Genomic DNA, 144179 nt, shown 5'->3' with positions numbered 1-144179 from the left:
CCCTCCACTGCTATTTTCCTCCTCTAGTTCTTCCTTTTCTCTAGAAAGCTAACTGAAGTGAAAATTATTCTTGAAATAAACCTGTAGAATTCAACATTCCCATGATTAATTTTTCAAAAATGAGTAGATTGCAGTACATTTCTCTCTTTAAAAAAATCCCAAATTACTATAAGAAACTTTAAACTTGTGCAGATATTGACTTATGTTTTTCTTTCTCCTGAGGTAAAAAGACTGAATATATAAAAAGATTCCTTTTCCAGGCTTCATTTGGGGAGAGACTTCAAGTTTGTTTTTTTTTTTTCCCTTTGGAGCTGAACATCTGACAGATGACATTCCTATATTCCTGTGAAGGACAGTTCTGTGGGTGGACTTGGAGCCCTGTGCAATTTCTGACAGAAATTTTCCAAGGTTATAATTCTCTCTTCTAAAAAGACAGTATACTGTCTTAGGCCAGGTTTCTCAGAGCATAGAAACCCCCAGGCTTGTGATGTGTAAAGGAAGTGCTCACTTCCTTTACAAGGCACAGACAAAACACTGAGAGTGTCCCCAGCCTTACACATATCAAAATACAAGGAATGAAAAGAATGAGAGTGAAATATTTTAGAAATAAAATTTGAATTGGTTCAAATTTACTTTTTTAAATTTATTTTTTATTTAAGTATAGATGGTATACAATCTTATATTGGTTACATGAGTTTCAGGTATGCAACATAATTGTTAGACATTTTTATATGTTACACTCGGAGAAGCCCACTAATTCTAGTAATCATTTGTTGCCATATAAACTTATCACAATATTATTGCCTATATTCTTCTTCCCCTTTTCACCCTTTCTCCCCACCCCCTTCCTTCTGGTAACCATTCCTTTGGTCTTTGTTTCTATGAGTCTGTTTTTGTTTTATTTGTTTCTTTTGTTTTTAAATTCCACATGTAATTGAAACCATACAGAATCTGCCTTTCTCTGTCTGACTTATTTCACTTAGCAAAATACCCTCTAGATCCATTTATGTTGCCACAAATGGTAAGCTTTCATTTTTCACTGCTGTGTAATAATCTGTTTATGTATATATCATAACTTCTTTGCCCTTTCATCTATTGATGGATACCTAGATGGCTCCCATATGTTGACTATTATAAATGATGCTATAATGAACATAGGTGTGCATATATCTTTTCAAATTAGTGTTCTCATTTTCTTCGGATAGATACCCAGAAGTGGAATTGCTGAGTCGTATGGTGTATCTACTTTTAGTTTTTTGAGAACTCTCCATACTGTTTTCCATAGAGGCTGCACCAGTTTGCACTTCTATCAAGGTTGCACAAGCGTTCCCTGTTCTCCACATCCTCCCAATACATGCTATTGGTTCACTTTCTCGATGACAGCCATTTTGACTGGTGTGAGGTGGTATCTCATGGTGGTTTTGATTAGCGTTTCCTTGATGATTAGTGATGTCGAGCATCTTTTTGTATGTCTGCTGGCCATCTGTATATCTTTTTTGGAGAAATTTATTTTCATGTTCTCTGCCTGGTTTTTGATCAGATTGTTTATTTTTTTTTGTTATTGAGTTGAGCAAACATATTTTGGATAGCAACCCCTTATCAGATAGATCGCCTACAAATATTTTCTCTCAGTCAGTACGTGGCCTTTTGTTTTGTTAAGGATTCTTTCACTGAGCAGAAACCTTTTAGTTTAATGTAGTCCCACTGGTTTATTTATTTTTTTTTTGTTTCCCTGCTCAAGGGAATGTGTCTATAAAGATATCATTCAGACTGATGTCAGATAGTTTACTTCCTATGTTTTCTTCTAGGAGTTATATGTTTTCAAGCCTTATATTTGAGTCTTCAACTCATTTTAAGTTTATTTTTGTACATGGTGTAAGAGAGTGGTCCAGTTTCATTTTTTGCATGTATCCATCTGGTTTTTCCAACAGCACTCATTGAGGAGACTGTCGTTATTCCAGTGTACAGGGTCCAGCACAAATAATGCCCCTTTTTATTACAAAATCTTTTAGGGCAAAATCATAAGCATGCAATTCTGTAATATAACAGTATCATACTTAAGCAAACCATATGACATTTTAGGTGAAATATTCAAATTAAAACTACAAATTATTACACCTATATTATTACTTACCAACCACACTCAAGCAGGAGTTACTTCTGCCAGACCCTGTATTTTTTTTTTACCAACTATATCATAGATTAGTTGACCATATAAGCGATGGTTTATTTCTGGGCTCTCTATTCTGTTCCATTCATCTATGTGTCCGTTTTTTGTGCCAGTACCATACTGTTTTGGTTGTTATAGCTTTGTGGTATAGTTTGAGATTGGAGAGTGTGATACCTCCAACTATATTCTTCTTTCTCAAGATTCAAATTTACTTTTAAACACAAGTCAATCATAAGTGTTGGTGCTTTAACACGTAGCAGGTGGCATCCTCCCCATCTGGTTGTTACAACCATGTCACAACAACACAAGTTATATCTGACTAGCTTAGACACTAGTTTATTTTTTTAGAATAGTAACTATAGAATATCTATGTTTTATTTTAAACTTATTTTCCTTATATTATGACTGTACTTACAAGTTAGCACAGGTAAGAATGACGTAAGAGAGAAAAAGAGTCATTCCTAGGTGAATCCATATCACAAATTGATTAACTCTTTCAGGTCAACAAAACTTCTAAATGAAGCAGTAATATCTAATTTCTATGTTGGGTGATTTGACATGACCCAGGCCAACGTGAAACAATGGGAGTTAAAACAGGGGCGATCTCTTAGGGATTTCCTATTTCAGAGGTGCCAAATGGACTCTTACACTGTTAGGCCTAGCAGACCTTCTCCCTGACTTGTTTTAAAGCATAGAAAATGCTAAGCAATGAGGTAGTAAAATGTTTATTTGGCAGCCACTGTCTCTCTTTTCTGAGACTCCTTTTATGCCCTCAGGGACTCCTGTGAATCCATTGCCTTTGTGGATATCCTCTACCAAAAAAGGAAACCAATACTGAGTTAGCTGTGTTTATTGTAACCTCCATGGTGCTCCGTGTGGAACTGTTAAATAGATACATCTTCAACTGCTGTAGTCAGTGTTGACATAGGACATGTCATAACATGATATTCATGTGTTAGTCAATGTGAAAGTTGTTATTACCCTAATCGGGGATAAATCTTTTTGCCGTTTGTGAAGTATAATACCAATGCTCTCTGAGAACTTCCTCCCTCCCTCCCTCCCTTCCTTCCTTCTTCCTAATTTCTTTCCTAGCTTGTTTCTTTTTCCCATCCATCCATCCATCCATCCATTCAAGAAAGAGAGAGAGAATTTCAAGGTTAAGCAGCAAAGCAGGCTGAAAGTATTTTATGGAACAAATTAGAGAAGTCAAATCTGCATAGAAATCAACTGATAGTGAAATGTGCACATGTAGATATGAGAAAAAGAAGAGTACTCTGAAAATAGTAATGAGGGCTTTTAAAAAGAGAGACACAAATCCCAACGTAGGTGGCCTGATAAAAACTATCACAGTCATAGAAGAAATATAAGAGGATTCTAGACTGAAGCTGTACTGATACTATATATCCTCATCTATATGGGTAAAGGAGTCTCATAAGCTCCTTAGCAAAAAACAATTAACACTATATTAGTATATCAGAACCCTACATAAGTATGTATATATTTAGTTGTGATATGTATATATGTGTGTATGCATATATATGTATGTGTGAACTGCAAGAAATTTTTATGGAAAGAGATACGACTAGCCAAAACAAACACCACAAAGACCTTAATTCTATTTTTAACAGGTTTGCATACCCAGAAATCAAAAAGAAAACATGCACAAAAACCCAAAATGAAACAATGGAACACTTTATTGTTATCTGGGGTTGGCTCCAAATTCCCATGGAGAGCTCCAGTGGGCTGGGCTAGTCTCAACCACATACTGGTTCTTCCGTCTGAGCTTCATGGGCCTAAGAGGCATAGGACCAAAGTTCAGTGGATGGCCTACTTGCTTTATTTACTTCTATTCCAAAATTTAAATCTAAATTCTGAATGTCAGCTCTCTTCAAGTCAAGGAAAGCACACCATCTAGCAACAAACAGTGGACAAAAGCACAGAAAATGAAGAAAGTGTTTGGTCCAAGGCATAGGGCAGAGCTGGTTGGATTCCCTTTCCCTGTGTTTTTTGGGTTGGCTGGGAAAGGAGCTCAAGGGAGCTCCCTTGGCTCTTCTTTCACAGCTGGGTGGAAGAACTAGCCAGGGTTATGCAACATATACCAGATAAAAGCCTAGCTCAATTAGATGAGGCCAGAAATATAAAGGGTCTGAAAATTGTTTTCTCTCTATAAAACTAAACAAAATGAATCCCTTCTCTTAATCAAGAACATCCTTTGTTCCCACAAGAAATGATAAATCCCTTAAATGGATCTTACTGTTACGTTATTTCTGAGAAGTTTTTAAAATTCTAAAATATGTTTAGAAACATTTATTTTCTTTTTGCCTTTTATTCTGCTGTTGGATCTGGTGTTCAGGACTCCCAAAGCTTTAGTATGTCAGCTCCAAGTCTCATAGAACTCTGTGGAGTTTATTTGCTCCGTAGCTTCCCTCCTTCTTCATGCACAGCTCCTATGCATCCATGTTTTCATCCACTTCGTTCAGTTGGGGGCTGACAATGAGTAGTCCATGGATGGAAATATCCTGCAAACTGGGCAAACCAGAGTCCCTTTCCAGGAATTTAATCTCTTTGTATCACCTCCCTGGTCAGAAACTGTCAACTGAGTAGTTGGGAAGCATTCCATGTATTCACCATATTAGGAAATCCAAGAAAATGAAGCTGAGTCCCCTCAACCCTTAAAATAGAGGTGAGAAGTAGAGAGAATGTGGTGAGACTATTACCATATATAGAAGATCCTTTCAGTGCCTGGCTTATTCCTGAGGCTAGTTCAACACCTGTTCTTCCAAAGTCTTGTTATTTAGTAATTTTCTAAGTTCTGAGCATTAGACAAGTATCTTAGCAATAAAATATCCTTTTCTGCTTCAGCTCATTCAAAGTGAGCTTCTGTTACATATGTCTGATAGAGTCCTGACTGATATCAACACTTTCATTCCTTCTGTTTTTTTTGTTTTGTTTTGTTTTACATTTATAGTCCTGATTGGGGCTTTAGCTTCACATTCTGTATTGGGAACTCTAGTTGTTGAGGCTGGCCCGTGTAGAGGACCCCTTGTCTACATTAGGTTAGCTTGAGAGGCCCAGAAAAAAACTGGCCACATACTATGGATGTGGCCTTACTCCATTCAAATTCACTTCCTGGCTTTTATCACATGGCCAAGACGGCTAGTTGCTTATTTTAGTTTCCATTCTCCTTTTCTTCCTTGTAATGGAAACCTTGGGTATTAGTTGGAAATAGGGCTGCCTGGAAAGAAGACTCCATTTTCTAATCTTCTTTGGAGCAAGATATGACCATGTGTGTAAGTTCTGGTAAACAAGATGAATGGCATGTAAGCAGAAGGTTTTGTTTTGTTTTTATAGCTTCCTTACTTTGATCAGCTGGCATATGCTCTTTGCCCCATTTCTTCAAGCCTCCTTTTCAGCTGGCTGTAATGCAATCCAGTTGGGAATGACCAGTTTTCTTGGACCATAAGGTGGAAGTCATGAGCTAAGGTTGATGGAACCTGGATCTGTGACATCATCAAGCCCCCCATAATCCCTGGGGCACATATCTTCAAGCTTTTTTTTTCTCCACATGAGAGAAGACTTAACTTATGGTAGATTTATGAAAGAGGCTTGAGTTCTTCCTCAGGCCAATATAGTTATGTTCTTGTGTGGTAAAAAATACTGAACTGTCATTTCATGAATGGGTTTAGTCATTCTCAACAAACATCAATTTCTTAATATTATTGTTCAGTGACATTTCCTAAAAATGCCATCTGAATAATGTCACTACCTTGCTAAAAGACTTTTAATGTCTGAAAGCTCTTACCATAATCAGCAAGGATTGTAGTTATTTGTTTTCTTACTTGTTCAGAGACTTTATTCATTTGTTTTATTCTCTCGGGAAGATCGATAAGTTTTGTGAAGGCTGAGACCATGCCTATCTTATCCTGTCACCAGTGCCTAGCAACGTGGATAGCATATAGTAGCTAGCCAACAAATGTCTGTTAAATAAATGGCAGAGATAGGTGAATAAAGAAAAAATTAATGAATTTAAGAAAGCCTCAAGGTAGCGCTGTTCTATAATGTACCTAGAATGAGTTGATTATTACAGCCAAGATTCTGGTATATGAAAAACATTAAACCAAGTAGCACTTCCTATAAAATCTTGTTTTAAGTGTTTTAGTTATGGGGAGTGGGTATCATGGATACCCACAGTTAGCAACCTGCAACTCTTACCTGCAACAGGCAGAATTCCTAAGATGACCCCCCAAAACCCATTGCCTTGTATAACCTCTACCCCATGAGTGTGGGTGAAACTATAAATATGGTAGATAGCACTTTTTAAATATATTTTATTGATTACGCTATTACAGTTGTCCCATTTTTTTCTTCCCTTTAACCCCCTCTACCCTGCACCAACTCACTCACCAGCATTCAACCCCACTCTTAGTTCATGTCCATTGGTCATATATGTAAGTTATTTGGCTTCTACATTTCCTATACTATTCTTAACCTCCCCCTGTCTGTTTTGTACCTACTATTTATGCTTCTTATTACCTGTACCTTTTCCCTATTCTCTCCCCTCCCCCTCTCTGCCGATAACCCTCCATGTGATCTCCATTTCTGTGATTCTGTTCCTTTTCTAGTTGTTTGCTTAGTTCTAGTTGTTTTTGTATTTGTTATTTAGGTTCAGTTGTTGATAGTTGTGAGTTTGTTGTCATTTTACTGTTCGCAATTTGATCTTCTTCTATTTTTTAGATAAACCCTTTAACATTTCATATAATAAGGGCTTGAGTAATGATGAACTCCTTTAACTGGATCTTTTCTGGGAAGCACTTTGTCTGCCCTTCCATTCTAAATGATAGCTTTGCAGAATAATCTTGGATGTAGGTACTTGGATCCTTTCATGACTTTGAATACCTCCTTCCAGCCCCTTCTTGCCTGCAAGGTTTCTTTTGAGAAATCAGCTGATAGCCTTTTGGGAACTCCTTTGTAGGTAACTCTCCTTTTCTCTTGCTGCTTTTAAGATTCTCTCCTTATCTTTCATCTTGGGTAATATAATTACGATGTGCCTTGGTGTGTGCTTCCTTGGGTCCAACATTTGGGACTCTGAGACTCTGGAATGGGTTCATTATCCCCCACTGATTGCTCTGTGTGTGTGTGATATTTCTCTTAGGTTATTAAGAGTGTGGGGAGGATATTAATATATGTTGATGTTCTACTTTGAATGAACCTGTGTTTAATAAAAGCTGAGTGAACAGCATAGTCACTGTGTGTGACTATTATCTGTTCCTTGGTGCTGGGCTGCTCAGCAGACAGTTAGCCAGGCAGTTGTCCGGCTGACTTTTAAGAAAGACTATATCACAAACATACGCTCATGACAGCAACTGAGGAAATTATGACTCAGAGAGGTTAAATGTCTTGCCCAAAGTCACTCAGTTTACGAGGTATAATGCGTAATTTCCAAGTCTCCTGGCTTTAAAATTTATGTCCTTATTTTCAGTCTCACATAAATATTTAATTTTCTTCATCCTAGGACTTTCTATTTTTACAGCAGTGTATATATACTGCTCAGGCAAATCATGAGGCAAGTATGTATTCCACCTACTCACGATGAAAGACTCATCAGTTCCCCTCTGTTACCAATTAAACTTCGTAGTAGATTTGGAGCTTTTTGCATTGCTAATAGGAAGAGGTTGATTAAGATAAAACAGGATGGATTCAAATAAGCTTTAATCCACACACACGCTCCAGAAATCACACTTTAACTACAGAATAAAACCAAGGCCTTGAAAATTTAAAGGGCCAACGAGGAACCAAGTTAAAAATGCAGTTTACAGAGAAGAAAAAAATAACAACTTTGAAGGTAATAGAAGAAGAGTGAAGAAGAAGAGGAAGAAGGAAAAAAGAAGGGCTATACAACAAAAGATAATAGATTTTCAAAATAAATCTTAAAATTCACTTTGGTATTTATATTCCTAAACAGTTCCTGTTTGTGACTCATTTATTACAGATGCAGTCTGGCTTGTACTATTCTTAGCCCATATGGAATATCAGAATATCTAGAACACACTGAACCGTACAACTTGTCATTACTCTATTTTGACATTTGAAATGTGATTGCTTGGTTCAGATATTTTTTCTCCAGGGATCATTATTTTCTTCAACACTTTGATATACAGGGATGGGCAAAAGTAGGGTTACAGTTGTGTGTATACAAAACAGAATTTATTATTGTATTATTATTTATTAATTATTGTTATTTATTTGTATTCCAACTGTAAACCTACTTTTGCCCACCATGTGTAATAACAATTACTGTTTATTGAGGAGAAAGGTTAAGTTTGAAGTAAAAGAATGAACACTAAGGCCGTACTGTAATCTTACCCATAAAGTTAATGGCCACTCCATCCTTCCAGGTGCTCAGAACAAAACAATATTAGAGTCATTCCTTACTCCATTGTTTCTTTCACACCCTGCTTACCACCTATGATCAAATCTGGTGACTTTATTTTCAAAATAATCCCTGGATATGACCTTCTAGCACCAGTTCCTCTGCTATCAACCTATTCTAAGACCACCTTTTCTCATTGCTTCCTTTGCTCCTTGTCTCCTGAAGTCTGTTCTCAACCTAGAAGATAAAGCAATTTTGTTGAAATATTAGTCAGATCATGGCACTTATTTGCTCAAACTCTCCAGTGGCTCTCCATTTATCCCAGAGTAAAATCCCAACCTCACTCAAGTGTCACCCCCCTGAAATCTTCTCTGTCCACTCTTCTAAAATTTCCAGCTGCCATCTCATGCCCTCCAGAATGAAGCTTTATATACACAAGCACAGGGATTTTGTGTATGTGTGTTTGTCTATTTTATTCACGGATTTTCCCTGAGTACCTAGAATAATTCCACATACAAAATAAGTATGTGCTAACTATTTGTTAAAGGAATAAAAGGATGATTATTGATTTAAACTGCCTCCGAGGAATATAGCACAAACAGCTATCTAAATTCTTATTAACTTTGGCTGATTTAAATTTTTCTAGTTATGTGTAGATATTGTTTAATTATCCCAGTAAAGAAGTTATCATAGTCCAAAGATGAGCTAGAATATGGTCTTTTGAGGATTTACAATTAATAGGTTACTGTTGAAATGTAGCAGGTAAAAAGAAAAATGTTCTTAAGAAATGAAGCTGGAGGAACAGACAGAGACCAGACGATGAAATCTTTGATATGCTCTGATAAGAAGTTTGGATTTTTGCCCTGACTGATGTAGCTCAGTGGCTTGGGCATCATCCTGCAAATTGCAAGGTCGCCAATTCCATTCCAGGTCAGGGCACATGTGTGGGTTGTGGGCTGGTCTCTGGTTGGGGGAGTGCAAGAAGCAGTTAATCGATGTTTCTCTCAAGCATCAATGTTTCTCTCCCTTTCTCTCTCCCTTCCTTTCTCTCTAAATATAAATAAAAATTTTTAAAAAGAAGTTTGGATTTTATCCTGGAGGGAGTATAGAATGGCCACCATCGAGGTTCACGAGATTTTGAGCCCATCAAAGGAATAGGTGCGCCCATGAGAGGTAGGAACAGACAGCAAGCCTTAGTGGGCAGTGCTTGGGCAGGGTTTCATGAGAGAGGAAGCCCCTTATAGTATGAGACTGTGCAGAGGCTTCTGGGCAAAGAGGCCCATATGTACTTACTTACATAGTAAGTTTTTTAAAAAAGAAAAGGTAGTTTTTAATAATTTTTAAAGCAATGGTGAATGTCGGGGGAGGGGTAGGTAGTTTTACTTTGGGAGGGTACCTGGCAGTGGTGTGTAGCCCCAGTGAACTCTGGCAGACACAGTGCGAATGTCTTGTAGAAAACTACAAGGAAAGCCAAGTGTATAGCAGTGATCAGGGAAGAACAATAACAACAAAGCAACAGATTTGAGGACTATTAAGGAAAAAAAATGATAGGACTTAATCACTGGACAAATGTGAAGGTGGAATGTAATTTCTGACTTGAGAAGCTGGATGGGAAGTGGTCGTGTTTCAAGATAGGAAAAACAGGAGACAAGCAAATTTGCAGGTAGGAGGGAGATGGTGAGTTTGATTTATAACCTAAGTTAGAAATGCTATAGAACATCCAAATCAAGAAGTTTTGTTTGTTTGTTTTTCTTAAATTATCCATCATCTGCATGGATCTGGAATGGACCAGGGTTGAAAATTTAAATGTTAGAATATTAAAGTTAAATGGCAGTTAAAATCAAGAAATCAATGTGATTTTCTGTATGGGAGATAAAGGAGGAAAATCACCAGTTATTGATATCATAACCATCAGAAGAAAAGAATTCCAAGAAGAAAGGTGGTAAATAATACCACTAGTAGTAGAGGTCCTGTAAGGTAAGGACTGAAGCGTGTCTGTTACATTAAGCAACTAGAAAGACATTTGTAAGATTGGATTTAATGATGCATTTTTAAAAAGCACATTGGTTGAATCAGTCTTAAGAAATGGGATGGCGAGGATGGTGAAAGTATGTACATATTGCTTTTGGAGAAACATGACTATAAGAGGGAAAGGAAAAGTAAAATCATCACTGGAAGGAGAAAAGAGACAAGATGGGAGCTGTTGAAAGAAAAAAGAAGTTAAAGATAGAGAAGAGAGGGGATACACTTGATTTAAGTAAGGTTTCCAAAGAAATAGACATATGTGATTCAAAGAGCAGATGGAAGGATTAACATCTGAAATACAGAACAACCACTTAACTAAAATAGGAAGAGAAGGAGCAAGGCTGGCTCTAAGTATATTTATATATTATTTTGGTGTTGTGGGGAGAGACAGGAAGTGAAGATCATTCTTCCATAATAGTCTCTATATTCTGTCTAAAGTAGACTTCGTTTTCTGAGAGTGATGGAGAAAATCAGCGGTGAAGATCTGAAAATATTATTCTGTGGAATGAAAAAGGAAGTAGACTAGGGCTAGTTAGAAGTTTTATTGTGTAATGTTAATAGTTCAACTGATGTGGGAGACCATGAATTTGTAGTGGCATTATTCCATATAGTTGTGGCATTTGTTTTCAGCAGTGCTTGGCAGCCAGATACGAGACTGAAAAACACACTTCTGGTTAGAGTTTTGCTAATTAGGTACAGAAGAAGGATAAAGGGTGAGGACATGGATGGTTATGGCAAGAGAGTTTTTTATTGTTATTCTATTATAGCTGTTCCAAATTTTCCCCTTTGCCCTCCTTTGCTCAGCTCACCCCCCACTCCCCACGCCATTGTCCACATCCACGAGTCATCCACACATGTTTTTTGGACTAGTCCCTTCCTCTTCTTTTCACCATTCCCTCCCCTCTCCCCTCTGGCCGCTGTCAGTCAGCTGTCAGTCTGCTTAATGTTTCTGTACCTCTGGTTCTGTTTTACTTGTTAGTTTATTTTGTTCACTAAATTCATCTTATAGGTGAGATCATATGGTATTTGTCTTTCAACAATTGGCTTATTTCACTTAGCATGATAGTCTCCAGTTCCATCTATGTTGTCACAAAAGGTAGGAGCTCCTTCTTTCTTTCTGCTGAGTAGTATTCCATTGTGTAAATGTACCACTGTTTTTTTGATCCACTCATCTACTGATGTTTTTTAAATAATAAATTATGAAGTACAGGAGGGCCAAGTTGACAATGATTATTTAGTGCCTACTCTTAGTAAAGAGTAATGTTATGTTATATGTTTTATAATTAAAGAGTTATGTTAAATTATATGTTATATAATTTATCTTTATCCCTCACATCAAATATGATTTACATTTCATTTACAAATGTGTAAAATGAAGCTCAGTTGAGTAATTTAATGAAATCAGGAAGAGGATGAGAGATTAAGAAAAATTGAATGACCACAGATTAGAGCTGTTAATGGGATTGAAGAGTATTATTTGTGGACCTACAGGTTTACAGAGTAGAAAATTTAAGAAACTTAACAGAAGATTTAGGAAATCACTATGGAATTTGATGATCCATAAACTGTAAATCCAGAGCTGGAAGAATTCTGGATGTGATATGGTTTGGGGTGTGCATATAGAAATGTATAGATAATGAGGTGGGAGTGTTGGAAATACTGTGCGCACAGATGGGACTGTTATCTAAGATATAGTAGAAATAAGGGTACATATCTGACTTTACAATTGATCTGCTCACGTCTTTGATAAGCATGCAGGGAGTGAGTGGGGAGTCACACAATGACAGTTGAATGCAAGTATAAAGTTTGATGATGCTAGATGTCTGAGTTTTAAAAAGAAGTTAAAGTATAAAAACATTGACAGAAAATCTCATTCTTTTTGGTCTTCTTCCTCTATGTACCTTCCTCTCATCTTTGATCGTTCCCCCAAAATTGTATTATTTCCTTGTTTAACCTGTGTTGTTTTAAACCTGAATTATTCACTCCTTACTTTCATCTCTCCCAACCCATACCTAGATTCCAACATACACGGTCCCACAGAGGTAATGCCTGTTGAGTGTGGTTTGTAGGGTAATAATAATATGGGTGTAATGATTTATAATTTTAATTTGAACATTTCACCTAAAATGCCATATGGTGTTCTTGAGGGTGATATTGTTATGTTACAGAATTACATGCTTATGATTTTGTAGTAAAGATTTTGAAATAAAACTGGGGCCTTATTTGTGCTGGACCCTGTATTATCAAACTCTTTGTAAACTGAGCTCTCCATTTCCTTGCTTTAATTGAAATTTAAATAATTCTCTCAAAGGCAGGGGTAGACTGGAGAGCAGTGTTGGTGTTTAATTAGGCAAATGAATCCTGTCCCCTCCTGTGAAAATGTTCTGGAACTCACTGGTGTCACATTTCCCCACAAAGGTCAGGGGTGAACTTGAGAGAGCACGAGTAAACAGTCACTTTTCAAAATCCCACATTGACAGGGGATTTTATTATGAAGCCTCTGAAGAAATTCTAGCAGACACCCAGATTAGCTGGTTCTCAGGGCCTGACCTCAAGGTGGAAGTGGCAGCAGCCCCGGGGAAGATGACAAGCTGTCTGCAGCAGGACTGCTTCATCAGCTCCTTTAGGCACCTGTTCAGACTCTTAGCTCCTATCAAGCTTGTCTCTGAGAGTTGATTTTTTCCCCCATGCCAGTGGCGATTAATTCCCTTCTTCCTTGACATTTGTTGTACGTTAATGCTTTCTCATTTTATTGATATTATTTTGGTCCTAGCCTATCCTTCCATTCTGTTTGTCTATTTTACAATTTTTATTTTCTCATCCAAAGTATCACTTATTTCTCTTAGCATTGTCTAATTTTTTTCAAATTTGGACAAGCATGCTTGCTTTAGCTTCTTTGAAGCTGTGAGATGAAGTAACGGTACAGAACAAAGGACAAAGACTTCGGTGCACTATTTCAGAACCTGCAGCTTGGCATAGGTAATTTTATTAATATTTCTTACATGGGTTTGCTCAGTTAGATATACATCCATCTACTTGTAGCCACTTCTGTAAGTTTTACTCATGAAGATATGCAAAGAAGTTCTGTCAAACCCTTTGTTAAATTCAAGATACATACAGTTCATAAAATTTCCCCAAATTATTACTTTAAAAACTTTTAAAAAACCAACCTCCCAACCCAAAGAAACATGACAGGAAAGTGTGATTCACAAGGCAGAGCCTGGGGTCTGAGGGCTGTGGTGATACCTGGGCCTGCGCAGTGTCCTCTGATGGTCAGGCCTGTTCTTCTTGCTTCCACTTCAAGAGCTTTGTAATAGTTTTTGAATTTTGTCAGGTATAAGTGCACAGCTTTATTGTAGTCCTCAGAACCTTCATTTGTCCCTCAGGGCAGGCCCTGTTATTTAGGCAAAAAATAAATGTCTTGAAATAGTGAGCAGTTTTGAGAAGGTAGAAAAACGTAATGGATGCCTTTTTAAGAAAGATATACAATAAATATTAGAAAACTGCTTGCTTGTCTGATCCTTCTATACCAGCTTTTATGATTTAGAAATGACTGGATATCAAGTATCTCTCTCTTTTTCGATTTAGAAGGAACTGTAAAGAAACGTGATTTTTACTCATTATCTGAGTTTCCACCAGGCACACAGCTAGCATTCTATATTTATCATTGGATCTATACTGTAGGCATTACATTAGGTTTCTGGTTTTAGACATCAAATAAGCTAATGGAGACAGTTTAGCCCTATTTTTGCTGAATATGCTAAGCACAGGATGCTTCCTATCAGCAACTGAACACATTAATAAAACATCTAATTTTTAATTGAATGGCTGAGCCCATGCCAATATGGGAAAGACAGTTATAAATTATAACAAAATATAATAGGTGTCATCAAACAAGATTGCATATGGTAGATTGTTGCATGTATTTGAAAAAGGAAAGCAAATATGGAGCAAAAAAATTATGCTTCATATAAAATATACTTAGGTCTAAATTTCTCCTAGTAAATTTTTCTGCTAGGTAGCAAGAAGTTCACTTGAACCGTTTTCCTTCTTTTCAAAGATGTGTATTCATGATTCAAAAAACTGACTTACAACTTAATTGAGAAGAGATAAGACATCCTTAAATTGATATTATTATACTCTAAATTAAATGTATGCTTTTTAAATTTTCACTTATAATTCACCTATCAAGCAACAAACAAAAAAGTAGAAAATATATACAGCATATATATGAGTAAGCTTTGGGCAAAAAATTATATAGGCAATATTGCCTAAAAGTTGAGAAACTTGTAGTAGGTATTAAGGAGAGAAGGAATATAGATTAATTTTGGATGGAGAAACCGAGTGAGGTGAAATAGCATTCCTATATACATTTTTATAGGAAAGGAGACAATCAGATGAAGGAGAAGGCAAAATCATTGTCTTGCTGAGAATGATGAAGTGGCGTGGGGATCTGAGAGAGGGTTGGAAGATGTGTTGGGGGAAACAGGCTGTGACAGAAACTAGGGTTAAATTGCTATTTGTCCACCACACTTAATACGTATTATCTATTCAGTTGTACTTTTAGTTTCATTACAGATTAGCATGATTCTTCTTCTTGTCTGTTAAGCTGGCACATTTCTTTTTCTCCTTTGCTTCAGAAGTTACGGTGCTCTAGTCTAATTTCTTCCTTGATAAAGCTGACCCAGGGAAAGCAAACTTTGTTCCCGTGCGGTGCCCTTTCTCGTCCACTGAAAGAAGCAGCTTCTGTGTTGCGTTGCTTACATTCCGTATCTGCAATTCTCTACCTCCTACTCTCTATTCTCAGCATACTGAGATCATCCTCGCAACTTTTTTGAAACATGCTCTAGAAGATGACCCAATTGGCAAATCCTAGGAACATGAGGTCTTTGGATTGAATGATTTTGTTATCATCACACCTTTTAATCCCCACCCTTAATATTTCTATGTTATCGCTTTCTTTGTTTTTTAGTTGTTTACCTCTGAGTCTGTCTTTCTCAGTTTCCTTGATAACTTGCTTTCCTGCAGTCACTCTTTAAATATTGCTAAATGTGTTCAATCTTTTTTCTTCTGTTTTACTGTAGTAGTCTCCTCAGGCCCACTGACCCATGTCCTCTGATTAATTTATTAGATGATTATTCCTAAATCGGTGATCTCTGCATTTCATGTTTCCATCAGGGACAGACCTCTATTTCAGACTTCTGTGAGTGTACCTCCATTGAATGTCTCCCACATCTCAAAATCAACAAAGCCAACAATCTCAGTCTTGCCTTGGTTGATTTTCTGGTGGTGCCATGTTATCCTCAGACTTGCCAAGACAAATGTGGGATTCATTTCACTCTCCACTTCCTCCTCGTGGTCGCCACGACTTGTGGCTACTACCTTCCAATGGTCTCTGATATCTATACCCTCCTCTCCTTCACCTTTCTCCCTGCATTAATTCAGGCTCTATTTCATTTTATATTTTATTTTATTTTGAAAATTTTACTTATTTATTATTAGACAGAGGGGAATGGAGGGAGAAAGAGAGGGAGAGAAACATCGATGAGTGAGAGAAACATCAATGGGTTGCCTCTTGCACGGGCCCCAATGGGAACCTGCCCTAACCGGGATCAACCCATGAGTGATCTTTTGCTTCACAGGGCGACCTGCAACCGAGCCACACAGGTCAGGGCCAGGCTCTAGTTATTTTGCCATTGAGTGATATAATTTAAACCCATGTACTTGAAACTGATGCTCATCTGAGTCTCCTTTCCTTTACTCTTTAAAAAATCTTTCCTCTCCTTTTCACCAAAGGTATCTTTGAAAGGCAAATAGAATAATTTCATTGCCATTCTTAAAACCCTTAATAGACTCATCACTGTTTTCAAGATAAAGTCCAAAGTTTTTTGCAGCTCATGTAAGGCCATTTGTCATCTGTTCCCTGTCCATACGTCTCCCAAATCTCTTGCCACAGTGCACAAAAGCTACTCAGAGCTCTCCAAACAGCATGTGCTCTACTTTGCCAGACCGTCCTCATGGCCCTCCTCTCCTAACAGGTTTCACTGGCAAAGAATTACTCACACTGTGGGAATTAGTCACTCACCCTCTCCTGACAGCGCTCCCAAGGCTGAGCTCAGGGATCAGGGCTTGTTCCTTGTGGTCCCTACACCACCAAGCATGTATTTAGGTAAAACGTATTAATAGCATGTCAGTAGTGTATGTGTTTCTTCCACTAGAAAACTTCAGCAATAAGGATTTTGTCTTCTGTATTTGTATCAACAGTATCAAGCATGCTGCCTGGAAAAGGGTAGGTATACAGTAAATCCTCTTTTATTAAATTGAACATATAAGAAGATTAGTTATAGAGGGAGGTATATGTGTTGCATTGGATACCTCTGTGTAGATATATTTGTGTTTGTATATATGTGTCAAATCATATGCAAATATTTAAAACAAAGCATATGTGAAATCTAATAATGATAGCACCAGTTTACAGGCCATCCACCTGTGCCTGGCATGCCGCATACTATGTTTCCTTTAACTTTCAAAATTCTATCCAGTCGATAATAATATATTCTTTCTGAATAAGAGGACACTGAGAATCGTAAACTTATTTTTCCAAGATTGCACAATTAGCCAGTGGTGGAGGGATTTAAATGTAAACTCCGTTTCCAAAGCCTGTGCTCTCTCCACTAACTTTCACTCAATAAGGCAGCAACCCCAGACTTAAATCCTAGTGTTCTCCAATGATATCTCTGATTATTCATCTTGGCCATTTCTTCTGAAGCCATTTGGATTGTTCCGTGAAACAGTCACCTGGGGGTGTGTTGACTGGGACGGAGGCAGGAGCCAGGAGTCCCGGAAGAGGGAAATCGGGGGACTGGTGAATGGATATGCATAAAGGGCTGCCAATGTGCCCCTCCCCCCTTATTTCATCTCCCTTCCTTTCTGTTGAGTTTTGAAATATTTACTTTTGGCTAAATATGTTTTATTTTGTCTTTTAGAATCTTGTGATATGAAAATAAAATGTTCTTTTTGAAACTTGTAATATGAATAAAGTTTTGTTTTTGTTTGATGAATCTTTGTTGAAAGAGAGGAAATGATTAGTCATCGATGCTGAGGATGGTTCTTTTAAATTTATTGTGACTTGCAGCCTAGGTAAATATCACCTACCCCAACCTTTGTAATAATTCCAACCTTTGCAATATTTGATGCACATGTTAGAATTTAGAATCTAGAAGATCCTTTATTTATGCAGCTTGGCTACAACTGGCATTTTGGCTAATCAGAAAAAGAAAAAAAGAGTGGAATGAAATGGTAGTTATTTTGAAAAGAGAACCTCTTTTTTTTCTTTTAAGGAAAATCGAGTTCCCCATCTTGCTTGTATAGTTGGGCCACATGTGAGAGATGCAGTAAACATGTGAAATGAGGAGCAGACTGTTAGCAGATGAGACAGTGTCTCAGATCATATCTCAGCACTTTTCCTCTGCCCAGACTACTCCCTATGGAAAGAAATCTAAGTACACTTTTAAAAAACACTTGTATAAGATTAGATATCCTTACATACTAATCTGACTAAATGAGAAATACTGAGTATCCTACTACTAACTGTGTGTTTCATTTAAAAAACAAACAAACTTTATAAACTGGAGACAAAAATAACTGAGAGTTTATAAATTTGGAATAATTTAACTGATTATAGTTATTTACTATAAATTAGATATACAGATTTTTTACTCATAAATGATAGAAGTTTCTACTGCTTTTTTTTGGCATTGAACATACATTTACAATGTTACCTACAAAAATTTTATTAGACTATTACATAAAGTAAGCAAAGTGCCTCCTAGGCAAGTATCTGCATAACAGTTTACGAGAGGACTCAAGCATTCCACGTAATTATTTTGCACAAGAAGAGAGCCTGACCAGTTGCTATAGGCTCTCTATAAACATTAATTGAATAGGATTGCTATACAGAAGTTGGTTGCATATTAGAACCACAGGAAATGTGATCTTTTTGCATGTAACTGCAGTGAGTAATAACAATTAAATGTAATAATTACTATAATATTGGCTTACAATGGAAATGTTGCATTTTCCTTGTACATTACATTGAGAAGTTTAGTTTCCCGAGGCAAAAGGAAGGTAGTTTTCTTGTCTACCAGTACTAATAATAATTAAAGCTAAATATGGACCATTTGTGTATATAGATGAAGCGGCTTAGTGACAGTGCATATTATCCTAGTTTCAAAGAGCAGAAAACGAGCATTAAAATAATAAGAAGAGTAGCCCAGTTTGTGAAAAGACATTATATACAGACAGCATTACATTCTTTGGTATTTTAGAGTAAAATCAGAACATCTTTGGTTTGTGTTTGGTTAATACTGAAAAGTATTTCCTAAATTTAAAAAACGAAATTCATACTCTATTAACGGAACTAAGAAAAGTTAGCACTCTCGACCCACCCATCCAAAACTTCGCCTCCAGATGTTATTTCATATTTATTTTGCAATGTTTATTATGACAGTCCGAGCTGCTTATGTTTTAAAGATACATTGGTCAGTTTATTTACAGAGAGACCGCTTCTTGAAATGAAGACAATTTACTCTGGGTGTGCGGGTTAAAGCCACACAGCACTAGCAAGAAAGGGCACGGCTGCTTTTTTCCAGCGTGTTCTCTGTTATTCCTTTCATTATGAGGACGCTGCTTTTTTCTTTCTCTTTTTTTTAATCCTGTAAGATTTTACGTGATTTACCCTGGAAGAAAGAGTTGAGCTCTTGGAACTGTTAATCTGACCAGAAATGAAAGAAGCACAAGGCAGGATGGGTGACTGCGCCCTGGTGCATTTGCTGACAAATCTGGCTCCATCAAAGCTGCAATAAGATTTTCCCAAGGCACCCAGGATGGAGAGCACTTTGTTCTGTTCTGACAGAGTCACTGGTGCTCCTCAAACCAGGCTGAGTCCTGGCTGTGTTTGGCACTAGGGCTTGATGAAGGTTGCGGAGGCCGCGTGCACTGAAAGATTCTGATATCCTTTTCCTTTACGTGTTACAAGATAAAACAATATTACACTGAAAAACTAGAAAGAGTAAGTCCCACACAGTTCTCATTTTCCTCATTGTAACTAGTTCAACGCCACTTTGGCAATATGGAATAGCTTTTCTTTTCTTTTTTTAAAAATTATTTTGGAATACAATATTTTTTTCAAAAACTGTTTGTCCTTACCTCTGCCTTCTCGAGTCCGCTTAGCGTGTGCTTCATGTTTCTGTTGGGACATCCAGCACCGACTCCGTGGGAGAGCAGGCCAAGGCACTGCAAAATAGAAGCTGGGAGTGCAGAGCCAGTGAGCCCGAGGAAGCACTGAGGGCAGCTCAGACTTGGGCAGTGAGGTGTCGCCAGAACCATAATGCTGTAATTTGCAGAAGGATTGAAGCCTCCTTTTGCAAATTAGAATATCTAGGGAATTCCACTTTTAATTATTTTCTTCTACTTAAGTGTTGTTTTCCTTTCCACAGTTGAAGAAGTGATTTGGAAATCAATTTGTTTTCTGTAGTATTCTTCTCAATTCACTCTTAATGATTGAGTATTATATAGTGTTTCAAGTAACTAACACAGCAGAAAACAGGCAGTATGATCCTTTTTTTTTTTTTTTTTTTTTTAGGATCTGAAATCATCTTACACTGGTTACTTCTCCAGTTGAAATGCTACTCAAAGGTATACTTTATTTTTTTCAGTCCTTTGAAGCATTGCTTGGGGAGCAGGTCAAGACCTAGTTTTCCTGCCTAGCTCAGTAAGTAGTTCAGTCATGACTGTTTTTACAAACCAAGACATTTTTCTTCAAACTGATCATTAAATCACTGTGTCCTTACAAAGTTAGAGTTCTGTATTTTCCCATTTTCTGTTTTTTAAAAATCAAAACTTATGAAATTATGTAACTATAAAAGCAGTACGTTTTCTTATTACCTTTACAAACTCGAAAACTTTAACATTTTCTGTGAATGCCAGGGTTGGCTCAGCAATTTTAACATAACACAAGGCCTTTAACCTCCACCTAGAGACCTTACAGAAAATTTTAGGAAAATATTTATGTAGGTGTTACATATGAAAATACTAAGTTTAATTGGGTAGCTTTTTGAAGCACTGTTGCTAATTAGCTATGTGATAAGGATGTCAGAATCTATAGTTTGATTATTTATTTAAATGATAGCTCATTAACGGATGATGCTATCATCTCAATGTGTTTCCCACCCCCGATTCATATGTTGAAATCCTAATGTCCAATGTGATGGTAGGAGGTAAGACCTTTGGGGGGCACTTAGGTCATGAAGGTGGAGCCCTCATACTTGTGATTACTGCACTCACAACAGAGGCTCCAGAGAGCTTTCTAGCCCCTTCTACCATGTAAGGACACAGGGAGCAGGTGACATGTATGTAGTATAAAGTGGGCCCTCACCAAGTCTACCAGAGCCTTGACCTCAGACTTCCACCTTTCAGAAGTGTTGTTTATAAGCTACCCAGTCTCTGGTATTTTATCCTAACAGGCCCAATGGACTCAGATTGCAAGTTCTTCTACTAACTGGGATTATGGTCATTTCCCAAAGTGACTATCGTAAACCTGAAACAATTGATGCTTTTTCTATAGTAATTTCTCTTTAAGTTTATTATTATTTTAAAGATTTTATTTATTTATTTTTAGAGAGAGGGGAAGGGAGAGAGAAAGAGAGGGAGAGAACATCAATGTGAGAGAGAAACATCTATTGGCTGCCCCTCACAAACTTCAACCCAGGCATATGCCCTGAATGGGAATCGAACTGGTGACCCTTTGCTTTGCAGGATGATGCTCAACCAAATGAGCCACACCAGTCAGGGCTAAGTTTATTAATTTTTGATCCTCCTTTAACAATTTAGTATATATTTATTTATTTTGTAAATGACTGGTTGTTTTGGGGGGGTGGAAAGGGTGAGGAAGCTGATATTGATCCTGAATTCCAAATTGCTTAGGCATGTCGGAATGTATATGCCCAAACAATCTATTTTGATGATTGTGGAAAGGGTAATTTTCATAATAAATTTGGAAAATCTGGAGACCTGGAATGACATATTCTAATGATCTCTTCTTTTCTATAAATAAATAGCATTTTGGATTTGATTGAATCATATGGAAATACAAATTAAGCTCTATTCTCTTGACCCTTTCACATGTTGCATATTAAGCTGTGCTTTAAATATTCCACAGTCAACAAGCGGAACTATTGGTTTACCACAATAATTCATTCTCCCCACCACCACCCTAGAAACTCCAACAATTAAAAGGAGATGGCAATCAGGAAAGCTAGAATTCATTTGCATAAAAATGACTCACTTTCCTAAACTGACTCTACTTGTCTATCATAAATTATTCTCACTGCTGGTTTGGATAAAACTAGAATGAATTTTCCTGTAGCATTTGGTGTGCTCCTAAAGTGAGTCATAACCATTTTTTTTTTTTACTATGGGAAAAAAATCAGTAATGGTAAACTTAGTGATAAATGGGCCCTGCTTCTAAATAGTTACTGCATGAGGAAAATTCCTGGGTGTTAAATGCCAAGTGTTTTTATTTTTGTTTTTCTAGTTTCCTTTTGATTTGTTTCATTAAAATACTACTGTAAGTATAAACAGTATTTTTCTTTAGTTTTACATTAAAAGTAGAGTAATTTACTGAAGGATTTCTTCAACTTCTAGATTAACTTTTATATCCTTAGCTACATTCCGTCCACCCCCCCCCCCCAATTTAGCCAACCAAAGAACATAAACAAGCAAAGTACAGGACCAAAGTAGGGAAAGTGGTCAAAGGCCAAGTCCATTGACAGTGCCATCAGGAGAGGCCAAGGCCCCAGGCTAAGAGCATGGTTGGGGTTTTTTTTTTTTTTTTTTTTGGTTTCTTGTTTGTTTGTTTGTTTTGTATAGAATTGTAGAGGAGATGCAGTACATGGTTGTCACTGACTAGCTGTAAAGATGAAAGTTAAGAACCCTGCCCCCTAGTTTTGGGGGAGGATCATAGGTTTCCTTTTCTTCCTTTCTTTCTCTCTTTCCTTTTTTTTTTTTTTTTTTTTTGAACTTTGAGTTGGCTGAGCTATTGCAAAACTCCCTACCTCTTGGGAGGTTGGGACCCATCAAGAGTGAGCATGACCTGGGGAGAGAGAGCATGCTTGTTAGCATCAATTGACTCAAAAATGTCTCAGATATAATATCAAGATTTAGCGGTAGCTTATGTTATTTGTTTGGGCACCACAAAATTTATAAAGTGAAGTGTTGCTTCCTGCTCCTCCACGGATGTGTCTCCAATGCCAGCAGCTACAGAAAAATACGCCCCAAGGAAAGGCTGCATGCTGCATTCTCAGATTTGTGGTCACCTCAGGAATTAGTGCTTTTATTAACTCCTTCTAGGGAAAGATACGGATAATTTCCTTTAAGAAAAAGTCACCAGTGAGATCAACTGTGTGAGGAATGGGGAAATGAAAGGAAATCTCTGTAGTGAGTGAATGGCTAGCAATAATAGTAGCTTATATTTATTGTGCTTTACAATTTCAAAGCACTTATAAACATATTATATCATTTCAGATTTTATTATAAATGTGGATGACTTTGTAAAATTTTTAATGAGTTGTTAAATTGGTTGCAAAATATGGCTCTTGCTTAAAATCTGTTTGTGATGAAAATGTGATAGGGACCATTCAAGAGTACATCAGTTAACCCTTAATTAGCCAGAAAACATTGATAATTAAATTATTTAACTTAGTTTAAGAATATTTCTAAATGCATTTTCCAATTCTCTGTTTTTAAAAGTAAAACTTAATCTTGAGTAGATGAGTCAGTATCTTGGACTGTCTGAATGTCATTTTAAACAATGTTTTCCGTTTTACACAACTATAGATACAGAAGTGTAAGATGTTCTTCCAACTGCTTATTCATCAGATTGTTTTATGGTTATACAATTCTGTCTTCTGAAATTATGTCACCAATTTTCCAGCTAATGGAATGTTCCTACTAGTAGAGGCTCTCTTAGAACTATATTTTAATCAACATGAAAACAAGTGGTTATTATCTTTAACCTGTCTTCCTTTCCATTCTTTCATTTTTCTTATCTGTTTGGATGATGGATATGTTACTCTTTGAATTACTTGAGATGTAGAATGATTAAGAAGAAGAGGTGTGTGACAATTAAAATACTGACGTTGAATGTGTGAAGTAGCTGGAAGAAAGTGAGGTATGATTTGAACAAAGTTGTTTTGGCAGTTCCGATAAAAAAGATTTGCTGATGTTTCTTACCGTATCAATGCAATTCTGAACAAGGACTCAGGGAAAAGATGATAGTGTTGGAAGATACCCTGCTTACTTGGAAGAGAACTGAACTGAGAGTCAGTCCACTGTCACGAAGGGCTAGAGACATCCAGAACTTGTTCCAGGGGTCATACGTGTTTTCCCTCTGTGTCTGAACTGTGGTCTTCTTCTGTTGGCATGTCATTCTCGTTTCTCCTTTTCCCTCCAAGCACACTTGCCTCCTCCCATCCACTGCCCTGCCAGCCATCCCACAGGCCCTCTGGAGCTCACACACAGCCACAAACATAAAACACTCCCCCCACACACTCATACACACTCAGTCATGTGTGAGTTCAGATTCAGAGTTGAGCATTATCCTGGGGTGAGGCCTCTGTGAGTTGACTTCCAGGCTTCTCCTTCACGAGGTCTGGTTCAGGTCATGGGGACATGCTTCCATAGTGTGTGTCATGGACATCCTTGGAACTAGTAATAAATATGGCTTTAAGGAGAATGATGTAGGGGAGGAATGTGGGTTTTGCAGTCATCAAGAGCTAGGAGTGACTTCCAGCTTCACTGCTTGCTGGCTGTGTGACTCGGGGCACTTTTCTGTGCCTCAGTTTTCTCCTTCTAAAAGCAATATCGATAATGCTCTCAGAGGGCTTTTGGGATAATTCCATAATATAATTTAGTCAATGGTAAGCGGCTAGCAGAAAGGAGGTATAGACGATGTTTTTGTTCTGTTTCTCTTTTTCTAATAAATCTAGAAGTATAATAAAAATGAAAGCATATGAAGATAGTGAGATAAAGTATTGCTTGCAATAGGAAATTCTTCCTTTGATACAACCACCGGTATCATTTAATCTTATTCTTTCTAAGGAAGATGGATTTATCCTGGCTTCCAGACAACTCTATTTTTTTTTTCAGATGTTCTAATGTCCTCCCACTTGCCCACCTCGATCCAACCTCCACCCCATTTCTTCTGGCCATCCCCACACCTGTTGTCTGTGTTTATGGGTTACCATTAGTGTTCTTTGGCTAATCCCTTCACAATTCTATTTGTATTGTAAGAAGTAATTCCCTGTTTGTAAGTAATCAGCTTTAGAAAGAAGCTCCACCTCCTCAATTTGCACATAAATAGCAGTTAAATTGAGCAATAGTCCGTTGAGTTCCTCTGCTATTAAAATATGCCCATAGGGAAGATGGAGTGTCTATTTATGCCCATTCATAAAAATGCATAATTTAAAAAAGTAATTTTTTACTTTTAAGAGGATCCTAAACAAAATTGACATTTACATTTTAGTTACTATTATTCCTTTCATTTACATTATTTTCATATATATACTTACTCCTTGAAATTATTGCATGTACATACTTATAGGATATTATCGCATATTCTAGTCAATAAATAAAATTGATTTCTATGTGTTACTTGTGGAATGAGTCATTACTTTCCATCCATATTTATTTATATACATAATAGTTATTATTATAGTGAGTGATTAAACTTTTAATTCTCATAATAATCTTGCGAGATAGGTGTTTCCCCGTCATTTTTGCAGATGAGGAACGGAGTCTCTGAGAGAACACAAGACTCGCCCAAGGTCACACAGAGGTCACACAGTGATAACGGTCAAATGACAGAACCGGGATGTTAACGCAGGCTAATTTTGGCTGTGGTAAATTTCCCGTTTCTTTTCTATCTCCCTTTGTGGGAATCTGCCTCTATTCCTGTTATTTGCCATATTTACGTATTTCTTTTTTCTGTCTCAATGTTATTGATGTCAATATTGTAAAACCAGTCGTGTAGACGACTTTTGATTCAATAACATCAGAGCAGTGGACTTTAATCTGTATACTCGTAAAAGCCTATACATTTCCACATTTGGGAAAAGCAAGGTTGGGGAATCCCAAAGGACACTGTCACTAATGAGGACTCATTAGGGGCATGACCCTGAACTATCGGGAGTGTCAGCTCCGCCCCTAACTGGGATGCTAGTGATCACTCCAGCCCACCTCTTTTATGCTGTGCTTAAGAAATGGGGACCCAGAGAAGTTAAGTGATCTGCCAGTGGATAACACTTGGGATTGGAGCCTAAATATGCTGATAGAACAGACTTCCCTCAGTTATAAAGCAGAGCATGGAGACCAGATCCGAGGTATGGATCAGACATAGACAGATTTATGTTGCTGTATTCTCTTGATTTCTTTTTGTACCAAGAATTTACCAGCCATCTCTTACCACCATCAGTTTACCATATCTTAGAGACATAATCAGAGCAGGAAGTTAATGCCTGCTGTGACCAGAAGTTGATTGTGAGCTTTTGCTCAAAGTTGAGTAGGCTGCTAGTATGAAGATTGTAATGATTCCATGCGCCTAAAGATCTACTACAGGTGGATTGAGAATTGGAGTTAAAATTTCTGCTACCTTTGTCTGCATTTATGCCTCACCCAATCTGTAAATATCAATGTTAGTTTTCATTTGCAATAGTTCTATTTTTGTTTAAGTACTACCTCAGGGACTTAGAAGGTCTGCCATTGTCTGGAGGGTAAAAGTCTTGAGTCAAAACACATGAGAAGACATGATAGTCATGTGCCACAGTTGTTGTGTCCTGGTTTATTTATCCCTTTCCCAGCACTGCGTATTTAAGCACAGACCTTCCCAGTAATTGCTTATTGAAATAATGAAGACAATGATAAACATGAAAAGATACACATAAAATAATTTGGCCACTTATGCTTGACTAGATAAGACCGAGGACACAGATGATGTTTGAAACCAAGAAAAAAAAATTCTAAAACATGGGGATATTCTCTTTTCTACCTAACGTAGTTCTGTAGAAAAAGTGTTGGTTATCTTTGGTAACATAAGTTGTAGTTGAAGATAGAATTATTTTTATACATTGGAAGTAGATCTACTTAGTTGAAACACTTTTCTCATGTGCCTAAGAAAATGCCAGAGTAAGCAACAGGAATACATCATTCAAAAATTTTGTATTTTGGAAGAGCAAAAGAGAAGTGGGAAATGAAGTAAGCCAATCAGTCCACATGAATAGTGCAGTTGGTGGAGAAAGAGTGACCAGAAGAATTGAGCCAGAAGCCCAATTCATTGCAAATTCTTCAGAGAGCAGTGACCTTTAGAGGGCGAGCAGGCGTGGAGCAGCCACGCAGCATCCCTACCATTACAACAGGAAGTTTGAGTTGGGTCATGAGATTATGTGCACAGCCCTGGGCTGGCTGTATCCTCTGGGAAACACTGGTGAGGCCTGCAGGTAGCATGACTTCAATCTCCAAAAGAGGTCCACAGATTGAGAAAATGTGGAGAAGAAAAGGCCAAATATTCAAGATGCATCAACATACAAGTAAAAGTGCTCATTTCTAAGCAATGAAGGGGGGCAGTGAAATAATTTAGGGAAGCCTATACATCTATAATAAGAATTTTGTTGATTAAAATAAGAAAATAAGTTGAATAAATATCTCCTAATACCCTTTAAGTGAATCTCCATTGGCTCACATCCCAAGGAAGATTTAAAAAGAAAACGCTGAGAAATGTAATATGTTCTGAATGACATAGGATACAGAGTTCTCTCCTAATTCATGAGTCTCTAAGAGTAACAATTTTCCAATAAAACAAAATGAGCCAAACTTTTAAAACTATCAACAAATATATTTATTGTGGTGGCTTTCCCCCTACTAGATACACCTCGTTAGAAAGTAGTGTCCCTCTTAGTTCCAGGTGGACCATTAAGCAGGTATAAAATGGTTTCTCCCTCGTGGAGAAAGAACACATGCCTTTGCAAACCTGTTATATTCTCCTTGCTCTAGTTTCTGTTTTCTATGAAATCACAATTTCCTTCTAATAAGTATGGTTTTGCTTTTGGAAGCAAGTTACAGGTACGTGTTACAGACTTATATAACCCAAGGGGTAGCAGAGGCTGAACCACACGGTGCTGACGTAGACTGGAGACCTGTTCTGGGTAATCGCAACCCTTCACAGTTTGGTAAAGCACGAAAGCCATCTCCAACTCTACGGCTTCTTCCACACTTTGCCTTTCTCCAACCCCATGCAGTATGTTGAGCTCTATGTGCACTCTCGTGCTTCTCGCGACATGGGATGAGGGCAATAGGACCAATCTTACAACAGTTGTTTCTGTGGTGAGAATTCTTGATTCCAAATGCCAGGCCCTGACATCTGAGCACTCTCCAGATCTCCTGGGCAAAACAACACTGTCTTTCGAAAGATGTTTCTCTCCCCTGATCTCTTGTTTGTTTTGAAGGGATACGGTATCTTTGAATTTGCAGAGCTATCTTTTGCTTCTTAAAACAATAGCTTGAAAAAATATTGTTTTAATAGGGAAAAGATGTTGATTCTCCAGATGACATCATTAGGTTGTTACAACTTATAGCCTATTGATAATTATGTACAAAATTTCTTGTCTCTTAAAAATGCACAGAAGCATGTAAGATAACCATTGGAAAGCATCCCTTCTTTGAACTTTGGGCTCTGTGTTGTTAACTATGCTTGTATGAAGATATAGCAACTATGTGGAATGTTGTTTAGACTGAGCAGTAACTGACACGTTGTCCATTTGTGGTCCTAATGGCTAGAGCACCTGTCCTGGGCATCTGGTTGAGATAGCAGCATCACGAGTCTACAACAACCTCACGGGACCCTCTAATGTGCAGTGCTGACGGATACCGATATCTGTTGTTTATCCTGGGCCTTTCGCTTCTTCTGCTGCTGTTTATTTTCTCGCGGTTCTGGGGTTTCTCTGCTCGGTTCCAGACCTTTGTTATCAGGTACCGCGTCCTTATTTTCTTCTTTATTAAGTTTTTTTCTTTTCCTCTCCCTTCCTTTTTTTCCTGAAATAAAAGGTATACTTTTAAAAATGCATTCAATTATGTTTTATTTGGTTATCTTAAATTTTTAAAATTGAGTTAAGTTTTTCTTAGCTTACATACTCTCCCCATAGATACCAAATAGTTACTATTTCAGTCATTCACTCAGTTACTCTTTATTAAGTCCATATGATATTTCACGCAATAGAAACATGAAACATACAAAATATGAGGAAGCAATTAATAGATAATAGTTCCAAACTCTAGAGGCTTTTATTGATATTTTGGTAATATTTTACATGATGGATATTTATGGATATTTAATAGAAAGTTTCAAATAGATTTCTTGCCACATAAGAAATGTATTAATGAGTATATATTATCTGGCTCTTATTAAGGCACTAGTTTTTGTTCAGAATTTTCTCAGTAGCAATGACATATTTGCGATCTGCCAACATATCTGCATGCCATCTACTACTTAGAAGAGAACTGATTTGCATAAGAATATGCAAATAATGGCTCGTGAGAAGTACCAGGACAACTGTCTGCACTGTGACAGAGACATTAACATGTCGATATTGATTTCCACGGCCATTTCTTTGTGTGCAGGAGCTGTGGTGACTGTACCATCAGTGACCACACAGTATAAGCTGCGAGAGCAGGGGCTGTGTGTCTCCGTTAGTGAAGTGAGCAGACAGTTATAGCGTATGCACTGGATTCCATGGGAACCTTGACCTGGGCGTGAGGCATGGATGTGCACTCAGTCAGATTTGCGCTGTGGGCACTTTACAAGATGGCATCAACAGGACTTTCAGGGGTTTGGTGTGGAAAGGCATGTTGCAAGGTAGACTGGAGCAGGGTGAAGAGCTGAATTTCACTCTGTTGGCAGTGGAGAATGGCTGAGAATTTTAGACAAGAGTAATTTGATTTAAGTGTATGAGACTGGGATGGATTGTTTTTTATTTATTTCTAAATAGTGAATTAACTGGATGTTTTACTCTCATGTAAACATTTTACATATACAGTCAACAGTGTAAAATAATTTCAGAGATCATGGGTTTAGTAACATTCATGAATACACATATCCCAGTGAGAAATTACTAATTATTTCAATATCCTAGTAACTATTCCTTGATATGGAACAAATTCTGATAATTCCTATCCCCACCTACTAAGCCATGCAAAATTTGATATTAGTCTCTGTCTACAAAATGGTATTTTGGACAAAGGTATTTTGGGGAAATGATTTGAATGAGAGAATCAAAATATTTTCATGTCCTGAAATAGTCTGCAAATATTGAATTCAGTGGTTTGGCTTTCCTTTTCTTGAGCTCTGGTTTCACAATCCCAGGGAGCAATATTATTAATAGTGAATACATGTACTCGGCCAATACAGCCTCCTTGGATTGATGATTTTATGCCACAACGAGCTTTGTCTGAGACTGTATTTACAAAAGCTTCCAGTTACTTTATGAAAACCTGCCTTGTTGGGCTCAACATAACACACCTCCAAATTCTGGACTGTGAAAGGATAGTTAACCAATAATGAGAACTCAGACCACTGTAAAACGAATATAAAATTGTTCTGTGTACGTAAACATGAACAAAATATATTGAAGTTGACTACTAGGCCTTGTACACTGAATCACCAATTCCATTTTTCTTTTCGCTTAAAAGATTACTGCTGGATTGATAAGATTCCTATGGAAGAAATCCATCTTTGGTTTCTGTTTTGTTTTATCTTGTTTTTCCCCCACATTGGCTTTCATTACTATACAAGTGTTGACTTGCACTTGGTAACTGAACAGAGACTGAATGAAGAGTAAAACTGGAGTAAATTCACCTTACTGAATATATAGTACATTTTAATTTTCATAAAGCTTCACAAACTAAAAGGGAGAAATGCTGGTTTTCATGGTATGTGTCTGTTTTTCAGAAGGACGGGGCTACAGAGGTTAGATTACATAATTTTTCTATTTTAAAGAGCATTTTGGAGTTGTTCAAGTTCAACTCCAAAAAAACTGTCAGCGAAAATCATTCCAAAGTTTCATAGAAACCACTGACCCCGAACAAAACGTAACTTTTATGGAAATCATCCAAAAGTTCAGTGTTTCACATTGTTCTCTTGATGATGGTCCAGCACCCTTCAGCTGTGATGCCGACCGTAATGTTTTGAGCACATAAGAAATACATTGTTTCTTTCCTGATCACAGATTGATGTGTATGTTTTTTAGCCACATGTGACAACATACTCAACTCACAGTGCATTTCTGCTTATTAGCAAACTGATAGGATTATTTCTTAAGACAGGCATAAACATTTCTGAAAGTAGCTTGAAAGTCAGTATTGTACTTTTATTACCCAAGGAATAGCTATTTAGCCCGGGCGGTGAGTGAAAGGGGAGGCTCTAGCAAAGGAACAGAAAACTAGCACGTTGTATATCGTTGTTGCCCAACGGAGGGCTGTTGCACAACAGAAAAAGGGGATTATTATTTTTTACAGGCCATGTGTTAGTGGTTGGAAACACTAACTACCCCTTTGCATAAATAATATATTTTCCTCTTGTCCAAGAAATAAAATAGAAATGCCGAAGAGTGGCTGTACTCCATTAAAAATCATGTGCCATTTGGGAAATTCTGCAAGGTTTTCATTACAGGGGACTTCTTTTTTCTATGCTGATGACTTTTCATTGATGTGGTCAATAGTTATTTTAATACTTTTTTTTTTGTAATTTTGCAAACCAAGCAGTCCAGTTATCACAGTCTCACCTAGATGTTTATGTATGGTCATTCACTGACCATACACCTATGCACGGGCACAAGCGCCCCAGAATTGGGCCTTGGACCATTCTTATGATTAAAAGAAAGTTCATCTTCTCTTCATGTTCCAGCTATGAGGATGGTGTCTGGGTAAAGAGACATTGCCGTAAGCAATCCAGTACAACCTGAGCCCTTTCAGGGAAGCACTAGAGTGGAGTGTTGTCTTTAGAGTCTGAGTCACATGGTGTTCCAATTCTAGGTCTGCCATTACCTGTTGTGTGATTTTGGCACATTGTTGCTATCTTTAAGAATTAATTGTCTGATGCTTAAGGTGTGGATAATCGTTGCTACTTGTTAAACCTTGTAAGGATTAAACACGGTGCTTGTAAAGCACTTAGCATAGCGTCTGGCACACATTAATCATGGGGAAATGAAAGCTAATGTTATTAACTCATTACGCAAACATGGATTAAGTCTTGACTCCATGCCCAAAATTGTGCCGAAACCTGTGGATCCAAGTGAGATGTGGAGATAGGCACAGTTACTACAGTCACAAGCTAATACTCAAATAGATCCTATTGGGAGCACAGAAAGGCGGACCTTGAACTCTGCCAGTGGAGATGGAGAAGCACTGCCCATGACAGGGTGATGTTTGAGCCGAGCCTTACAGAATGAGTGAGAGGTTCCAGGCTGAGAGGGAAGAAGTATGTGGGGCAGCGGACAATATGTCAATGGCATGAAGGCAGGCAAGGACATGGTGAATCTGGGGGACTGAAAGTAGTCCTCCTTGGTTTGATCAGGGTCTATATATAGGCTATTACTTGAGAATCTGGAGGGACATACAGGACTTGATCACCATATTGGGAGTTTGTCCTTGTGACCAGTGGTGCTGAAAACTGGACAAGAGCACATTATCAGAATCCGAGGGTGTTTCTGTGACTAGTTGAGAAAGGCCAGTAAGATGTTTTGACGTATCACCTTACTTCCTATTTCAGAAACCACCTCTGTAAGTAACAAGAATCCACAGAGGAAGTGTAGGCAATGACTGGTATTTACTTTTGAACATCAACTTTTAAGAGTAGCTAACATCTCTGTTTAGACCATTTAGCCACATATTATTTACAATTTTGTTGCAACACAGTATTACATAATTGAATAGGTGACTGACATTTTTGGGATTCTGAAATTATTTTCCATTAATACAAAAATAGAATCAGCCCTGGCCAGGTGGCTCACTTGGTTTGAGCATCATCCCATACACCAAAAGGTTGTGGGTTCTACTCCTCATGAAGGTGCGTACCTGACGGGGAGTAGGTTGTGGGTTCAATTCCTGGTCAGGGCACCTACGGGAAGTGCTTCTAATCCATCAATGCTTTCTCTCATATTAATATTTTTCTTTTCTCTCTCCCTTCCTCTGTCTCTAAAGTCAATAATAAACTAAATCTCCTTGGATGAGGATTTAAAAATAAAATAAAATAATAATTAAACAGGAGTCATTATATAAGCAGGGCCTTCTGCATGCCAGTTCTCCAAGCATAGATGACCTTTAAAACTTCAGAGCATGGGGCCCCACCTCTGGTGACTGACCAGCAGTTCCTGTTAAGGGGCCCGGAATCTGCGGTGACCAACAGGCTCAACCCCAGTTTATTCTGGTGTGCCGCACATTTTAAAACCAGAGCTGTAGATTAATAGAAGGCCCAATTTCCTTAAACATATGCTCTCAAAATTTCTTCCACACCATATAGTTGCTCATTTAATTTTCTTGTTTTTCCCCAATGGAGAGCAAATATTTTTGACTTACTGTCACTATTAATTTTTAAGGCAAGTTTTCTGATTAGGTACATTTGAAATAGGCACCTAGATACAAAATAAAAATTAGTTGCCAATTGTCTTTTAAAACCCTGTTCAAGTGGAAATTTGAACTAAAAAGCATAAACATGTAAAAGGGAACAAAGAGAGACGGAAATGATCCTAAATTATTTTTCCTAAGTTATATAATACTTAGGAAATGAAAACTATAGAAAATGCTCCATTACCCTTTTAAATGGAATGAGGGTATGAATAAAAAGTTGCCCCCCTATAATCACAGATAGAATTCGTTTGTTTTGAATTACTCAAAACAGACAATCAGCATATGATATTCGGGATTTAGAAACATTTGTGAGTAGGTCTTTAGAAAAGCTGCTGCTGAGTGAAATTCTTAAAAGACACCACTAAGGGGAGCCATTGAGCTTTAAGTAGCTACACTTCCCAGAAAACTTTCTCAAAAAGCTAAACATATATCCCACACTCTAGACTGAGGATTAAATATCACCGACTCCACAACTCAAACCAATTACATAATTATTCCATTAAAAACTACAAATTTTGCTAGATCTTTTCTCTTTACTTGGTGTGGATTGAAATGCAGTTGGAAACCCATTGCTTTATACCTTCAAATAGGCACAAATCATGTGAAAATGCAGTTATCTGATGAATTTTGGATTTAAAGCTGGACCTAATTTTTATGTACAGAGATTAAAAACTAGGGAACATTTACAAAGGCAGGCCAGTTGCTGCGGTATAGCTTTTCAGCATTATGGTCTACCGTGAAGGTGTATATTTAAAGGCGTTTGAATTGTAGGCTGTCGAAAGACAGAACCGCCTGGCTCCATGGTGAAGAACAGGGCTGAGGGCCAGCAAGGCTCAACTCCTTCTCAGCTGTATTATTACCAAGGGGACTTGATTTGAGAAATGCATTCAAGCTTTTGTCTTTCATTTGCGTGTTTGTTTTAATAAATAGAGATACTTATTTCTTTGCTATTATTTTAACCTAGAGATTTATAATAATATGGTGAAAAATGAAACAATAGATAGCTTTAAAAATGTGCACTTGATTTCCCTAAATCGAAATATAAATCTACTCCATAGTTTTAATACATGAATTCATTCAATTGCGTTTCTATTTAACTTCCAAGATGTTTCTGCTTAATTATTCATAGAAAGATAATTGAACATGTCATCACATTCTACTAGATGCTGTTAGTTTTGGAAATTACCTTGAACCATTTTTTGCAAAGAGAGCTCTGATATTAAACATATTAAGATGGAAATAGCATTTTGCCACCCATTGAAAAGAGACAATTTAAGAGATGCATTCTATTTGTGTCCTATTCTTTTGGGAACTCTGAAATAAGACTGTCCGGACTGTAAGACACTGAGGCTAAATTTTAGGAGGTGAGAGGATATAAACCCAAGCTGCTTAACATGCACCCTGGGTCCTTGCCCTCTGTGACCCGGCCTCTTGCTTCCTTTGTCACCCATTTCTATAGCTTCACACTTCTCTTCCTGGTCCCCCTGCATGTCACTCACCACAGCCCACCGTATTCTTCAATCCCAAATATTTGATATAATTACCTAAATTGTGTTCTCTATCCCTTGCTCTAACCCTCCTCTTTTCCTCCACTAGGTTATGTATGGTTCTATTCTCTTTGCCCCGTGAACTTCTGATTAGTAGCTTGTTGCAATAATACCAAGACTTAGTGATCTGCTTTTAAAAATAGGAGAAGGACACATGGACAAAGCCAAAGGGGGGTAAGATCGAGGGTGGGAGGTGGGGATGTGTGTATGGGGGGAGAATGGTGGTGGGGAAATGGAGACAACTGTCGTTGAGCAATAATAAATAAACAAACAAACAAATAAAACAAATCACTAAAAAATAGGAAGACTAATGTCAACAAAAATTTAGTAAACACTTATATGTGCCAGGCATAATTCCAAGCAAGAGCACCGTGTCTGCAATCTGCATGGGAACCCCCATTTGAAAGATGAGGAGCCCGGGGGCTCAGCCCCTGGGCTCTCCCACCAGGTGGAGCAGGACCTGGTGTGTGGCATCCTGCTTTTATTTCGCACTGAAGCTACTGAGTAAAAAAAAAAAAAAGAAACAGAAAACTAAAAGAAACGAAAAAAAGGGAAGTGTCTAGGAGTGAACATTAAATACATGGATTTTATAAAAATTAAGGTTGAGAACATACTTAACCTCTCGGAATTGGAATTTTCTGAGCAGCAAGTTGCTCCTCAGAGCCCAGCGGCCCTTTGTGTCGGCAGGCAGTGTTCAGGTACCACCCTGGCCGTGTCTTCTCTTACGGCCACAAGTGCCTTCGTTTTTCACCATTTCTCCCCCACCCATCAGAGGTGAGGTACGAGGTAAACGTAATTCGAAATTATCTATGTGGAACATCTAATTTGGAAGCTTTATTTTACCTTTAAATGACCACTATTACATTTTGAAATCCTAATGAGATTATCAGAGATTTTATTTTATTATATTTATTACTAAAAAGGAGGAAGAAAAACTGTATGAATTTAAAAATTAAAACCCACTGAAGATTAAATGCAGTTCTGTCAATTCATTTCATAACAAACATCCTAAATATCAATCATCACATTTTTAGAATCTGTATTTCTACAATCTGCTTTAGCATAATGAACTGCTTTTGCCACGCCAAATGCTTTCCTTATGAATCGACTATGTCAATAAGTCTTTACAGAATTTTTCCCCTCTTTTGTGACAGTAATTTCATTACTCAATGAAGCCTTAGGATCTAAAATTTTGAATTTCCTATCCCAAGTCAGACAGAAGTTTCCACGGCCCACTCACCCAAGGTAACTGCTTCCCACCTCACTGCTTCTGTGGTCCAGAACTCCAGTCTGGACTCCTTGCCTTCCACAGGGACATGAACTAGAGTTCAAAGGAAACTGTTAAAGATACTGAACATTGCATACCAGAATGTTCCTGTTGCAAATCAGTATGAAAAAATAGTTAAAAGTGGAAAGAGGAAAAGTACCCAAAGTTTTCTTACTATTTGCAACATTTATAATTTACTCATTATAAGTAAAGCTTATCCTGTATTTCATTTTATAATATTTTAAAGACATACAGCATTATAATTTATATTGCATAACTACTTAAAGTTTAGAATTCTTAGTAAGCTCTGTTTAAAAAATATTAGCTATTAACCCAGCTACAATGTGCTATGAAAAAAAAAAGTTTAGTATTCTTTATGTGGGCTTATTTCTCTTGAATCAACCACCTTTTGCTTAAAAAGTTCATTTGAAGTTTGTCATTTCAGTGTTTCTTTTTTCAATGCAAAATCTCTTAAACTGACTTTGAAATTCTATCCACCATATTAGGCTACATTACAAAACTCTCGGAAGCTAAGTCATGCACATTAATTTATGTGTTGAAAATTTCTGGATCTAAGCATGTTTGCATAATGTGTTTTGTACTAAATCTTGAGTCTTAGACCATTGTATCTAATGGATAAGCATGTACATATTCTTATTTTTAATTGTTGTCAAAGGTGTGTTGATAAATTTCACCTATTAAATCCAGTCAAATTTTGTTCATCACTTTTGCCATAAAATTCATGACTAGATGTAAAAATGAATATTATTGCTCCTTTAAGAAAAAATGACTGTAGTTTGATCATATGATATGCTGCTGTGAACTTCTAATAAAGAGGCTTGTGTGAGATACTACTTATCCTCATTTTAGAAAGTTGTGTGGCTGCCTCCACTATTTCACAACCCATTGAAACTTGTCAAGTGTTCTCCCTGAAATTCTGAGTTTAGAATAGTCTTCTCAAAGCATCAATGATTGTATAAGATGAATTGATGTAGTTATCTTTATGGAACTCATACTCTACCTGGTCTTCCTCCTCACTGACCACCCCCGACTCACTCTGGCTGCTACCTTATATCTCAAGGGAGAGAATATGTGTGAGTCTATGAAATGTTTATGTTGAGTATTTCTTTCATATTATCCTTTAAAATTTGATTTCAGTAATGTACATAGTGAGAAAAATTAGTGAAATAGACTTTTTGAAAATTACTATCATACACATATTGGCAAACTTAAAGTATGTAAGTAGTATCATGGATAGGTTTTCCTATAAAATTATTTAAAAGCAGAATACACAAATGTCATTCAGACCCTATATCAAGCAATTTCTTTGAGAAGTCTGGATAAATTATATGTTCAATACTTCATTATAAGTATTTTTAAAAGATTTGAGCATATTTGTGATGTTAGTTTTGCCTAATTTTGTGTCAATTTAAATTTTAAATATAACAACTTTATTTAATATATCACTAATCAACAAATAAGTTGAAAGTACTAACAAGTAGATTGCTTTGAAAATCTGAGTCTTAAAAATATTTGTTTCTAGGGGAATTTTTATTTTCTTACTCTAAATCTGAGCTGATAATCATTACCTCAGACCCAATAACACATATTAAAGTAACATAGTAAAGAATGCTTAAATTTGTTGACTTACCCAGTTCATTTACCGTAGAGAAACCAGAACCAATATTTGATTCTGAAAGTTAATAATATTGTTTGATTTTTTTCTATCCTTACATATTCCACGTTTTCCTTTCACCAGAGAGCACAGTGATAGTTTTGTTTTAAGAATAATACTCGTATTTGAATTTTCCCTATTTTTCTTTAGTTAGATGTGTAAGCACACAGTCCAGTCTTTCATCCACCAAATGCCTCCCCCCCACTTTTTTTTTAAGAAAAAGAGAATCACTAAGCCAAGAGCACTCACTGTCTTCATCTTTGATGAAATATAGCTTTCCAATTAACAGGAAAGTCCTTCATTTCGAAAGGCTGAACAGAATGCTACTTGAAAATTCATTCCAGCTGGTTAAATTAAAGAACTGAAAGAATTCCAAAGAGAGAATATTTTCTTGGCATTTATCATTTGATTTTCATTTGGATAAATTTCCATTTGCTCCAAAACTAGTCTCAGAATTTTGTTCTTCTGAGACAGGAAAAGAAGTGTTGATAACCACGTTTGACTGGGCTGTACTTCCTCCCTTACCCGAGGTGTCTGCTTGGTTGCAGTGACAGGAGGGGGTGGCCTTGTACTTGCTGACACATTTGCAGTGATTGATTGTACAAGCGATGTTGATATTATTCTAGTCTCTCTCCTCATTTTATGCTCTAGTTGCCTCTGCTGTCTAATTCTTATCCTACCATAGCACACTCTTTCTTTTCTTTGAAGCTTTTTATTGTTCTGTGGGGGACAAATATAACTACCGTATTTTTCTGACTGTAAGATGCACCGGAACATAAGACGCACCTAGGTTTTAGAGGAGGAAAATAAGAAAAAAAAATCCAACTGCTCCACCACCGCCCTTCTGCCCCAGTGAGCCAGGTAAGCTGTATTCGGACTATAAGATGCACTCCCATTTTCCTCCCAAATTTTGTGGGAGGAAGTGCGTCTTACAATCCAAAAAATACGGTAATCAGGAATTACATTGCAGGAAAAAAAATCAAATCACTTACTTACCATGCACTACCCTATGATATTTTTAGTAAAGATGTCTCACAGTCATAGCTATAATTTCATACTTTCAGCTATTAATTGCTTATGTAAAGCTAATACTTTTATGCACCTTTATTACTTTCTCAAATGTTTTCATGGTGTTTCAGGATTTTCTTTCTTATTTTTTGTTACAGACTCTATTTCAAACTATTGATTTCTTAACTAGATTGGAAAACATAGAAAACCTCACTTAGCCTCTACTATATTAACATTTGTAAAAAATAAATTTTACTCATAAGGTAAATAAGACGATAAGAGGAATATTCCACCTATGGAAGACAGTGCAAACTTCAAAATACTTTTTCTCCCACTCTATTTGTTGGTGTAAGTATATCTGTTCTTAGAAATACTTTGCACATGCGTTTCCATAACCAGCAAGATAGCTCCTTGTAATTACATCACCAATAGTGGTTACATATACTTGAATGGAGTTCAACTGATTTAATGACTTTAGTGGTTTTCACAATTGAAAGTTTAATCATCTAGAAATATCAACCCTACAATTAAATAAGATTACTAAAATTTTACTGCTTCTCATTTTGCAGCTTTTCATTGTGCTCGCTTTCTCATTGTATTGGTGCGTGTCAGAATGGAGGGGAAGAGTTGGAAGAAAAGACAAGTGAGCAAAAATTGTGTATGTATGTTTGGATATGTATACATAAGTATATATGCACATATTTATTTATAGGTCCCTTCTCTCCACAGATGGCTAAGTTCTATTTTTCTGGTGGATTTAAAAATGTCAATTAAAAGACCAAGAGCCTGTTTTCCAATTTAATGTTCAATGAAGTCTGAAAGGACATTCATCCTATTTACAAGAGTCCTCCAGAAACTTGAATCCTTAAAGAGACTTTGCTAGGTTATATGACTTCTAACTTTTTCTTAAACATGTTTTCCATATGTTAATACAGGCATCTTCTCTATGTTGTTCCTTGAATATTTTCAAAATGTTGTGGAGTAAATAGAATATGGTCCTACAATAAATATCTGACTAATGCAGAAGACATCAAAGAATTACATTTTTTCTTTGGATACTCAGCCTTGTCTATGTGGATTTTCCCAGCAGGGACATTATCATTAGGAGCCCAATTTTCCCTCTCTTTCTCTGTTAACTAGATCATTTCCTTCCATTGTTTTTTTGGGGTCCCTAAATGTATTAGAATACATTATTTACTGAATTTTCATCTATATTATAGGCCCTTTTGCAGTTTGTCAGGTGATATTAAACTCTGTTTCTAGTTTTTGTAATACCAGGAAGAACAATGTAGTAATAACTGTACATATGATAAACTTGTCTTTATAGAAACTCAACTGTAACTCTGACTTCTTATAAAAATATTAAAAGATAAAATACAATTCACAGGACAGGTTATTTTTGGGTGGAGTGGGGTGGATAAGACTGGGGCTTGTGCCCTGGCTGGTGTGGTTCAGTGGACTGAGTGCTGGCCTGTGAACCAAATGGTCACCGGTTGGATTCCCAGTCAGGGCACCTGCCTGGGTTGCAGGCAAGGAGCCCAGTAGGGGGCGCATGAGAGGCAACTACTCATACATGTTTCTCTCTCTCCCTCCCTTCCCCTACCTCTAAAAATAAGCAAATAAATATTATTTTTAAAAAAGATTGGAGCTTGTACTAGTAAGTTAGGGATTCATTTTGCACACAGAGTACCTCAGAAGCATATAAGGTCCACATATCTGGTCAGCATTTGCTATCATTGTTTTAAACAGTGTGGTACTTTGCCTTTCTCTTTGGCAAGAGCCTGTACACAGTAGCTACTGAATACATATTTGCTGAAAACATTAAAAAGGTGATTATGATTAAGGCTCTCTTTTTCTTAATTTCATACCTGTCATTCTATTTGAGGAACAGCTGGGGGAGGACAAGCATAGAGAGAGATGCTTTGGGTGTTATTCTCACATATGCAAGGATGCTGTGATTACCTAGGATTTCACACAACTTGTCTTAATGACTTATTATTGTGGAGTCTTCAGTCAATTAGCCACTTCTGTTCCAATTACCAGCTTCAAGTGGCTACTGCCTACTCCAGAGAGCTACATCATAGTCTCAGGGAAATAATTTTGACTTGTCAGGCTCTAGAAGATCACCTTTGGAACCAAACCAAGGATGAATAGATGCACTGTTCTAAGACTGCTGTAAGAAGAGAGCTTAGAAAGTCCAGGTTGCTACAGAGAGGTTACAGTGGATTCTATTTTTTTCTCTTATTTTTGAGAAGAAATTGTAATTCTAGAACAGTCTGGGGGATTTGAAGTCTCTAAAAATTTCACCGAGATTGGGAATGTGAACTAGAGTACATCTCCCAGCCCAATGCTGCAAAACAGCGGCATAACAAAACATTCCTGAAACTGGAAAATCAGGGGTGGCTAGGGAGAAGGACAGAGAGGGGAAGGAGGCGGAGAGGAGGGAACTTGGGATGACTGTGACTTTTTCTGCCTTACATTATCTTTTACAGCAAGGGCTGGGAATGCAATCTCCTTTTAAAATAATGAAATACGACCCTGGCTCAGCTTGGCCCAATCTGGGGACTTCTGAAGTAACACTGCAGTCTCAGAAGCCCGGTTTCCCTTTGAGTTCTGAATGACTGTGGCTTCTGTTGTAATCTGTTGAATCTTGCTTTCAGTGGAATTCTACCAAAATGAAGGGCCACTGGGTACTCTGATAAAACTAATTTAAGGGGGTGAAGCCAGGGCAGAGACACATGTGTAATAGAACTAATGGGGAAAGAGTCCTACAAAAGACTTAAACAAATGAGTTGAAATGTAAAGAAAAAAGGCAGAAAACTGTACTTGAACAACAATACAATTAAACAATAAATAAAACCCATAAAGAGCAAATAAAAAACAAGAAATTGTGATAATTCCTGAAGGAATGGACCCTGCCATGGTCAATCTTCATGGAAATGAGTATTTAAGTTCAGTTGAGTATTTAAGACTCAAATAAGATGATCTTGGAAATAAAAAGGCCAAATAAAAATTTAAAAAATGTTTTAAAGGAATAAATTATTTTCAATAACCAATGGTTTTGATTTTTATTTTCTCAGCAAAGTGAATAATCTTCCTGTGTGCCAGAACACCATATTAAGGGAGAAAGATGAATATGTGAACAATGATTGTATATAGCTCTTCCCTTATCTCCAGAGAATTTTTAGGAAAGGGGGTAGTGGTTAGGAGGTGATTAAAAATACTGGGGAGTAAAAATACTTAAGGAAATCAGAAGAATTTAAAAATTGGCAGATTTGCTCTTTGCTGTGCTGGGGGTTGTGTCCAATGAGAAGGAGAATCTTTTCTTCTCCATTACACCTTGGCCTCCCTTAGTCAAGCACTTTTCGGGGTCCTGCAGACTCTGTTGGTACTTTTGAGCTGCAGAGGCCTCGAGGAGTTAAGCACGAAATGTCTCCTGGGCAGCCTTCCCTGCGTATGAATAGGTCTGGGTGTGGGTGTAGGGGTCTCCCTGCACAAAAATTGATACCAGTGATTTCTGTAAACCAGCAACTGTTTCAGAGATCACCGAATGACCTAACCAATGATTTTCTACTTGTCAGCAGTTGCATTCTTTATGTGTGCTAATAATTTAACATTTTTTATTTATAACTGGACTCGTGTATTTCATTACACTGGTTGTTAAGTATTTTGAAAAATCACACTTTCCCTATATATTCGGTATGTTCTATAAGATGTTTCTCGAAGAGCTTTCTCCATGAAGTTTTCCCTGTCATTCTCTCACAGGTGAGGAGGGATGCAGTCAAGTATAGCCTCTGTGGCCATAGAGTCCGAAGTTAGAAAGATGAGCCTGATTCTCTGCTAAAACATTTATCATTGTCTCTCCTTGGGGTGGTTACTTAAACTCTTAGGAACTCATTTTTTAAAAAAGTATGCTAAAAATATGTGCAACATCACATTAAATATCAAAAGTCTGCAACGGGTATCAGAAAATGTGCATTTTACACTTGGTTATATTATAATCCTTACCAGCAACAGGACCTTAAGTGAAGACCTCTCTGTGCTTCAGTTGCCACAACTATAAACCAGAATGGGGGATTCCTGTTATTCTCACTATCTGGGGTAGGTGTGAGGAGCAAATAACATAGAAGTACTTAGAAAATGCAAAGAGTTGTGAAATTATAAGTCCTAAAATGATAGTGTTGTTGATGGTCCCTATGAAAATATAAAAGAGTTGAGTGAAAAAATACCACTTTTGAACATAGAACAGGCTTACTCTGACTAGGGTAATAACTTGAGGGTACTTACTTAATTCCTTTAAGACTTTTGGTGGAACTCCTTAACTCACTCAAGTCCACCTACTTTAGTAAAATTTTGAAAATCTTACCTCTTACATATCTTTCAAGTGTGTTATTCCCTCCTCTATCTCATTTAGTTGAGTCTCCACCATCTCCAGAATATCCTGTTGCAAAAGCCGGGTCGTGTTTTTTGTCTGCTTCCTGTCATCTTTCACCTTCCTGTCAGGTTACCTTCTTACAGAGGGCTGGTCTGCTGTTCCTTCTGATCTCCTGTTGTTAAATCTCCCCAGTGCCCGCTCTCCCACAGTTTGGATTACATGGTTTAGAAGGCCCTTCAGAATCTGACTCCAGCCTATTTTATGAAGCATTTTCTCTCCCTAATTTGTCCTTGTTCCTATATACTACATGTCTCACAATTATTAGGTCACATCATGCCCTTTCTTGTTTTTGCACCTTAGAAGCTGCTCCTCAGTGGGAAAATTTTACTTGGCCTCTAAGAGGCAACAACGGTTTACCCCTCCGTTTGCAGAGCACCATACCCTTCCATCTACTTTGCTGTTATTTGTTATTTGTCTCCAGACAACTCTTCCATGAAGTTATGAATCTCATACATACTTATATAGTTTCCTTGTCCTCTTCACTACTAGCATCTAGCACGGCTCCTGGCATATAGTTGTTATTCAAAACACAAAGTTAAATGAAAGGATGAAAAGGCAGAATGTCAAATGCCAGAATCATGCAAAGCAAGAGTGGTGATACCATAAGGCTTAAACAACAAAACAATTTAGTGACAATTTTACATATGAAAGTAAATTTTCTAGTTGGATATCAATTTATTTTATTAGATTACTTTTCCTATGTCACAATTATATTGCTTTGTTTCTTTATGCTGTGCTGAGTAAAAGAATCTCTGCTTTCGGTGATGATGTGATCTCGAGGAGGCATAGTGTCATTACCTCATCCCGGCTGGGAGTAGTGAGGATACAGGGCTTACTCACAGTATCATTGCATCCAGCTTCCCATTTCCAGGCTGCAGTTTGTCCTCTGATTACTATGCACAGCAAACGCATGCATACATTAGGGATGATAGAGGTATTAATATTTTCTGCAGTTTATTTATGAGAAAAATTAACTTTCCTTTTTAAATCAGTAAAAGATTATTAATAGGGAAAAACAGAGAGTAATGAAAGGACTGGGAAGACTTAGCTGAATCTGTCAACAATTTCTCATAGAGGAAATCATCACCGTGAGTGTCCAGTTCATAAAAATGAGCAAGGCCAGTTAATGTTTGTCCTTGGCTTGGTGACCATTCACCTAGGGTCCAGTAAGAGAGTATTATGCAAATTGGGAGGCTCTTCAAATTTCTAAGAAGCATGACCTATTTTTCTGGAACAGCTCCATGGTAGGCAGACTAATAACCTCTCTAAAATGACGACGTACTAACCCTGGAACTTGTGAATATGTTACTTTACATGGCAGAGGAATTAAGGTTGCAGATAGAATGAAAGTTGTTCATCAGCTGACTTTGAGATGGATTATGTGGGATTACCCCTGCAGACCCAGTCTAACTGTATAGTCCGTAATAGTGGAAGAAGAGGCAGAAGGGTCAGAAAGATGTTGTGTGAAAAGGACTCAACCTGCCATTTGGGGCTTTGAAGACAGAAGGGGCCATGAGCCAAGGAATGTTGGCAGACTCTACAAGCTGGAAAACGCGAGGAACTGGATTCTCCCCTAGAGCCTCTGGAAAGAACCAGCCCCGTGGACACCTTGACTTTAGCTTGTTTAGGCCTGTCTTGGACTTCTGACCTATGGAACTAAGAAATGATACATTTTTTTAAGACACTACATTTTTGGTAATTTATGGCAGCAATAAAGCACTAATACGAGCATGGACTCTGATTGTTTTCTTGTATTTCTGTTCATAAACATATGACAAAAACAGTTTTGAAGACCAGTGTACCACTGCTCAAAGGACCTAGGTAACCTAATAGATCACCCTGGTCGTGAACAGCACCTAACTTGCCTACACAGACTGTTAAAATATAAGCACCTTAATTTCATTTCTGAAAACTTTATTTCAGGAAATTTGGAGGAATTAAGTTTATTGATGACCAGATGCAAAATAATAAATCAAAAGCAGCCAAAGTGTCAGAAAGAGCTGCACCTTAATTTTTTTAAAGAACTTCTTTAAAAAATGATCTGGTAAATGATTAGCCAAATTTTGAGACAAGGTAGATTCACCCCGTCTTATTTTTAGATAATATGGTGGATACACGCTCAGTGTCAATTTGTGAACAAGAATTCCTATTAAGCAGAAGTTCGTCTGGACTTTATCATCTACGAGATCAGCTTTGAGAGAAATGAAAGAATGTGAAAACAGGGAGATTCTCTGAGAATGAAATTAGGCCTTCCTCCACGCACCCACACCAGTGTTGTTACAGAACTTCGGGGAATTTGTTCCAATGTTTTCTCTACTCTCAGTGTTCATCGCTTCAGTTCTTCCTATCAGAACCTTCTGAGGTCAGAAAGTTTTGCCTCTTTCAGAGACTTTTTTCAGTTGGTGAAGGCTTCTGAGCTAACCAGAAATCAAAACGGGATGCTGCATTATGTCAGAGCTGCATGTTTAGTCTGCTCTCCTAGAAATAATCAAGAAAAGTTATATGTGAAAAGACACAGATGCTCCTTCCTCAGAAATAGTTACATTCTTTTGAAGTATAATATGAAAAAATATAGTTGAAATCTAGAACAATACATATTTTGCATATCTATATGTATTTTATTATTAATTTTATTTATATAGGCTTATAAAATAAAAACATCCTTTGGAAAATGCCTAGGAATGAATATATATATTATGTTTGTAATATTATTGCTATATTGTATACTATATGTAGTGCAAGGCAGCAAATATTTATCATGTTAATGCTGACTCTTACCCCAGAATGTGTTTCTTTGAATATTAACAGGAAACTGACATTTTACTATTTATTCTGAATTATTACTGAGCATATCTTTAGCTAAGAGAACATATTTACCAGATTCTTAGTTGTAGAAAAATCTTTGAAGAGGTACCTAAAATCAAGTTGCTCCAAATTTAATAATTTTACTTATTAATTTCTATGCTTATGTGAAAAGGGGCCCAAATTAAGACTGCTTTAAGATGTATATTCCATTATGAATTTTATAATTAAAAAGCTTATGTGTATATCTCAGCGAAGGTCAAGGAGTTGTCGGTGATGATTATAGTTGTTGTGTAGCCCAAAGTATACAAAATGTCTTTGCTTGTCAGCTACAAGTTAACCTGTTTAAAAATATACGCAGTGAAATTTAATTAGTTAACATGCATAGCCTTAAAGAGCAGCTACGTAAATGCCTATAAACGTTCAGTGAATACCAGTTTCATTTCACACTTCATTTTTATTTCATAAATGAGTCAGAGAAGGACTATATCGCACAGATTATGAGACTTATACTAGCGTGATAAAATTTATTTTACCATTCTCTTTTTTTGGGGGGAAAGGAAACAAAAACCCCCAGTAACAAAAACAAAACTTGAAGATCACCATTTGGCTCTCTCTGACTCCCTTCCCTGGACAGCACTTACAATTGACTTTTGAGGAAAAACAAATACATTTGTAAAAAAGTTTGGCTTCTTGTGAGTTTTTCCAGTTTACATTATTTTTCAGTTTACATTTTTAAAACCTTTTCAATTCTTGTTTTCTCACTTTAGTTTTTCGCCCAGCTCTATTTGCTCCTCCAGCTTATGACATATTAAGTTCACACTGTATCACTAATTCTAATAGAATACAAAGTTCTTATGACTGTAATTAGTTCCACTTACTACTAGCATGGACCATTTGGTGCCAACCTGAAATTGATTTCAGATTACATGTGCATTCACATCCTCTTTCTGACACGACCTTCTGCTCTCTCAGGGGCAAACATCAGCTCCTGGCTGCTGCATGACCAGCTAGGTTGAAGGGGGCAGAACCTCACAGTTGGCAGCTACCAGATGACCGTGTCACTTCTCTGAAGCTGAGATGCAGAGTTCTCATTGGTAAGCATCTGATACAGTGTGGTAGCTTGAAAGGCTGGGGATTCGCATTTGTGATATTTAAGCAGATTTTAGGCTCATTGGCTTATTCCCAAGAATTGGGTAACATGTTATAGTTTTTAATGATTTGTTAGTTATTTGTTATTGTTTTAAATTCCCAAAGAATGAGAAAAATATCCAGAGGGAACATTGATGTGAGCAATAGACTTAATAAGCCATCAGCTGTGGCACATCATATTAAAAACCCCAAAGGCAGGCCAATCTCATGTCAGAATCCTCCCCAGTTAGAGAAAGGCTCTGCTATTAAGGAAGGACCAAGTTCAAAAGGAGTCTTGCTTAAAATGTAAGGTTTGACAATCTTGGTAAGTGGAGGAGAGAGGGGGGAAAGGTAGTGTTTATTAGAAATAAACATTTGCTGCCACAAGGAATCATAGGAATTATCAAGAGTGTATTAATTCAACAATAAGAAATTCATTCTTTCAACAGGTGTCACCTGTGCTAAATGAAAATGAGTTTTAACTTTTATTTGAAATTAAATACCTATATACACCCTGAAATAGAACATTGAGTTTTTTCATTGCCCAAACTCTGTATTATCGTAAATTACTTTCTGGCGACTTCTAAGATAAAGTGCCTTTTTCCACCTGGAAATTAAAACACATTGTGCTCTTTTGAAAACGTATTCTTTTCATATGTTTGACCCTATCAATAATAGTCATGAAAAATAGCTGACCAAACAAGTGGGATTTTAGGGCCCAACGAAGCTAAGAGTAAGAAGCGATATTTTAGGTCTGTTCACAAAAAGGACGTAAGTGCCCTGACATTGGAGCTCCAAATGCTTTGGTAACAGGCTTGTACTTCAGCTTCCTTTTCTGCTTAGTCATTGCTCTGACTCCCACTCTGAGATTAATTGCATGACCCTTGGAGATGAGCGATCTTCCACTTAATCTTAGCCAATGCAATCTGGACAACCTCAGGTTTGGTGAGGCTCCTCTTGGGTGGTTTTCATTTGTTTTAAAAACATTAAAGTATCTCATAAATCTATATTTATTATATTGGTGAGTAATCTACTATAATTAAATATGAAATGCTGAAGACAATATTAAGGTAACGCTGGGGTCGCAAACCTCTATTTATGGTTCATGGCTACAAAAATACTCTGGAATTTGCTTTTGCATTTATGTCTGCATCTGCTTAACATTACAAGATATCCAGCAGAATGTCATTTTTTGATGGGCACTTTATAAGTTTTTTAAATGATAGTGATGCTTTTTGATGATAAATACATAATGCTTATAATAAAACAATTTAAGATGAATCTTAGAGTATGGTTACTAATGCCCTTATTCAACATAATGTGTCCTCACCAATATTAGAAAATTGGGTGAACAAGTCTTAAAGAATACAGTCTTTAAGGGTATCCACATTTGGTACTAGGCCTATTCTGACTAGTTTTTAGACTGAGACCAGGATAGAGGTACAGAAATCAGGCTGAGTAATAAAAACAAATCAGCTATAAAGCTACAAATGTGGAGTCTATGATTATGAAGGCACTATGATAACGGTACTAAAATTGACCTTTGCAATATCATCAGGAGAAGGAGGATCTTTAAGTAGATTTAAAATGGAAACAAACAGCTGTTTTTAGAGGTATTTAAATTATCAAAAAGTATAAAGTTTTCTAGCACTTTATATCATTTACAAAAAAAGTAATCAATGTCACCAAGCCATATTGTTTGGTAACTGAAGCAGTTAGCTAGCTAATATCTGGTACTTGGCAGCAACAGATTAACCATATGCAATTGAAGAAAGTAAGAGAATTGTACATCTTTCAAATATATCCTGTAATTCACACTAGCAGAGTTCTTCTTCGAATTATCTGGGTTTCCAATATTAAGAAAGATACATTCCCTCACCCCCCGACTCAACAAAATCCAAATATTGTGCTTTGGAATTTTATCTTCAGAGAGAAACTATTTTTTTTAAGTTAGACAAATGAACAAAACAAAATAAACGGCTACAGCAGAAGGTAAGAGACACTAAGGGTCAAATGTAGGAATACAACTACAAATTAATGAATGTGTACTGGGAAAATGTATATGTTAGAAGACAAATGAATCATAGAGCATAAATAGGATGAAGAAGTGAGAATTGAGTCTCTTCAGTAAGCTGGGAAAATCACCTTTTTTCATATAAATGTGTTATACAACCTATTCACTAAGAAAGTTTTAAAATCGAATAAATGTCCATGTATTTGTGTCTAAAGTCAGAGATACAAATGAAGTCTAAGAGTTCCTCACTCACATGATTTCATGGCTGGTTTAAAAAGCTGAAAAATCTAAACCTGCCCAAAGATAGAAAGCTTCTTGGTAAATCTAAACACTATTTCTGCCAGACATCCTCCCATCAAACTGCCTTCGGAAATTTTTATTGAGCACTTCAAATGGAAATGTATTGAGTAACTGATAATGAATACAAATAGGTCATGAAATAGGCTCTGTTTAAAAAAGGTGTTGGTGACTATATTTCTGGTTCTCTGACTCCAAATGTATTATTTTTAAATACTGTGTGGCATGCACATATTTAATCTTTGAGGAAAATGTTCTGTTCTATTGGTCCCAGAGAATATGATGGCAGTGAGGTCCACCTGAAAAGCTAAGGTCCTCTTCTTCCCACACGACAACGGCAGCAAAATAAAATTGAGCACAGAGGCAGGTCTTTCCCTGATGGGAGAATATCCAGTACTCTAGGACGAGGTCCAATTAAGTGTTTGTAAAAATACATAAGCAATGCCAAAATGACAACCACCGATTTGCTATTTCCATTAGAACATCTTTGAATTTGAAAAAAATTAATTATGTTTTAAGTGCTTTAGAACGCTTAATAGACTGCTAGTAGGTTTTACCACATCTTAATTCTAAAAATCTGTGTACAGTTTAAAGGAAACATATCCATATGTTTCTGACTAACTTACCATTAAGCTTATTTTGTGAGCTCAATTCCACATCTAAAAAATATTTAAAAGCCTCAAGCCTCTTTAAATTTTTAAGTCTGCTAAGAGCAAGGTACTGCAAACACACATGCCGTTAGAAATGGGCTGGTCTTTGACATCCCACACTGAAGGATGTATAAGTAAGTATCTAATAATATTACTACAGGAAAGAAACGCTCCCATCTTTTTGCAAACGAATAGCTTATTGCCCTCTGTTTGCCACCCTGGAGGAGCACGCTGTACACTTCTAATGTTAGAAGGAAACTGTGACTCGGCGAGCAGTTTCCCTTGTTTCTGAAGTTAAGCTGCTATATTCTAGGAGGAATTTTGCGCCGGTGCCTTCGCTTCAAACTCACGTGCCTTCAACAGATGTCGACAGCAACTGAGAGCAGTGTGTGACTTTCCCATGTAGTTGTGAGTTCCCAAAGAACAAACCAAGAGTCATGCTGCATCTGCTTGCTTCGCACACGCACATTGTGTTCTCGCTTGGAACCCTCTCCCCTTACAGCTTGCTTCAGGCTTTGGAAGCCTCCCGGGGTTGGAACTTTGCTCCATGTCTGGCATATCCACTGATTCACATGACACTTAGGAGACCATATATACAGTACTTCATAAATTGAGTCGAAAATCTAACCTTTGAAATACATTTTTTGAGTGAACTTCATTTTTATGTCTTCAATGTTATTTTATAGTAGTTGGAAGGGGTCTTCATTTTCATGACCTTTTAAAAAGCCAAGCAAGGATCTTTATTAGGATTCACATTTGAACGTAACCCTGTGAAAATTGCGTAAAGCTCTTAGAGCCCGAAGGTCACTGGCTCTATTGATTGACACCGTCTTTGTTTAGACAAAGTGATGCCGGCTAACACAACTATTTACTGCATTTAAATAGGATGTTGGCAATTTGTGAAAACCATTTGGCTTTCAAACAGCCTTGTGATTTGAGGCAAAATGGGAATCGTTGGCCAATTTGCTCATTAAGCTCAAGTTTGTTCTTTGAACACCAGAATCGTTGTAAAATACAAAGAAGGACAGCAGATTTGGTGGTAGAAATAGAACATTCTCAAATTTATCAGCGACGACAATAACAATAATAAGAAATAATGGCTAATGCTAACCACATGTGCAGTGAGTATAATTAGAAAATGTCAGACAAATAGAAATTAATGGTCATGTGGCCAAGTGTCAAAAGAGACAGCATGAGAAGAGGGTTAGATTTTAATAGACAAGAAGTCCAGGTTCCAGTCCTGATGACTCACACTCGATGCCTCGATTTCTCATGTTTGACATGGAGTCGGTAACTCAATGCAGAGAAGCCCAGAATATTTGAAGGGCTACCTGAGATAAATAGGCAACTTGCCAAGCTTTAGACAAATCATATTATTAAATCACAGCCCAGTTGGAAAGAATTTATGTCAATGGATATGGTTATTGAACTTGAGTAAGGACATACAACCCAAGCAAATTATTTTCTTGCCCTTTTGGCCTTTTGTAAGATGATTTGGGATCCAGTGTAATTCCCTTAGAAAGCCGTTTTTACTTCTTCAAAACTAGAAGTTATCATAGTCTCCAATTTAATCATCTTATTAGGTTCCCCAAATAATATAACTATGTAACTAAACTACTGTGTTTTAACTTCTTAGTGTCTGGAGGTGAATAAATCCCCTTCTAGTTGTTAAACTATTTAGTGGGAATCCATGGAACATTAGGATTTAAAGCAACTCAGGATTTGGATATTATGTTTCAAAATTTCTGATTATCAAAGCTGTACATGTTAAACAATTTAGTTTTAGACTGTGAGATCAATAGCTAAGGGCATATTAATGATTCATGAGCCTCCTTTCTAGAGTAATCAAGGCTTATAAAAGAGGCATTTTAGTTTAAAGGGATAGAGTTTCATGGCAATCCAAGGTTTAATATGATGAATTGAAAATACTTTTATGTCTCCTATGAAACTGTGGTGTTTGCAGTTAGAAGATTCTGGATCACATGTTGGTAGTTTTATTCTTTTCATTATTCCAAATACATATATTCAAGCCCTTAGGGTCTTAAACTAAGTTATTTTTTTAAATTTAGTATTGCACACACATTTTTAGTTAAGCAATAAACATCTGTCATCTGCCATTTATTAATATTAATTATAAATGGTCAGCAGCTCATGGGATCCAAGTGTAGCAGCTGAGATTTTTCTAAATTTGACCTCCTGAGAGTTTATATAAAAAGTGTTCAGAGTAATTCTTCTAAGCTCCTGGCCAACTTAAGGATGGTTTGCAACCTAGTCTTTTAGATTGTATTTAGCAATCAAAAAAGAAGATGTAAATGACAGAAACACTGAAAAAAGCATTAGGAGGGACAGATAACAGGACAGGATGTTCTTTAAAATTATATGTGCCATGCATTAAACATTACTTCAAGTTAAAGTTTGTGTGTACAGTGTAATTGTTATGAAATGCTACAACATTTCATGTCTTTTTTCCATAGAGTTGCTGCTATCGATGACAAATGGGGAAGTGACATTTCCATAAATTAATATAAGTGAATATGAATTTGAGGAGAAAAGCAAGAAACAAACAAAGGCCAGCATGCCATGTATCTATAGAGAGCTAGTGTTCACAGCCCCTTATTTCTCGTCACCCTGAACATCCGACAGCTACAGCATAAAATATGCTGTGACATCTGGCATAACCTCTGAATGATGCCTTGGGGGGCACATTGAACTTTTCTTCCTTCCGAGATTCAAGCACTTTCCCTAAGAAAAAATACTGTACTTTACTCTAGTAAAGGGTCTATAGGAATACCAACTTCAGGTTTTATCTGAATCTAATTAAAAACCTAGACAGATTTTATGAACTTTCTTCTTTAATGGTTTTATATAGAGCATTCTAGCACAGGGGTATTGGTTAGTTAGGCCTTACTTCAATATGAGCACTTCTACATTGTTAATTATTTTAAGTTGTGATAAAATGCACATAAAACTTACCACCTTAATCACATTTAAGTGCCAGAGCATTGGAATTAAGTACACTCCCATGGTTGTGCAACTATCGCCACCATCCATCTTCACAAATCATTTTTGTCTTCGAAACTGAAACTCCGTACCTGTTAAATAATAACTCCCCAGTCCTCCCTCCCCCAGCCCTGGCAACCACCATTCTATTGTTGGAGTCTAATGAATTTGACTACTCTGGGCATCTCGTGTAAGTGGAATCATACAGTGTTTGTCTTTTTGTGACTGGCTTATCTCAGCCGTGACTGGCATCGTATTTTTAAGGTTTATGTTGTAACATGTGACACAGTTTTTTCCCATTTTAAAGTTGAATAATATTCCATTTTGGAGATTTTATATACATATATACATATATATACACATACACACGCGCACATATATATACACATACACACAAACATGCACATACATATCACATTTCACCTGGATAAACAAATGTTGTCAATGGATACTTGGATTGCTTCCTCCTTTTGGCTACTGTACTGTTAATAATGCTGCTATGCACATGGGTATACAAATATCTCTTTGACACCCTGCTTTCAATTATTTTGGGTATATAACTAGATGTGGAATTGGTGGCTCATGTCATAATTCTATTTTTAATGTTTTGCAGAACCGCCATGCTGTTTTCCACAGTGGCTCTATCATTGTACATTCCTGCCAACAGTGCACAAAGGTTCCAACTTCTCCACATCCTCCCCACCAAAGTGCACTTCTATTTTTATCTATTTTATATATTGAGCTCTGCATACGATTTCAATAAGCAGAGGGGTCTGTTACTAAAACCCATTTTAAAATGACTTCTCATCCAATCTTCTCATCTTGTAAGCATCTGTAGATAGCCCAGTACTGTATTACCAGGAGCAAAGCAAGACTGCTCAGTGAAATGCCTAGTAAAAAGGCTGCTCTTCTCCCTGTAAGAAACCTCTTGCCTGTCTCTTCATTACCTCTTCTTTTTTGGTCCCCTCTTTTGGTATCCCTTCCCAGACCACATTTCCAGGAAGAACTCTTTTAGCCTAACGCTCAAATCTGCCTTCTGGAATGCCTGGTCCTACGTTACACCAGAGTGAGAACAAACTCACCGAGAAAGACCTATTTCATTGAAGGGAGACTGTCTCTTTTCCACTGTAGCATCGAAATAGATGGCTCCCTTAGCTGTTTAAAAATAGGGCTGACACAAGGTGATTCAAAAAGAGGAGAAAGCAAGTCAAGTTAGTATGGCGATATGCTGTTAAATACCTGTATAGCTCCACACATTGAATTGGTACCATCAACGTAGTTGTTAATGGAAAGCAAGTAAACAATATTACGGGAAATATGGTGTCCATAAAGCAGTATGATAACTGCAATGCACTAGGACTGAGATAAGGTCACTTGGGCAAAGTCATCTAATCTCTTTAGGCGTTAGTGTTATTTATTGCCAAAACAAGGACAGGTAAACTTTGCTTCTCCAAGATCCCTTTTGACTCTCTCATTTTGATTTTTCTCATGTTGTTATTACTATATAAGAGAAATAAAATTAGTCCTAACATGCATCTCCTCTCAATTACATTGGTAGAGGCGGGAGTGAGTTTGTGGTAGACACAGGGGCAAGATAGCTTCATTATGTGCCCACACAAATAAATACACTCACACCAGTGTGCCTGGCGTTACATCTAGTGCACAACTACTGCTCCATAAATGTTTGTTGAATGAACACCCACATACATAAGATTACTGTATTTAACAAGTTTTTAAAAAATCAGCAACGCTGAAGGCAAAATTGTAGTTATTTAAACTATAGGAAAAACACGGTAAATATAATAGTCAAATAAATAACAGAGTGTGAAAAACATTTTCTATGCTTAGGACAAATGATTAATATACCTGTAAGAGTTTCTACAACTGATTCAGAAGTTACTTAATAGAAAAATAGGCAATGTATATACATAGCTATCCTATAGAAATCCAAATAACTAACAAACACAGGATTAGCCTTACTAGTAAGCAGAAAAATGCCAATAATAAAACAATAAGATACTATTGTTAATGCATCAAATTAGCAAGAGTTTAAAAAACTGGTAACATCCAGTTCTGGCAAGACTATAGGAAAACAGGCACGTCTGATATGCCACAAATGCGAACTGTTAAAATCTTTTTGGAAAGTAATTTGGCAGAATACATTAATATTTAAAATGTGTACATCCTTTTATTTATCCATCCAATGTTTGGGACTCCATTTTATTTTAAGTATCCCCATTATTGGATGCTTTCCAAGTGCCAGACACAAGCCTAAGAGTTTTATACACACTCGTCAATGCCTCACTGCATAACTCCTCGCGATAACTGTGAGGTAGTTACTATTACTGTCCCCATTTTACAGATGAGGAAAACAAGGTATAAGAAGATTAAGTAATTGGCTTAAAGTTACAGAACTAGTTAAAAGCACAACTGAGATTTGAAAACAGGTATGTGGGTCCAGAGCCTGCTTTCTAAATACTATGATGTATCAACTCTTTTACCTCTGGTAGAAAATGAGTGCATTGACTTATTAACATTATAGAGATTTTTATTATAAGAGCAAAATCAGGAAAAAATTTACTACCCATGTATGCCATTATGGTGTATTGTCTATTTATGACTATGGTATCTATACATACCACAGCATGTATACCATTGTTGACATTAAAAACAATGCTTTTGTAAAAAACTAAACAAAGAAACAAATATACAGCTAATCTAGAGTTGAACTGAGATAGTTCTGCCTGTCAAACTATTTCAGTACTGTTTTACTTTACTAAGCTGAAATTGTAAGGAGTAAACATTATATTTTGAAGATTTTAAACACAAAAAGAAACAATGAGTCTATGAACAGATACTTCTCTTAAAACTGAGAAAACCCGCAGGCATGGCAGGAAAAGACGACAAGGCAAGATATGACACAGGAGGAGGGGCACTGAGGGCGTAAACCGGAAGGAAACCAACGATGCTGAGGGAAATGACACAGAGACACTCCTTTCTCCTGCGTATTTCAGAGCCAAATTGGACAAACTGAGGAAGTGTGAATCCTTCCTAGTTCTGCCAATAAACTACTTTAGTAGACTGTCTCAGTTATTGAAACCAACCAACTTTGAAATAAAACCAAATTCCTTCATGATTTTGGTGTTGCATGGAAAACAGATACATATCATATCAGATGTTTACAGTGAGTGTTTATTATTCTGAGAGATATTTCACTATCACATGTCTATGCTCCATAAAAAATAATTGGCCGGTTAGCATTCTACTAATTACACTATGGAAAACTAGGCTATTATTTCTGTCAATTGGGATAATAAGGTTGCAATTAATTAGATATGAACCACTGATCCTAAGTATGCATACATTGCTGTGTCTGCCTGACTTTTGGAATTAGCAATTATTCATTTTTCCCAAGTGTGAATTTAATATGTTGACATTTCCTTGCCAAAAATGTGATATTTTATAAAACAACAATAAAAAATAAGTGGCACTGTGCTTCTAAACTTCTAGATTTTATACAATGCAAAAGTAAAAGGAATATTTCATCTAAAATGCACATGTTTTGCATTGAGATATGAAATGTAATTGGACTCTGTTCAGAAACTCTTTCCTAAATTTGATTCTTTGCAAAAATAGGAAAAGCAGGCTTTTCCAAGCAGAAACAACAAATAAACAAAACAACCCTTTACAAGGCAAATTTCTCAATTATGGCAGCCTGAGCTCACAGGGGCTAGAGTTATGACCGCATAGTGTATAAACAGTATAAACATAAGAGTTCAGTAATTAGGTTTGAGTTAATTTTAATGTTCCAGTGGCCTGGTGCATAATCAAGCAAAAGGTCATTACCCACACTGGTACATTTCACACAGAACACTCAGCAGCTAGCAATGGAAATGGACATGTCTTTACTTAAGCTTGCACAAATCAATCCCAGAAACCACTCGTATGAGCAGTGGGTTCGCTTTCTATTCGTTTCAGAGCCAGTTTACTCATGTAAAAATGTTTCTAGCAAACCAGAGAAGTCAGAAAGAAAACAGGTTATAATGTTATAAGCATTGTGCCGGACATGCCTTTCTAGTGTGAAATAGATGGAGAAACACTTTGGTTACTCCTCCTCACTTAAATTTTTTCTTAAATAATATTGGGCAGGATTATCCTATAGAGGAGTATACGTTTCTAAATTTCGTAAATTTTGAACTTTTTTTGTGGAAGGGGGTCATTTGTAACTGTTGTTTTTTCAGCCTAGCCCCTTGTTTCCAGATAGAATTGTCACTCAGCATGACCCACTTGTTCCTTGGCTTCAGCAATGGGCACGGGACTCAGGCAGACCAGTCACAGTACTCTAGTCCCCCTGCCCCAGGGATTCATTCAGGGGTGGCCATGTGACCCACGCAGGGTCAACTTAAGTCCATTCATGAGAGCTGACGAATGCAAACTTAGAGAGAGAACTCCGTTTTTGGACTGAGCAATGTGGATGTAGACTTAGGGCTGCCCAGCGCCAGCTTTCCCCCTGAGTAGAGAAAGGCCTTGTGCAGCAGGGGAGAACAGAGGCAGGATGAGTGGAAATGGTGAGAAAGAGCCAAGTGATATTGTTTAAGGACTTGGAGTAAGCTGTGCCTGAAGATGATAGTTTTCTTTTTGCTTAAGGTAATTTGGAATCTGCCGTTTTCAACTAAAATGACTGATGAATACAGAGGCAGGTTAGCAGTGAGTCTGGTGAAAAAGGATTAACAAAGGGGCATAAATACTGTTATATCCTTTTTCTGTTCAAGCAATAACAGCATATATTTGAAAATAATGTGTTTGGAGAAATGAAAAGACAGAAAGAAAAACGATAAAAAAGCATTTCTAATTTAGGACATGAAAAATGGGGTACTTTAAACAAAAGTTAAAAGGAGTGGGATTACTCATCATTCAACATTCTCTTCCTATCTTAAGTAGTTTCTTCCTTTGTAAAAACACACACAATGACTATTTCTATTATACTTTACAATTTGCAAAGGGCAGAACTGGAAAAACAAAAAAGGCCAGGCCAAGATACCTTCATACACGTAACAAATATTTATTACAGCACCAGTTATGTGCTAGACACTTAGGTTTCTAAGACATAAAATGAACAAAAGAAACGAAAAAGTCCCTGCCATTATGAATCTTATATTTTAGACGTTGGCATCATGGTTTATGTCAGTCCACAAGGTGATGAGCATTGATGATCGGCTCACTTATAACATGTACCTGGGTGGACAGTTTTCACCTTTGCCATTTGCTCCACCAGTAACTGACGTCTTCATTAGAGTTTGCTAACACATTTATGAAGACATGTGTTTATGCTGGCAAAAATAAAGTACCTCTGCGTACTTTTAGTTTTGGTCTCAAGGTGAACATATGTATTTCTCTCTGTGACCACCATGTTGATGTGCTAATATGTGTTTTCAAGATGGTTAAGTAGGGTTAAACATACAGCTTGTGGCTGTGGAACAGAGCTGAGTTATGGGGCCCTTTGGAGAAATGACCCCAAGACCTTGGCTTCTTTTGCAGCCTTTCCTAGCCAACTGAGATCCCTGCCAATTAGGAGAGTTCCCTAGAGAGAGACTGGGAGAGCATCAGCATAAATTTAAATTTTGGACCCCCAAGTATAGTTTCCAAAAGGGCCTTCTTGTCCTTTGCTAATTACAAAGTAAACATCTCTCCTGCGAAAAGACACTTCCTCCTTTCATGCTCCTGTTCTATTTGCCACCTCCCTAACACAGTCACTCCTTGAAACTGCTGGGGTTGCTGAAACCTCTTTGGCAGAGAAGACACCCCACATTTGAAGGCACAAAAGAATTATTCTTTCCATAGATCATTATCTTGTTCTCCTTTTATCTGCTCCAGCAACTTCTTCATAGCAGCGTTACAGACTAACTTTGTAGATTGTTAGAGCCTGGCTAAAGGGCTGGATGCCTTGTCCTTAGGCCTCCCAAGAGGTGTGACCAAACAAATACAACCAGGTTCCAATTACACTCTGTGATATCATTGAAATAGAAACATTCCCAAGCTTGTTTACATTAAAACTATCACTTTTAGCATCATAAATGGGAATGCACCACTCAAACGGTTTAATTCTTACACATTGTTGTCAAAGCAGACCCCAAATAGAAAGAGGTGTATTTTTCACTGATGGACAAATCCGAACATAAAGTTTCTAGCATAGTGTCTGACACCACTAGGCTATCATTATTAACGTGGGCAGAATGGGTGTACATGGCAAATTCTTCAAAACCTCTTTAATCCACTATGTTTCTGTTCTTTTCCATATGCATTTCTCTTTCCATTAAATCTTCAATTCAGTCCCTTTTACCTTTGGTTTATTGTTCACACATCATACACACACACCCTTAACTTTTGCAAATGACCTTACCTTCTCTCATTATAGGCATGTTGTTTTATTTTTCAATATTTGTTTACTTATTACTTTTTATTGACTTTATTGAGGTGACATTGGTTAATAAAATTATGTAGGTTTCTTTCTTCTTTTTAAAAAGATTTTATTTATTTTTAGAGAGAGGGAAAGGGAGGGAGAAAGAGAGGGAAAGAAACATTAGTGTGTGGTTGCCTCTCGCATGCCCCCTACTGGGGACTCTGCAACCCAGGCATGTGCCCTGGCTGGGAATTGAACTGGCCACCCTTTGGTTTGCAGGCTGGCACTCAATCCACTGAGACACACCAGCCAAGGCAAAAAATTGGTATAGGTTTCATGTGTACAGTTCTATAATATATCACCTGTATATTGTGTTGTGTCACTACCCCAGGTTTCTTCCACCACCATTTTATTCCTCTCCCCCACGTGCTCTTCAAGAGACACTGCTTTTCCTCTCCCCCTTCAAACCTTGTGGAGCCCCTACCCCCCTTGACAATGATAGAAACATCACAGTTTTCTTAGTCCTCAGCCAGCCAACCACATGAAGGAGCCCAGATGGAATTGCTAGGGGATCTCAGTTAAACATGTTCATTCACATTTATTGTTATTGTTGTTTTAAGCCTGTGTGTTTTGGGGTCATTTGTTATGCAGTGAAAGCTAACTGAACAACTTCACTTTCATGCACAGGATCTACACAATTGCAAAATCATTGTTTGCTTAAGGGCTAAGTAATGCTTTGTGTATTACAACTATCACTTTATTTAATAACCTGACCCATGCGTGTTATGGGTCAGATTAAAAATATCAGATATTTATAAGCATCATAACAAACATTAGATATTTATAAACATCACAAAATCTGAGAAAATAAAGGCATTTATGATGATAATTTATTTTATGATGGTTTTAGAATAGGGATGCTGAGGTACACAACTGCAGAGAACCCTAAAGACGACTATTCCACCACCTTTCCTTAAAGGGCTACAATGACAACACAGGTATTTCCCACCAGGGATTTTGACCGCCATGAATAATTTCCTCAAGATCTTAGAAAGCCTACAAAAATGGGATTATATACATTTGGCATTAATTATGGAGAACTGATGGTTGAGTTATAAAAATGGTATAGCATCTAGAATGAAATAAAAGGCTTCTTATTTTATTTTGAGCATTTTCTTTAAGATTGAGACATTTACAACAATACGACAGGATTGTAAAATAGGGGATACATATATTTTATTAGGGAATATCTCTATCTCTCTGAGAGCGGAAGGTTTTGTTTACTGCAATGGACTACCTTTCTCGGAGGTTTTAACATCCTGACTATTTCTGTGTGACACTGAAATGTTTTAAATTAAAATATTAACTTTTAATAAACAGTTATTATTTTTATATTGATTGGAGAAAAAATTTTCCCCTCTGTTCCACCATCTTGTCCTTGTTACCAAAGCTTCACACCATGTGCGGGCTTTCTTTTGTTGGTGACAAGAGGCCCTTCTCAGTATCTGAACAAACAACACATTTGGGTAGGAACTGACTAGATCCCCCAGAAGGGATAACGAAGACAGATGGTTGAGTTTATATGAGGATTTCTCCTCCTTGGCATTAGCAGATAATTGTTACTGTGTGGGGCTGTCCTGTGCAATGTAGGATATTTAGCAGCATCCCTGTTCTTCACCCATTAGACGTCTATAGCATTCCCTTCTCCTAAGTTGTGATAATCAGAAATATCCCCTGGGGAGAAAAATCATGCTCGTTAAGAACCACAGTCTCTTTTTGGTGGAGTCTATAGGGTTTTCTATGTACACTATCATGTCAACTGCAAACAATGACAGTTTTACTTACTCCCTTTCCATTTGGATGCCTTTTATTTCTTTTTCTTGTCTGATCGCTGTGGCTAGAACTTCCTGCAGTATATTGCATAAAAGTGGTGAAAGTGGACACCCTTGTTTTGTTCTTGATCTTAGGGGGAAAGCTTTTAAATTTTGCCCATTGAGTATGATATTAGCTGTAGGTTTTTCATATATGGCCTTTAGAATGTTGAGGAATGCTCTCTCTACTCTCACTTTGCTGAGTGTTTTTATCATAAATGGGTGCTGTACTTTATCAAATGCTTTTTCAGTGTCTATTGATATGATCATGTGATTTTTGTTTTTCCTTTTGTTTATGTGATGCATTATGTTTATTGATTTGCAAATATTGTACCATCCTTGCATCCCTGGAATGAATCCCACTTGATCATGGTGTATGATCTTTTTAATGTATTGCTGGATGTGGTTTGCCAATATTTTGTTGATGATTTTAGCATCTATGTTCATCAGCAATATTGGCCTGTAGTTTTCTTTCTTTGTTGTGTAAAAAGCTTCTGCACAGCTAAAGAAGACATCAGCAAATGAAAAGGGAACCAACCATATGGGAAAATACACTTGCCAGTGATACCTTGGACAAGGGTTTGATCTCCAAAATATATGAAGAACTCACATGACTCCACACCAGGAAGACAAACAATCCAATTAAAAAATGGGCAAAAGACCTGAACAGACACTTTTACAAGGAGGACATACAAAGGGCCCACAGACATATGAAAGGATGCTCAGCATCACTAGCCATTAGAGAGATGCAAATTAAAACCACAATGAGATACCACTTCACACCAGTCAGAATGGCCATCATAAACACATCAACAAACAACAAGTGCTGGCGATGTTTGGAAAAAAGGGAACCCTAGTGCACTATTGGTGGGAATGCAGACTGATGCAGCCACTGTGGAAAACAGTATGAAATTTCCTCAAAAAACTAAAAATGGAATTGCCTTTTGACTGGCAGTTCTACTGCTAGGATTATACTCTAAGAATCCTGAAACACCAATTCAAAAGAATCTAAGCACTCCAATATAGCAGCATTATTTACAATTGCCAAGTTTTGGAAACAGCCTAAGTGCTTATCAGTAAATGAATGGATCAAAAAAATGGTGGTGCATTTATACAATGGAATACTACACAGCAGAAAGAAAGAAGGAGCTCCTACCCTTTGCGACAGTATGGGTGAAACTGGAGAGTATTATGCTAAGTGAAATAAGCCAGGTGGTGAAAGACAAATACCACGTGATCTTACCTTTAAGTGGAACCTAATCAACAAAACAAATAAATGAGCTAAAGCGAACCAGAGACATGGAAATAAAGAACAATCTGACAGTGACCAGAGGGGAGGTGGGAGGGAGATGACAGGGGGAAGAAGGGGAAGGGTCAAATCAAGGAACGCGTATAAAGGACCCATGGACAAGGACAACGGGGTGGGAGGGTAAGGACTGAATGTGGGAGAGGGGTTGGACAGGGCAGGGGAGAACAATGGGGGAAAATTGGTACAACTGTTATTGAACAACAATAAAAAAATTAAAAATAAAAAAACCACAGTCTCTATGCCATTACTATCTTAGCTCTGTACTTTTTGAAATTTTCTCTGACCTATGTCAAAGGGCTAGTCCACTGCTTGGGTGCAGGGGAGGAGCAGAAAGCTCCCGCCCTCCAGAGCTTAAACAGGATGAGTGCCTGCAGGCCAGCTGGTCTTCCTCCATGAAGTGAAGGTGGGGACAGGACATCATCCACATTTTCTAAGCCAGTTGGCATCTACAATTTTGAGTTAATGAATCCATCTATTTGGATTTTGAGAGCTGTTCTGAGAATATTGGCTAAATATCTTGTTTTGAATTTGAATGAACATTTAATATAAATTCTTCTTGTAGAAAACTCAACTATTCATCACTGGAATAGTTGTCATAAAGATTTTAAGAAGTAAACTAACAAACAGGGGAGGATACTTAGTAATGAAACAGACTCATTTTTTATTTGCTTGATTTTTTATAACAGTTTTGCTGTAATTTAAAATATAGCACTCATGATATGCCCTGGCTGGTGTGGCTCAATGGATCGAGTGCCAGCCTGCAAACCAAATGGTCGCCAGTTCGATTCCCAGCCAGAGCACATGCCTGGGTTGCGGGCCAGGTCCCCAGTAGGGGGCGGGTGAGAGGCATCCACACACAGATGTTTCTCTTCCTCTCTTTCTCCATCCCTGCCCTTCTCTAAGACAAATAAAATCTTTAAAAAATAAAATAAAATATAGTACTCATGATAAACATAATGCATATTTATAGTAGTGGTATTTGAAGATGTGATTAATAGCCATTTATAAGTTAACATATAACATGTTTCCTTTGTGTAAAACTTACTAGACTTTTACTACTTTACTTTAATTTGGGGAAGGCACATAAAGCAACCTGCAATATGTCCAAATAATGCAATAATTCCCACACTGTTTCTTCCCTGGAAATGTCCCTGGACATTTTATTTATTTATGTTTTAATGGATTCCTGTTCTCTTTTTCTTGCGGAAGGGATGCTGTCTCTTCCTGACATCAAGAAAGCAGACCTGTCACCATTTCTTCTGTGCCTCCTCTTCCCCTACCTTTCTACCCTAAGGTCATGCACAGCAGGTAATAAATGAGCAGGTTATTCATGCAAGAAAATTTCTTCCATCCTTTCTTTCTTTGTGAATTGCCTGAAAACCCAATGTCTATAGGAAATTTTCTTCAGTCAGTTAAAGTATACAAATGAATAAGGAACATGTCTGGTGATCCTCCTTCCTTTGTGCCCCCCAATCCCTGCATATACACAAAAATCACCCTTTTGCATCAAATGCCAGCACATGTATATTTCATTGTCTTGCTTCACTTCTCCGTATCTAAGATGGTTACACCTAGTAAATCAAAAGAGTCAATAAATTTAAGTTTACAACCATTGAAAGTGCATTTTCTCTTGTTTACTTCTGTTTCAACATAATGTTTAAGGCACGTGTGACAGCAGTCTGTATGTTAACCTTTATAATCTCTTAAAATGTTATGTATCTTTGACCTGTAAGACATACAATTCAATTGAAACAGGCTCAAGCTAGAAACTATTGTAATGGGAATAACTTATTAAAGCTAGTACTGAATGGAGACATTCAAATTGATTAAAAGGTAGCATGTCAGGTAAAGGTAGATAGTCTTAAAGGGTATGAAGACTTTATCAGATAAAATTTTAGATTTGGGACTGAAGAAATTGCATTTTTCTTTGCAGATTTACTTATTGTAACTATTCTAAGAATGTTAGTAAAGAAAATGTGTGTATGTGTAAGATTAGCAATTTTCAAATATATATATGTGTATGTATGTATATATATATATGTATCTCACAACGAGAATAATCCATCCTGTTATGAAAACCTAGTTCCTTCTATTCAGCCTCTTTGTGTACATTTCGAAAAGTCATTTCTGGATCTTATCATTCTTCCCTGGAGACCTTGCCTTTGGCAATTACGACACAGCAGGAAAAATCCTGAACATATGCTCTACACCTTTTCCAAATATGACTTATCTGCCTCTGTCTATTGTTAACCTTTTAGGCAGAAGTGATAGGTATAAGCTTAAATGCAAGATTTTCAGGCTACATTTTATTTTAAAACACCTTATCCTTTAGCTTACTCCCCACAAATACTCCAGCCGTGAACCTAAAACATCTTATTTTATGAATCAATAAGCATTTAAGAACAACTCAGTAATAGCTGTGTTAGTGGTAGGAGAAATCACGTCTTTATCACTTTATTGTATTTGTTTTTAACACTTTATTACATATTTACATTTACATTTATATTTATATTTATATTTATAGGGTCTGGCAGAAGGTAGGCTTGCTCGAGTGTGGTTGGTAGGGTGTGTGAATGGTCACACGAGGTGGACAGCCATTTGCACATTTCACCTAAAATGTCATATAGTGTGCTTGAGTGTGATATTGTTATGTTACAGAATTACATGCTTATGGTTTTGTAATAAATGATTTTGTAATAAAAAGGGGTGTTATTTGTGCCAGACCCTGTATATATATCAGAGTATCTCGGAGTCTAAATAGAGTATTCTGGGTAATATTATTTTGATGTAATATAGTGGTCTGTTCAGAGGTCATAAATATTTTTCCACTTGGTTTCTCCGTGTTCAAAGTTACCATTAAAGGAAGCTAAGAAAACTGTTAGGTTAGAGAGGCAAAGATTGAAAGAAGTGGTTTCCTTAGTAACTTAAATTTTTAGGCTACTTGAGAAAAATTTTTGACAGAAATAAAAAGATGAATGAAGATTAATAAAAGTGGAACTGAATCTGGTATTTAATTATAATTGCAATTTATATTTCCTACTTGATCGTCTATGTATTATCAAATTTGAAAAAGAATAAAACATAAATTTTTATGGTTGTGTAATGTTCCTTTGTAAACATAAAATGTCACCATATCCTAAGGAGAGGAGGAAAAAGTTACTTTTAAGCCAAGCTTATGTCACAGGTTACTGTTTTTAAACTTCTTGTTACATTATTTGTCTTATCTATTCTTAGTTTTGAAAACTGACATTTTCAATGTTAATGTTTAAGTCAGGTGCTAGCAAAATATAAGATCACATTCTCAACTAAAAAAAAGTAATTAGTATCATAATTTAATTTCTTATTGGACAATGTTTTCTTTACTTATATTTGAAAAGACAAGTGTACTGAATACTGATTAGTAAGGTAGAATCTTTACCAAAATAATAATATGAGTAAAAACCAACTGTAAGTCACTAAATTTAAAGAAAATATAGTAAACATAAGTAAATGTACAACTATTGGAGCTTACCAACAAGAAGAGTGAAGAAATATTTGATTTCTAAATCCAACTTTTAAAATCTAAGATGTTTTAAATTAATTGGTAACAAATGCCAGAAAGACCTTTTTCACTAGCCAACTTTCATTCCTTAAACCTAGTTTTAATCAAAACCTCTTACAAATTTACAAAAGCTTGAAGTTCTCTTTAAGATAATCCATGTCTTCAAGAATTTTATCACATTAACTGCTTGATTGCTAGGAGCAACAATAAGCTTTGTGCATTCTAATGACGGCCAGTTCATTCAGTCCAGTGAGACACTGTGCATAGTACAGGTGACTCAAGTTCCTCCTCACACGAGCAGCATTCAAGTTTACACAGCCACTTCCGCTGTGTTCCTGTTGAACTTGTTCACACACACATATGATCTCCCTTACTACATGATACTGTGACTACTGTTTAAACATCTCAGACCTCCATAGGACTCTGACAGAAATTGCACCCTATTCAGTCGTGAATCTCCAGGGCTAAGCACTATGTGTGGCCATAAAGTGAGCGAATGAATGAATGAATGAAAGAAGCGAAGGAAGTTCAACTACAGTGGCAGCGAAACTCCTTTAAGGTACAGTTAATTGAGATAATTTGTCTGCTGTGTAGAGTTATATAAAACTATGTAACCTATTTGTAGGCAGTGGTGCTGAAGACAGTGAGAAAGATGAAAAAGTTAAACTTTAAAGGCCAACAACTTCTAGATGGAAATGTAATCCCCTTAAAACATCATATTAAATGGTATATTTCTCCTTGACAATCATAAGACTTCAGAACAAGACCTGACAGAATTATTCAATACTAATCTAATAGGTTCTGTAATCTGGTATATAAAGTTCATGTAATATGAAAAAATGGAAGATAACGTCATTAATGCTTATATTATATTCATAAAATATGGCTTGGTTCTTTATCTCAAAAGTCAGTATTGAAAACATATCTATTTAAATATCTAAAAAATCCTGTGTAACCTTTAAAATACATTTAGCTACCAAAAGCTTATATCCTAACTGCACTATCTTGGTTTGTAGGCAATGAAGAAAGGAATAGTTTATTTTCTAGTGTCTCTTCGCCATGGTCTTATACCGCATGGTGTTAGACCTTGCGTTTATGAGGCTACCCCAACATTTTCTAGGTACTAGGAAGGTGGAGTAGAGAAAAAATAACGCACCCTGCCCCGCAAATAAGCCTAAATTCCCATGATGCAGCCTTTCTCGTCCGGATTCAATGAGCACACTTCCATAGCAGCTTGAGGTTCTGATAGCAGGCTCCCTTTTAAAAAATTGCACAACTATGTCTGTAACTTACAGCCAACATATTATTTGGTTGCTTACACATTTTATGGTTTTAGAACATGAGTGACAATACTAAATGTGTCCTAAGAAATAAGGTAAGATTTGCATCAAGTTATGAAGATTCAAGTAAGGACATTTTTTAAGTACGATTGTACCTCGTTCTCCCTTCTGACACTTCTTCCTTTGCACTGTGCACTTTCTTGTCTCACTGGTCGGGGGGCACAGGTTACCCTTCGCTGACGGATGCTGCATTATCTCTCGGACCCTTGCTTCAGTCCCTCTTTTGAAACCACATGTTTTTCCTTTCTTTGTGCATGGACTCCAAGGACCCCATTCACTGGCTTCACAGTGCACTGAAACAGAACAGCAGAAACAGACTCAGCTGGCTCGCAGCTATTTTCACGATCATCACATAAACACAAAGGTTTGCTTCCATCAGTACACGCCCAAATTCTGAGCAGAAGTCCTGCAGAACAAAGTCGGGCAAGATGACTTAAAGATAAAATGAATGTAAAGGGAAAGGCAGGAATAGAGTGTTTTCAGGTTTTAGTATTCATATTATCAGGTAAATTTATTCTTACATTAGGTTTACTTTTCACTTTAGATTTGATTTATCTAGCAACTAATATAATTACTCACAATTGACCAATGTTTTACAATTTCTAAACACCGAACATGACTTGATAGAACAGTCACTGATCTGACCATAACTTGATAGAGTAGTCATTATTATGTGCTAGAGAACTGACTCGCAAACTATAGCATACAACAGAACCCCCAGAAGGGCCTGGGAATCTGTATTTTTAACAATGCATGCAATACTGATTGGCAGATACTGAGAGCACACTTTGATAACTTCATTACAGAACAGTAGAGTAAAAAAAACGAATACAGTTCCTTAGCCTACAATTCACTCTCTCTTCTATTTCATTGGTCTTGGGTACTTAAATATTATCATTTTTAATTGGTATGGTTCAAACGTGGCAACATCTATCTAGAGTGAGTTCTGGGTCAATTTCAGCTGTTAGGCCAATTCTGGAATTAACTTCACCAAGTCATTCCTAAGATCGACTGATGTAGTTTTTCTAAAACTTTTTTTGGAGAGTTGGTCCTTTTCTTTATGTTTTAATCTCTTCAATCAGGGCTTTTCAAGATCAGATTTTTGCACTTCTAATAAAAATAAATATCTGGAAGGCACTATTCTTATATTTATGTCCACAGACTTCCTAATTTACAGCAACTGTAACAGCTTGTAATAGTAAGTCTTGCAGACGATAAAACAAAACAAGTTTCTCTCGACAAAAACAAGTTTCTAGTAAACTTTCTTACTGCATTCTGATTTAAAGAATTCTTACTTTTGGGAAGAATTCTATATTTCATACAACCTCAAGAGATAGAACGGAAATGCTTTAGAAATTTAGATCCATTTGGCATACAATTTTTCATGTACTTTGTCAGTCACTCTCAGGTATCTGAACATGATGCAGAGTTAAATGGAAATGAGTAGATAAGGGAATTTAAGCTTCTCTGAACTCAAATGAACTTTATTGAACCACTTTCAAAATAGTCTTCATGCTCAGTTATACTAATGTTAGAGCAACAAAGTCACGTAATGATATTATAATCTCTTGCCAGTTAAGGAAATATCTTCCATCACAATATTAATCATTAAAAAGCAGTGGATGTCCAGCACAGCAAATCAAAAGACCTCCAAGAAACCACACGGAAAAATAAAAATCAAAGTTTATCAGCTATCACTTCGTCTAGTATTCATTTAATGCCAGAACTAAGAGGACTAAATGAGAAAAAAAATATGAAGTGGAAGTGAACAGCAAATTTATTGCTTTTTATAATAACAAAGGTGCTCTAGGCAAATGTATACTTAGACTTCAGAAAAATATTGTAAAAATTACAGCTAGCTACCTGTGAGTCGTTAGTCAGAGGATAAATGTCTCTAACAATGGAATGCTAATAATAATATTAGATAATTCTATGATAAAGGAGGGAAAAATATTCAAAACTAAAGAGTTCAGATAGCAAAAAGCTTGAATAAGATGGTATATTAAAAAACCTTGAGAGAAGGAAAATTTCTCCTGGAGAAATACTGTGGAATGAATCTATAGTATTACTGTACAAAAATATTTCTGAGAAAAATGGAAACCCTGGAAAACACGTAAGGACAATAACGAGGGTAATAAATTGTTCAGGTCATTAAATGAGCAGCGTAGAACCAGGACACTATTCGGTTACGAGGAAATTAAGAAAAACAGGACTACTCCACTTCCGTATTTATTCTATCTTCTGTATTAAGAAATATCGTAACTCAGGAAATTAACTATTCACTAACAAAGCAAGTGTCTCACAAGCATAATTAGCTTGCTGTCCAGGAAGTGGCCACGCGGTGGGTGATCACCAGTCAGGAACGCGGCAAGAGGGATTCTTGAACTGGGAGGAAAGTTGAACTGGATGTTCCACCCGTACTTACAACACCATTATAACATTATTACTTGTTTGCTTTCACTCTTGTTGGCTAACTACATGGTTCCACAGAGAACACAGCAAGGGCAGGTTCCTTACTACTCACTCTTGGAGCTGAGTATCTTCCCTCTTTGACTACTTAACAAGGCCAACTTTCCAAGAGGAGCAGTAAGGATGAGAGAATGGCATGACAATTCAGAAAGGAAGCAAATATCTGGAGTACAAAGTGGATGAAATATGTTCCCCTATAAAATCGTGTTCAGTGGATATTTGTGCTCGATTTGACTTGCAAACCATGGCAATGGATCTGTTTGTGAAGCTTTTATCCCAGCTCTCTATCAGGGGGGTGATTTCTATGTTTATGACCTTTCCTATCAATTGAAAATCTGAGTAAGAAACAAGTCATACACTGTAGATTTAGCGAAGAGTGGGAGAAACACACTCTTTAACCTGTTGGGTGAGCACTAGAGAGCTAGAGTTAGGGTACTAACTGTAGCGCTGACAATATCATCATTTCAGCTCTCTGAGTCCTAGTTTTCATATTGTTAAAGGAATAGGCTTTAATGGTCCTTTGTGATAATCAAGCAGGTCATCACTTTTCACGGAATTCTGGGGCAAGCCCGTGGGCACGGCCTGCACAGTTCTTACAGGTTAGATGCCACAGCACGGGAGACACTTCACGTGAAGTAAGCAACAAGAGCCAGTCCCAAACTAAAGCTGCTGATTGGCATTACCAGAGTGTCCCAGGTCAACGAGCCAGGTTTACTAAGGGGGCTTTATATTGTTAACCCCTACTCTAAAATATAAGAATTCTTTAATTTTATTGTGTTGAGAAATAGTCTTTGGCTTGATGGTAGTATAAATTTCCAGTAAGCTTTAAAGGCTCATCCAATAGTTCTAACTGTTAAATGCTCTCTCTGATAAGAAAGCATTAACGTATTTAAAATAAATATCCTTTCAAGGACTGAATGCTACACTTTCAACAACGAAGAGAAACCTGAACAGGCGCCCCTTTTTCTGGGGGGAGAAATACCACAAACCCTCTGCAAGTCGCCCTGAATTTCCCTAGTTCGATAATCCACAACTGGCTTCCTGTCATTTCCGCAGCTTAAAACTCAATCCCTCCAATCAACACTCGATGCTTCCAAAAGGTAAAGTTGTAACTTTCACCGTATTTTAAGGTGTTTTTCTTGACTAAATTAAAACAAAAAAGACAGAGCCAAAATAAGTCACGAACTGTTCAGGACTATTGTCTAGATGCTATGAAATTATCTTTAGCGTATCATTTATTTCATTCTGCCAAAACCTTTGTTTAGAAATGAATGTTCTGTGTGGACCTGAAATGGTTAACCCCCCGTTCAGAGTCATTACTCCAGCACTTCAGGTTCTGATGGATCTGTCTGTGGGGACCCCGGGAGAGTCCTGGAGACTCTCCTGCACCGAATCAGGAGGACATTTGTGTGCATTGGCCAACACCAGTGCAGCATCAAAGGTTCTTGTCGCTCTAGCCCAGGGGATTGTGAGATTTAGTACACTGTTTTCCCATTTGGTTTAGCATCTGCTCCCCAAGTGTTCATCAAACTTGTAGCTGTAGTAGCTGCACAGCATTTAAAAGAAGGAAAATAGAGCCTGACAGTGATCTGTTATTTAGACAAACAACTTGTCGGAGGGACCTCCCCTCCAGGAAACTCGGCCTGCAATTAATCAGACCCTGGGACTGTCTCCTCCGTCAGTGTGAGTAAGTCCAAAAATCTCTCCTTGTTTCCCAATATCTGCGTAGCAGGTCATTTCAGCAAAGCAGTGTGAAAGGAAAGAGTAAGGATTTTAACTGTATCAGCTCTGGTTCTCTAGGCATTTGATCTAACCACTGGGCATGGTTTTCTCTCCTTGGAAAATAACTTTCATCACTGAATGAGATTAGACCTAGGCGTTTTGTGAAATTTTTGCCCTAAGGTGGAAATTTAGTTCAAGACCAAATATGTATATGGTCAAATATTTATATAGTGTAATATAGTATCTGTATATAGTTATGTAGTTATAGATATTACTGTATATATAAATATATATAGTATATATAGTGTTTATATATAGTTATATAGTTATATATATGACTATAAGTAAAATTCCATTAAAGAAAGATGCAAAACAAATCTATACTTATAAGAATAGTTCAAATAACTATTAACAGTCCCTAAGAAATAATGAAGCTCCCAGAGGATGTTAACTGTACTCTGATACATTCTGGGTAAAGCTACGGGAACATCATTGAGATGTGAAGATGGAGAGAGCCTCGTAGGAGCAGCCCCTCAGGTGCCATGTGAAATACTGCTTTGTGAAGCACTTCCACGGAGACTGGGTTATGTCGGAGGCGTTTTCACCCTTTGTAAACCTTAAAGCTCCTCCTCACCAATACTGACGCACTCCATGGTGTGGTTGTTGGCTTCCAACCCTTCTGGGCAATTGTCAAGGCACTTTCCAAGGTGTAAGTAAAATCCACTTTTACACTTTGTGCAGAAATTTTTGTTGAAACAGGTATCACAGTCGGCTTTGCATTCTGAAAGAGAAAAAGAAGTGAGAAATAATTTTTCATTATCTTCACTCAGCTATTGTCGGTCCAGTTCTGTATACTTACAACGCTGGCATGTGTGACTTCTGTGTCAAACAAACATTTAGGCTTCAAAACTATCTTGCCCAACTAAATTAAGGGTCCCCCCTCAGTCATTTAGATGATGTACGTCAGTCATTGATTTTAGACTTGTTGTACTGTTTGCCTTATGAAGAAAAATGTTGGCAGTAAGCCCACTACCAAGAACATTTATAACCCAATATCCGCTTATGTTCAATAATAGTGAAAATGTTTCAGCATTTGCCTATTACAGAGGGTAAAGTCCAAGCAGGGTTTAGCCTAATTATCAGGTAAATATTATTTACTTAACATTAAATATCACAAATACTCTAGAGGCATTTCATTTCTGGAAAGTCCCCAAGGATGAGATAAAAACATAATTTTGTGTAGGCACTTACTTGTACACTTATTTATATCTGGATATCGAGTTCCATAATATCCACTTGGGCATGAAGAGAGACACACTCCAATCTGCTTCATGCCAATTCTTTCCAGAACAAAAAATAGTCTGGGCTTACATGACAAACATCCATTGTAATCGGAACACGTTGCACAGCCTCCTTGGCAGCCTTGGCTGACGTTAGGATGCACTGGGGGACACATGTAGAAGGACAAAAACAAAGGTTAAATTGTTAATACAGAAGTCCAATGACGTTCTCTGGGTAGGATATACATTTTCTTTCATTAATTTCCAATTTGGTGGTAATGGGTGAATGAGTTGGGATTTTTCCCCTCTTTTTTGTGACCTGATATTTCCTTTTAATATATACATACATTGTTTCTGATTTGAAAGGTCTTAAAATTTGAGCATTTGAAGTATAATATATTGTATCAAATGAATTTTTTATATGTATATATCCACATTGAACTAGCACTCTGGCAGATTGGAGATACTAATTTTGTGCTCATTCATTGAAATCAATGCACATTAGTTTTGCTTGTCATTTGTGGGGTGCATGATAAGCACACCTGTCATTTCTTCAAGCAAGGATGACAACATGGGCTGGGGCTTAACTTGAGTTAAGGACACTGTGTTCTAGGATATCTTTTTTCAACTATGGCCTGTTAGAGCATACAATTTTACTCTTTGATCCAATGCTAAATGGTTCTGAAACTATGTAGCTATTCGGCCCCCACCTGCCAATGCTTTCCTGAAATATTTCTCCTCACATGCGTTTACAATTTATCGGTTCAAACCGATACATGGTGAGAATGTGATGTTCAATGTACTGTTATTTCCACGTGGATCATCCGTGAGCATATAAAAGAGCTTATGTTCAACATTTACCCACTGGGAGAGAAGCCCTGCAGGGTTTGTGCCTTCATCGTCCACTTACTCCAGTGAAACGGTATTGGCGAGGCCCTGACCAGTCCACACTGAGGACGACTTCTACACACATTCCTCGGGATTCCAAGGTTTTCAAGAGTCATTTAGTTATGTGATAAGGCTATTCATTAGCAAGTCGGAACCATTACAAACCAACGCTTGGAAGATTTATGTCTACTTGACATCTTCACAACTTTAGACCTTTTTACAACTACCTGGTCATCGACACCTATGTGTGAGCAGTTGGAAAACTGCTACTAACTAGGGTAAATCTCATGGAGCTGCTATTCAGGATGATTTATTCTACTAATGTCTTCCCTCTTTCAGTACAGTATTAATAACTTTATTGTCCTTTCAGGAGTCCAGAAGGGAAAAATCCTGACCCTTATGAGAAGCAGAGGTTGATACATAAGTGTGTAAATGCATCCCAGTATATTTCTGACTTTTTGTGTCGGTGGTGGGAGGGACAGGCTCTGAAGGACCTTGCGATCCTTAGCCTGTTTCACAGTGATTTTTGATATTAAGTTCTCTTTACCACAGACACAAATCCCACCAGGTTCACTTGGAAGGGGCACCCACAAGCCCAATCAGTCTCACCCCAGGGTGCACGGGCTAGCTACAGAGAGGTCACTTAGTTGACCAGCACCCTCTGCCTGGAGGAAACCATCCCTGAATCAGCCACAGGAACCACAAGCAGCTCATTCTCATTCCAAGACGTTTTGTAAATAAACTGAGGAAATGTGTGGGGGAGGGAAGTCTGCTTTTCCTGCACATGCTCCTCTGTGGCGGGGGGCAGATATACAAAGTGGCACAGGAGGTTTAGACATTATAGGACCAGGGGGACTCGTAAGTGAAGACCGCTTTCCAAGTAACAGGGTAATTTTTCATGCCAGTAACTCAGCATTGGAGACTTACAGAAAATGTGTACATATTTTAAGCGGGAAAAGACCCTAAAATGGAAAGGAGTGAAGAGAGCTCCATGTGTTCTGAATCTAACTGACCCATTTTAAGAAACCAGAGGTGTAGATTTAAAAACAAAAACAACTCGTGAAACTGTTTTATAAAACTCTGTGGAAAAGTGGACTTCAATTTGAAAGAAAAATCATTCCAAACCCAGGGCACTAAGTGACTCTGGGTTTAAACGAAGATGGATTGGCTCGGTTCACACCAGTCTGTCCCTATCTCCGAAATGCAGCTGCTCAGAGGAAGCATAACATACTTCTGAGCACCTTGAAACGTTCGTCAATGATGACATAACTTTAAATAAATCCGCTACGAAAATAAACATGACTCACATGTTCAGAGCCTCAAAACCCAATGATGTACATTAAAATAAATTTCACTTTAACAATTGAGTTTTGATGTTTGGAAACTTCTCCAGGAGAGAATGGTGTGGGTCCCATGGTTGGTAACAATTTGCACCAAAATTATGAGGGTGCCCAGTTCCCTCTTTAAAACTTTTACAGATGAAATGCAGCACAGTCAGCTCGCCCCGTGTGCTACAATCATTCTTTTTGCTTGTTTTTTGAAAATATGTTTCCTTTCTAGACACAAATGTTTAACAGAATGCCTTTTTGCAAGAGGAAAGACATGGTTGTCCTAACCGGCAAAGAAACTCTTGTCTGGTTTTTCTTAATTAGGGAATATCAAATATGGCCAGGTGCAAAGCTGATGGCAAACTTTATTCCTTCAGGAAGGTTCAAGTATTATGTTGTGGGAAGTAAGAAGAATGGAGACTTTGAAGTTCATATTCTCAGGTTCTAGATTTTTTTTTTACAGTTGAGTGTCACAGTGATTACTTTCTTGAAAGCTGTGCAATGATCACTCAGATTATACAGTCAGCATTACACAACTAGACACACATTTCCCAAACTTCATCTCAGGGCAAGAGTTTTTACTTTTTATATGGAAACCACAGAAAACTTTGGTTTGAATTGACTGGAACAACCCTTTTAACCTTCACATCTTATGATTCTAAGACAGAAAATAGAATTTCACTTTGTCATGCTTCTTCTTTGTTCCATTCTGATAATATTCCATTTCGTATTTCTGAATCACTTTTTCAAGCGATGTTGTTGCAGTATTATTCATATAATCAATGGAGGTGTTGGTGGTGGGGAGGTTTCATAAACTATCTAACATTTGTGCTTAATTTTAGAAAATGAGCTGAAGTTATCAGGATGGCAGTGGCCATGGCGGGGTTAGGGGAGGAACACCACAATTACCACATCAAGAAGGGGACTGGCATGTGTCCAACACAATGGGTGCTTAAGTAGTGGTTAACGGGAGCATGGGAATATCCAGGAGATTGGAAGCACAGGGTAGATCTAGATTATGAAACCCTTTGTGGGCCAAAGGAGTTCTCCTGCAGATACGGGGGATTTAAATCTGGTGAATAATGTGATCACGTTTGTATTGGAAGGTGATTTTCCTTGACAGCATGGCAGGCATGGAAACCAGGAGCCTAATGTGATCAAGTAAAAGACTGATGAAACCTTAAAATATAGCAGGAGCAATACGATGAGGTGAGGAAGGGATGCATACTCCAGGGATATTTAGGAGGTGAAATCAATTAAATATGGTGATCAACAGAATGTGGACTGAGTGAGAAAGAGGATTTGGGAAGGTGTGTTTTGAGTTCCAACTAGTGAATAAGAGGGAGAGAGATGGCTAGGGGAGTGAAAACCTTCTGTTGGAGGTTCAAAACAAGGTATATAGAACAAAAAGGTCTAAAAATATAAACATGGCTTGTGATAATTGATTTCTCAGATTTTATATGTTTTCCAGAAAGCAATGCTCGATAGATAGAGCTTTATAGTGTGAGGGCTGCTAGAGATGTCCGTGCTAGTCTGCGGTGGCAGGTGCTTAATGAGAGGAGACGACCTGAGAGGGAGGGGCTGAAGAATGTCCGACAAGGAAACGGAGCCTCAAACAGGGCAGGTTTAGTAAGAGGAAAAGGTATATAATCCGCTGATTTAAATGTTACTTTGTGTTTCAGTACCACCTTTGCTTTCAAAGAAAGCTAAATGAACAGTAGTAACTGTTGTTAGTAATGGTAGGAGCTACAACAATTATTTATTTTGAGACCCCAAGCTAGAACTCAAAGAAATGCTGTAAACTACTGGACAAGAAGTAACTTAAGATCAAAAGTTAAAACCTAGATCTTTGATATCTCATACTGATCTCTGTGTGTGTAAGTAAATTTTAGAAGTGTAATATGGGTTATTATAAGGGGAAAACTGGGCAGAATTCCCGGAAGCTTTCAACTGGAACCTTCTGATTACAAATGTATCAAATACATGGTAAAACTAACAAGCCCTTCCTGAAAATTGGGAAAGAAGAAAGTGTTTTTTTAAACTTGTATATAAAGGTTAAGTATAAAAAGAGTATGTATTAATGACAAATAAATTTCCAGTGTGTGAACTTTTGATACTCTAAATGATTTCATTATTTTTTAGCTGTTAAACAAGACTTCCCACTCTTTCTCCATTTAAAAATCTTGTGACGAATGACTGAAGCAAGAGTCCCTGCAGGCCCTGGTCATGAGTGGTAATTCAAGTGTTTTGATAAAACATCAAGAACATACGAGCATTTGGTCAATACACAATATTTAGGTCACTATTTTCATTTTTATGAGATGCCAAACTACTTGCAGCATTGGAGTCTAAGTTCTGCTTCTGTGACAACTGAAGTGAAGGCTTCATGAATTTGCCTTATTGTAACCCCCTTCTAGAGCCCAACTGCAAATGCACTACTAACATCCATTGTGGATTGTGATGGGAGAGATCCATTGTTGTGGGCTGCCGGTTTCCTCTGACGATCATTTCTTTGTGGCCAGAGCATTTCCAAAAATTCAGTAGACTGTAGTGTTATAAAACTGGTTTGACTACGTTTAAAAGACATGCTAAATACATAAAATTAAATTGTTGATCTTACAATTCAGATAATGAAAAGTCGATAAATTAACAGATTTACTAATGGTTATTTTTTCTCGTCTCCATGGCATTCACCGCCTGCTGTTCTCTATGGAGTAGTCTTAAGAGACAAGGTAGGCAGAAGAGACCAATGAAATTCTGTAGTCAAAGTTATTATTACACCTGCTCTTTTCTCCGTGTCTTCAACTTTTAGGGCATTCATGTTGACTGACAGCTTCCTGAAGGCAGAAGTCTGGTTTGTCTCAATAATTTCTTCATAGATTTCTTGATAATTCCCAACTTTTCTACACAGGGCAGCTGCTTATTGAATAGGTCCTCTTAAAGAGTTTTTGATTATTGAATGGGTGATTAGAATACAATTTTAAAAATAAGCTATTTATTTGTATTTTTTAAATAATAAAGATGTCACAGCAGTAAATACTTAACAGGGAGTATATAAAGAATCATTTTTAAGTAGGCTGTGCCTACGAACATTTGGTAAAAACAGTCAAGCTCCTAATCACATAACACTTTGAAGACACTTAATTATGAAATAAACCTTTCAAAATAAGACAACAAAAGTTTTTCTAGGTGCTGTTTATTTCAGTTAACCATTCACCTACAAAAAATGTAGCCTTTTCCTCTTGCATAAGTTAGGACAGAATGCTTCTATCATACTTTGGGGCTTGATTGTTATAGAATCATTTTTAAGTTTAAGGTAATGTTATGGTTACAGGAAGAGATGTTTCATGATTCCTCTGGAATATTTGGCAATATTTACTTTAAGAAAAATTTAATGTTAAAAATTTGAATTACTTGCAGTCTCTTTCAAATTCTATTGAATCAACCCCAGAACACATTGAGAGCCAATGTTTCTTATTTGTTCATAAGTTAAAACATCCAGGCAAAACTGACCAGGGCTAATCTCCATAGCCATTTGGGCAGTTTGGAGTGTTAGGTATAGATAGCAAAATATCAAAAGCTATTTAAATGAATAGAATTGTTTACTGGCATACTACACTTCTTTACATTCTCAAACAATAATATCTGGGTGAACAGATATATATCATATTCCTCCATTATTATTTGTGGCTAAGAATTTGTTGAAAGAGCCACATGTTTATATATACAAATATATATGTATATATATAAACTTTTTTATTTTTGACATACTGTGTATTTTCTGATGGTTTAAAAACATTTAAACATTTAAGCATGAAAACATTTTATGCCAATGTTTTAATCGTTATATGAATTAAAATTCACCTATGCCATATTTATATGTATATATACACATATGAATATGAATATGTGTGTATATAAACATAATAAGACACAGGACACACTCACATTGTATTTGATCTCTTATCAAAGTCAAGAGCCTGACATTAATTGACCTGAAGCAGTTAGGACAATAGAGTCCGCCACATCTTTTGTCCCAGTGAATCAACCTTGAATACTCTGGAAGCTTGTGCCCACACCAATGGTTTCACAAAATTCCTAACAGTCTCAGAGCAGAATGTATTCACTAGTTGCTACAGCCCAGAATATAGCCCAGTTAGGGCTCCACCATTATTATGTGGGAAACATACTGTTTTTAATGGAAACTATTTCTTTCAGAACTTGGAAAATCTTTCTCTTTCTCTTACTGAATAATAATTTCCTGAAGGGAGTCTAATATTTATATCCTATAAATACTTTAAATAAAACCACAGCAGTGAAACAGATCTAGCAGTAGGTAGCAATTAGCTAGACTTTCCACTAAAATCAAGCCAGCTCAAAATATTAAGAAAATGGCTCGCAAATGATGGCAGATACAGAATTCCTGAAATCTAAGGATGAATATCTGGTAGCTAGATGCCAACTTGGTGGCTGATGGCTGTGCTGTGTCCACAAGCCATAGAGTCAGGACTAGAAATAAAAGATAGACAAAAGTGGGCATCATAGATACATTATGAAGACTATAATTAATGTTTTCAACAAAAATTTCTGATAACTCACTATGTACCCAACCTAGTGAGATCATGGTTGATCATTTCATGATGCAGAAATGTAGGACTGAAAAAGACATTCAGTTCCATTCTTCATGAAATTAATCAGTTAATAAGCAAATAAACATAATTGATTAAACATTATGGAGCATTGTGAAGGAAATAAACAGGTGGATAAGCTAGAGCGTAGCTCTAGGGAGATACTTTAAATACAGTGGTTGGGGAAGGCTCCGTTCAGAAGGTTGCCCTTCAGCTGAGCGCAGACTGATAAGAAGGAGTCAGCCGTGAACACCTGAGGAGGAGTGCTTCAGGTGGGACACCAGGAAGTGCAACACTTGAAGGCTTAGGGGAAGACCTGGGTGCGAGGAGCAGCACCAGGATAAGCAATGAGGATGCGGCGCTGTGAGCGGAAAGAGATGGAGTTACAGGAGGTTAGAGCCAGATTCTATTGACCCTCGTAGACCGAGAGAAAGGCTGCAGTTCTATACCAAATGCATTTGGATTCTGCATTGCTAAGTAAATATCAGAAGGAAAGGCAAGAACACGTTTTGCCTGGTTTATTTATTCATTTTAATTTTTGTTGAATTTATGGGTCATGGAACAGAACCAGCATCTTGGATTCCATGAAAACATGTTCTCTTATTAATTTTTATATTAGAGGAGAATGTTCTAACCAGCCACAACTTGGGGTTTTACATTCAGATTACAATCTTTGAAGAGACTGTGCCTTGCACATGTTCTTTGCTCTTGGGAACATTTCGTTTCCACTTTGTTCCTCCCATCTTTTTCTAGCAGTAGTTTTAGTTTGCTTTGGGGTTTCAAATTCTCATTCTCTTTTACTGTAGCATGTATAGGGGTAGTGGAGGTGGTGGTAATGGTGAGGAGAAACAAGAAAATTATGAAATATGTAAGATGTTATAAGAATGCATACAGAGAATAAAAAGGAAAACAATTTGCAATATTGTATACAGTCTTATATATATTTTTCTGAATTCTTGCCATTAGAGATGCATTTTGACACAGTCTAAATAATTTAGGACAACACTATGGTTTCACTTCGAATATAACCTTCCGCTTAAAATCTCAAAATTATGTTCTGTTTTCCAGTAAATCAGTCAATAACCTAAGGGCTAATTCCAAAGTTGATTCAAAAGTATTGAAAACCATATTAGTTTTCTGGTGACCTACCAGATAGCTACAGTTGATTCTGCAGCTGAAACTGTAACAAAAAGCATTTGTGGAACCAAACATAGTTTTTTGTTTTTTTTTTCTTAACCACAAGTAGAAATTCTATCATAAATTAATGCACTCTGCTACGGGTGTAAAATGTAAGGTACTGAATCAGCACCTCCAGCTGTTGCTAAGGGAGGGAAAGCTTCCCCTTCTCCAAGTGGCCATGTTCCCAAATGGAGGTGAATAGAGGACAAGAGGGTGTGGATAGGGGTGACGGAGACCCAGATTCTGTAGAAAGCCAGGACCTGTTGATGAGTTAGTGGGTGGTAATAACAGCATTTTTCATGAGACAGATCCAACAGTGTTCATCCAACAGTGGGAATCATTATGTGCTCTGGTCTGGCTGAGAGACCCATTCCTTTTTTTTTTTTTAAGGAGAGAATTAATTAGAAATCAACATAAGCAGAAAATGTGATAGTTTAATGGTAATGAATCTGCATGGGTGTGATTCCATAACTACTAAGTTCGCATTCTTGAATGAAACAAACTTCAGTTTGTGCTAAAAACAAACTCCACTTTGTTATATTATGACTAAACTTGGATCTTCTTGCCACACGGCCTGCTAAAGTAGAATATCTAATGGCTGAAGTCTTAGCATAAGCAAACAGCCGGCGAGGGACTCGTGGTATTTTAACAGGCACAAGAAGATGTGCAAATAGTGGGTATACCATTGAATAAGTGCAGCCTTATGTGGCACGTCTAAAATCATGAGCTGAGAAATAAGTGGGTTTTTCTACTAGATTCACAAAACTGCTGAGAGAACAGGAGGTGCTGACATGCACCTTTGTGAGAGTGATGCATTTTTGTACTACGTGCACACTCCCTGAATCGCCACCTTATTCAGAAATGAGCCCTGCACACTTCCCAGAGGAACATGGGGGCTGGGTGGTGGAGGCGCTTTGGACTCATGCACAGTTCTGACATTTACTAGCAGAAAAACCAAAATTTACCTCTTCATCTCACTATTCATTTAAATAAATAAATTATGCAACATCCAGACACTGTGCTTATTAGTGGGCATCCAAAGATGAATAAAACCAATAATCTGTGTCCAGCAGTTCACAGTCTGATTATTTATTTACACAAAAGTCGCTGACCTCTTTGAGCCTACGCTTCCTCATTTGTACCATGGGAACATCTACTTGACAGATACTGGGTTGGGGAGCGAAATTCAGTGAGCTCGTATGTAAGCACCTTAGCACTCTTGCAGGCACTTACTACAAGTCAGTAGGCATAAGACATTTTGTTTTACTCAAGAAGTACCTTAAGCCATGTCCACTCATTAGAGGTAGCTGGGAGCTGCAGTCAGTAATAAGTCACTCAGAAACCTCCAAGCGAAGAGGCTGGAGAGAGGGCAGATGCTGATGCTTCTTTCTAACACAGGCGATCTGGGGAACTACAGGGAACCAGGGTCTCATTAATAGTCATAGGGAGGGGTTACTTCTTAAGGACTGTAGACACAGATTTTAATGGGTATTGATGATGGTCTCACACAGCATCCTGAGCAAAAAGTCCTCTGGGACTCTACACTGAAGACGGCAACCTGCTTGAACAGACTGAAAGAGGTAAGGTATGCTATAGAAATGATACCAAATGGCATTCAGAACCTGAAGGTCTGTACCAGTGGTTCTAAAACTTTCCTGTGTGTAAAAATAACCTGGAGTACTTTTTAATAAGGCTAACTGCATTTATAAAAAGTAACCCCAGGTGAATGTGAGGCAGGTGATACAAGTACCACACTGTATCACATCTTTGCCATCTTTACAATGAAGTATTCTGTGATTCCTGGAAATACTTTTCTGGGGACTAAAAGGTACAACATGGCCTCTGATACAGAAGCCTACAATACTGTTAGTAAAATAGTCTTTTTATATTCTAAGGGCCACAAATACGACTATATAGACTACAAATTTAGTGCAACAGAAACTAAGAAGCAGGAGCAATTACTGGTGGTTGAGGTATGTGAAGACTATAGAGGACAGTTAGGAACAGTTATGAAACTTGAAATGCAAGAATAACTTAGACAAATGGAAAGGAGGAAGGAGAGAGAATGTTACAAACGAGAGAGCAGCTGTGTAAAACATAAAGAAGATTTGGGAGAATGGTGAGTATAACTGTGGAGTTTAAAAGGATCTTAGAGCTCTTCCTTCTCTTTTACATTTCAGATGAGAACACTGAGGTCTGTTCAGTCAATTAGCTTCCAGTTGACAGAGTCATAAACCTTTGGAAGTCAGAGGATTTAGTTCAAACATCTTCCCCAGAACAGTCTATTTAATCACCTCTAGTAAAACAAATATTATGGTGTTTGGACGTAGCCAATATAATTATTTTACAGTGTCTCCTTATATTGAACCTCTTAAAACATCTCCCCATATTGAATGTAAACCTGTCTTTCAGGAAGTTCTACTACCATAGAGCATACCCAATACGTTTTCTCTTTTTTCCTTAAGACGGTTTGTCAAATGATGCTTGGTGATTTAGGAAAGGTGTTTAAGACCTAGGAGTTCAAAGTATGGTGAGAGATGATAAGCAAAATGAAGCCAGTGTGGTGAATATTATGTACAAGACTTTGGCAGAAAGGAGACAAGTAACCACCTGGAAGACGTGATATTTGAGCTGAATTTTGAAAAATAAGGGGAATCTGGGTGGGTGTTTCAGTTTAACCTTGTATGCAATTTGGAGGAACTATTTATGGACAAATCAGTGACGTAATCTAGTTTGGTTTTAAGATATGGTAGAGAAGAATCAGTGGAGGAGAAACTAAAAGTCAAGAGGGTCCATTGGACGTGATGTTCTACACCAGACACTGTTGTTAGTGGAATAAGAAGAGCATTGGTGGCATGGGAAAAGAGGGTGTGGGCTTCAAAGTTATTTGCAAAGAAGAGTAGACAAGATTTGACATTCAAATTTATATGGGCAAACAAAAGTAACTTGGGAGACCAGGCACAAAATAATGTAATTAATGGAGAAAAGGGGATTCAGATATCACACTAGAAGAAAGTTGACTGGGGGAGAGAGAAAAGCGGGTAAAAATGATTATTTTGAGGTACTGAGGGCTTGGACTTCCCTTATTTCCCCTTTGTATCCCAAACACATAGCCCAGGACTAGGCACGTTAACAGGCTTATAATAAATCATAAAGAATAATTAAACCCCTTCATTTTATATTAAAAACCCCCTCAAAAACCTTCAAAACAAAAACTGAGGCTTATGAGGTTTGGGTGCTTTGACTGGGATTACCTAGCATTAGTGGCACTCTTCAGGTTGGGTTTTTGTTTGTTTGTCTGGTTGGCTGGTTGGTTTGACTGAAATGTAAAATTGATGGAGAGAAACAGAGGGGAGGACAAGTTAAGACAAAATATAAGAGGCTGCTTAAGAAGTTTACTGTAAAGATAGCAAAGAAACATCACTGCTTTGAAAGGTGATGGAATTTTAAGAAAAGTTGTTCATGTGTTACAGGAGTTCAGAAAACAAAGTTGAGGGGATGCTTTCAGCACAGCAGTTCAACCATCCCACCTGAGCGTGCACTAGTTTAGGTCAGGAATCCAAGTTTTCCAAAGCCACACGGAGCTGCAATGTAGGAGCTGAATTTAATTTCTTAAAGCAACAGTATCCCATTCTATTTTGCACTGTTTGAGAGCAATCCCTGATGCTGAGTTCTGGCTGAGCAGTCATTGTGGAGACAGGGTCTGGAATTTAGTCATGAAAACCGCCCGAAGTAGGAGCAGAGATGCCTGACAGCAATTCTTCTGATTTTCCATCTTCCCCACAGGATGAAACAAATTTTCCTGTGGTCCCTTATAAATGGCCACTGTACACTGAGACTACATAGCCAAAACCTTTTGTTACAGGAAGATCCACCATGGCTCATTTTCCATCGTAACTCCAGCAAGCATGTCGCTTTGGACTCTGCACCACCAAAGGGCCCCTGATGAATTTTAATTAGGGAGCTTATTTTAGGATCCTAATTCAAAAATAATGATTAAAGACAATGAAATAACAAAATGGGAAAGTTTTTTTTTCCTTACTAATTTTACAAAATTATGTATCATTATGAGTCTTCTTTAAAGTTATTTTTGGTTTGAAAGGATTATTAGGGGAGCCATGCACTTGATTTTTTTATCCTCACCTGCAGACATCTTTTTCATTGCTTCTAGAGAGAGAGGAAGTGAGAGAGAGAAACACCCCATAGTGCCTGGACTGAGCTGAGGATAGGAACGCAACCCAGGCATGTGCCCCGACTGGGAATCTAGCCTGCAACCCTTGGATTATGGGATGATGCTCCAACCAAGTGAGTCACACCAGCCAGGGCTGGACTTAAAGTATTATTCTTAGATTTGTAAGCATTTTTTTCTCAGTCTTTAAAATAGCTTATCTGGCACCCTATCCTTCCTATCTCCTTTTCCCTGTGATGGGCTCACACATAGGCATTCAAATGAGAAAGGACCAATTCACCAATCCACCTTATCAGCCAGTAAGAATAACCTAATCTGAACAAAGATTTCCTCTACTTTACATGCCTTTAATGTCAAACCTAAAGGAATTATACTTTGAGGAATTAAGGGAATAAAGGAATTAATAGTAGGAACTTCACAGGAGATAAATGGGATAGTAGCAATACAGGAAAGGCCATGAACTTCTAATAAAACAAAACAAATATCCCCAACAAAAAATTCGAGGCTGAGTTCTGCCACTTACTAGCTTTGTGATACTATACAAGTCACTTAATGTCTTTGAGCTTTATCTGTAAAATGAGAATGGTAAAACCTGTTCTGTCCATTTCACAAGGGTATTGAAAAATCAAATAAGCTTTATAAAATTATGATGTTGTGTTATTGTTAATAATAGGCATAATGATACTTTCCATCTCCTTGAACGTAACCATTCCCCAGAACAGAATAAGAACTCATTTGGTGAGAAAACTGACATCTGCGTTTGATGAGAGTATGTGTAACTGACTTTCTTTTAATTGTATCCTATCATGAGTCATGTTAGAACAAGCAACAGGTTATAGCAACTTTTTAAGATTTGAATCTCTTGGAGTAAGGAAATAAAGTCTGGGAAATAAATCTTCATCCAATGAGCAGATAATTCTCTTTGAGATAAGCACTAATTAAATAAGAAATCAGATTGCCAGAAATGCCACAGATCACTCCCTGGAAGGTCAGTCCTTGAGCCACTCATCTGCTAGGTGGTGTTCGGTGCTACAGAATGGCCACTGGAGTTATTTCTGCTCTGCTCCCCTGCAAAGGGCCTTCCATCAAGTAACTTCTCTGGCCCCTCTTTTTCCTGCAAAGTAACATGAGGGGATTATGCTGTAAAATTATTCCCTAAAATCTTCCTATCAAAACATGTTGAACACCTAATCCATACATGTTATTTCTCCAATATTCTCTATTTCACTAAATGACACCATCCGGTTATTAAAGCCAGAAATCTAGGAGTCCTCCTCATCTCTGTCTCCAATCACCCTTTCCTATGGATTCTACAACTTTAATTAATGGAGCTCCCAACTGTCCATTTCCTATCATGACTACTGCTACCATGTAGCAATTAGAGTAATCTTTTAAGAATAATAGTTATGATCTTATCAGGCTCCTGCTCTAAAAACAGTTCAAAGGTTTCTCGCTGCACTTCCAAGTAACCCCTTCTGCATAAGGAGTCATTAGTAGCTCACCTGGAGCTGCAGAAGGAGCGCTCTCTATCATTTAACCTCCCGCTGGCATTCTTCTGTGGCAGACACTGGAAAGCAGGATGGAATGGGCAACACTGAGCTTTAGGTTCGAAGATCTGGGTATACACTTAGTTCTACCATTTCCGGCTATGTTGTTTTGGTCTGTTCTTTAAGTGTTTTGAACCTCAGTTTCTTTTTTTTTTATAAAACAGTTATCAATGTATCATGAGATTGTTGTAAGGGTTACATGAGATAACATCTAAAAAATACCTGATAGTCACCTTTCTTTACTCAACACCCTTCACAAATTAGTAATAGCACAATGAAAAGAACTGGATCATGTTTTTTCCGAGACTGTGAAGTCTGGCAACTGACATCTTTAAAGCTATCAATTGGTGTTAGGAAATGCCATCAACAGACTTACATAAGAAACTCAAATAAATTGTTGATATGTGTTTGCCAAAGTGGTGCTTTAAGTAGATTGGATTGTATGTTCCATGTAATGGTCAAGGGTTTATCATAAAAGATTTGAAAAAATGCCTCAGAGAGATAGACAAAAATGCACTATTTTAAAACATCAAATATTTTAATGTTTGTTTAGTAAAAGTAATTCCACTTAATGAACTAGTGTGGAAGTTCAACTATAGCAATGAGTCAACATGCTGAAAATGGAAATTCACTCAGCCGAACTATGCTACTCCATTGCAAGCTTTACCTAACAATGCCAAGTACGTTCAGAGTGCGCATAGCTTACTTCCTATGATTGTCACAAACGTCACGCTGAATGATGACTCCTGTTCACTTGCCATAAATTTTCGGACAAGAAAATACTGGGAGGCCCAATAAACTTCAGTGTTTTCAGCTGATCTTCCTTCCACCTTCCTGCCTGATTCCCACACTGTCTAGGACCCGTGTTTTCCAGTGAAGAATCTGGGTGTGCATTAGACTCACTTGTAAACCAATTAATTTCTAATTCTATTTAAACAAACCTTTAAAAAAAAGTGATACAGCTTATAAAGAGTGTCTAACAGTTTTAGTTTATCTTGAGCCAAATACTATTTAATTCTGGCTTTATATTTTCTATCCTTCACCACTGTGACAAGCTATGAGGGGAGTTTCATGTGTGATTTTGGCTCACTTTTGTAATCCCAGCACATACTAAATTCAATAAACAGCTGCTGAATGAATGAATTTATGCTGTTTTAGTTAGGGCTAAGTTTAATTTCAGTTTTCTCCAAGACTTTACCCCCAACAGAACTTATTTTTCACTTGTTCGCTTTCTAAAAATATGGCCTAAAAACTCCATGAAAGTACAAACAGAAACGTATGCCTTTGAATTCAAGCCCTAACTCCACATTCTGGAAGTTCTGACAACTATGTAAGGTTAGAGCACGCTACAAGAAGAAAAGGCGAAAAGCTCTTTGATCTTACAGTTAGAGGGCCTTCAAGATCAGTCTCCTGCTTGCAGGAAAATGAAACACTATGAGTCCTGTTTTATAGTGGATGCCACTGAATCACAGACTAAATGATTTATCTAAATTATACAGCATAGTATTAATTAGAAATCAATCCACCTGCCTCTTAATGTGGGATTTCTCTAACTATAGTCCAAACTCAAGAAGATCTAGAATCTAAGAAAGCAATTAGAAAGGTGTTATTCTCCTGCGATGAAGTTTATGAGGTTTCCATTTCATTTTCCTCAAATCTATTTTTATTATTTTCTTTGCTAAACCATGAACAAATGCAGGATTCAAGTGGGATTCAATGGGAGACTCCACAGTGAATGACTGTCATTATATGTTTGAAGGAAAAGGAAAATCCCACTATAGATATTTTAACGTCTATTTTTCTAAAATGCTTTTCTACTGGGAAAAAATTAATCTAAAATAAAATAAAAACTCCTACTCCTGTGGAGAAGAAAAAACAGAATATATTAATGAGAAATCTTAGATTGTGACATGCATAAAGACGCTGGATTAAAATCCATGGCCTTCCATGTTTTAGTGTTGGCCTTAAATCGTCAAGGGGAGGAGGGAACAATAACTAAACGATGTGCACCTGTTCTAGTCAAGTATCACAGTAATCATTAATGTTGTAGAAATAAGTTGAAATTCTGTCAGTCGAGTCTCCGATGCATCAGATTACTCGCTGTGTAACCCCCTAGTATGTAACAAATACACGATAATGTCATACAACCTGGAAAGCACAGAAGTGCAACACCGGTGAGCTTCCACCCCTCAAGGCTAGAGTACCACCCTATTTTAACAAGTGATATTTGATATGAAGAGCCCACCCATTATCTCTTTGCATAGTTGTTGAGTAACTATGTAGAAACCAGAACTTACATCAGATACGATCTCAGATACATTACCTCATTTGGCAGGAATATGGAGAATCAGCTACGAACTGCATTTGAACTGGCATGGTGATAAAGATCTGTAATTGCCTCTCACTGTTTTTAAACCATTAAGACACCAGAAGCAAATTTTTGCTCTTTTCAGTTTATATGAACTCATTTCCCCTATATTCTATGCACTTTAAAGATAAGTCATCTCTGCAGTGATAACTTAAAATAATACTTTGCAGTTCAGATAACATACAATTCAATGTAATTTCTGCCTTGATTCTCTTTCCCTTAGCCTCTTCTTCAGTGTGCAACATTGGAATCTGTGCATCAGATAGCGTAGAGCCTGCTGTTGCAAACATTAATAAGATCTATCATTTAGGAACAGTTACTTACACTTTGTTTAATCTCTAATGGAAGGATTTCTCTAAATATTTACACCAGAACAGTTGTCAGAATGAATCCTGCAAAATTGCTGGCACACTCCCAGAAGCAGGGGCCTGGTGTGTGGGGGAGGGGAGATGCCTGGTCCCTGGTCACATAATTTCAAGCAGCCTTAGAATTTCAGGGAGCTGCTTGCTGGAATATCAAGGGTTGGTATTAACAAAAAGGTATTTCAGTGTGCAGACCTGAAGGAAAGTATCTGAACAGCCACTTTCGTTTACTGCTCTTAAAAAAATGACTCTCCGTTTGTCTCAGACTTAAAAGGGATTATTTAGGTTTCAGAGACCCAGTAAATAAATTGTATCTGAGGAAAGAAACCTGTTCAAGAAGTGTGAATAAACACCAAACTTATTCTGTGCAATGGTCCTCGAGGTGCTTCATATACAGAAATGACTTGTTCATCCCGTGACCTGCTGAGTGCGAGTCAGCATGCAGGAGTTAGCAAGGAGAGGAATAAAAGCTGCCAAGGTAAATGCAGCAGTGTTTTATAATTAACTTGGCTATCAGTGTGTTTGTTTTTTCTTCGGAAGATTCTAAAATTATGACTGTTCAATTCATCTGAGTAGTGGTTTAGAATTCGGGGAGTGGATGAGGAAGTGAGTTTGGGCTAGGACGGGTGGAGAAAATATCCTGAACTGGAAAATCTTGGCAATTTTCATTTGAAATGTGTTATTTGACGAATGATAGCACTTCTGCCCACAGCCAGTGATTTAGGTAGTTTGGTTAAAAAGTATTACATAAAGTTTTCTGCGACTGTAAACTCCCCATGTATAGTGGGGGTGATATATTAAGTTCAGAGGCAAACACTTCATACTGAATTTCTGCAGTGTGAGATGTCCACAAGGGTGCTGAAAACGAGAGCGGTGACCCGAAGTGGTTTGGAATGCCTCTCCCTGAAACTCCCCTTTATTCTCTTAGAGATTAAATTTGGAGGTATGAACATGTAGTGCTCACAAGGCTGAAAATGCACATGAATCGGGGCTGGGCCCGGGGCTCTGTGCTGAGTGGAGCGGCACATGCTGCTGATTGCACTAGGGCCCAGGACGCCTTCGTGTGGTCCCCTGCAAGCCCACTGGCTTCCAAGGGAATCCCACTGATCTGTGTTGAAAGCTTGGATCTACATCAAGCTCCGGACAGACTGAAAAGTTGGATGGGTGTCTTAGAAGATGGGCTACAGGAAAGAGGGACTGCACCTTTTAAGTTGTATCAGACTCTGTGGAGGGGGCTAAGAGTTATCTTTTTGAGGATGGCATGAAATGAGTGGGAGGATTGAGGCCACAGGGGCTGAGGATACCACCTTTGGGCTTCATTTCTTGTTACCAATCGTAGTGAGGGTCCTTTTAGACTTAAATCAACAAATTGGTCCTAAATTGGAAAACAAGACTGAATTCTGTAAGAAGCAAATATTCAGCTACTCGGTAGGTGCTCATTTGGTTTCTGGCCAAGCAGCATTTGTCTATATCTTTAGTATTTCATGGTAGAAACTGCATGCCATGGAAAAGTAACCATATAAGTAAACACAGGGAAGCGTTTTGCTGCCAAGTTTCCCAAAATTAGGATTCTTCTATTAGATTATCTCATGGTCAAATTCAAGACCAAGGAAGAAACAAACATTTCCATTAGATTGGTAATATATTGACAGCAGGTTCCTTATGACTCCGGCGTACACAGTGCACAAGGTCAGAGTGTATTTTCCAAGTATTACCTAGAGATTGCCAGTTGCCAGTGAAAGCTGGCCAGAAAGTGAGTCTGCCTGCCTGCCTGTCAGTGGATTTAAAGTAAGCAATATCATCTGTCCACAAGTTTAAGCAAAGAGAGCTAGGAGTCTAAGGTCATAAAAGTACTGAAATATACTGAAGTCATCTGAGTCATACAAGAATGTGAAGCTTTCCACATTAAATATATCATCAGTGGGAGCTCTGTGTCTTCCTTCCATTAAAGCCCCATCCCACGAAGTGAGAGAGTATCTTTTTTCGGTATTGAGGCAATGCCAATGGTTTCAAAGGCGAACTTTCACTTAGGTTATTTCATATATTCCTGCCAGTTGAATATTTGTCTATAGAAAGGTTTAACACTCTTCTGATTTCTACCATATTATAAGTTTAAAATTAGAGCACCATTTAGTTGTCAGTAATTTCTACCTGGTTAGTGACAGTACCACGTTTCAACATGGTATCCTTTTCAGTAGAAGAAACTGTTAAGTTTGCTCTTGGCTTTTTCCTAGCTCTAGAGGTTTTAAAACTCCAGTCCTGGTGGGTGTACTGTACTACTATTTCCTTATTTCCAAGGGTTACGTCAGTAATAGTATGTGTAAATTGACCTTGGGACGTTTACAAGAGTCCCTTCCCTTCCCTTTCCCTCCTGATCAGACGCCTCTTTGACAAAGACAGAGACTACATTCTTTGGGTCCTTTTTATCTACTGGGGAGGGGAGCGGGGAGCGGGAATGACGACGGCAGGAGTTCTGCGTGTGTACGTTTGTACTCACGCCCGCAGACAAGGCGGTCTACAGGAGGAGGGCGACGGGAACTGTGCATGAATACCGGTGGCGTAGTTCCATCTCCTGCTTGCTTAGGGTGAATAAGCTATTGAGGGAAAAATAGAACTAGTGGAAAGCATTGTTTTCTGGTGGATTTTCTGCTCTCTGTAACTCATGATTGTTCCCCTTCCTTAGGGACAAGGAACTAGGTCTGACCACGGAGCAATGGCTCAAGCGTGCTGTGATGACGCTCCTCCCAAGGAGCCTGGCTTTGCTCAGTCTAATTACTTTTGGCAATTGTGGTTATTGGGATTTGGCCTAGTGACTCACTAGAACCCAAATTCCCCCAAGAAGCCCCCTTAACAAGCAAAATTGAGTCTGACAGGAAGCCCACACTTCCACTTCACTGTACATGGAGCTTTCCCTGGTTTGTGACAAGGACTGAAAATCCTTCCTGGGCCAGAAAAAATATTAAACAAGATTTAATGAAGATAGATGCCCAAGAAGAGCACATTAGGAGAGAACTAAAAACACTAGGTTCATGAATTAATAACCTACCACAAAACTTAATCCATTATGATAGATTTCAAACTATGCTATTTATATGGAAGTTTTACTGATTGCCAGTAGTCAATCCAAAGTTGGTTAGGGATTGTAGAAACTATAAATGCATGTTTATTTCTTGTTAGGCAGTTTTCTAACCATTACATTTTCTCTAAAAACAAAGAGGATCCAATTTTCAGCTAAGACATAAAAACATTTGCTTATTATCAAGTAGCTTTGAAAAGCTTCTTGGTATGGCTGACACCCTATCTCCCATTGGCTTTACTGCCTCGCTCACCCATGGTGTTCAGAGTTCAGCAGAGAGCACACTCACCCTGGATCACACCTCCCCGCCGCCTCCCCCACCCCCCAGAGGTGATCTTATTCTATGGAGCCTGAAGCCCCTATCTGTAAAACTCACTGCCGGGTCTCACTGGGTGCCCTTTGCTCTCTTTTCTTAGAGTCTTTGGTGGAGGACGATTCTCTATCAGCTCGTCTTCTCGTCTGCACTAGTGAGTATCACAAATTTAACTATACTCGATTGATAAACGATACGGGACTACCGAACTGCTTTACATTTTAAACCAGCTGTTCAAATGCCCTAAAATCTCATCTCTTATCACATGCCACACGAGTCTGTTTCATCTATCTAACCGTCATGAACTGGCACCATTTTCCACGATTGCTCCGCAGTAATAGTGACTCTTGAATTAAGGATTCAGCAGTAGTTCTCAGCCCTGGCTGCACGCTGGAGTCACCAGGGCTACTTTTGAAAGTACAGATGTCCAGGCCCCAGCGTGGGCAATTGTTTCATTTGGTTGAGGGTGGAGTCTGGCGTTAGTTTGCCTTTTTAAAAAGATCCCCACGTGATTTTAATTTGAAATCAGGGTTGAAAATCATTGTACAAAGGCCCATAAAACAAGAATTTGGAGTGGAGGTCACTGTTAATGCTCATGGTAAAAGTAATATAAATAACAGATTTTATGAAGCACCATAAAGATAACTTTTCTGGATAACAAACACTAGCCAGTGAAATATCTATTGTGGTTGTAAATTACATAGAAAGATTTTGATATTTAACTGCAAAATTATAGACTTCACCCACATCCTCATGCCTAAGTTAATCTTCTCTTGGACATGTACACCGTAAATGGGAAGAAGAATTTTAGAGCATTTCATATAAGCTGTGCTATTTTATTTTTTCCAGTTAAAAATATCAGCCACTTTATGTTTACAAAACCATCAATAGGGCAGGCTTAAAGAAAGAGACAAAAAGGGTAAAGAAAAGAAAGGTGTGGGAGAGAATATCAACCTCTGTAGTAAATGTTTGAAAGAGACCTGTTGTTAGTTAGATGAGGAGGAAGGAATAATGAGCCAAGAGAGTAAGGGGGAAAGAAGTAAGGTGGACATCAGGAAAATGTTTCCACGATTGCCTTCAGAACCAATTCCAATAACTGAGGTGACAGGAAGGAACCAGGGGAGGACATGGGCCTCGGGGTCAGCCCTGGGTGCAAGTCCCAGCACGCCTTCACTGACTGATCTGAAGCAACTAATATGGGACTATTGGCACCTTCCTTACAGGGTCAGTGTGAGACCTACCTAAGATAATATTTGCAAAAACTTTAAGTGCAGGGTTCAGAACTCACAGATGATTAAAACACAGCAGCTATTTAAATAATAACTATTATCACAACACTCACTTCAAAAAGTAAAAATAAATGCATATTAAGATAAACCGTATACAAAAACAACAGCGGCTCTGAGAACTAGGAAGCTGTTTTGCCATGAAGCCTTTACACACCGTGGCAGAGCATCTTGCCTCTTTCCTATTAGCAAAACGTGACTGCAAGCCCTGTCCTTGTATGCGCCTCTGTCGAGATGATTGTGTTCACATCTGCGAGTTCCCTTTGGATGAGAGGAGAACATAGTCATGAGAAACTAGCTGTTGGTTTTCTTACCAACTTATCAAGCATATGTTAAGAAAACAGTGTTCTAAAATAAGCAGCTCACAAATTCTGTTATTTTATATTGTGTGGTGGTGGTTTGTATCATGTGGTTATAAAATGGGGGCTGCTTTACCACTTACTCCCAGGAATGTGCTTTGTATTGGGGTATAATTATAAATATGCTTACCAGCTAGTTTTCTAAGGACAATTTTGGGGAGTGAGTATGGCGCATTGCATTATTTTGTGTTCATTTTAGAAATATGTTTTAAGGTAACTAAATCCAATCCCATGCTTATGCCAAGGTCTCAGGAGAGAACTAGGAGGATAGACACCCTAGAAAATAGAACCTGCTTCTGATACAGAAGGTTCAAATTGAATGGGAGGAGAAAGGGAGGCGGAGTTGTAACTAGGGCTGGACAATTACTCCGTGGCGATGGTGTAGAGGTAATCCACACCCTGTATGGATGAACTGGATTCCTTCCAGTTTCATCCGATCCTGAAATTCTCTTATTTTAAGAGAGCACACTTTGTGGAGAAATGTACTTGAAAGTAGAATGCCACTGTTCTAAGTAGATGCTAGACTTAAGTGGAATGAATAAAAAAAATCATTTTTACATCTTAAGGAAGCTTATCTTTCTTGGCCATAAAGTTTTTCAAGTTTCCTATGATCTGTGGCAAAGTAATGTAGTCCCACAGGTAATTCCAAAGATTTGGCAAGTTAAAATCGCATTTCACAATGCCAGCGACCATTCTCATATAATACAGAGAGTACCAAATATAAAAATGAGAAACCACAGTTGAAAAATTGTTAGACTCTTTAGAGTAGACAAAGTAACTTAATGTAGTTAATCTTATTTTGATGCTACCAATAAGGCTTCATTTCAACATCGGCACTACATGTACTTTTAATAACAAACAAGGCACCAGTGGATTTTGTATCATACATTCAACTGACCCCTTTACGTGAGTGACTCCAAAATACGTATCTCCACCCTGTGAAACTCTCTGAAACTTCGATTTGGAGTTACTAATGGCCCTGCTGACCCTCAAAGTAAAGTTAATGCAAAAGAAAAACAAATTTCTTACTAAATATGCTTCTCCTTCCTCCCCATCTGTCCATTTATCACCATTGTTTTTCCAATCACCCAGACCTGAGTCTTTATACTCCAAAGTTTGGTACCAAATATGGCACTCTTTCTCTTTTCACTGAATATCCAATTTGTTGCCAAGGCCAATGGATCTGTTCACATAAATTATGTGCTGTATGTGCTCTCTTGCTCCATCAGTAATTATTGTAGCACAGGGCCTTACTACCCTAAACCTGGGCCATCGTAATTGCTACTTTCCTCCTAGCACAGGCCACTTCTGCAAACCTGTCCTGGGCGGGGAGTTCTGCAGCGTCTCTCTAGTTGGTGTTCCAAACCTGTGACCCTAAGCCCAAGGACAAGATGGCCCTGCAGAAGACTGAGTACGCTGATTGATGGCATGGCTACGGGACTAAGGTTGTCAGGCACTAGACATTGTGAAGGATGGGGAATATAATTACTTGTGTACTTGGTAAGTTACTTATGAACTAATTTTATTTGATGAATTTGCTTAAAATAAATAATACTTATATCTCTTTTCTTTCTTAACCTTTATCTACTAAACTTAGTTGAATAAGACAATGAAGTTCAGAAGGACTGTTTAGCTCCCTAGTCATGACTTATATTTGCATACCAACAGATTAAAAGTTAAAGAGACTATAGGAATCACTTAGATGTAAATTTTTAACCAACCACCTCATTCCACAGATGAGGCACTGTGCCTAGTGTGCTAAAGGGACTTGACTGGGTCATCCAGGTATTAGTAGCATCCAGGTATTAGGGCTTGATCTAGCAGTCTTCTACTTAGTCTGCTTTTCTCAACGTACACGGGATTCTCCCCCAATGGCTTCTCAGGTCTCAGTCTCTACCATCAACTGACGATGCAAGTCATCAAATTCTTGAAGGTCCTATAGGACCTTAACAAGGTGGAGTTTTGAATACTGGATTAGATTGTCGCATGAGACATAAAAACAGTTAAAAGTTATAAAATACATATTTAATTGGGCATTCACATTCTTCAGCACCAGTTTTCTCTGAAAACCTTCCAGAAGAATTTCAGCGACAGCAGATGGTAACTAGGTCCCTCGCCAAGATGACAAAATAAGGCAGAAATGCTCTTATCTGATAAGAGGCACCTGTAACCATGATTTTAGAAATGCATTTTTTAAAATCATTCAAACTTTTCACATAGAAAGAGAATTCAGGTGATTTGCTTAAAAGTTTCATGTTACTGAAACACCTTGGGAGCAGAAAATGGGATTACGTAGCACTTAGGGGCACGTACATGGTAAAGGTTCTCACACCTGCCACAATTCTCCACAGTGGGAGTGGAATGTTCCATTCCTTCCAGAATCGCTGCACGAGTACTTTCATCAGAATGCTGGTAATATTCCTTAATGGAAAGATCGGATGGGCGGAATTGAATGTCTAGGAAAATGGTCATCATCTTCTACAGATACATATTTTCCACTTTATATAATTTTCTGAAGGTATAATTGCAAAGTATTTCAAATGGACTAGGCTCTTCATCAGATGGTAAATTTTAAGATACTCTAATCCTTTTATAACTTAAGAAGAAAATTTTACAATCCCACATTATTCCTGAAATCAAAGTAAGGCCAAAAAAATCTACCTAATTTATGTTTGAACACTTCTTTTTTCAAATGATCATTCTCAAAAGAATGTCAGCGTACAATGCATTGTTCAGGGAAGAAATAGTCCCAACCAAGTAAAACATGGTTTCAACACACTGTCTTGCATGACCCTTACCATGCTCTCAAAACTGAGTGGTGTTTTCCTAACGGGAACCGAAGTTGATTCTTACATTTCATGAAACACAATCCCCAGTCTGATGGCATTTCAAGAATTCGCTGCTTGGAAAGGGTTTTGGGGTGGGGGTTAGGGGAGTAAGTAGTAAGGAAGTGAGAAAAGAGCTTAGCACAATATCTAAAATGAAACATTTGGATAGAGGTAAGGAGGGGAAAGATGATTCGGTAAGTCACTATAGGTAGAACAGTTACATTTTTTGATAGTTCCTTCTAATAACTTCAGAGAGATCGTTTGGTTTTAACTCTACATGAGGTCAGACAACTCAACATAGTATTCTATCAGCATTACACAGAATTACAAAACTATTCCATTAAGAAGATTAACCATGTAATTTTTAAAATATTTTAGACCTTTAGTAGCAATCTGAAGATCTCTGTTCAGATTCAAATGGTCTAAAATAGTCGGATGACTAATACATTTACTTCACAGTAGTGTGGCAAGGGTCTCCCCGAAATTACTTGAATATCAAATTTAACTACATGTTGTAATTTCCATTCATATCTTTCTGAGGACTTAATTTTTAGAATATTGGACGTCAGGGAAATAGTTAATAGAGAAATGATTTAGCAAAACTTATCTACTTACAAGTTGAAATACTGTTCATATTTCATGCTTAAAGTAATATTGAAATGATGACATGAAATCAATTTCACACTCATTCTTATGTTCTCAATTACTTTGTGGAGAATAAATTGGGACTAAAAAGACAATATTTAAAAATTATCATTCTTGTCCTGGCCTGGTGGCTAAGTTGGTTGGAGCATCGTCCCACAAATCAAAGCGTTGCAGGTTTGATTCCTGGTCAGGGTACATACACCTAGGTTGCCAGTTTGATCCTGGTCGGGTGCTTATAGGAGGCAACCCGACTGATGTTTCTCTCTCACATCGATGGTTCGTTCTCTCTCTCTCTCTCTCTCTCTCTCTCTCTCTCTCTCTCTCTCATCAATAACCATATCCTTGGGTGAGGATTAAAAAATATCATTCTTAATGTTCTTGGTGAAACTCTTCTATTGAAGTATAAAAGAATTAAGATAGTATAAGGAATGGTATTTTAAGGAACAATTCTGATAGTCTAATGATGCTTAAATTAGAGTTGAAAAAATGAGTGTCTTATATTTAATGTTGCTCTTACTGTCTAATAGTTTGAATTTGTGGCTTTGATTTCACCTGATATGTTGCAGAATATCCTTTCTTCAGCAAATTTTACTCATGTCTCCATCTATTAAACAATGTTTCTTTCAAATACAGGGTAGACTGGTTACAAAAGCAGACAGGTGATAAAATGCATTGTAGCCAATATCCAAACTATACTTTCATTCAAAACTATTACTACAAAATGCATAGCAGAATGAAAGATTTTCCCACCTCACTGTTAACTTGTTATTTTCCAAGATTGGAATGTAATCACCAAGAGTGCCTCAGAATCTCAAAGAATGGCTCAACATCTGAAACAATGTCACGAGCAATAAGCAGTATGCTCCGATAAATCAGTTTTTATTTTATTGCTATTGACATATTTCCTTTGTATTCTTAGTCCTTTATTTCAAATATCTTTAGGAAAGATTTAGAATTTTTATAGCTTGGTCAACGAATGCTTTGTAATTATTTCGCATACAATGGCTTTTCAAATCTTGCATTTATCTGAAATCTAAACCATTAAAAATGAATTAATATACGGCAACAAAGAAGAGGAATGGCAAGTAATGTTTCTAACAATAGTCTTCTGGCATAATGTGACCCTACAATCTCTTCTGGATAACCAAATAATATTATATTTAACAAGCTCCACTAGCTTTATTAGGTATTTAACTCTTTGATATTGGTCATTAATGTATAATACATACAAATATCATTTCAAAAATCTCCAATAAACCAGGACAGCGTATTCTCCAAACATATTGGGTAAATGATGGTCTGGAGGCCATAAGATTTATTACTTAACATGCCTGACAGCTTCTCTCGCACATGAATCAGCACATAGTATAAATAGCCGGAGACAAGTTTCACTAACTAGCTGTGTGGCTTTGTATAGGTTACTTAGCCTCTGTCTCTTGGGTTCATTCTCTGTAAAATGGGAATATTGAAGGCTATCTCTTTAGTTCAAATGGCTCTTTAGGGGTGCCAATGAATAATTCAAGTGAAAATGTGGTATAATAGTAAGGTATGTGGTTGTTATTATTATGACAAATTCGATCATTATTTTTACTAGCAGATCAGCTGGAATTCAGAAGCTGATTGCACCAAGTTGCAAAGACTGAGTTGGAAATCAATTACGGTAAAAGCTAGGTTTCGGGTTCTTGATTTAGCATCCTGTACTTAAAGCTAAGGCTTACCTCTGAAAACATGGTCACCTGGAAATTTTAAAATAATGATTGCATTTCATTTTGATCGTGAATAAATTTCGTTTAGCCATCTCTAGGAACTGGATATGAACCCAAACAGGTGGAAAAGCTATTGTGTATTTATCTACCCATAACTCAGTATATATTTTAAGGTATAAAATCCCAGTTTAAAATGTTTCTTTTATTAAAAAGAGGAAACAACATCACTAGTTCTCAACAGCATAGAGAAAATGGTCTAGCAGTTGTTTTAGAAAAACGGTGGAATGCCTGATGGGCTTTATCTACTATACATGAGTATTAGCCATAGCTCTTTAAACTTGGCAATATTTAATACTACAGATGAATATATTTATTTGCAAGACACGTTTCTACTAAAACATTCAAAAGACCACCAAGTTCTTACACTTCCACTTTCTATTTCTCAGATCTATTAAGATTTTAATAGTTTAGGAAAGTTAAGCTTTTTAACTACAGGCTAGAAGAGATACTCTTAAATACTCACTTTAGTTGTCTCTTTGAAAAAACAGGAAAGACCGCTTCTTTCTAAAATACCTTTGACTATTACCTTATTTTTCATTAAAAAAAAACTTTTCTAGTCCTTATTTGAGAAAAGTCTCTTTTTATGAACCTCTCAGAGATTTCCAAAGAGATGAGTATGTGTACGTGCAATTTGGCCTTGAGTTCCTCGACATTCAGCAAAGACCTCTCCTTACCCCTCCACCCCTTCCCCATTCTCCAAAAAACCATACTGCACCTGCCAAGAGAATCTGGCATGTCCCCTTGGAGGACGCAAGGGGTCGCCCCTCTCCCAGGATTGTTCCAGCAAATCCGGCCGCCTGAGCAGGCTCAAGTGCGAAGGAGCAAGGAGCATCCCCAGCTACGGGAGCTGTCTCCCAGTCCCACTCCCACAGAATAATTGAATTTCAACCCAGTTCCACCTCCTCCCTCTCTTATTCCCGATACACAACCAGAGAGCGCCGTTGACTTGGCCTTGAGACCGTTAAGGCAGGTCGAAACGCACTTCTCCTTTTGACTCCGCAATTCCTTTATGGTCCCAGCCTAGGGGTGCACTATCCCACAGCTGCCCGTAGCCCTGCGGCAGCCTCATCCGACAGCTTCCCACGTCGTTGTCCCCGTTGAGGGACGTGGGGACGAATGGGTGGCCAACTTTCCTGTGCCTTCTCTCAGACACAGCAGCCCCAAAACTTCAATCAGAGGCACTTAAAACACTGACACTCCGGTCCCTGTTCCGCCCCGGCAATTGTGTGGCTCCTAGTCCTTAGGGTCCTCAGTGGGGTGAAGGAGGGGATGGAATATGGGCGCCGGGTGGGCCACCGGCTGGAAGAGTGATGGCAAACAGGAGGTTGTGCTTGTGCCCGACATCCCTCTCCCCATGGACCTGCGACTCAATGGCAAGGCTGGACCCCACGAGAGAAGAGGCGGGGACCTCCAGGAGTGAGCGCAAGGCTTGAGTGAAAGGGTGGTTGGAGGATTTACGAAGAATATAAACCATTCAGAGGCCAAGAATACTAAATCGGATGCCTCGGCACGTTTAACTTAGGTCCTCCTGCCCCCTGCTACGCGATCCTAGTGATGCCGGCCCTGAGCTCCCCGAGCTCTGGCCCCGCCACGTTTTTAAAAAGCAGTTTTCAGGTGAATCAAACCTTGTCTGCCGGAGGCGAGCGGCACAGAGGCAGCTTTCAGGGGACCCTCACGTCCAAGGGTAGGGCAGAGACAAACTGGGGCGAAGACGGGTTTACTAGATTTCCATCTCACACAAGCCTGTGCTGCGTCCTCCGCGCGGCACCCGAGCTTGTCCCGAGTGGCTGGGAGGGCTTCTCGCTCGGAATCCAGCATCGCCACACGTCTTCGCTCCCGGGCCCAGGAGACCAAGGGCCAAGGCGACAGCAACGCACTCTGCGCCCCCAAGAGCTCGGTGCGGAACGTTTCTCTCTCCCTCTCCCCAGCAGCGCCCCTGACACTAAAACTAGGGTCGCCCCCAGGTCTGCTTATTTGCAAAGGGACTGCCACTGCAGGCACAGACCGGAGGGTGGCCGCGCAGCGGGCGAACCTGGAGCAGGGAGAGGTGACATTCTCACGTCTGTCCCCTCATCTCAGGAACACGCCACCTTTCACACAGACCAGCATGGACTGAGGGGGCTCTGGGGGTGCCCATTTAATCCCAGCTAGGGCACTGTTTTAAGAAGCTTTCACAAGCCAATCTTCCAAGTAACAGGAGTCGGAGAAAGCAGGGAGGAGACGAGCTTCAGTCTTTAGGGGGAACCCCACCCTCGTTTTTTGTCTGCCCAAGGGGACCCACTTGAAAGGACCTGAGAAGGTAAACGCGCTCGCGCGTGACAGGCAAGGTTGTAACTGGAAACCCAGGTCTCAGCGGCCGGTTCTGAGGTCCGCGCAGTTGGGAGACCCGGACGGGGAGCGGCTCTGAAGCGCCCAGACACGCGCGCCCTGAGTGCCTCTCGAGCCTCCTGCTCCACTCGCGGGTGGAGAGGGGAAACGGCCGCGCAGGCGTTGCTGGCTCATTCCCTGTCTGCCCTGCGGGGTCTTAGCAGCCGATCGCCATGGGAGGTCCTAGGCAGGCTTTTCCACGCGAGGCTGCGACCCAAGGTGAGCGGCCACCACTGCGAGCGCGCCTCCCCTGGGGTCTCCTCAGTGGTCAGGGGCATCCCTGGGATTCGAGCCCCGCGTCCGAGTCTCGAAAGAAAAGCACGAATCCCTATAGCTCGTCAAACGAAGGACCAAACTTTTCTGCGAACCTGCAGTTACAAGGGGGCGGGGGACACCTGAGCGCCCGGTCCGCCCGACTCGCACCCGCGAGTTTGCGGGGTAACAGAGGGATGTGGAGAGGAAGTCGTGGGAGACACCGTCAATCCCGGAGCCTAAACTGTTACCTCCTTCGGAGGCTTGGGGTGCAGGGCGGGAGGACCGCTGAGCTGGGAGACGACTCCGCACAGGCAAAGCGACCCGACAGGTGAACCAGGCGGAAGGAAGCAAACGCGTAAAAACCCCTGCACTTACTTCTTCGCTGGCGCCTTCCCCGGGAGGCGTTTTGGCTGCCGATGTATTCCATAAAGTTCAAAATGATAAAAAACCAAGAAATCAGTCGCAAGTGCATAGTAACCCAGTAATATTTCCCTTCCTTTTCTCCTTTTTTTTCTTTTGATTGTAATTATATTGAATGTTTTAGAAATATATGTAGGTGTTAGGCGTATAGAGAGAAAGCAAGACAACCCAAGCAGCGGACAACTTCTCCACTCAGATCCGATGGGCGTGCAGGGATGGCAAACGAAGCGGGTCGGGTGGAGAGGGAAACCAACTATTGTACTTTCAAATGGTCCAAGCCCTGAACCGCGGCGGCTCCGCAAGGGTGGCTGTCAACGCCGCGAGCGAGGGTTCCGGGAGCAGCGCGCGGCCTCGCCGGGGCGGCCGCAGGTAGCATGGTGCGCGGCGGCGGCGGCCGCGGGCAGGATCCGTGCGGGCGGGCGGGCTGGTGGCGGCGGCCCTTGGGGCTCAGAGGTTTCGGCTGCAGCGGCGGCAGCCGCGGAGGCCCCGGGAGCGCAGAGGAGCGGGCGCCGTCGGCACCGCGGCCATGGCCAAGGGGCGGTGGAGAGACCCCGAGCTGCTTCTGCCTTCCGCGAGCAGCAGCCGCTCCAGTAGGGCTGGGCTGCCAGGAGAACCCCAGAGGGGAGGAGGGAGAGAGGGAGGGAGGGAAAGACGGGGCGAGGGAGGGGGGAGGGGGTATAGCTGAGGGGGGCGGGGGGAGCTCGGGGGCGGAGAAGGAAACTGCTGGAGCAACAACCCTGAGCGACCTCAATAACTTTCAATTTCAAGAGGGAAAGAGGGAGCTGGAAAAGTACAGGCGTTGCGATTTGGCAGAGGCACGGGAAGAGGCGCCTAAGGGGTCCCGGGTCTGCGGCGGAGCATCTCTGGACGCTGCAGAGAAGGCGGGAGGACAGGAGCTGGGGGGAGCTGAGGAGGCACTGCGAGTGGAGCAGAGCTTTCCAAAGGACAGCTTTCGCGGGGAGAGGTGGGCGCGCACGGCGGGCGCGAGACCCGGGCGCCCTACTCCGGAGTCTCGCTGGTCTCCGCGGTCTCCAGCTGGGTGCACCCAGCTCTCGCCTGCCCAGAGCTCTGCATCCCTGCGCCTGCACCCCCAGCGCCGGCGCGAGACGACTGGCCTCTGGGCAGCTTGCCCCTTGACTGCTTGGTAGATTGCTGGAGGGTTTCTTGCTGCTGACAACTTCCCAGATTTTTCCCCTCTTTTTTTTTTTTAGCCTCTCCTCTGTTGCTTTCTCCCTTTCTTTCAATAAAAGTGGCTGCAGTTAGGCGCAGGGCGGGTGGTCCGGAGGAAGCTCAGGGTCTACGAGCGGTCAGCTTGGCCGCGGGCTACCTGCCCCGAGGGGTAGGACCCAGAAGTGTGCGCGCTCAGGACCATCCCTTCGGACATTCAGTTAGGCTACGGCTTTCTTCCAAACTGAGCCTGGCTGCGGCCCTGGAAGATTCCTCCTCCCCTCAGGCAGTTCCCTCCTAGTTACCCTCCCTCGGCGCCCTCACCCTTCGTCTCCCGATCTTGAGACGTTGTGCAATTTGGTTTCTCATCTGGGGGACTTGGAATGACTGACATTGGGAAAGATTTTTCCCGGTCTTGAGGGCGGAGAGGAGGGTCTACTACTTCCTCCTGTGCAGGTAGGGGCCCCAAGGCAGCGAAAACTAAGATTCTCTGGCCCACCCAGGGGTGGGAAACCAAGGACCAGCACTTCTGGCTGTTATTAGCTAATGGTAAGCTTCCCAGCTCCTTTCTCCAGTTAACACAAGTCGACGAGCTTCCAGTAGTTGCCGAAGACGTGTTTAGTTAAAAGTCACAAGCCTCCAAAGTGATTTTAATGCAGACTGCCCTGTGTATTGTAACGGGATAGCTGCAGGACTTCGCTGTGTGGCCTCACAGTTTTACACAGCCCCGAACTAATGAGAGGTCACTTTGAAAAAGTCCCTGATTCATAGACACCTTGTTAATTATTATGCTTAAATAATTTAGGTTTAGAAAATAGCTAAAGCCCTGGGGGAAAGCAATAAGATTAGCATTCCTCTCTCTTTCGTCCATTTGTAACCCCTATTACTGGATTGCCTTCAATTTATGTGTTGGTAGATGACAGGAGAAAAAAAGATCATTGCCCGTGTCCACCCCGTTTGCAATGCTTCAGATTGTTGTGTGCCTCTGAGGTCTGTAATGGTGTAGCCGTTATGCACCCCAAAAGTGAGGACTGGGGAGGTGAAGTGCCCTGGATGCCAAAGGAAAGGAACATAAAATATGAATTCCTGTCAAGGTGCTAAAAATTAGAATCTGAGAGACTGGCCTTCCCATGCCAATTCCTTACTTCAGTATCATTTATTACTTTGCACACCTGTATTGGAATTTGGAAGGTAGGAAATAGTTTTCTTTAGGTTTTATATTATGGGGAAAGCAACAACCACAATAATCCCATCAAGATTGTGATTTTGGGGCTTATTTTAAAGAATTCCTATTTGAATATTTCTCTGTCTATGCATCCCACACACACGCACAAGCAGGAACACACTCTCCCCCTTTATCTGTTGCATCGCGTCCAGTTGCAAGTGACTGAGTTTGTCTCTGTGAACCGGAAAAGGTACAGATAACGGGGCAATTCCAATAATGATTATCCAGAAAAGAAGCTGCTTTATTTTTTTTGTGCTGGTCACAGTCAGCTTCCCTTTCCTTCTCGCTGAATACCTCAGGTCCTGGGTATCTGCACGTAAGAAGTGGGGGGTTTGAAGGCTGTGGGAGACTCCCTTTGAAAAGGACTCCAGAGAAGGCCATTCTCACCCGGGACACTTGAACCGGATGGGATGATTGCAAAAGGGATGTAAAAAAGTTATGTGGTGAACAATTTCGGGGAAATAAACATGAAGAAAGACATGCACTTTTCTGTGTGTGCTGTGCAGACATATGTTAGTTTGGATGAGAATGGGAACGGCAGTGTAAATAAATAAACAAACAGTGAGAAGCTGTAGTTTTTGAACCATCCCAGAAAAAATGTACTAGATGCAGGGGGCAGGAAAAGCTTGTCAAAGAATAAGCGCTGTTCTGAGGAAACATAAGGAAAACATTAAATAAACGGCGAGCGTATTCTTTCTCTCTTGATGCTATGCTTTAGAACTTTTTCCTGATCTATGTTACCGCGCTATTAAATGTGTGTTTACTTGCCTGGCTGAGCCTTACATTCCCTCAACTGTCCTAGCAGCTTATGGAAAGCATGCCATGGCCTATTTTGTGCAACATAGTACCCCACCCCCACCCTTAATCATTTTTTTTTTTTTAATCAAGAAAGCAACACTCACAGAAGCCCGTGGCTGCCAATGATTTCCAGGGCCCAAGCTTAAAGCAAGTTAAAAACCATAGACTCAGCATACAAGTCAACATTTGCTTGTTACTTTTCTCCAAGAAAACATTCAAGTCCCAGGGAGTTTGGATAACCTGGCCCTTAAGAAAGTCGAGCCAGAAGAATGGAATAGTTTTGAACAAAGAGAGTGGATTAAACACATCCAGATTAGCTAGTGAAACTTCTCATCTCTCCTTTACCACCCCCACCCCCTCCCGGCAGCGACAAGAGTAACAAGTTATTTTTGTCCATTGCAGCAGTGGCACTTTAAGAAGAGAAAATGATTGTCATATTGTTGAATCCATACTGCAAATATGTGAAAGGGGGTGTGCTCCAGAAAGAGAGAGCAAGCCCCATAGTTTGGAATGGGATATAACTAGTAGTGATGAGAGATGTTTGGCAAAGTTTGGGCTGACATCAGTCATTATACCACAGAGCTGACATGCAGATCCTGAAAATGCTCAGCTCTCCAGTTACTCAGATCTGGAGGCACATGAGTAAGTCAAACAGGGTACTGCTGGCGGGGTCTGTGTAACTGAAGCAGCTAGAAGTCATCTCTGAAATATAGAGCAGACAGCAGCATTTGAAAGCCACTGAAATTAGTAGATGAAGAAAAACTGCTATTTTTAGAGAGAGAAATCAAGGAGACAGAATTATTATAGCAATTTGAAAAATGATTAAATGGTTATATAGCATTAAAAAATGAGAAAATTAATACCCACGGTAGATTACTTTCTGTCAACAAGAAAGAATGTTCTTTCTCTGAGATGAAGTTATGGGGTACTTATAAAACCGTGGTGAGCGTTGTCTGGTGTGCCTTTTTGTGATAACTTCTTCTTTTCACGAATCAGTTAATTGCTGGGCACATTGACAAAGTGAATATCCAATAGTACTTACTATAAAAATGTAATGCCTCAGAAATTTTTTGTTTGATTGTAGATCTTTAATATAAAGAAGTTGTGTGTTACCTTAAGGAGGGCTCTAGGCTAGCAATCTAGGGGTCAAGGTGAGTGAGTCCTAACTCTGTATTTGTTGTTGTGTTTCAGGTGTCTTCCTCAGAAAAATGAGGGAATTCAACGACATTATCTCCAAAGTCCCTTTCAGCTCTGAGAATAGTGGCCATATATCCAAACAAGAAAGACAGATTTGCGATTGCCAATATCAAAGATATTTCTAGTTACGTGACATCACAGCTTTTGTTTACGGAATTGGGTTTAATTGAATAGGTTCAGATTTAGAAGTCTGCTTGGAAACTTGTTAATTTTCTGGAATTGTCTAACTTATTACAAGAATTCTTGATGACTAGGGCCAGGACTATTTTAATCTTTCTAGATGTCTTTAGACTTTGAGACAAGGAAGAACAAATTTTAAATCTCGGATTCTAGGCAGACATCTAGAGAGTAGAGAAAAAGCCTTTTGCACCCCCTGGAGGCACCACTCAATCTCCGTTTGTTATCAGAAATACTAAGTGAGGAAGAATGTGGATTTCATTTAGTGAGGACTTTTCTTTTTATGCTGTTATCCCTTTCTTTTTCCTGTCTGTATTTTTGGATGAAGATTTTTATCCCTGTCTCTACTGTCCCAGGAAACTCTTCAGAAAATCCACAGTGAAGCTTGAGTGGCTGTGGTCACAGCTTTAAGTCGAGGGATTACTAACAAAGACATGAAAACACTGTAAGATGCAGAGTGTGAAGCTAGATGAGGGACAATTCTAATGAGTAGTTCTTTTGCAGTTGCTTTCGCTGTGTTCTCTCAGAACAACTTCAAAACACATTGTTTCCTAGATGAGACAACTGAACCCAGAAAGGTGAGGTCACTTGCCTGAGCTTATGTAAAAACTATTGCCTGGCTCCCAACCAGGTTTCAATACCGCTATTGACCCTCCCGCCTCTTTAAGTATAGGGGTGGAAATGGCTTCCCACTGTTCTTAGTCCCTGAGGGCCTCATGTCAAATGTTGTTTCCCTTAATTCTGCACTGTTATAAGTAGTCCTTTTATACAAGTGTCTTCCACAAATTCTTGCTGGGTCCTTCAGTGTCACATAAGTGTCAGAACTGGGACTAAAAACAAGGTCATCTGATTTAAAGGCAGTGCTTTTTCTACCAGGTCATCTGGCCTTTCCAGAGGAATATACACTGATTAAAAACCAAGACAGGTGAAGGGGAGGGATCTAGAGAGACTGGAGGGCTTCAGGCTAGGAAGCTTACCCAGTAAGGAAGTGGGCACATGACAGACTTCAGAGCAAGGCCGTGCACTCAACTAGAGTGAATAACAAGAAGCAGAATGGCAAGGAGCAAAGCCAAGTTCGTGTTCAAAACTGTAGCCAGGCGTCAGAAACAAGGTGATGAACAGAAAAAGAAGGAACAATGCAGTTCAGGATACAGCAGTAGCAGAAGAAGACATTGATTTTAAGGCTGTTTGACTAAGTCACTTTTTGCATATTTATTCTTTCCTGCTAGGTCTAAAACCAGTCACGCACAACTGATAGGTGAGTAAGGGGCACCTTCTCATTGGAAAGGATAGTGAAGGGTGGCAGGTAAGGTAAATCAGTCAACCATTCATCTCACATGTGTTTGTTGACGGTGCCTACACTGGGTGATTCCAGGCCAGACAAAGAAGCCGAGTTTTATGCATGGCCTTGAAGAGAGGAATATTGAAGGTATGACTTTATGGTGTGTATTGGTATGTAGTTAAAAGCAATGTACAGTTTATGAGAGAAATAAAATGGTATGAAGAGGCATATAAGGGTATGCTCAATAACAAGCTTAGGAAACATCTCTTCAAAGCAGCAATATTAAAAAAAAAAAAACCCAAACCTCTCTCCATCTATATACTTACCTATCATTTATGAGTATGGTTTACACTTGTCCCTACCCATGCATTTGAGTAGCTAATTTATGTCTGCTAGTTACTCTTATTTCAAAAGCCAGTGAACATGCGGCAAATACCATGCTAGGCTCTAGAGGTACAAAACTGTGAAGACTAGGGCCTTGACCCCAGGGAGAACACCCTTAGGGAGGGAGGAAAACAGGCGTATAAACCATTTAAGCTTCCACAGATAAATGCTACCTGATAGAGACTGTGTGGTATGTTGTGGGAAGAGGAAAGAGGAACAATGGTTGGGTGTGGGGGGGAAGATAAACTCTGTGGAAGATGTACAGTTTTTAAAGGACTGATGGTGAGTTTTAATGCAGATAAGGAAGGCCTTCTTCCTTTGCTTTAGACTGGCCCTGATTCAGAGGTGGAGGGATAAGCTCTTCTCTCTTGTTTTGTGGAGGTCAGTGGTCACGGCTGTGTGACTGCTTGCTAGGGAGGCAGCCATCCCTGGGAGTGGTATCAGGTGGCCTCCTCCTCCAGCTGTTCCGTGTGGCTCCGTGTTGGCGATGCGGGAGTGTTGTTAATGGCTCCTACCTGTGCGGGGTCATGTAAGTTAATGATTTGACCAATTTACTCTAGCTACACTGTGAATAAATTCCTCTCCTGTGAGAAAAAAATGATGTTTTATTTCTCCCCTTTCCTACAAGTATTTAGAGGAACCAAAGAAATGAGGGTTGGCCTTCCTACGTGTCTGGCTGCTTTCACTCTCCTAGCCCACCCTCACCCTCCACCATTCCCCACGTATTCTAGTATCCTTTGCAACTTGTTCACCCCAGAGGGTGTTTTGTGCACCCAGCCTCATCCAAAAGTCCCCTGCTGTGTCTCAGCCATTTGGGTGTGTAACCCTCCCCCTGTTAGAAACTCCCTTCTCTGGAACCTAACCCTAGCTCACTTATTAGTGATAAAGAGTTAGCTTAGCTCTGCCCATCTCTCCTTTTTCTTGTTCCCCATATAATATGTTCTTTCTTACAAATATATTTTGATTTCACACTGCCCTGAGGGTTGTGCCCCAGATGTAGGGAATTTCAAGCCATTATGAGGAATAGAAAAGGTTCTGGTTGCGTGGTGGTCCTGACACTTGGATGCTAGCTTTGTTTCCACTTTGTCCAACTTGGCAGGTGGTATTCTATATTCATGGGTGAGTTGACCACAGTGAGAAGTATTCTACAAGAAGATGGAGGGAGACAAAGGACTTTCCTTCCCAGGGAGCTTCTGTCTATTCTATATTGCTATACAACAACCCTCCCCTAAACTTAGTGGCTTAACATGTCAACTGCTTAGGACAGCTCACAATTTTGTGGGTGGACTGATTTTTTCTCTTGGTCTTCCCTTATATGCTCAAATGGGTGAGCCACTCATAGGCTACATCAGCTGGCTATCAGGTCTCTAGATCGAGACTCAGCTGAGATGGCAGAAAAAGTAGGCCTCTCTCCTCAGGTGGTTTTTCATGCTCTGAACATGGAGCTCTCTGGGTTCTGGATACATGAAAGGGGAAGTTGAAAGATGCTTTGGAAGCTTTACAATTTTATTTCCACTACATTCTGTTGATCGAAGCAAGTTACAGGGCTATACCAGTTTCCAAAGTTTACTCAACAGTCTCTACCTTTTGATATGACAAGCTGCAACGATTATTAGAGATTTTTAATCCACTACAGAGCTAATAAGCAGTTTATTTATCTGTATAAAGTCAAGCTTCTGAACCCCTTGAAGTCAAAAAACTAACAGGGAATTCAGACAAGAAAGTAATACTGAGGTTTACCATATACCCCCTCCGTAAAGAGTGTTCCACTTCTAGATTAGTTTTTTTCTCTGAATTGAGTTTCAAGTAATGTCTTAAAGCCTCAGAATATTAAATCAGTACAAAGTTCCAGGCCACTTCTGGGATGAATTTTTGGCCTTAAGTCCATAAGTAGAAAACCATTATGGTTTGGAACTCATTGAGAAAAAAAATTGTTGGGGCATTCTGATCTTGGGGGAAGTCACAAGGGCTTCCCTAATATAGAGGTAACTTCAGCCTGTTATTTTCCCTCCATTCTTTCTTGTCTCAAGGGCTAGGATAGCATTACTTAAGATTTGTGAATGCAACTTAGAAGTCTCCTCGTTGAAAACAACTACTGTATAAATGCCTTCTTGCTGGGAGTCCTTTTTTTTTGGCTACTAAAATGGTCAGAAGAACTTACCATTCTAACATGCAGAAATACAAAGTCAATATCTTACTAAATTTCAAAATTCCAAGAGTTAATAAAATAGATTCAATAATTTGGCCCAACAAAATAGACTTACCTTAGGGGTTTAAGAAAGGAGGAAAATAAACTGGTGGTGTCTGCCTCAGTGTGAATTGATACTCTGACTTACCTAAAAATGATACATCAATTCTGCGTGGCTTTATGGTGGGTTTTCGTTATTTGAGATCATGAGCCAATCTTTTACTTAGTTACATTGTAAGTTATGTAAAGTATGTTATCTCTTGTGTTTTGTTAAAGATACAAGGTATAAGAGTCAGAAATTCAAAGTCAGTCTGACTTCTAATAGGTAAGCAATAACAAGCATTAAGTAATAGATAAGCAATAACTTCTAATGCATAAGTACTACTACTTGAAATCATCACAATTAGGAATTTATTTTAAATGCAAATGCTCCCAAGAAAGTTAAGAATCAACAAATTACTTGAATTAGACTTTTTTTCTTCTTAACAGATCCCTGGCATTTGGCAAGGGGAGAAGGTCCAGTGTGTGCAGGGCATTTTGAAATGGATGTGGGAGATGTGTCTGGTAAGGGTGCTGAGTAATTATGGGAGGTGGACAAGTGGGGGCAGAAATAGAAGCTGCAAGGAAAAGCAGAGAAGAAGGGGAGGAGTCAGTGATTCAGGGTGAACTTAGTTTTCTAAGGATGGTCCTGTTAGGCATTAATAAAAATTTTAATTAGACACCTCATTGCAATTCCCACAACATTTGAGTAAGTTGTATAAATATTACACAATGGGTTGTTATAAAAATAATTTAAAGTTCCCTGGTGTAGATTCACCTGAGAGTGGGCATGTTCTATGAGGTAAGAAAGAAGAAAAATTATCCAGAAAGTGCATTTAAAGGGTGAAAGTAGAGGAGCATATACTTTTCAAACACAAAAAGGTGAAGCAAAACACACTGTACCATTTTTACTCTTCACCCGCTTTCTTTTTAAAATTAATTGTTATTGAAAATGCTACTATTGTTGATACATGTTACTGAGAATTGTATGAACGGATATTTCTCTGGCATGAATGACTTCTAAATACTTCATATGGGGGATCCTCAGTGATAACAGAGATATTTTTGATTAGATACTTTTTAATGTAGCCCCTGCTGATGAAAAACATTTTGTTTAACTATAACCCTGAAGTTCAATATTCCCCATTGCTCAATCTGAAGATAACAGTTTTGAAAATTTTAAGCAGATACATTTTTCATTCCCTGAATATTATGTTCCCTACAGCTACTCTATACATTGAATCAAGACCATTTATTATTTGGGGGTAAGGACAGATATTACTGAGACCATAATTGTATTGTTCTGCCTTGAACCTCAAAGCTGCCTTTCTTGAACGTCTGTTTAATATTAGTTTGGCCATGGGTTTTTTGAGAGACAAGAAATTTCTCCACGCCAAAGTTTTTTTTATATATATATATATATATATATATATATATATATATATATATACACACATATATACACATACAGCCAAAGTTGGCAGTCCAAATACAGGGTTTCGCTGGAAGTTACAGTGTAGCAAGTACTCAGGATGTAAAAGATAGCCTTGTCAGAGGGAAGAAGATGTAAAGAACCTTCTGGAACTGGAGGGAAGAGAGTGGGAGAGTAGGGCAAGGAAGTCATAGTCCAGTCTCCTTTGCACAGTTCGTTGTCCATGTCCCTTTTCATATAGTAGGGGTAGAACAATTATGGAAATCCAGGGTCTTGTGTACAATGCCTACAAGGAAATTGTAATAAAAGTTCAAGAATGAACTAAAATTTTCCCCTGTATTGGTGGGACCTAATATAATGATTCGAGGGCAGATTTGCTTGGGGGCCAGAGACATCTTATACAACACTCAAATGTGTGTGAAAGTGTCCGTGGGAGTTTTCCCTATAATGCCGGCCCTGCCAAGGCCTTCTGTATGTAGTAGCCATTGGGTCATTCAGCCAATGATCTGTCTCTTTTCACTACGCTTTCTGCACACCTGTAGAGATTTCATTTCTATGCCCCTCCCTTTTTTTAAATTTATCATAGAATATATAAATTGAAAGAAATAAGAGCAGAAGTTAATACTAAGTCACTGCAAGATAAAAGCTTTAAGAGCTAGGGACAGGTTTACAATATTCTCTTTCTGGTGCTGTGATAGTTACGGAAGCACATGAAAAAATGAATCTTCTTTCCAACTAGGCCCCTGTGGGACTCTGGTGAAAGCCCCTCACTCCTCACCCACTGCTGGTTATGCTGGACATACAGCCTGAGTGATAAATACACTCGGTAGCTATTGGGCTAGATTTCTCCTAGGTCAGATTCTGATTCTATTCATCCGCATAGGTCCTAGCATATATGCATCAAGATATGTGGGCCAAAGGGGAATACATAAGGGAATAAAGATAGACAATTTCCACCAAAATAACAGAGAGGGAAGTGATGGATAATTTACAGGGTAAGATTACATAGGTCCTTATTGATAATGGGTAAGACTGATTGAAAAATGGAGCAGCAGGATCTTTTGGAATAAAATATATTTGCTGTTGTTAAATTAATAAGTATTTAAAAATTAAATACAAGAGTGGATTATTTTATTTTATGTCTATTGTTAAAGAATGATTACCTTTAATAGCAGTTGAAGCACATGCATTTTAGAGAACTTGAAGGGTTTGGTATTTATTTGCATCTTTGAAGCGCCCATTATCCATGTGACTGGCAGTCAGACATATGAGGCCTAGGGTCCTCCCCACACGGGGCTCTATGCTGTCGCTGCCAGTACGTGGGAGCAGGAGTACAATAGAGAAACCCATTTCCACATGAGCTCGAGATAGGAGAACGTTGAAAGCATCCTTGAGAGACAAAAGTGTACTCTTTTTAAAGACCTTTGGGGGAGGGAATTTCCAATCTTTGCAAGCTTTTAGAAATAGAGAACAAATTTCATTTCCGTCCAACGGCAAGTTATGCCTAAAGATTCTGTGCTGAATGAAAATTCCTAAAGCAAATTGGAATCTTTGTCTAAAACCTGGTAACACTTCTGATTCTTAATAAAAGTTCTAGCTTAATTTGTCTTGCACTATTCATAGAATTCTAGAACTGAAAGGGCACTTAGAGGTCATCCAGTGTGTACTATTTTATTTTATAGATGAGATCTGAAAGATTAAGTGGTTTGCCTGAAGCCATACTGGCAAAGCTGAGACTAAAACTCAATCTCATTCTAGGATATTTGTCACTACAGCAGGGTTCTGAACGCTATTGCATTCAACATCCAGTGCTTCATCAGTCCTGCCACTTTAGAAATCCATCCATATCTTTTGTCTCTTATCAATGGCATTTGCGAACAGCTCGTTCATTTACCAGTTTAATTCATTCATTCGCTTTGATTCAATATCCCTTTACTCTGTTCCCTGGGCATCGTCTTTGATCCTCATTACCATTTTCAGATGAAGAACCCTTTATATAGTTTAAAATAATTATGAATTTATTCATTTCTTTGGGTTGAATACTTTAATTCTGGTTCTTTTAATAATTTTTCATTGACTTTCATACACATGTGTTTACAAAGTCTAGGGTCAGGTGAATTCTGAATATACTAGAAGGAAGATCTAATATTCTGCATACATTTTGTTAACTGAAGCCCGCTCACATTTACTTTTATAACAGAGAACTTGAATATGAATTTGCTATACAAGTGACCATGGCATTTTTTTAAAGATTTTACTTATTTATTTTTAGAGAGAAGGGAAGGAAGGGTAAAAGGGAGAGTGAGAAACATCGATGCGAGTTACACATGCCTCAGATGGGGACAGAGCCCACAACCCAGGCATGTGCCTTGACTGGGAATCAAACCAGTGACCTTCTGCTCTGCGGGACAACACCCAAGCAACTGAACCACATAGGTCGGTGCCATAGATTTCTTTTTTAGTCTTTCTCAAGGGAAAAAAAAAATTATAATGTTCTCAAATAAATAAGGCCATATATTTATTCCATTTAGTATACTAATACTGCAGAAATTTATTCATTTATTTTCTTTTTTTTTAAATATATTTATTGATTATGCTATTACAGTTGTCCCATTCCCCCCCCCAACTCCACTCCATCCTGCCCACCCCCTCCCTCCCACATTCCCCTCCTATAGTTCATGTCCATGGGTCATGTATATAAGTTCTTTGGCTTCTACATTTCCTGTACTATTCTTACCCTCCCCCTGTCTATTTTCTACCTACCATTTATGCTACTCATTTATTTTCAAATGACTGCAATGTATACACATTACTTGGATTCTGGTTCTCTGCTGTCAGTTAGGGAGCATGCTGATGCCTATTATGTGGGCAATGGGCACATATTCTTTAAATGTTGTGAGAGTACCGACAAAGCAATGAAGGACACAGTTCTCCAGGAACTCATAAATTTAGTCACAAAGAGGATATAAGGAAATATATCTACAATGAATATGTTATGCTCTACATTTTTTATCCCTAAAAATAGTTACCTTCAGAACACAGAAAAAGGAGCAGAACTAGGTTAGCTCAGTCTTCGAAGACCTGAGTGTTAAGGCCGATTTTGAAGCATATTCAATAGAGACATAGGGAAAGGGCAGGGCAGATACTGAGGTTATTACTACTGTCTAAGGAAACATCCAGGCTCGAATTTTCCCCTCACTTCTTTGAGACCAACGGAATGGCCCATTCTGTGCACGGGCCCCTTTAGGATGTTCAGGTCCACATTCAGCAGCAATTCCTGAGAGCTCATGTTCCAGGCTCCACGCAAGGCACCCTGGAACGTGGTCAACTTGTTCACCTGACAGTTCTTTCATCTATGTCCTTTAGCAGGTTATTCTCAGTCTTCTCTTCCAGGCTATTCGTCTTACTCACCACTGGAATCTAAAATACGTAAGTAATGTGTGTGTCTGTGTGTGTGTGTGGCAGAGGGAGATGGAGTGGGAAGGTGAGTGAGCACTAGCTCTAGCTTCAGCTCCATTCTTAAAGATACCAGTTACACTGGCCTTTTTGCTCTCATTGGGTCCCCAGAGCAGTATCCCTGAGATCACCTTCTTAGAAATACAGATTCCAGTGCCCTGCCCTTGACCTGATGAATCACAATCTATTGAATCTTCCTAACCATTCTTCTAGGTGATTTGCATGCACACAAAAGTTTGAGAAGCTGCTTCAATGATTTACTAATAATTTAAAGGAGCTTTTAAAAATACTGATCAATAGGCTCTGTTTTGACACAAGTAAATCAGAATCTGTGGTGTTTGGGCATCTGTATGATTTAAACATGACTCAGGAGGTGCCATTGGGGCTGAACACACCACTCTACTCTTTCCTGAATATACGTAAAGATAAGAGCTACTTAGAGCACTTGTTAACAAAACAGATTCCAGTCTTGGTTTACATCCCACCGAATCAGAAATTAATTTCCAGGTGAGACACCTATTAATTTGTATATTTAACAAGCAACCCAGATGCCCTTTGTTAACAAGCAAGCTGAGAAAATACTGCTAATCCTATGATGTCCCAGCTCTTTCATCTAGTGACCTTGTGGGAGGTTATTTTTGTCTCAGTGCCCCTGTATCCTATTACCAGGTGACAAGAGGGTGTAGACTCACAGAGCAGGGAGGGATACATGGAAAGGAGAGTATATGGGGTGAGATATAGGTTTAAAGTATCTGAGAGAGTCAAAGTGGAGGTGGAACTCAAATCAGCCTGCATTCCTTTATCAGGTGCTGCACCTGGATCAGGGAATGATTCTCAACGATTTTAAACCTTTGTTTGGGCAAGAGCTGGTATGAGAGGGAACTGTTCAGAGAAGATAACCAAAGACTTCAGAGGATGAGAGAGAGCAAATCAGAATAGTTAACTTGATTGAGAGTTGTAGGGTTCAATATGAAAGGAATAAGTGGGTACTCTTCAGGATTGTGGGAAGCTATCCTTTCTTTAGATTCCTTTTATTCTTATTTAATTCCCAGATTGAAGAATACTGATTTCAAAAATGTCTAATCTTTTTATTAGTAAATATGCTACGAAGGGCAATGATGCATTTCTAATACTCGTGTGGATTACACTTACTGCATCTGTTCACTATATCTGCCATCTTGACACTGGTCATCAAGTTGGTTTAACGTATTGATTCTTTATAAAATTATGTTAACTGTTACTGAAGACTTTGCACTGATTTATAGAATGACTTGTACTTTTATTTGTTATATTTCATAGTAGAAAAATCACATGTATTTTACACATCTACATATGGAAATATGTGGAGTACTCTGCTAGTTGCTAATGATAATATATATATATAATATATATAAAATATATATTATATATATATAAAAGGATACAGCTCCTGACTCTGGAAGGCTTTAAATTTATTGAAGGGGTGGGTCAGAACTTGTATGCAGAAAAAATAAACAACAGTGGAGCAGAGAATATATTGAGAGCCAAATGGCAGCTTCAGACAGTAAGCACTAAGGATAAAGAGGTCGAGAGTGCTGTTTGCCTTTGGGTATTTTGCTTTGGGCTCTCCCTCTGAAAGATGCCTGTGTGGACTAGGAGAGTGTGTTCTATCTCATTACCTGTTCTCACTTATAACTTTAACAATGATTTGACTTCTCTGAATATTAGTTAGCTGAATGCAAATGTTTCCTGGGCTTCCCCTGGTGTTAAACTCAAAGATACTTTAGAGAAACAGTATGTTATCAAGTTTGAGTATCTAGGAAAATTACAAGACCCTAAGATAATTAGTCTTTGTAATATGCACCCAAAGTGGACATTTGGCAGATAACTATTGTCCTGCCTTCTCATTCTAGCAAGCAGTTGTGATTTCCCAACAAAGTCAGAGGAGTTGCAAAACAGCAGGACTTTGCCACAGTTAGTAATTAATGAGGTGCTTAAAGCGCCAGCGCAGAGGTTCCCAGATGCTGTGTGTGACTCAAAGGGATAAGAAGCACCCAGAATTTCAAACAAGAGTGTCAGTTAAATAAACTGAAAGTCAAGCGAGTCCAGTCTGGGGAATGGGAAGTGGTCTACTGACATCAGGAGCCATCCCACAACTATGTAATACAATATACTAAGGATTACTCACTACATTTTGCAACTTGTGATAATCCTGCAGAAAGTGAGCAATTATCTGCTTTACAGAATTCAAGGAGGTCAAAATGAACTCTTAATGCACCATAGTGTTCAAATAAATAACCAATCTGTTACAGGTTCCCACCAGCATGACTGACTTCTGACCCTTGAAGATATTAATCAATCAAGTTAATTATTAATATTAATAGACAAGCCAAAGCACTTTACTAATCAACTAATAGCTGGAACCCAAAGCCTAATGAGAGCTTTGTTAACTGGGAGGGGCATTCCTGAAAGGGAATGACATACATTTTGGACCAGGAGGGCTATCTAAAATGGAATGTGTTTTTCTAGACAGTAGAGTTCCTGCATAAATTCAGGCAAGTGTTAAGATATTTTCAAGTAATTTATGGTTTCTTCTTCCATATTATTTCCAAGTTTCTATATATACAGTATTTAAATTTTGAGGGGGTAAGTGCTAAAATAATACTGTAATAGTGTCTACCTAATATAGACTCGCAGAAGCTCACTAACAGAGCTCACAAAAATATATATCTCCATCCATAGCTACATCTATACTTGTGTATGTACACATATATACATTTATAAAGTGTGTATGTACACATACTTTATACAGGTTTCCTGCTAGAATGGAAAAGGATAAAAATCTGATGCAATTTGATTCTCCTAGCATGGGTATTATTCCTATGAGGGATTTCATAAATCTATTATTATCTATGGGTGATACTTAATGCTTCAGTGACCTTGAGAAAACTATTATGTTGGATAAATCTATCTGAGGTTAAGAATGCAAAACATGTAGAAGAAATCTCTCAAATATATTCAAATGTTAAAACTTTAGGAGAATTAAACAAGTCCCTGATTTTCTTTTTTTGCAATATGGAACTAATGCATGCATATTTTGCCATAAAGAGCATATTACAATACATATGCACATTTACAAATGAATGTATGTTCATTATATACGTGAAAAGCTGAAACTAATTGAATTTGTTAGTGAACTTTAAGTTGTAGAAATGAAGGCTTTGTGATAAGTTTATTTGATTTGATAGCATTTATTAAATGCTAGCTCCTTATAAAATACTATCTGCCTCACACTAAAGCTATTTGGAATTTGGTACTTTAAGTCACAAAGCCAATATTTAATGACTTGATTTTGGAGATCTCTAGTCCTGTTATCCCTAGGTGAATGAGTTAGAGATATAATTTTGCAGTTTACTCAATGGAAACATTCAGCTCTGTTCATTAAGAAAGTTAAGAAAGAATGAATTGATTTTGCTTTTTTTACAAAAGAAAACTGATAGATTTTGCAGGGGAGGGGGAGTATTGTAGCAAGTACTTTACATGTTTTAAAATATATATTGAAAAATAATTCACTGAATCAAGTATTTTCTCCTAACATACTCTAGAGGGAGTCAAATCTAAGAAAGTTATGATTAATGCATTTCAACTGCTATTGGTTCTTCTTTTTTTAAAAAAATGTTCATTTAAAAAAAACTTGTTATTCTATTACAGTTATCCCAATTTTTCTCTCTTTGCCCTCCTGCGCCTAGCCAACCTCTGCTCCCATAGTCAGTCCCCTCACTGTCATCCATGTGCATGGGTCATTCATACATGTTCTTTGATAGTCTCTTCCCCTTCTTTCCATCATAACCTCCCTCCCCCTCCCTTCAAGCTGTTGTCAGTCTGCTCCATGTTTCCATGTCTCTGGTTCTTTTTCGCTCATTAGTTTATGTTGTTCATTAGACTCCTCTTATAAATGAGATCATATAGTATTTGTCTTTCACCAACTGGCTTATTTCACTTAGAATAATGTTGTTCAATTCCATCCATGCTGTTATGAAAGGTAGGAGTGAGTTCTTTCTTTCTGCTGCATAGTATTCCATTGTGTAAATGTACCACAGCCTTTTGATCCACTCATTTACTGATGGGCACTTAGGCTGTTTCCAGCACTTGGCTATTGTAAATAGTGCTGCCATGAACATTGGGGTGCATAAGTTCTTTTGAATTGGTGTTTTGGGATTCTTAGGGTATATTTGCAGCAGTGGAATCTCTGGGTCAAAAGGCAGTTCCATTTTTAATTTTTTGAGGACATTTCATAGTTTATTGGTTCTTTTCTTTTGGAAAGTCCTTTCCTTGGTCACAACATTGTTTGACCCTTTTAATAAGGGTCCAGTAAGGATTTTTGGTTGGAACCTGCAGCAAATGAAGCTAAGGTAGAGACTAATTCTCTGTGTGAACCAATTAGCATCTTACACAGACAATACTCTCTTCCTTGGCCACAGATTGCTGGGGCTAGCCTGTGAACCAATGCATAATTTGGCACAAGTGGGGAGAGAGAGAGAGGTAGGGTGTGGAGTAAAGAGAGTATTCAAGGACCAGGGAAAATCCTTTCTTCAAGACTGGAATAATAAACTTTGATAGGGGTATTGGTGCTGCTATTAATTAGCTTTGTGGAGTTGGAAATGTCATTTATCCTCTTCAAAATTCAGTTTTTCAATTCTGCTAAAATAGAGGGTTGAGATAGAAGGTCCCAGATGTAAATTTAATGATATTATTTCAACTGAAGATAGCCTATGGTTTGTACAAAAATGTCTTGAAAATCTGAATATAAGTCACTAGCCCCTAGAAAATCATGGAAGTCTAGCATTTCATTTTTAATGTACTAAACATACACAACTGGACTACACGTCTTTCCCCATGAACTTCTTGGGTTTTTTCCACATTTGCTTCTTTCATTGAACTATTTCTCTTGGAATTTCTTCAGCTTCTACCTACCTGAAGCAGCTGCTGTGTTCTCCATGAAAAACTACCTGTCCCTCCCAACACAGTGGGAATGATTTCTGCTTCCTCTGACATTTCCTGGCATTTTGCTTTAGTTTTTCTTTTGGCATTACCATTTTCTGCCTTGCATTAGAGGTATTTTCTGGTCATGTCTTACCTCTTCAACAATCTTCAAGCTCCTTGAGTAAAGGGACCGAGTGATCAAAAGTTCTCATTATTTTAAGAAAATTGGTTTGCTCAGTGGAGATGAGCGACAAAAATTTGCTGACAGGTGAATAAAAAAAGCTATTGAAAAAGAACCTGATTTTTAAAAAGTTATTTAAGGAGACATGGAGTCTTTTTTAGTATCACCCATTGCAGAAGTTCAGGCTTCCCACTTGAATGCTGAGACAGCTTCTGTGTTTGTGAGGAGTAGTTTCAGGAAGTTTTCACTTTAGGAATTGAGGGAGGAAAAAATATTGGGTTGGCCGAACTGTTCATTTGTTTTATGCCATAAGATGGCTATAGTAGCGCTTAGTTGTCTTTAACTTCATTCAAAACACTGTTGTTAGATTGTATTGTGATAGCTGTCACATCAGTGTGCATTTAAAAGACACTTATCAAAATTGGTGAATTTTTGTGTAGCCATTTTAATATTGAAGATGGAAGAAAATATGCAACATTTTGGCATATTATGCTTTTTTATTTCAAGAAAAGTAAAAACACAACTGAAACACAAAAATATTTGTGTACTGTGTGGAGAGGTGCTGTGACTGATCGAATGTGTCAAAAGTGGTTTGCAAAGTTTCATGCTGGAGATTGCTTGCTGGATGATGTTCCATGGTCGGGTAGACCAGTTGAACTTGATAGAGATCAAGTCAAGACATTGAGAAGAATCAACATTTTACCACATGGGAGATAGTCAACATACTCAAAATATCCAAGTCAATATAGTTATTGGTGAAAATTAAAACTATCTTTTATTTTATGGAAAAAACATAGTGGACTTTTTGGCCAGCTCAATATTTTGTATTTCTTTTTCTTTTGTACTTTACATATTTATTTCAAAGAAATCATACAACTTCAGTTTTATTCTCCAGGAGATATAAATTTTCAAGATTTTAAAAACATTTTAACACAGTTAGTCTCCTGTACATGTAGCCCTTGGAGATGAGGAGTAGCCGGGATTTTTCTCATCAGATACCAATTTATTTTCCTATCACAACAGGCTGAAGTCTCCAGATAGGGCTGAACATGGAATTGAAAATTCTCACATTTTGTCCAGGGTGTGTATTTGGAATTTGCTTCTCAGTCTCTTAGTTATTGTTGTAACTTTGATTTCTGTTATTATATCTTTGTCTTATATTTCTACTTTTCTTTCTACATTTTATTTCTTACAGTCTACAGCTACAATGTAGTTATATATTAGTAGTCAATACATATCTTATTATTCTATTTGCTTTGATTCTTGTTGCTCCCTTTCCTTAACCAGGGCATGGAATTTTATCTAGGGAAAGAGTGACATATATGGAATTTATTTATTTTATTGTTTTCTTTATAGTTACCAACCCTCTCAGTGGCCTTTTTCATCACAAACTTTTCATCCCATATTTTAGCTTTTCTGTATTTCTGTCTTTAACTAGCTGCCATTTCATTCCTCTTGGGTATCTGCTTACACTGTGGGATCCACTCCATTGGTAATTGCGAAAGCATAGACCTCTAATAATATGGTGGTGGGGTTGAGACTTTGGGACTGGAAGGCCTTGCACATCATCATGTCTATTCATACTATCATGCCATGAACATATGTGGCTTTACCAGTGAGTGTGGGGAGAGTGTTTTTGCTTCTACCCCATGTTGAATCTCTTCCACTTGGGTTCCAGCCTCCTCACCTCCCAGCTCAGTTCAAGGTGAAAGCAGAACTGTAGGCAGGTTGTTCAATTTTTCTCTCTTCCCATCCCTCTGTGCCTCCTCTGGACTGCTGTGATGACAGGAGTGAGAAGACTATCCCCACCTAAAAATATACCTGAAGTTTTATTCTTAATTTTGATACAGCAGAGAGGGTTGTAGACCAATCACAGAGTTAGAAAATGTCAAAATGTTGATGCTAAAGGCCAGATAGAAATACGGTGTTAGAGAAAAGTGTCATCAGCAAGGATGAGCTCTGGTAAGAGTTCATGGTGGCCTGTAGTTTAGTTCTGTCCCTCAGATTTATGTTCTGTTCAAGGTTTTTTTTTTTTTGAATACCATTAATATGAGCACTGTGAAGTGTGACATACCTACCAGAAACATAGACTGCAGAGGACTTGTAATAACTTATCTTCCTGGTTAATTTCTATGGTTTTCATTGCAGAATGAAGATGTTTTCGTGTAAAATCAAACTACTGATGTGACAGAAAAAAAAAATTTTATCCTTTACAATAAAACTCTGAGCAGAATTTCATAGTAGTGATAATTAGCATTATGTATGATTTTGAGTCTTATTTTCTGTATCTGCTTTGATAATTCCTTTCACAGTTTGAGATGTGTCTTTACAGAGGAGTATTTTGAGTATTAAACCACTGTGGCTCTACTAAGGATCTGCTGGCTTACAACGTGCTCTTACAATGTGGTTGGTATCCTTCTTTTCTCTTGGCTTCAGAGCCAACTTCAGTTGCAGCTGGCTCTCTATGCTATTGATGCTGATGTAAGTGGTAGTTAAAGCATGACATATATAGCAATATTAATAAAGTAGACATACATTTTATGAGGTTATCATAAAATTGACCACCCTCAGTATTTCAGAATTTTAGATTGCCCCTTCCTTCCTTCCTTCCTTTCTTCTTTCTTTATTTTTTCTTCATTTCCTTCTTATTCTTTTAATGGCTGGAAAGTATGGGTTAACTTATGAATTGATGTGATTATGTACAGTGAACTCAAATATTTTTTGAAGCTGCTAAAATGAATAACTACTTAGAGCCATGAAAAGGCTTTTGGTAGTCATTGCTGCTTTCGTATTGGATGTAGGTTTTTTATTCTTCATATTTTATATGTTTCTGGATGCAGTTCATATCAAGGATAGGAATGAAGAGAAAAAAAATATACAAACATCTTTCCTTTTAACTGTACAATTTCCTAAGGATTAATGGTAAGGACTTTGAAGGCCTATGTACATTTCTATAGTGCAACAATTCTCTCAAACATGTGTATATGACTTTGGAAAACCCACTAAATGTCCTTGAAGTAGAGAGTTTGTTTGCTTTAATATTATGTATCATTGTCTCATAATAGGGGAGTTAACCATTTAGCATAATTTAAATATTTGATATTTCTTTTTTAGTATTTTGTTTTATGCTTTCCTATTTTTGTGCTTCTATGGAGTCTCCTTTTATTTCTGACATGAGGTATATTTTTGTTTTTACTTGTCTAGGAATTTGGAAAGTTAGCATTCTAATTTTAATTCTATTAGTGGTTCACTAGTAGGATGAAAATACTTAAAAAACATTTTAGTTTCTTTATTTACCTTATTACTGAAGGTAATATATATTAATAACTTCTATTTGTTTAGTTATTCATCTTTAATTCTGCAACTAGTGTATTTACATAATTTAATATATTGCGATGGACTAAACGTTCGCACAGCTTTCCACATTTACGTGGCCCTATCTGCTTCCTGGTGTCTTGGCCACTTGCTCAGTGGAGAACTTTGGCCATCACACCGAGAAGCCACCTCATCCCAAATATCACTTGAGTCTCAAGATTGCTTGGCAAGAACTCAGGCTTTCTTGCACCTGATGGCGGCAGACCTGCCGCGGTTTCTAAATCAGGTTCAACTCAACTAAATTCATGCCAGTTCTGCCTCCTACTGATGGTTCTGCATTCAGGTGAGCACTGAGAATTGGGCTTGAGATCTGTTTTTCTGGAGACTCTTCAGATGAGATGAGTAATTCAAGTCAGAAGTTCAGGCAAGTTAACTGGTGAGGGAAAAGTTGACCAATGAGGAAAAGGAGATGAGAGCGAGTAACAGCATGTTAAATGACCTTGCTTGTAATTTTTGATGTCAAATGACCTCAGCTGTAATTTTTTCTCTCCCTCCTAGCTGTGTAACTTAAGCTAGTCATTTTCCCACAGTTTCTATATCTATAAATATAAGGATGGATTTTTGAGAGAATTAGAGGGTAGAATGTATGTGAAGTCCTTTGAAAAATATTCTATGAGTATTTACTGTTGTTGTATATTTAAATACTTGCTACCTAGCCTACATACCCATTATTTAGATTTTTTCTTTTTCCATAATATCTTGGGAGAATATTTCAGGCATGTCCACTCACTACATCATTGGTTTGATTTCTCACAGTGTGAAAATTATCATTTAAGTCTTGCAATATGGGTTTTAATTCTGTTATTGCATTCTAGCTCAAGAAATCAAAACTTTTGTATCTGAAATCTATCTATGTCTTTATGATTCTGCCAGATTTTCATGTGACCCTTATGGCTTTTTCTTATGTTTCACAAATGCTCTACTTTCTTGTGTCCTAATTAAAATACCTACATTTCAAATTTATTTTTTTAAAGTTCCCTTTCTTCCATTGGTCCTTAAATTTGATGTAATCTTTCACAGGTGACATTACTTTTGATTTTTTTTTCTCAGAGATCCAGCTTTCTTTTATTTTATTTTTCTATTTATTCACTCTTGCATTTTGCCAAAACACTGCATATACGCATTACCCTTTGGCCTCAGAGTCTGTTTACTTTAGTGATGGTTAAGTCTACTTCTTAAACTTTTGGCTAAAATGGTGGGTGAATGCACAGAGTTTTTTCCTCAGTTTTCATTATCTGCAACTGTTAGCCTAGTGTTACTATTTAGGATGTGATATACTTCTACATCCCACTGTCTGCTAGATGCCATTTTGAGCACATAAATGTATTAAAAACTATGATCTTCAATATACCTTGCTTCCACAAATCTTGTTTCTACCTGTACCTGTACTGACTCAATTTGTAAAAATATACCTTCTGAAAATAATCATGTCATTACTATTGTGCTCACACTCTATTCTCTTCCTAGTTGCTTAGAGTTTTCAGGATTAGACCAGATGTAGAAAGGGAGGTCCAAATGGGGAAGTGGAAGTGGGAAAAAGCCCTTTACCTGCTTCAGTAACCTGCACCTACCATGAGGAATGTATAGGAACTCCCTCTGGATGGTTCACTTCTGATCCAGAGAGCTGTGATGAATTTGTTTCCTATCTAAAGTACCTACAATATTACTTGACACATGGTAGGTGATCAACAAATATATATTCCTTCCTCTTCTTTTATGGTGAGCAGTGCCAGCTACTTTTCATTAGTATTTTTTCCAAGTGCTTCTTCAATTCTTGTATTAGTTTATTGTCGGTCTTAATTTCCAGTGTTATGTTATGTTTTCATAGACTTTTAGATGGTGAATAGTGAGAAGATTTATCAGAGACTTCCAGCCTTTTCATACTGAATTGTGTATGTGTGTATTAAAAATATTGCTCTGGTTCCACTAGGGCAGGTGCATTGATGGGGATTGAGGTTGAGTAAACAAAAAGAGTTAGTAGGCTACATTCATGTTTCTAACCCAAAATGATGAAGACTTGTATGTTAGTGAGAGGATTACACAGAGGAGAATCGATTCAAGAGATATTTGGGAGTCATGGTAACAATGCTTTGCAATAAATTATATGTGATGTCTGCAGGAGGTAGATGAATGAGAGGAAAGGGCTTAAAATAAGTAACAGATTCTAACTCGCACTATTAATTCAATAACAGTGCAGGGGAGAGTAGGTTGTAGGGCAGGAAATTAAAAACTTCGGTTTCTGACATGTTAATCACATGCAGTCTGCTGAATCTCCATTTGGAGATACTGAGAAGGTAGTTGTGATTATGGATGTGTAGTTTAGGAGATCAGTCAGGGCAGGAGATGTGGGTCTGGGAGTTATCAGCACGTGACAGTAGGGTTAGAGGGGATGAAAAATGTCATGTACGAGAGGGCAGATGATGGAGGAAGGCAAGACTGTGGGCAGGGAAATCAGTTAGAAAGTTGCAATAGTCCTAGAAAGAAATGATCACTGTTTTTCCAGAACATCAACAAAGCAAATGGAGGGAGGGATCACATTTTAGGAAGCTTACTGTGACTGTACGACTAAAATCACGGTAGGGAGGTAGTTGGGAAGAAATCATCTGCTGGGACTACAGTGGATGGGGCAGAGCACAGAGCCTAAGGGAAGGTGGGAAGATTTGGAATGGCTAATATGAGCCAACAGGAGGGAGAGGCAAGACCAGGGCCAAGTGAAGCCAGAAATCAGAAATTTTTAGGGGCCACGATTTTCACAAATATACTTCACAAATGTATGATTTTCTTTATATTTCGTGGGTGTTAAGAAGGAAGTAGGTGGGTCTGTTGCATTGACGCATTTTGGAGATTTTCTGATGAGTGGAAGTTTGGTCCTGTCCAAAATGTCCTTGATACTTGGTCCTGTCCTAGTCATCTACGGAGATATTTGGTCAGTGCCAACCCATCTATCTCACTCCAAGTGCCATTACCAGTGAGGCTGCTAAGATGAGAAGGGATATTATTGGTAATACAGTCTCCCAACAGTTATTAGACCAATAAAACATGATGGCATTTTTTATAAATTAATCCCATAAACTGAAAGTATGAATAAACACTATGGGTTATTTGACTCCAGGCAGGCGAAGCCTGGACGTTTTTGACATTTGACATTTGGCAGGTTTCTTAGTGGCAGTTTGTCTATGGCTTGACATGTCAATGTGATAATTATCCTGTGTATGACAACAGCAATGGCTGTCATAAGGGTGAACCCCAACAATAAATAAATCAGATGACTGTCTGATTCTTTCTGATGGCTACAGGATTTTCAGCACCTACATTATCTCTCTCCTGGCCATGCTATCTGAAACTTTCCTTAGATTACTTTCTTCGCATCAACTTTTTTAAAAAAGCAACTCATGATGGCAATGAACTCACAGTAAGATGCCTCCTTAACACAGGCAGAAAAGAGCAACCAAGCTGAAGTGCCGGATGCACGGCTGGAGAATGGGGATTATAGTGGTTATAGAAAAACCGAAGTTACTACTGTTACTTTTTTTAACCCAAGCTATTTTTTATGCTTCTAATACCTTACAATTTAAAAAAATCATTGACAAGAATAAGCCTAGCCACTTGCAATTTTGCTTCATTTTCAACTTTGCAAAAGTATAGTAACAATTTTATATATATATATGTTTGTATACATATTAATATTTATAAAATGTCTTTTATTCTGATAGGTCAAATCGCTTAATACATATAGCAAATTAAACCAGCTAACAACCTAAATATTTTTGTTAGAGTGGCAAAGTGTGTTTGCTTCTGTGATGGTCTGTTTCCAAAGATAACTGCCCACTTTAAGTTCCTTTAGGGCAAGGATTTTGTTTTGTTCATCATTTGGTATTCTGTGCTGAGTCAAATGCTTTAAATACAGTAGGTGATCAATGACTTTTACTGCATAAATAGTGGAGCATAAAAATTATAAACTAAAAGAAAAGTTACAGTTTAAGATATACACAAGTAAATTCTAAGGGAAAACTTCCATCGATAGAAATAAGAATCCTACTTACCCAGGGCCCTATGACACAGTCCCGAGAAAACCAAAGCCGTGAATTCCAGTGTGTAGTTACTGAAACAAACAATTTCTCTTTTTTGTGACACCGAGTCGAGTAAGCACACGAACCTGGTTTGGGCCAATTCGGTGTGTCCAGAGAGGGGGCTTAATTCACAGTACGGGTTAGTTGGGGTGCGTGCACTATTTCCCATCATCTCTGAAACCTCTCAGGCCTCTGTCCCCATTGCATACCTTTTGTTCTTTAAAGCAATGTTGCCTTTGCTTTTGAGTAGGAGGACTTGTTTGACCACAAACTTCCAGACTCAATTTTTGTATATCCTGATGAAAATTCTCAAATTTCCCTACTGAATGTAAACATCCGTGTGATGTGTTTAAATGGAAACTTACTGCGTGTTGGCAAGGATTTGCTGAAGTGAATAGGGTGGTGCCTTTGTATTGATTGAGTTGTTTGGAACATTCAAGTGATAAAACGGAATCAGTGTAGGATATACTAACCTGTCCACCTCAGGTCACCTCTGACGCTTCTGTTCCCTCCCATCAGCGCTTCTCTGGAATTTACTAATCGTTTTACCTCTTTGCCTGAAATTAAACTTAAGTCTCCGCATTTTGTTTCTTCTCTTATATTTACATATTAAGATCCTTCATCCTCTCTATCTGCATCTTTCTCAAACTATATTTTAGGATGACTGCCCTAATCTAAATATAATGAAGATAACATTAAAAAGTGAATTAAAACATTCCCAGGGGCTCTATAAAGACTACCATGTAGATATGATTCATATTTCCTACAGTTTTTCATAAAAGGCTTACAGTACTGACCTGGACAAAGAAATTTAATATTATGGATGTGACAACTGAAAAAACTACACAGACACAATTCAGTTATAAATTACAACCATTTGAGATTGGCAGAGGTACTAAACATCCTGCAGATACAAATATAAACTAAGTGTGAACTGGAGCAGAGATGAAGGATAACAGAAGTGAAACTCAAAGTTAAAGTTTATCAATTAAGTGTTGTAAAGTGTTATCAACACTTTATATCCTATTTAGGGGAATAGGATATATCTTATCATTTAGGATAGATGATGTACTCAATGTATCTTTAGGTATTAATGGGTTATTTTTAATAGGTATGGGTAGGTTCCTTAATAAAGTTACATAAAGCCAATATTTTTGGTACCTAAGATATAATTTAAAAACATCACATGAAGTATATACAGTGGTTTGTCCATCCTTTAAGTTATCCCAAGCCAATGGTAAAGTATCACTTCTTACTCCAAGGAAGTTAACAGAGGTGAGTCTCGCTTAAGGTAGCTCTTTTGCAAGTATGTTATTTTTTAATTATTTTTTTATCTTATTTGAGATTTTATACTCTTTTTGCAAGCTGAAAAGTTATCTTGTTGCATTTTCATAGATGCTGGCAGAAGACACACGATTCCTGCCTCAGGAAAAAAAAAAGAAAAAAAACAACCATATTATCAGGAATAGCCAGAGCATCAGCATTTTCTTGTGCTGGCTCCTGACGCCCCAGTTCTCATAAGAGTGCAAAGAGAAGGGAACGCCTGCCCATGCAGAGGCACAGTATGAAAGGAGACGGGGCCTGATACTGGGCATTCTGAATCTTTTACAGTAGATAGTAACCATAAACATACTTTTTATTATACAGACAGTGGGCAAGCCTGCCTTTTGCTTTGGTGGGAAATGCTGTCTTTATCTTTCAAGGCTCTTTGTTTTACAAACATCCTTATAAAGATAGTCTGGGAAAGCAACAGAAAGTGCCTCTGCTCACAAGAAGTGGAAAAATGAAAGAGAGCCACGGCAAATTGTCTACCTAACAAAATTTGACAAAAACATGACTGTTCTCTAGATATTGTACAGTTAAATTATTGAGTGGTCTGAGAAGGCTATTACTTTTATTCTCTCTTAGGGCAATTCTCTAAGGTGGCTTCAGAGGGTCCAGAATATCTTAGGAGGGTTGGATATTTTTGTCTTCTCGACTGGATAGCTGTGGTGGTAAGTATCCAGCCTAATTCTCCTTCAAGCAGACCAATAGACCTACCATTCAGCATCCAAAATAATTTTTGTATAAAGGTCCCGACAGCCTTACTTCATTTATTCATAGGCAAGATAGCAGTATCATAAACATTTCACTACATGCCACCTTCTCTGATTTCTGGCCTGCTCATGATCTCTTCAGCTCCTGACTTCTTGCCTTATTTCCTGTCTATGTCTTTACATTTGTTTCTTGCATCTTCCGTCTAATAATATTCTTCTGATAGTGACCAGCCATCTCTGCGATAATACTAGTGCTTGTTCTTTGGTTTACATCTGCTGTCTAGAGCTCTGCAAAACAAATCTGATCCAGCCAGGCCTCCTGGATTGTGTCTCGTGCTTCAGAACTAGTCCACAGGGTTGGCGTCCACACCCAGTTTTCACCAGCTTTTATGAAAGGAAGCCAGACTCTACCCAAAGCATGAACACCCTCTGTATGATTCCCACCAGATGGCCATCAGGCTTTTACTAGGTTTGTGTCTTCTGGGTGAGAGTACAGTCAAAAGAATCATATAGTAATGTACTCTTAGGAGTTACATTTTGAAAACCATTTCAATAAAGATTCAGACCTTGAATTTAAAACCTATTGCACTATGGAGCAGATGTATACACATTAAAAATCAGAGAGAATACATGATTTTCCCAAGACATGTAGAAGTGCCCAGCCCTGAGTGCCACAGATATGATCTGGGACCGAAGAAGTAGGGTGTGTGTCAGGGCTTCTCCTGGTTGGGATATTTTGAAAAAAAAACCACACAAATATTTGAAAAAATAAAATATTGAAAATAATAAATACTGTAATTTTATGACTTTACACAAACTTCTGTTCTATTTAAGCACAGGAAAACTCAGTGTGAAGACTGACGTGAAGGTCAATGTGAACAACAGTATCCAATCATGTCAATCTGCACAGCTCTGTTCTATCTGACCGTATGGCCTGGACCGCCTCACAATTTCCTCGTTTTCATGTTTTGATATTTTTCTGTTTCCATATTCTGTTTCCATATTTTTCTGTTTCTATATTATTTTATGTATTCTTTTATGTTGTGAACTCAAGCAAGATATGAACAAATTCATAAAATCTTTACATATTTTGTTTCTGTATATTTAATTCACCTGGATTAGAATACTTTGGATTAAAACATGGCTTTCGCTGTAGGTACTGAATATTATTACCTTGGTGTTTGGCAATAAAGGCAATGTTGTGGATTGTTTGGAAGTCAGAAATTTATAGAATTATAGAACATATTATATCTTCAGAAATTAAAACACTTTTCTGAACAAAGGACAAAACTGAGCTCCCGAGGGAAACACAGCTTGATCGATGCCGTACAGTTAATAGTGACGAAGCCTGGATCTCAGTTCAGGTCTCCCGGTATCAAATTCAACATTTTCCCACTATAACTTGTGGTGATTATTTTAGCTTGACATTAAAACATGAATCAGAATTGAAGAATTAAAAAATGAAAGCCAATACTACTTAACATAAATGAGGATAATCTTAAGGAATGTAGATCAAATGCATACTGAATTACTTGGGAGAAATTGAACTCATAACCAATATAGAGAGACAGGTCACCAGGTTAAAAGGTGAACAATAGCATTTGAAGTTATACAAATCAGATAAAGATAATCAAGTCTCATACCGCAGCACATAAATTGATTGCTCCAGGGATCCAGTGCCTCCTTCTCTTTCTCCCCCTCTCTCCCTATGAAGTAATTTCTTGGCCCTTAGAACTGTTTTCACGATTTATTCGAAGTGTTGCTGCCAGAGACCCATCTCATTTGGCAGAAAGAAGGGAACAAAGTGCCCAACAACTCCGCTGCTTTCTACAAAGGGTTTGACTCCCACTGTTTCTTCATTTCTTGGCGCTGGGCAATGACAGATTGCAGAATCAGATGTTGCACAGAAGTCTTGATAACAACTTAGAAAGATGACCATTGCTTGCTTGCTTCTTGCTCTGTTGTATTTCTTCCCCCCCCCTCCACACACACCCACTGGAAAGTGTACTATGTGTGCCTCCAGGCCTTAAGGAAAGATTCTTATCTCCATCTTCACAGGTATCTAATTCTCTCCAGCAGGAGTGCAACTGACCCTCCAGGGGAGGAGACTGATATTTCTGTAGATCTACTATTTCACAGGCTGCTAGTGCACTTCATTTACTCTAAGTATTCACTTGGCAACCTTTATGTGTTTGAATGCAGTATGAAAATAAAAATCACTTTTTGTTAGTCTTATAAATAATTATGTGTCTATATATGTAGAAATGAAGCTCTGGGGGGTGTGCTCTCTGCAGTAGGAAGAGCACATATGTACTTGGAGGCAGACTTTCTGGTTTTGAGTGAAGACTCAACTGCTAACTTACCAACTGGGTCATCCTAACTAAGTCAGTCCTTAGCTTTACTGTCTTCACCTATAGAATAAGAATAATAATATCTGCTTTTTTTACTATAGAACAATGTGTGAGAATCAAATGGAAAGATGGGACTGAAGGCTTTTCTAAAAATTGTATAATCCTGTGCAAATGGAAGTCGTCACTGTTGGTTACTGTTGAAGACTGTGAGAGGATTAGAGAATAGTGTTTCCATAGACAGCCAGACTTATGAAAAATGTCAACTTCAATTTGTCTTCAAATGTCTGTGTATTGAATTGTCTCAGTTCTGTGATATTGTGATTTGCGCTTGTGATGGAGAGCTACTACTGCCTTTTTGTCAGAGCATTCACCCTGACTGCGGTAAGGGTAAGGTTCTGGAAAGGACCTATATGGTGATGTTTGCTGAGGCAGAATGCCCGTTGTTAACAGAGATACCCAAGAAGAAGGCATTTTTGAAACCATAGTCCTGTTCAATGCCATTCACTTGAAATTCTGTGGAGTACCTTGGAATTAAAGTGAAAAAAATACTAATCTAGGACTCATGAAGCCTGGGTTTGAGTATTGCCTCTGACTAGCCCTTAATAACAAGGATGATGATGATGGTATTGGTAATGAAAACATTGAAGATATAACAGTAATGACAATAACTTTTATTGAACAGTTCCTTTGGGTCAATCACTAGGCTGAGGGCATTATATACATTAAATTATTTAATCATCTTAACTATTCTATCGAGTAGGTATTATTTATAAATGAGGTGACTGAGAATCAGAGAATCCAATTTAGAAACTATTGTTAAAAGCCAGTCTTATTCTAAAGCTATGAATTATTGGAATATTCTATTTCCTTAATGTGTGCATGTCCTATTTCATCTGTAAAATGGAAGAATTAGGGTAGATTATCATGAAGTTTCTTCAAACTTTGTCGTTTTGTATGCAAAATATATTTGCAACATTTTAAAAATATTGTTGCAAAATATATAATCCCTAAAGCAAACTTTCAGTACTCTACACCTCTGAAATAAAAGAGAAAATGATATAACTTCATTTCTATATTATACAAATTTTTAAATTACTAAAATAACTGGAAGAGTAGTAATTTTTACCTCTTACCCCACTTCTCATCTTTCATTAATTTATTGTGCATTCTTCTTCTCACTAACTCCCTTATACACAGGTATATCTATATCTCTTTCTCTTACACAAATATATAAATGTTTCTTAGCATTTCCGTATCAACTTTATACGCATGACTTAAAACTGTACTTCTTTTATACCCGAGTTTTACATTCATTTTTCTCAGTATCTGAATGTGATTAAAAAGTTATCATTTTGCCAGTTCTCCTTGTTCTTTCCTTGCCTCTTTGGCTCTTGACTCCCTTAAATATTTCAAGTAATTTTATTTTCCTCTATTCCATTTCTGTTCATGGCCAGCAACAATATGAAATCTAGGTACCTCTTGGAACATCTCACTTTGTCAACAAGTCAGCTACTCTGCCAAGTTCATTCTGTCATCACAAAGCCCTTCCCTTCCGTTATGATAGCCAGTATTCTAGCACCGATCGCTACCAAATCATTTCTGAAATGTTACAGTTATTTACTATTTGATTTGTTCCTCCTCTTTTGATTCATCTGCATAGTTTGGGCAGGAAAACAAAATCAGCTTTGACTTGCCTCTTCTCCTCAATGCCTGCTAAAATAACTCCAAGCAGATTTTGAAGTTTACAAGCAGAATCAGTTGACCCTAGTTATTTCTATGTGACTTGACTTCACATTAATCCCAGTAAGTCCAACCAAGTTCACTTGCTTACTGTCAGCACTCCTCCCTCTGTGAACCCAACTCACAGGGACATTTGAGTCTTTCTCACATCATATCCCATCTAAAATCACACAAGGCATATTCGTGACTCTTTGCAGATTCTAGTGCACTTCTATAGGCATTATTTCATTTTATGCTTTCTATAATCATAAGAGATATGTAGGTTTCCCTGTTTCTCAGATGAGAAACTTAAGGTTCATACAGGTGAATTGGCTTGCAAATATCACATGACTCAGTGGACCCAAAGTCAAGTGATTGCAAAAACTGGTACATACTGCTTCAGAATGCTTGTTAGAATGCTTTCCTTTATTACCTTTCTATTTATTATTCAAACCCAGCTATACTTTCTCTTTTCCTTAAAATTTCTTCTGGTTACAAAAGCCCACAGAGAAGTCTTCTTAGATTAGAAAAACTATATAATAGATGTTTAATAAAAATATTTACTTTTTGTTTCCGCCTTCTCCTTTAGATCATAAATGGCTAGTGTAGCATCCTTTTTCCTCCTGAGGGCCTGCTGTGGTGCTTTGATACTCAAATTATTTTTGTGTTTAATTTATATTCTGTCTTTAGAGGTCAGGGCATCCTATGCCTAATGTTCTTAAAGCAAGGGCTCACCTTTGCCTTTAATTATTATTTTTGTTAAGTACTTTTTCAACAAAATTATTGTCAGTATTTAAAAGCAGTATATTTAAAAGAACAACTTTTATTTTTCCCATAGCAATTCAATAATAAATTTAGCACATTTGACTCAACAATGTCCAGTGTTTTTGTCCCTTGCTTAATGCTTTTAATTTTAATAGGAAAAATATAACTTGACATTTCAAACTCACTTCAGTCTCAGTTAATAAGTCTTTTCTGAGAACAAGGTGTGGCTGCTCAGTTTTTTGTGATAATGGAGGAGATATGGATTAGCTAAGTAAAAGTTAGCATTATTCCACTGTGTTTAACCCAAAGATTGACAAACAGAAATTTCAACTGACTACCTTATAAGACCTTAAATAATCTTTCTTGCTGTCATAGTACTTTTGCATTGCTAAATTCTCTCTACTGGGCTTGGACCTATTCATACAATACAATTATATATTACAAACCAAGAACAGACAATATCAAGTACATATTAACATTTCCTAGTCTTTTTGTATTCAAGAAATCTTAAGAAAAACACTAAATCAGGAATTATTTTTTTCACATGCAAAAGTTACCTTATAAATTTCATACAAATCTATTTTAAGTGGAGTTTGTTCCCATTGACTTACCCACATTTCCTGTACCTACCTGTAATTACTATTGAAACCTGCAGACTTGTGCAATTATATTTCCAATTGCTTATTCAGTACAAGCATTACAAACACTCAGGTTTTTTAAATAATATATCACATATAATCCCTGTGGATGGAATAGGAAGGTTATATCTACTAGGAAGAGACGAAACCTGCTCTCAGCCATGTCTCCTACAAGAGGTGTTTCCAAAATTATCTCAATCTCAGAATATAAATTATTTAGATGGTTGGTTTCACTTGCAAAGGTTCTAATTAGTATGAATGGGATGGGGCTCAGGCATTCCTATTTTTAAAATATCCTAAAGATGATTCTTATAATGAGTCAACATTTTGAATTACAATTTTAGAGACTTGCTCAGGATTATTATTCTCTCTAAAGACTTTTGTAGGTTGTTTGCTTCTTGAGTGGGGATGTCTTGCTTTAAATATTTTAGGCATAGGAAATTGACTTACAAAAACAGAAAAAAAATCATTCATCCAATGAAAATTATTTGAATATAAAATCATTGTTGTAGGTACTCAGAATCCAGAAAAGATGCTACTCTAACCCTTTGTGTAATTCTACATTCTTTATGGAAAACAGCACTCTATTGAGATTACATCATTTCAAATATTAACAATCATAAGAAAGTTATAATTCTTCAATTAAACAAGAATTGTTGAGCATAGGAAGTTGGCTGTATTAGATTAATGAAAAATTCCACCGTGGGTAAGAAGCAGCCCTTGCTATCTAAGCACTTATATCTGTATAAGACCTAGGGGATAAGATACAAATACAAAAAAAGAGAATTAAAAGGAAATCTTATAAGAATGACACAAGATTTGTAGGAAGAAGATTTCGCAGCCAAATTAATGATCAACAAAGGCTGCATGAAAAAATGACATTTATGGTAGGCAATCGTTTCTAAGTAGTAGTCTTCCAGAGAGATGAAAGAGGATGGTGTTCCATAACAGGAAAAAGAGCTTAAGTGAATCTTCTGAAACTGGACAACACAGGACATAATTGGGAAATGTCACATAGTTTATTTTAGTTCAGAAGTGTGGTCCAGGAACAGCACACAGTGGGTGGGTAGTCAATGAGCTAGTGACCAGGTGTTGCACGGGTATTGAGATCATCAAACACAACACAGACTTAATGGCAAAGAGAAAGATCCTCTCACAGAGATAAAATATTCAATGAATAAGAGGGAACTGGAGATTGACAAACATCTGCAACAAAGACAGCAGATGACACTAACATTGGAGCCTTTAAATAATCCAATTAAAGAGAGAACAAAGGACTGAATTAGACATTATTTTTTAAAAGAGGGCATACAAATGGCCAATAGGTGTGTGAAAAGGTGCTCGATATCACTAATCATCAGGCAAATGCAGATCAAACACAGTGAGATATCACCTCATACCTGTTAAGATGGATCAAAAAGGCAAGAAATAACAAATGCTGGCCAGGATGTGGAGAAAAGGGAACCCTTGCACTCTGTGGCTCGGAATGATTATTGGTATAGCCACAACGGAAACCACTAAAGAGGTTCTCAAAAAAGTGAAACTAGATATACCACTCCTAGATATACATCCAAAGAAAATGGAATCAGTACATCAAAGCCATATCTGCGCTCCCATATTTATTGTACCATTGGTCACGATGGCCAAGATATAGAACAACCTGCATGTCTCTGGAAGGATGGATAAACAAAATACGGTGTGAAGGAATGTAATGAATTATTATTTAGCTTTAAAAAACAAGGAAGTTCTGCCATTCCTGGAAACAGGGATGGACCTGCAGAGAATATGCTAAGTGAAGTGAGCCGGACAAAGAAGGACAGTACTGTATGGCATCACTTAAATAGGAAATTTAAAAAAAAAATAGCAGATCTCATGAAACAGAGTAGAACGGTGGTTCCCAGGGGTTGCAGAGATGGGGAAATGCAGGGAGATTTAGGTCGAAGGATACAAAATTTTGTAGGTCAAAGATACAACAAAAAGCTATAAGAAGAATAAGTTCTGAGATCTAATTTACAGTGTGTTGACTATAGTTGATGATACAGTGTGGTATACTTGAAATTTATTGAAAGTAGATCTGAGACATGCTGACTACAAATAAAATGTTAACTGTGAGGTGACGCATGTATTAATCAACTTGGTCTTGGGAATCATTTCATCATATTTATGTATATCAATTATCATGTTGTACAACTTAAATATATACAATTCTGTGGACCAGTTATTCTTCAATGAAGCTGGAAAAAAAGATTAAATCTTTATAGCTCAGAGCATCTACATGCAGCAGTTGTCAGTTATCTTAACACAAATACAAAGCAGCAACTTCTGGTTGAGGGAACCAAAGGTAAAGATCAATTCAGACACGTGACTGCCAACAAGGCTGCATTTCTGGGCACTTAATTTTAATATTCTAAAAGTATTTTAAAATTTGTGATAGAACCTCAACAACCTTTCCTCCAAAAGCACTACCAACCAATCTGTGGCTCATCCCAGCTCTTTCTAATTTGTAATTTTTTTGTGCTATGTATTTGTTTAAGATGTTCAAGACAAGCCATAGTGCAAAGTAGGGATGTAAAGGAGCAGAAAATGCTGAAGATTTGACTGAAATTAAGAGAGACATGCAGAGTACATTACTATGTATCCAGTGGGGCTTAACACTATTTATTTAATACTAGGCATTTTGCATTTTGAGAGAGCTCATAAAAGAATCATCAGTTTTATGTAAATATATGTTTGTCTATGTATATTTTGTTAAATTATGGTTTAAGATGGTGCTTACTCTCTTATCCATTAGAGAACCTATGTAGCCAATTTGCATTTAATTAGTTTTAAGATGAAATTTGTCTTTGTGGAGTGAATTGCATGCTTTCTTTAGAAAAGCAAACAAATAAACAAATACCTATTGAACACAACATGTCTTGTTTATTTTTTTGCCTTAACTGCCAGAAAATTTAGAGACAATGTTGGTGTCAGATGTTTGATAACCATCGTTATCCCTATGTTTGGTGGCATCTGTCTATTTTCTTTATAGAGTTCTAGAACTTTATAGCTGTCCAGAGATTTGGAAAAAAATTTAGTGCCAACTCCTCCATTTCCAAAAGATTAGATATACAAATTAGTCACATTTCATACTTTTTCCTTTATCCACCTGTCTGCAACAAGTGCATCTTTGGTTTGCCTACTTGCCTCCTACTATTCTTTTCCTACCTCACCCACAATCTAAATTTGTCTATCGCCAACTCCATTCCCTTAGGAGCAGAAATCTCTCTTTTAGGTATTCATAAAAGAGAATGGGTTTCTTTTTACTTTGCAAATGTTGACCCAGTCTCTCATCTTTATTCCAGCCTAATTTCAAAAATACCTGTTTTTCATTTGTTATTCATCCTTCTATTTGTTCATTTGTTTTTTTCTATGTGGCTGGTGAAACAGCAATGAAGAAGACAGAAAAAAGAATTATTTTCAAAGAACTGACATTTTAGTTAGTGGAGACATTCAATAAAAAATTAATTACATAGATTTCAGACTTTGAAAACGCTGTGGAGATAAAAGTAAGGCAGCAGATAAAGGATGTGAGGCAGGGAGGGGTTTGTAACTTTAAGTAGTGTAGTCAGAAGCAGAATGATTAAGGAGATGATTGGTTAGCCATGGAATGGGGTGGAAGAGGGAGGAGCTAGGGTCATTTTCCAGGCTGAGGGAAGTACTTACACAGAGTGCTTAGGAAATAACAAATATATTGGTGTGCTAAGAAGAGAGGGAGTGAAGGGAGAGTACTCAGAGATGAATACATATCAGAGGCAAGCAGCAACTGGGCAACATGGGGCTTATTTGACCACTGTCTAGATTTGGGATTTTACACGAGGTGAGATAGAGCCATTGAAGTGAAGGATACTTGAAGTTTTGAGCAAAGAGTGTTACTCTGACTAATTGTTTTAAGAAAGGACTATAGGGAAGCAAGTGTGGAAGTAGAAACCCTTTAGGAAGATTTTGCAATAATCCAAGAGGGAGACGATGTTGATTTAGAAAAAAGTGGTGTGGGCAGGGGTGGTGATAACTGATCAGACTCTGGATTTACTCAGAAGGTGAAGCCACCAAGGTTTTTTGAAATACTGGATTTGGCTATAAGAAGAAGAGAGGGGTTAAGAATGACACCAAAGCTTTTTGTCTTGAGCAACTGAAAGGATGGAATTGTATTCACACAGATGATAAAGACTATCAAAGGAGAAGGGTTTGGGGGAGAATAGCAGGAGTTCGTTTTGGATATAATATATATGTTTAAGAAATGAACTGGACATCTAAGTGGAAATTCTGAGTAGGCAATTGGGTATATGTCTATACACAAGTAGTCTGGGGAAGAGGCATGGGCAGGAGTAGAAATCTGTGAGCTGTTTGTTTATATGAGGTCTATCCAGAAAGTATCCAGCCATGTAATTTAAAAATAGAGGCATTTATTGAAGAAGATAAAAGATACAGGAAACAATGTACATGGGACAAGGACACCTCATGATTCATCTCTGGTTATGACCTTCTTGAGGGAATATGGTTCGTTGGTAGTGATTTGAACCAAGTCATTAACAACTGCAGCACAACCTTCCTTCTGCTCTGGTAGCAGAAGCCACAGAGCAAATTTTGCCACTACATGTTTCATGCCAAGATCCTGTCAAAATATTGGACACAGTAGTTTTTGGAATTCCCAGATCAGCTTCCAGTTCTTGCACTGTCAGTCCTCGATCTTTGTTGATTGCAGCCTGTACATGTTCAACATTCTCAGGTGTTCTGCTTGTTGCAGGCCTTCTAGAATACAGATCACCTTCAACAGATTCTCAACCATCTTTGAAGTATTTGTGCCACACTTTATCCACACTGCTCTCATTGCATCGTCCCTGAAAGCCTTCTGAATCATCCAAATAGTTTCTGCGGAGGAATGTTCAAGCTTCATGCAGAATTTGTTGCAAATTTTTTGCTCTACTCACTCAGTCATTTTTGAATGCAATGGCTACCCAATACACATGCTCACTCAATGGCATCTACCGCCCCTACTGACTAGTACAGTGAAGTTGTCACTGTTCACACATGTGCATTCCAGTCCACTTTCCTTGACTGCCAGGTTACATGGATATCATGCAAACCATTCTGATTATATTAACAATGGCTGGACTTTTTCCAGACAGACATCATATACAGTAAAAAATGAGGAAAAGGTGACCATAATTTTCTCTTTTTTGATGCACTTCTGTAGGAATAATACTTCCTAATATAAAAATCTGGCTTCTACCAAATCCCCATTATCAATAAATGATTTTATATTGAGATTGGGTGCCAAGATAGGAATTAATTTCTCTCCCAAGTTCAACAAAATGTAATTTACATTCCTTTGAAAGGCAGAGTGTATATCCTAAATGAAGAAGAAATACATACTGTTATTATTAAGACAGATTTAGTGGTGGCACTTTTCTTGCATATTTATAATTTTTCCTTCGCCTTTGAGATTATCATTTACTTAGTCTGAAAATATGTCTCAATTTTCTTAAATGAATATTTAATATAGTTAAACTATAAAGGACATCTATTTGTCTGTTTTTGTGTATGCAACTATGTGTGGAGGGGACTGTATATATATATGTTCATGTATGTTCTTTTAGGTTAAGGGAGTGGTTAAAGTCAATGAAAATATTTCTTGTGTCCTATGTAGGTCTACATAAGAGACCTCTGAAAATATAAAGTACCTAGGGCCTAAATGTACTGATTAGAAGATCTAAATGTCACCAGGCATGACCCACAGAGTGAATAATTTGTTTCCCTAGGAACATATGGAATGCACTGATTTCAGGAAATACTTTCAGAGTGCACACATATTTCTTCAAGACGTTAACATCCCAGGGGAGGAGGAGGAATAGAAACATGACAGGGAGTAATTTAAAATGGCAGGTACTGCAGTTTTCCCTTCCTGTGCTGGAAACCTGATATTTGATACAATTGTAGATGATTTTCTTATGATTGCTATAAAAAGTTGATACTGTTCTTTCCAAAATTCTCTAAGATTTATTTTTGCCTCCTCTTGTGTGGAATTTTGTTGTTTTTGAATGGCTTAGATTGTGGGTACAAAGAAATCAAAACATTGCACATTATTTCTTATAATGTAGCCACGAGAAAATGCAAGTGCTGAGGCTTTGATTCACAAAAGAATATTGCCCATTAGTTCCGGTATGGTTCAGTGGGAAAATGGAGTCTGAAATTAAATTATATTTCACTAGACTGTAACACAATCAAACCTTGATTTTTGTCTATCAGTTATATTGTTTTCCTTTCTAATTTTAATCTTTTCAACATTTATTATAAGATTATAACACCTCTGGAGACTTAAATGCTGGACTTAGACATTGACAACCTGGGTTCCATGTCCAAATTTGCCAATAATAAGATGTGGAACTGAGCAAATTATTTTAATTCTTTGGGTTCTATCTTTCTCAACCTATAAATGAGGGCTGATGTTATGCGTTTAAAGATTACTATGAGGATCACGTGGTGGAAATGAATAAATGTGGTTTTTATTTGCTTCTAAATGCCCAGTCTTTGGTGGATGTTACAAATATTAGATTTCCTGGGCATGTTATCTACAAACCCAGAGAACATAGCCGCCTATTGGAATCGAAGCTTTGAAAGACAAGATTTTTGTAGAAAATAATTTTCAGAGTTACTTATATGAATGTGATCTTCCTTTTTTGAAATTAACCTTTGTTATACTGTGGAAAGGTGGTTTCTGAATTTAAAAGCCGTGGGTTTCATCTTAACACGCAGTTTTTTACAACAATGGCTTTTTCATGATGACCACAGTGAGAAATACATCTTATATTACAACCTATTCCATTCACATATGTGTATATACATATGTATGAAACAAAAGTTTCCTAAAATTATACACATCTTTGCTATATGTATAGCACCCTGATTTTCTACTTTTTAAGTCTATTTCATTATTTTAAAAAATTATGACTGCAACCCAATAATTTGATTTCAACATTCCCTGATAGAGCACCATCCAATAGCTTGAAAACCTTTTTTTTTTTAAATTTAGAAATGAAGTATTTCTGTAAAAGAGCCTTTTATCTGATTGTATTCCCACAGATCACATCCGTATAATTTACAGGATTCTTGGCAATCACCTTAATTAGCATTCCTTTCCACTGTCACAAAGATAACAGTATTTTTGGACACAAACTTGTGATCAACAAGAAGTCTTCAAGTTTCAACTGAAGGCAAACTTGTCACCTGCCTCCTGATGGTAGTAACATTTACAACGTTTCACCATTAACTTACTCTGATGGATGGAGTTCTTGTGTAAAAGGCAACAGAGACCGCATACAGGTTGGCTTCATCGGCATACAACTGTGCAAGTCTTGGGGGCTTTGCCCTTGGAAGGGCCCGGTGATTGTTTTAATGCTCTGTTGTCTCATTTTCAATTCTTAATACTTTTATCTTAGCACTTGTGTTTTATAAATGGAGTTTGATGGGATAATAGAACATTCAGGTGAGCAAAGAATAAATGAGCAATATATGTGTCCACCATCCTCACATCACATTTCTATTTAGCCTTTGTGATTTCTCATCAACACAGAATTCTATGGATTCACGATGTGCTGGAGTTCAGGAAGACTCAAAGCCAGTATAAGGTAAGCATGTGATGGCAGTCACTGTTAGAGAAGTACAAAAAATAGGGAAGCCTAGAGTTCCTTTACCTTTCAGTCTTTTCTTCCTTACAGGTGAGCCACAAATGGAGTGTTGGAAGAATGTGTGCAGACCAAGAAGTGAAATGAAACAGTTAAGTTAGTTTTATGCAGAGTATTCTTTGTTCTAACAATAACAAAGTATGTATGAATGTCCAAGCTAC

General features: G+C 38.0%; 1 protein-coding gene across 1 annotated transcript; it reads right to left on the bottom strand.

The window, feature by feature from the left end:
- Positions 1–27268: 27268 nt before the first annotated feature.
- RSPO3 (R-spondin 3) lies at positions 27269–103031 on the bottom strand. Its single transcript, XM_024552169.3, has 5 exons — positions 102811–103031; positions 73023–73214; positions 72406–72552; positions 67676–67873; positions 27269–28706 (listed from the first exon to the last, which is right to left on the bottom strand). The coding sequence occupies exons 1-5, from the start codon at positions 102905–102907 to the stop codon at positions 28519–28521; spliced, it is 822 nt and encodes a 273-aa protein (XP_024407937.1). The 5' UTR covers positions 102908–103031; the 3' UTR covers positions 27269–28518.
- Positions 103032–144179: the final 41148 nt, after the last annotated feature.

Source organism: Desmodus rotundus, chromosome 11 (assembly GCF_022682495.2).
Source record: "Desmodus rotundus isolate HL8 chromosome 11, HLdesRot8A.1, whole genome shotgun sequence".
Lineage (NCBI taxonomy): Eukaryota > Metazoa > Chordata > Mammalia > Chiroptera > Phyllostomidae > Desmodus > Desmodus rotundus.
The sequence above is the reverse complement of the archived record's forward strand: the minus strand, read 5'-3'. Positions and strand labels throughout refer to the sequence as shown.

Bases quoted from the DNA above. Each gene is read 5' to 3' on its own strand.
- RSPO3 (XM_024552169.3), bottom strand. From the start codon at position 102,907: ATGCACTTGCGACTGATTTCTTGGTTTTTTATCATTTTGAACTTTATG. The intron at 72,553-73,022 runs GTAAGTGCCTAC...TTTCTCTTTCAG, and splicing joins AGATATAAATAAGTGTACAA to AATGCAAAGCCGACTGTGAT. The intron at 67,874-72,405 runs GTGAGGAGGAGC...GTTCTGTTTCAG, and splicing joins CATGGAGTGCGTCAGTATTG to TGCACTGTGAAGCCAGTGAA.